Raw genomic sequence first — 134771 nt, forward strand, 5'->3', positions numbered from 1 at the left:
TCATGGACCTTTTTCACATCTGTATGCAGAACTAAAAAAATAAAAAGGACAGTTGTACTATGCAACATGCTTAAATACTTACTGGTCATGCACAATTATCCACTTTGCAAACACCTCAGACTGTTGAAAGTCTTGCTGCCTCTGCCTCCAGTTTTGCATTTTCACCATAGCCAAGAGTCGCCTCCTGCACAACTCTGCCAAAACAAATGTGTCAGGAGAACGAACGCACACTACTCAGCTTCAGGCACGTTCAGCTGGATTAGTTCAACTAGCTGACAAAGATGGGCTTGCACTAACCAGCACGCTTTGTCTGTAGTAGCACCATCCCGACCCATGGAGCTGCAGGAAGAGCCATGAGCGTCTGGGAATAGCCATGCCAGACGCCTGCCATCCTCGCCTGCACAGCCGGGTCTGGAAGAGGACGGTTACTGACAGCCTCTGAAACAGTGAGTATATTCTGAGCCACGGTCACGTGGGCATTGCAGAGATGGTTTTGTGGCATTTGAAAATGTCCATGCCCATGCACAAACTGGAAATTACCCACTTCCTGGTACAGCTCCGATGTCGGGATAAATCACCTGGGCACTCCTCATCTGCTCCAGTGCAAAGGCAGCAGGGTTAGTAAGCAGAAGTTATCTGAGCTTACCCAGCTGACTTTGCCCTGCAAAGAACGAGGAATTTTTTTATACAGTCTTGTCTATTATGCAACAGGGCTGACTGTACAGCCGCTGGGGAGTGATGTCAAACAGCTGGATGTCAATCACCTCTTAAACTGGCACAGCTGCTTCTCCAGTAAATACCTGACCCCGGCCTAAAGATTAGCCACTTTGCTACTCAAGGCTTTTGTTGTATTTATCTTTCTTTCTATGGCAGTAAAAAGGATCTGGAAAGTATGCAAACTACATCTGACTAGAGGCTTCTCCTGTGCAGAAGTAACTTTGTAAACGATGCATATATTTTAGGAGGAGGAAATTCCCATGAGGGAAAGCTAGACCCTTTGCCTGAATGTGAAATGGCCACAAACATACAGGCATTTAAGTATGCATGCCGACTAATTCTCTGTCACTTAACTTATGTGAAATGTCAAAATAGCTGGGACATGAAAGCCAAAAACAGCCACAAATGAAGTAATTTCTGGTGAGTGTAACTGTGAAAACTGTGAAGCATGTTTTTCTCTCAACTTTCAAAGCAAATTCCCTCAGCTCCAAAGAAACTGAGTTGGCACTGAAAAACTAGCTCTCCTAAGACCAAAAATGTACTGACCATCCCAGAGCACGTATTCCCAGCCTGTACCATGTGTAGCACAGCAAAGCAGCAGGCGAATGCTAATAGGCAAGTGTCTTCCTGTTGGCATTGCTGCTGCTGAGTAGCTCAATAAATGGGGGGGCTTCTGTGGAAGAAAGGGGCATTAGCTAGTCCTGACAAAACTCAGCCTCTTTGGACTATGAATTACTGTTTAGAAAGCTATTGAGCTTCATTTGAAAGGGTAAATAATGAAGGAACTGTCACCTCTTTAGGTAGTTTTAAATAATCACCTTCAGTGTTACTTGTTCCTAATTTTGCTTCACCTTCCAAACATTTTGTCTAGCTGTGTCTTTTCCTACTTAAGTGTAGGTACTTTATACACCAAGATTAAGTCACCCCTAACCTTTTGGTGTGTTTGTATAGTATTATTTTAAAAACTGATTAAGTTTTTTGAGTCTTTAAAACTTAAAAATGATTTATGTAGTACTGCTGCAAACTTTTGAATTTCGCTTGGCTTTGTGCACAGTATTTTCTTCCTCAGTTTGCAATAGAAACTTTTTTTTTCTGAAAAGTTGCCGTGTTTTGAAGTGTCTGCCCCTTTCAGGCTATCTTGTGACACATTGCATACACAGTTGTTTGCCTCTAAGAGCAGATTTTCATTATGTGGTAGGAAAAATTTCTGAACCTGAACCATTCGTTGTACCGCACGGTTGCAGCTTTCATTGTTGTTTGCAACTGATGTAACGTGGCTTTTTTTTTTTTTGTAAATCTTGCACAGAAGACTTGCTCTGAGCAACCTTGTATCACACTACTGAAAGCCTGTAGAAACTCTCTGCTTGACACTGAGGCTGTGGTCTCACAGCTAGAAAATGGGGCTGTAACATAAGAGTCTATCGTTTCTCAGTGTGATAGCTTCCTCTGTTATGGTGGTAGTAGTGTAGTGAGGACACAGGCATTTATGCAGTTACATTATACTACTGTGGTCTTTCTTTGACAGGGAGGAAGGTAGGGTATAAAAGCAAGTGACTGTATAATAATTACTGCAATTGCTACCATAAGGGAAGCTGCAGTGCTGGTGAACTACAGGCTACCAATTTGCTTGTGTATTTTGCAGGCATGTTGGGCAAGATGACAGTCACAGTCAGGCATTGCAGACATGAGTTTGCACTTGGAGGGAGACTAGACTTAATCTGTTAAGGACTTCATGTATTATTCCAGCAATCTTGAAATGGGTCAGGTACTGAAAGGGAAGCCAGCGCTGGTTGGACAGCATTAATTTTTGTTATTATGTGCATTGGCTGGTTAGACCTGTTTCTAAAATGTGCCACTACATGATGTGCTCATTACAGCAACCTCATGATTGCTGCCAGTCCTAGGTGCACTGAGCGTAAACAGTCCACTTGGAGTTGGCCAGAGCTGGTGGCAGATCTTGTTTCACAAGGCGGTGAAGTCTGTTGCTGGGTTGGCTGATGGGACTGAAAGCAATACATAATTTGCTAAGGGTTCTGGGTTAAGCTACATGCATCAGCACAGGCTTTGCCTGTTAAGTTAGGTCACTGACAGATAAAATAGGGTTGACATAAAACCTGAACATCTCTTTTTCTTCCTGCTTGCAGGAGTACTTGAAAGTATTTTTGTCTGTTTTAATTTTCAAACTGTTAAACTGTTTAGACTGTCATATTTTAGCATTTACTCTATTTGTGGTGACATTTAAATGTGAAAGAATTTAAATTTAGACACAGCCCAACCAAATGTTCTAAGCAAAGAGTTTCTGTGAGTGAACAAGCAAATAACTTTATCCTGCCTGTTTTCCTTCTGTGCACCTCAGGCTCAGCGCTCTGCAAGTAAAAACCCTGCCTGGCCCTAAACCGGGGACTAGATGGGCTCTGCCGCGCGGCTCTGGCACTGCAGTCCTGTGGGTGGTCCTGCTGGCAGCGTGGGCACCGGGAGCAGCCTGCCTGGCCCCTCTGCACGCCCACAGCCCGGCGCCCGCAGCCTTCCCCAGCACCCCCAGGCCTTACAGCCACCCCCACGGGGCAAAAAAAAATAAAAACCCAACCACACTGATTTTTTACAAAAAATAATATTTACATTATTTCTGTTCATGGAGGAAAAGAAAGCAAGTTAAATGAAAAAAATTTACAGAGCTACCTGATATGCTGGTGGCTTTATTGTGTCTAATTATGCCCCTCCCTAAAGTCCTTTGAAGCAGTGATGAAGGCAGATTAAAAAAAAAAAATCCTTTCTTCATTCACAACATGCAGGAAAGAAAATAAAAAGTCTCAAAGTGGATAGAAAGTATGTGAAAAAAGTGTGCCTTGATACTGTCCTGCTTCTTTGAAGAGAAATATAGTAGTGTCCTAATAAATCATGCTTCTGAATATTTATATGTTTTTACAAGACCCCATCCATCCTGTACCTATTATAATCTATGCACCTTATACATGGAATCAATCAATGAAATATCATTTTGATTTGTAGGGAAGGGACTAAGACAAGGCACTAAATGTAAACGTGGTTGTGCTGAGCTTTGTTGTTCTTTCAGTGATTTGGAATAAAATTCTGCTTTTGGCAGAACTACTTGTCAGAATCCTCAATGCAATGTATTCAAAATCAACCTATGTTTATTCACTGGATGTTTATTTTGCTGGTGCATAGCTCTGTATTGTTACAAAAAATACACATTTTCCCTAGGTTGTAGAAGTTGTGATGGAAAGAATGATTTGTTTATTGTATCTCCCAAAATAGTAACATGGGAAAGCAAAGGGACTATCTTATAGATATGGTTACTGTGTCGCGTATAATTCATGCAAATTTGAAAGCAACCATCACATGCAGAGTGATGCAGGCATACAGCTAAAAAAAAAAATGCCCGCCCCTTTATTCTGCACTTTAAAGGGAGAGAACTCACTCTTCTTCCCACCGCTGTATGCAAACGCTATTTCGTTTCTTTTTCTGTAGTAGGACCTTATGGAGTGAGGTCAAGCCCTGAAATGCTTATCTAGGTGTTTACATTCAAGCATTTAGGTATCCTGAGATCAGGATTGGGTCATTCTGTTTCCTGCTGTGATAGAAACCTTTTTTTTTCTTTATACTTGTATTTTTCAGTAGTCATGTATCACTGAAGGCGGTGAAGGTGGGGGAATATGTGAGGAAGACCTGAAAATATATGTATGTGTGATTCCTTGGAAGTGATGCTTATCTTCAAAATATTATTGGTTCCTGGCTTCAGTGGAGCATGATCAAGCCTTAACAAGGAAAAAGTCACTATTTCAGATAAGTTTATAAGAACATTTTTCTATAAGTTAAACAATAACCACGTTCAGCTTTTAAAAGCCTGATTATAAAGATGTTAATTAAGATTGATTCTAATGTAGCATATTCTTCACATTTGTCTAATATGTCTGCTGCCCTTCACATGACTAAGCCAAGTGCTAAATCAGATTGCAAAGACAGTGTTTAAACAATTAAAGGCTTGTTGCCACCTTCAAGATAAACATATCAATGAAAAGGGTCATCCTTCTCGTGCTGACAGAAAGGTGATGATGTGTCTTTCAGGTGAAAAGGTTCTGTATGGATTACCAAGCACCTGAGCATCTTCAGTATTGTATTTAGTGATATGTTCAGTAAAAAAGGCCTGATGACCTCAGGGAAAACAAAACAAAACCAAACAAAACCATGAACGGCCACTTTGGATACACTCATATGTTGAGCTTTTCTCTACACAGTATAAATTGTTCCGGGGGCCTTCGTACCTCAAATCTGCATGTTGTTGTGCCTGGTGGAAAACATGACTAAGGTTGTTGCAACACGCAGGACCCTGAACGTTCAGGAAGGGAGACCATTCTTTTTCACAAGAACCGTTACCTCATTGCAGGACTAACTGAAGATAGCAAGATACGCATGTAAAATAGCTGCCATGACCCAGTTAAGCAGTAGGGTGGCTAACTCTTCCTATGCTAATCTGTCCTCCTCCACTCATCTTTCTGGTTTTGACCAGTCTATAATTAACATTCTAAGCACCTAAAGAACCTCTAAAATAGTTCTTTGTGTGAGCTCAAACCTAATTTTGAGCAAAACTTGATTTTGTAGATCATTTATTTTACATTTATTTTGTAGATAAATGTAGATCATTTATGCAAAGAGAAAACTTGCACTAAAAAGATTGTAGTTGTCTCCACATAGGACTGTCACAGAACAGACCCCAGGAATGCAAGGAGGAGCTCATGGTGCATTTCTATACAACAGATATCCCCACCGGATGACCAATCTGCATAAGGAAATGTCTCAGACAGCAATTTCAGCTTATAATAATAATATATACTAGCATGAGTATTGAGGGAACTTGGTGTGAGAGTAATTTTATTTTTAATTCAGCATACCATGCTGGGCTGAGCAGCGGTGAGGGTGACTCAGCGCTTTTCAGACCCTTAGATAAAAATGTGTGTTGGTAGCAACTAGGATGAGCAGAAGGCAAGAGACTGATGTCCCAGGGCAGCCATAAGCATAAGGCCAGTACGCGAGAAAGCACAAAAGCTGTAATTAGAAAACTTTATCTAGAGCGATCTGCAGTAATGGATACAGTGAAAGTTCATTAGGATTGTTTTCAGCAATTTTCCCCCTTCTTTTCTTGAATGAAGAAATGCCAGTTCCTCAAAAACAAACTGTTTCTGGGAAAGTTTTGCTTTTTCAAAACAGTATTGAATTTGTTACAGTGCACACTTGCAACATTCTCAAAATGAAAACTCTGTGTTAGGACAAATTTACCTTTTATTTTAGTTTTGCTATCTGTTTTCACAAGAGTCAAAACTAAAACTTTTCAAATGATTTGATCTTCACTGTTATAGAAAAAATATTTGGAATTTAATTTCACTGAAATAAAATATTGTCCTCATTTGGCAAAGGAAATACTTAGGAGGAGAAATAATATGCAAATTATATTGAAACAATATGGAAGCCATGTTCTTCACATTAATAAATGGCAATCTTTTCATTCTCATCACATCCTTTCTGTTTCATCTACATTCACTATACTTTTATTTTAAGCAGGGCTGTTTGGTATTGCAAAGTCATGTTGCAATCATTGTTTATTGTGCTGCTGTTATATAACATCATCTCTAGGCGTATACTTAATTCTGATCAGGAGATTAAGAAAAAATCCTGTATACAAACATGCAGAGTCTCAAGGGGAAGTGGTTGTAACAAACTGAGAGACAAAAATGAAGTTACTTTTGCAGAAGGTAGACCAGCTCGGAGGGGTGTGTTACCTCTGATGGCACATGCTGCAAAGTGTAGACACACTTGTAGTCAAACAGTGGTAGAGAAGCAAGTGGAGCTGGATGAAAAATGGACATCGCAAGATGCCCAAGATTCAGCGTCCAGTTTAAGAGTCACCTAAAAGAAATTCTCTTCCTGGTCACGCTACATAGCTCCTCTGGGGGAACTTGAGCAAGTCATGTTTTGTCCCAGATTTCAATTTCATCCACTAACTTTTCAGTTAGTCCCCTGGTGACTGGGACCTAGATTTTCTTTTGGTTGACCAACCTAACTTCCAGAGGTACTAAGCTGCTGCTGACTTACAAAATCTGACATTTTCAAAACATTCTTCCCTTTCGCAGCAACTGCCCTTTCTTGAATGACCTATATTTAGCACGGTGCTCATGCAAGCGTTGCCTCAGGTGGCAGTCTCATTTCTCAGGCATGTATTGTGACAGAAAAAAAAAAAAACATAAATAGGAGAGAAAACAAATGTCTTGCATCACTGTATGAGTCTCCACGGAGGGATACGCCTACGGGTGGCATGATTCAGAGGGGCAGAATGGACATCTGGGAAACCTCAAAGCGCCAAGAAGCAGGAAAAGGCACATAATACCTTCCTTTTCTAACAGCGCCAAGCACGGCTAATAGCAGGTAGCCAAAACAGGACCAGGCGCTGGCTGGTCCAGGCTGCAGGTGGGAGGATGGCCTGGATGGGCCCCGACGCCCCATTTTCTGGGACTCGTATTAGGGCGGCCTGACACGGCATCGCCTCTCGAGCTCCTCAGGGAGGGCTGCTAAAACCTGTATTTTACCCCGAAAACAAAAATCTCACATCCGTTGACCCCAAGAAGTGGGATATTAACGGGCGAGGGAGGTATGTGGGGATAAAAAAGCAGCAGGTTGCGCGAAGCTCCGAGCGGCGCACGAGGCGGCGGCGCGCGGGCAGCACGACCCGGCCCGCCGCGCTGAGGGGACCCGCGGCGCAACCGGCGCGCGCCGCCGCCCGCGTGGAACCTCGCCCCTCCCCCGCCGCGCCGCTCTCCGCCAATCAGCGGCCGCCCCTTGCTCCCGCGCGCCTTCCCCTCTCTCCCTCCCCCCCGCCGCCGACAGTGACAGCTCGGAGCGGCTCTGCCCCGCCCGCCGCCGCGAGCCCGGCCGGAAGTCTCGCGAGACTGGCGAGGCGTCCCCTTCCCTCCCCTCCCCTCCCCTCCCCTCCCCTCCCCTCCCTCCCTCCCTCCCCTCCCCCGGCGGCGCCCCGCCCCGCCCGCGGCCTCCCGCCGCCCCCGCCCCCGCCCCGCCGCCGCGGCCGGATCTGTCTCCTCGCCGCCTCGCTGGGTGGTGGTGGCGGTGGGAAGGGAAGCGGAGGAGGGGAGGGGGGGCCCGGCCCTGCGCACTGAGCGATGTTTGTCCGCCATCGCGGCGGAGGAGGAGGCTGAAGGAAGCGCCGCCGCCGGAGCCCGGGGCCTGCGCCGCCGCCCCCCCCGCCGCCGCCCCCCCCCCGGGCCGGCCCCGCCGCCCGGCGCGGCGCCCCGCGGCCCGCAGTGAAGGTCGGCAGCGGCCTGCCCCGGCCCCGCTCCCGGGGCCCGCCGCCCCGCTCCGCCTGCCCCCGGCGCCGCCGCCGCCTCGCGGGAGGCGCCGCCGCCGCCGGGCCCGAAGATGTCGAACCTGAGCAAGGGGACGGGCAGCCGGAAGGACACCAAGATGCGGATCCGAGCCTTCCCCGTGAGTACCGGCCGCGCGGGCCTAGCGCGCCGCGCCAGGCCCCGCCGCCCGCCGCAGGCCTCGCCGCGCTGCCGGCGCCGCCGGGCGCCCTGCGCGGAGGGCGCGGGCCTGGCGGGGCGGCGGGCGCGGGCGAGCTGTCAGCGGGCCGGGCGGCCCCGGCCCCGGCCGCGGCGGGAGCGGGCTGCGGCGGGCGGCAGCCGCGGCGCGGGGAGCGGGGCTGCCGGCCGCGGGCGAGCGGAGGCGGGGAGCCGCTCGCCAGCCGAGCGAATCAATGATGCAGATGCAGCTGGGGCTGGCGGGGGGGCTGGCTCCTTTGTTTTGGACGGAGAGGCCTCGGAGAAGGAGCCGGAGGTTGCGTACCTGCACCAAGAAAATGAGTTAACCCAGGAAGCGGGGGGGGGTGTGTGTGTGTGTGCTTGTTTATGTCCTCTGGAGAGTTTTCTCTTGGTGAATTTATTTCGCCCTCCACTCTGTAGGAGAGACTGTAAGTCGTATGATTATAGGATTTAGGTGGCAAAATGCCAGGTGTGCAGAGTGTGTTACTATAAACATCTGGGCATAGGTAACTCTCACGTGTGCTCGGCAGAGCCACCAACATGCCATCCCTTTGAGTTACAGAGGGGAATGAGCCAGTTTATTAATTTATACTGCCATAAACCTTGCTGTGTTTTGACAGTTGGTTCAATTAAAGCTTACAACAGAATAACAGCTACGGTACTATTAATGGTGTTGAAGGAATGGGAGAAGTAGGAAAGCTTCAGTCTGCCTAAGGATTGCCAGGAAGTGTGTGTGTGTTCATCTATGTATGTGTTAAAAAGAAGATACTTAGTTGAGTCATTGGCTTTTAAGATTTAGCGTAACTTTTTGATGTTATGTCTGATCCTAGTAGGCAGTGGTATAGAACTAATGTGCCTTGCCTTTATAAAGAAACTGGACATACCTGTTTATCTTATTTCCCTGGCAAGGAATATATCAATATGTTTGCTTCATCGAAGCTCTTGCTAATGAAATTAAAGAATCCTTTACGTTCTCAACAACCGGTTCAATTGTAGCAGTCTGAATTGTACTGCTTTCCTCTTACTCTCTCCTCTACTTCTAAAAGTAATCATTGACTGTTACATTTAGTGGTAAAAGTCAAAAGAAAAAAGTGGGCTAGGAAATGTATGCATTTTAGCTGATGAAAGGTTTTTGATCTCCAAATTATATATATATTTTTAAATAGTCTTTTTCAAGAATGTTATTACTGTTAAGATATTTTGGATTATGGGAATGCAGGAAAAGGCTTACTGCAACGTGGCCAGGGCTTTACAAATAAATAGTAGGAAAACTTGTGCAAAAATTAACTATGAGAAAAGTTGTGTCCGTGTTCTATAACAAACTACACCAAAAAATAACAATTTTTAATTTGATAGTCAGATCCACGTATTGCAACTCTGTACATATGTAGATATGGGTCAGCCAACAAAGGCAGGTTTAACAATGGGATAAACTTCAGTTTGCATTTTATTTTTTGACCATTCTTGTAAATGAGCATATGAAATTAGGTTGGTGGGTGAAGAATGCTCATACAGAGGCCTGTTCTTAGAGAAAGTCAAGCAGTGTCATCATTTTTTTTCTTCTCAAACTGTTTGTGTTAACATTGTTTCTTTTTCCTTTTCAGTTGTTTAAAGAATATGTAGATTAAAAATCTTCAAAAAAAAAAAAATCTTCTCCCCCAAATAATGCAATAAGTATATATAGGTATCAAGGCCTACAGATCTTAAGTGTTTGCTGACGTCTGTTGACAGCAATTTTTCAGGTGTTCCCTTCAATAGATCTTCTTTCCTGAGACATTTTGTTGACAATCCTGTTGATAAAGCATTTATAGAAAAGGAGCATGTACTTGGGTGAAGGACTTTGAGGGTTTTATCTTTTGTAATTGCAGAATGCTACAGCTGTAGTTCATGTAAAATTCTAACACCAATTTTTTAGTGATCTGAGTGTTTGTATAGCTTTGGTCCTGTGAATAGGGCCAGTGACTGCAGTGGGATTATTCATGTCAATGAGGTTACATCTGTTTGCAGGATAGAATCTATATTTAAAATGCAAACTATTCATACTTCAGTTACTGATCCTCACTCTCTTATCTCAAATTTGGTGTGGTTCTGCTCTTCAGTTTTGAATTGAGAGTACTACCAGAGGCTCTTCGTATGTTACTTCAATTTGTCTTCTTATCGATCATTTCTCTACCTGTTTTTGTTTAGTTGGCTTCTTGCATGGGAGCAGCTTTTGATTAGTATATTAAATTAGAGGCAGCCAAATTGGACAGGTAAGGCTCGTGGAACATAGCAATTTTATGTTATTTACCTCTGCATAAGTTCTTAGGTCTTCATAGGTCTCACATTTTCTGTTTTTATAATCTTTTTGATATTTTTCTGATATTGTTATATTTTACAGTAGCAAAAAGGAAGGGAGAAATAATATTTTGTGAAATGTTACTACTTTAAAGTTTCCTTTTTCTGCATTATTAGAAATCAGGTAAGTAGAAATTGACCAAAACTTCTGACCACAGATGTTGTACCTAGAGATTTTTATGCTTTACAGTTGGTTTTGTTCTAGATTCTTTATGGTACAATTTCTTGTCATTGGTGGCAGAATGTCCCTCATCAGAAGTGTCTTTTAGCATTTATTAGCTCCTGGTATGAACTCTGAGTTGCTTTTTCTTTCCTCAAAGCTCAATGACTTTGAGTTCTAGGGATTCTATGTTGAAGTGGGTTGTAGAGTAATCAAAAGTAATTAAGGAAAATGATTTTCTATAACCTTAACCAGTTTTTCTGTTCATAACTGAAAAATACATTTCCTTGCCTAATTTAAAATACTAGCTTGTTAGAAAGAACTGTTTTGTATTCTGTTGTTCAGCTTGAATTAAAGGCAGTGATACTCTTTGCTCCAGAAATAGTCCAGATGAAAGTGCTTTCTTTTGAGACCTTGGGCATTTTTAAAATCTAGAAATAATGATGGAAATGAACCTTACTGAATTTGTGAAAGTTTGGGATATATCTAGTAAAGCAAACTGATCATGTTAAGATTACACAGTTTAATAATCTTATCTACCACTGTAGAAGACTTATGTTGTGCTACTTTCAATAACTGCTTGTAGTACTCTTAGCATCTTCATAATATATAGTTATTCTATATTTGTGTGTAGTCTATCCATGTATCATTCAGTGTAGCAATAGATGGAACTTGGCATAGGAGGGCTTTCAAGTGAGTACAGGTTCTCTTATCTTAAGCAGTCTTTAAACTTTCTTGTCTCAAAGTCATATATACTGGAAAAAATAGAAATACACTGTGGTTGGACACTAAAAATATTGATGTGGTTTGTGTCATGTAGAGTAATTGTCAATGATATATGTTGGATATAGTTTGTCAGTATTGTTTATTATTTGAAGGAGTGCAGTAGTATCTCTGCTGGAATATAGTATGGGTACTATGCAATAATGCAGGTTTGATACTCCTACGAAACATGGATTAATGGCACATGTTTTGAAGAAGTGTTTAGGGTTGTTGTCTTCCCACCCCCAGTTTAGTACTCTCAAAGTCTCAAATTGGCTTTTGCTGTTTAGTTCTAAGTGAACCATTCTTGCTGGTCAAAAGAATACTTTAAAAGCTCTCAAACAATCGTACAGCACATCTAACTTTAACGTGATTTAGTTCACCTGTGAAAAGTGGTGCCAAAGCATGCTAGTTTTGCACTTAAAAACTATTGGAGAGATGTCTACACCAGCAAGCAAGTGTATTAGAGCTATTTCATTATGATTGTTTAGCTAGTGAAAATAGTAGCCTTAGATGTTTTTGAATGAAAAGTTGTTCAAGGTTTAAAAAAAAAAGGGGGGGGGGCAAAATTCTCACAGAAATAAACAGTATATGAGAACTCAGTAAGCATTTGGGAATTGTTTTTCAAAATCTATGCAAGTAGTTTTGAACTATGTTGAATGAACATTTTTGCAAGAATTCATCTCTCTTAATACGGTATGTCCGTTGTCACCACACAGAATTGTTTAGGTAGATCTTTCTGAAAACCAGCATGACCTGAAATAGGTTATTGGGTTTGAACGTGTTATAATTATATTTTTTTCCACTGCTTTTAATCATTTTCATTTCCTGCAGAGCTATCTTTCCTCTTTTTCAAAAGACTGTGAAATAGTATTTTGCCAGCTCTCAGAACTATCTATTCTGGTGGATCACTTTTATATAGTTGGAATAGGATTTCTGGAAAGCATTTAGAGAGATCTTGCATGTGCATTTGAGATAGAATGAGTCTTTTAAGTACATATAAACTTCACTGATTAATTTTATTTGAAATGCTTGTGACCAAGAAAGTTCTTGCTTCACCCAGTCTTGTGAAAAAGGCAGCCAGCCTTTTGTTCCTTTTAACCCCATTTATCAATTGATGTTCTAAGTTTTCAGAACTTTCTTTGAGGAAGAAGTAAATGGATTTAACTCTCGTATGAGAAAACGCTAAGGTTCATATTTTCATCAACACTGCTCCTTTCTCTTTAAGTCTAACGGTCATTTGTTTTAGGCTTTGTATAGGCAGAAGGCATTTTTTTTTTTTTCTTGGGGAATGCTGATTTCTTCTGTGGTTTGTTTTGAACCTTAGGGAATTTATGATGCAAGTTGAGATGAGGTATGTTAAGTTTATGCTACTATTTATATTATGTAGGTCTGTCAACTCAAGAAGTTGATGTAAATTTTGTATCTTCTTTGAGCATCTTTATAGTAGATAGACCCTAGAAAATACATTGAACTGCAATTAAATTTTTAAGCATTTAGATCACATAAGAAATATGTGCATTGCTGCTTTGGCTTATGACCTTTACAGATGCATGCTGTATTTGTTGAATATATTAGGTGTGTAGAAGGACATAGGGGACAGGAAGATAATAGAATTGGAGGATGGTTTACTGCAGGCTTGTTCAGCTCTAATTAAAATAATGTAAACACACTGAGTGCTGCAGTTCACTGCCGACCACCTAGTTGACTTAATGTTTTTACATGGGTAGCATTGTGAATCTTAATTTTTTTATATTCGCAAGCATGTTTTTAAAGAGCATCTTAGCTACTGACCCACGTAGCATACACGGTGTTAGCAAATTAATGTTCGCAACTAAAATTTTAGTAAGTTTAAAACAGTGAAGTGAAGACCAAAAAACCTGAAACGCTGTCTATCTTATTCAAAGGAAAAAGCTATTGTGATGTAAACTACCACTACAGAATTAAGGAAATACTTGCTGTTGACTGGACAGTTAGCCTTACAAACGGCTTCCCGTTTTCACTGACACTTTTTTTTTTTTGGGGGGGGGGGGGTTGGAATTAAATGCTATGAGCAGACTGAATGCCTTAATATTACATTTTAGTTTTTTTAAGAGATGTTAACACTAATTTCAGGGTAGACTTTGAGTAGTTAAAAAAAAAAATTGTAATTATTACCTTTTAGCTGTGGTCTTACCTAATCTCACAAGTAGGCCAGAACTGCATAGTCATCATTTCTGTGTAAGAACGTCTGTTAGAATTTCAGAATTCTGTGGATGTTTGGGGTTCAGTTGTGAGTTTTTGTTTTCCTTGTTAGTTTGGTCTTAAATACTGAGCAACTGTCATTCCAATTGGTCTGATTTTGAATAAGTACCATTGTGTGGCATTGGAGAGTTGGAGAGAGTATTGCTGTTCGTGGATCTTGTCTGTATTTGGTGAAATTTCCTTTTTTTTTTTTTTTAAGAGTATAAATAAACCCCATTAGCATTCTGTTAAGATTCTAAATTAGATGGTTCTACCCGAGTCTTTGAAGTAGATAGGTAGGATTTTTCCCCCTCTGTTGTTGTGTTGTGTAGCAATGCATTATTAAACAGGAATTAACATTTTTCCCTGCTAGATAGTGGTGGATAAAGGAGATATACAAGAGATGCTTTAAAACTGATTAATAGTTTTGGTATTCCACATAAATTATTATTATAGTATATAACTTAGAAGCTTTTTCTAGAAAATTTCTTAGCATTAGAATTTTTCAAAAAGTTGCTTTCTTTTAATCTGTTCTGGGCAGGCATACTTCACGTAGCATGGCAACATTTTTCTGAACTTCAAATAGGCGTTCTGAAGTCTGTGCCTTTGATCTGTAGGACAGGTAGTCTCAATGCACAAACTTCTAAATTTTCATGACCACAAATGATCTGCAGTGTCTGGCATGTCTCTGTATGTGGTAAAAACATTTTATGATAGATTAGGATGGATACTCTTAAGATAGTTAGATTGAGTCCATTCAGAAAACATAATGATTCTGTTACAGTTCAGTATAAGTTCTTGACCCATGTATTAAGCATATAATCACTGGATATGAAATTTGATTTCAAGTAGCTATATGTGTAGAAAACCAACTCTTGAAGGAGTGAGCTCCTATGTCTTGTTCCAAGTCAGTTTTCGAGGAAACAAGGAATAGAATTAGGCATTATAGAAGAAAATTACCAAGACCAAGCATAATTCTTATGGTATGATTATTTTATTTTTCTGAAGTACAATTAAAGCCAGTAAAAATTATTTATTTTATTTTTATTTTTTGGTAAAGGTGCAAATACCTGGAGTACCAACAGCAGTAAATACTGTTAGATGATTTAGCAGAGGAACTACTGTGTAGACATCTTATACAGTTTAGGGAAGGGAAAAAAAATCTGCATTTAATATCTGGAGGAGAAAACTATTTACATTTGGACAATGCTTGCTGTGGAGTTGACTAGATTCTTTTATTAGTTATTCATAAAACTAGTGTTTGAAGGGCTGAAACTGTCTTGTTTTTAGGTTAAATAATGTAGAATAGTATGCAACGTGCATGGAAAACTTGCTTTATTTTTTTTATGATTACGGATGAGATGCATTCTTCTGTGGAAATGCCAATTTTTGGTTTAATACTAATAAAAATAAACTCATAAATGAAGATTATAATAACTGAAATTATGTACGTGAAAGATATAAAATCAAAAACTAACTTACGTCATCGTCACTTCTTGTACTGCATGTAGTCTGAATACAGGACATGCATGTATTTCTTACATTTTGTACCTGAAGAATCTTTATTGAAATTAATAGTTTGTCTTCTTCCTTTCTTGTTATTCCCTTTGTTTTTAACGTGGTAGTAGAATCTGGATGGACCAAATTTTTAGTAGTATCATATACGTGGATATAATTTCTGTGCATAACTGACATTTTTTTTTTCTGTTGCACTTGTTTCAGTGTTAGTTTTGCTTTTCCACGCACTGCTGCCATGTGTATATGCTGATGATATATACGTTATATGGTGCAAAAAAGAAAGGTTATTGCCAGAATGCAACAATATTGATTATCTGTAAATCTCTAAGTGACTTAAGTGAGTCTTCTTCTCCCTACCCCTCCACTGGTAAACTGAAAAAAATTTACCTTCCTGTTGGTCTCTTTATCTACCATAAAATTTTATCTTTTATCTACCATAAAAGTTCTTGAATTGTTATGCTGTTATTACTATGGAAAAGAAGTTATCATCAAGCCCAGAAAACCTCTGAAGGTCCTTCTTTCCCCCTTTATTTCCCCTTCATCCCTCTGAATAGTTTGTTGTGTTTCTTGTTTTGAAATGTCTTAAGGAAATGTGTCCGTATATGTGTCTGTGTCTGAATATGGTCTGTATATGTGTCTGTATCTGGTGTGTATTTCATAAGTTTCCTCTTTGAACAATTGAACATTGATTTTGAGCAACTCTAAAATGCTGAACCACTTACAGGTTAATTAAAAACGCCCCCCCCACACCACCACCCCTCTAATTCTTGTGGGATTTACATTGAAGGTGAATGGGCCAGGAATGGGCCTTTCAGGGAAGCTTTTTTGAATCCAGGTCACTGAGGCTGTAAAGTTAATGAACTAATGGATTTTTTTCAGTTGAAAAAATGATACCCCTGAGACTTGGTGTCTTCCACAGAAGTTATGGATGTGTAGAATAGCATTATTCTTTCCCCTGACAGTTCTTAACTGGGATTGAGAAACACAATGTCTTCATTATGGTTTAAAGTTATTATAATTTTAGTATTATACGAGTAACTAATATAAAAGATTTACTGAAAAAATACATTACCCAAATTTGCCACTTATTAAATGAAAGTATTTATTTCCACTTTTTAGTGTTGGGATGTTGATCTTAAACTAACAGAAGTATGATCACATACTAAACCAAATTTTAATGCATTTTGACTGGGGTAAAAAAAAATTTCTGTATTTGTATACCGTTATGAATGATATGAGAAGAAGGCTGGAGTGTAATAGAGTTGCTTCTTTGGACAGTGACCCTTCATCTGTTACGGCAATTACAAGACAACCTATTTTAGGTGTTATCTGGAACGCTGCAGGCCTCCGCCTGGATTTTAAAAGGAGATGAGGGGAGTTAGGGACCTGAATTCCTTTGAAATTTAAGAATTCCAGCAATTTGTTATTTTTGCTCATTAACTTTGTTAGATTATAGACAAACAAACAACTCTGCTTTTCTTTGATAAGTAGAAAGTAATGTCAGCAGAAGAGGACTGAGCCACCTTTCCTCCACTGCAGCGTAAGAGCCTGCATGTGGCCAATTAACCCAAGCAAGCTGCTTTGTGGAAGTTTGAAGCAGAACTAACTTTGTGGTAGTTTGCTCATATTTACATAGTGCTCAGACTCTGAAAAGCGTGCGCTTAGCTGTTCTGCCAGTTCTATTGCTGAGTGAAATACTAGGATGTGAATGAAGTTATTAGTTTGGCCCTTATTTGTAAATGGTGAAAGGAATACCTGATAACTGATAAAATTTTGTGCTGCTTTTTCACTGTCTGTCATGTCATACTTGACAAGCTTTTGTTTGACACCTTGGGGTGCGCACATGAACTCTTGACATGCAAAACTACCTGGCTCTCCCTGTGCGTTCCAGACCTCCAGGGTCCAGCTGCAAAGAGATGAGGGATGTTGTGCTTCTGAAAATTCAGCTCTCGTTCATTCCATTTTTGGTGTTCTGAATAGATTCAAAATATTTTCTTTTAACACTACCTTTGTTTAGGATGGAAAATTTAAAGCTCTTATAATCCTGAAAGAAATACATTTTCTGCTGTTATGCAGACCTTTCAGATTTTTTTCCCATAGCTTGAATTTGAGGAAACTAGGTTTAGGATTGCTACTTTTCAAGTCAATCAAGAGGACTCTAACCTTCTCTTTGTTCTTCAAAATACTGATATTCTTTTGGGCAGGGGAGAGGAAGTAGGCAGATTTTTGGTGTCAAATGTTTATATTTATTCCTCCGATTCATTCAGAATGGATTTTTTTTTTTCAGTTATATAATCCTGACCTGCTGGTAAGCTGTACTCTTTTTTTCCACAGGTGTTATTTGCACCTTAAGTAATCTATACAAAATCAGAATCAGAAATAGGAGGACTATTGAAATAAGCCAAAAACATATTTCATATCTGATAATTCTTCTGTTATCTCTCAAAGTTAAATGTGAAAGAACAGATTTATTTGACATGTAAACTTAAATCTAAACTTCAGCCCAAACAGTTTCCAAAGGAGTGAGAGAAGTCTCAGAAGTATAGACAGTTCTTCCTTACCATTGTTAGGTTGAAGTGTTCTTAGAAAATAGGAAGTTAAGTGTCTTGTAATCATTCTCCATTTTTGGGCATTGTAATAGTAATGAGCATTGTAGAAATGTCATTGAATGCTTTTAAAAGAACCTTAGTTAATAATATAGGCAATGTTGCTATTTTGGCTATATAAGAGCTTCCATTCTATAGCAATGTCAACTGTCTTTTAAACTAGAATTTTTCTATATTTAGTCTCTTATCAATTCAGTTGTTCTAGAAGCTTGAGCAAAACCAATTATTTTTTAAATAAAACTTTATTATTATTTAAACAAGTTTCCTATGTTAGTGGGAGGTGGGTAGAGGCTTGCAGCTTGGTGGGGAAGGATTACCTCATTTATAGATATGCCTTCCGGTATTTGAAAAAACATTTATATTTGTCTGCAGATGCTGCAAAAAGTAGTAAGTTGAGAACTCTAGCTATTTGTATTTTGAATTTAATAACATTCTGCTATCTTCTTTGGGTAAAGCATAATGCTAGGGTAGAGTTCCTGATGTAATTAGTATTATTTTTAAAAATTTACATGAAAGAGACAAGTTAATTTTGGTCTGTCTCCCCCCCCCCCCCCCCCCCAGTAAGCAGCATCCAACCTCTGCTGGGAGGCCAACATCCTTCTTACTAAAGCCAAGCTGACTAAAGTATTTGCGTATTTCAAGGGATTCAGCTCTTGTGGAAAATAAATAGTAGGACAGAAGAGTGTACAAGAGGCAGAATTAAACTTTGTTACCTTATCTGCTGACATGGGTCTATACAGAATCTTGGAGGCTGGTCTGTGTCAATCATAGAGGTCAATAAGTGAATAAAAAGAGACTAGCAAATTGTCTTTCACTTTTTCACTGACCCACTCCGACAAGTAATACTCTGCTTTAATCTGTATCAAAGAGAGTGAGTATTTGAGGGTGCATTATGTAAGTTTAGCCTCATAAATTGCTAATCAAACTTATAAGTTACTTTTAAGATAGTGTAATGTAGCTTGTAGACTACCTTTAGTGAATCTGTAGGAGAGAAAAAAAGACAGGTAGATCTTGTCCATGAACTTAAATTTCCTGTAAAAGAGTCTGCGTCTCTAATGGAAAAATGGAAAGGACTGGCAAATCAAAGAATTTGAACAGTATTAGAGAGTAGTAACTACACAGGATGGCACGCAGATTCTGAATGAGATAGATGCTATTATATGCTGTGCTTCTGTTGTTTACAGCTGTCACAAGGTAATGTTTTAATCTGTAGTAATGTTTACAGACTAAATATGTGTACTAAACTCTGAAACAGTTTTTTAAAAGACTGTTGACCATAGTTTTTCTGTATGTGAAACTTTCTTATAGTTTATTAGTAGCCACAAATTCCTGGTATGAGTTTAGTTTTGGGAAAGGGAGGTAAGTTCTGTAAATAGAAAGATGTCTCTATTTACAGAATCAGGACTCTGAAATTTTGTATTTTAGTTTATACTTAAGGCTCTCAGCATTTCCAGATTGTCTTCATTGTTTCTGGGTGGTGTGTGGTTATTTTATTTTTTTTTAGAAATAAAATGTTTTGGATTATCTTTTGCCCTGTGTTTATTCAAGTAACTGATAGCTGCTTAAATTTACATACATAGTCACAGTTCAGATAAAATAGGTGTGTGGGAGGAGTCATTTTAATTTTTTTCCCTCTTTTCTCCAGGATATGGTGTTCCACAGATCTGTAAGATTAAAATTGGGGAGGGGCTTTAGGTAAAATGAAGAAGTTGCATTAGATAGGAATTGAAATCTAGAATAACTGCGGTATGTTATGAGTTCAGGATTAATCTTATTTTTCTAAATCATTTCCTAAAATAGGAAAGAGAAACTTGTATGTAATCTTTGTTTAAATTTGGTCAGTCTCCTAAACCTGTCAAAACCATTGCTTCAGTATGACAGTTTCTGTCTGTTAAGGATTGTCTTAAACTTTTCCTATAGGGTGTTGAGCAGCTATCGTGCAGTTTGCCTATAAAGCAGGCAAATGTTACTGTTCGCTAGGAGGAGCAAATCCCCCCCACCCCTGACTTTCGTTTTATTAGAAAAGGAAGTTCACAGAGAATATTATAATTTGCTGTAGAACTTATTTATAAAAACAACAGGTCCCTTCCTCTTCAGGCCCCAACCCCCAAAACAGCACTTGTTTTGTAATGAGACCAACAGTGCCCTGAGACAGTGCCTTGGAGGTAGACCAAATCTATCAATCACTGGGAAGGAGGTGCGACTCCATCTTTTAAGAAATCAGTTTTTAATCTATTTACCTCTTCATCTGCATGCTGGCAGAATAGCTCTTCATTGCTGCTGAAGGCATTTAAAAAAATGAAGTGGAAAGGGGTTTTGTCTAAAATCCTGCAGTTTGGGGGTTCTGTTTTAATTGACAAAAAGATCTCTCCCTCTCTCCTTTTTTTTTTTTTTTTTTGTCTTAATTGTGAATTCTGCTTACTTACAATTCTGCTTTTGCTGAGCAAAGCCTGATAGAGCTGGGAAGGAGAGATGGATATTGTGATTCCTGCATTTCTACTACTGAGTTCTTTCATGGAGTCCTGCCTGTTTTGCAGAGGCCAGAGCCCTTTTGGCTCTTTTTGGTTGATTTTTCTCCCAGCTTTTATGGGGAGATTCTTAGCACTCGTTACTCTGCTAACTTTTTGAGCCTAGAATGCCAGCACAGCACAGGCCATTAATACTCCTTGTGGCCGGAAACTGGAGAAGCCTAGTGTAAGGGTAGCCCACCAAAACAAGAGTAAGGCTTGAACATCAAGGAATGAGTGAAGAACAAACTACAGATGGTAAAAGTGGTGCCAATATTGAGTATTGTAAATGATAACTGCCAGATGCCATAAACTATAGATTTTCCCCACACCCTCTGAGGGAGTATAATAGTGTAGTAGGCATTTCCTGACACTCCTAGAAGATGTGGAAAATATTGTATCATCATCTCCAATTGTTGTTATGGGTCATCTAAGAGCAAAAATCTGATTATTAAGACCAGTTGTGGTGACACAGTGCTATGGCTAAAATGGAATAGCCCAGATGCAAAAGAACAGTAGGAAGGTCAAGGTGCTCCTTACTTCCTTTTTTATCCCTTCTCTTAGCTTCCATTCATGTTTTTCAGTGTATAACAGTCAAAATCTAATCCTGTGGAGGAGTATTGTGCCTGATGTATCTGGTTATCAGAGATGAGTTTTTATTTGTGAGTGTGTTATGGAATTGTTGACTACTTGACTAAAAATGTTTCTTGGGCAGTGAAGTGTAGCCTATGCATCCTCTTGCTGATATGCTGATATCTACATATTGATGAAGATTTCAAACTTCAGAGGAGTGTGAATATTGAGCTTTCCATGTCATTAATAGGAAGGCATTGTGTCTGCTCTATGGTTGAAAAATTTCTATTTCCATATCCTAATATGCCATTTCTTAGAGATTTTCATGGAGCAAACGCTAGGAGGTATCTGTCATTGTAAATTCTTGTCTTTTAAGTTAACAACAATATTGGAAGGGTTTGTAAAAATTCAAATAGTGCTAAGGTTCTGAAACAGGAAGGGAGTCACTCCTGCTTTTTTTTCCTGGGTTATCTCAGCCATGCTCCTTCTGGGATGAAGGATCAAGGCAAAGGATGCTAACTATTGTGTAACGGATTATTTAATACCATCCTGATGAATTCCCTGTCTTGGAATGGAAATGAAGACTACTGGTTTTGTGTCACTTGGGCTGCGGGTCTGGACCCCTGTGACAGTACAGTTCTAGGTGGCAGCAGTCAGCTGCTGCTCTGTTTGTCCCCTGACCCATAGGGAAGGGGGAGACAGAATAGGCTGCAATTACTAGTTGCAAATGTTTACTTGGAGAGCTGCTAACTAACTTTAATTGTTGGTATCCACTCACTTCCTTCAAGGTAAAGAGAGCATAAACACTTGCAGTCTGTAATTACAGGTGGTTGTCACTCCAGTGCTGTGGAGTATTAGACCTAAAGGATGTCATGGAAAAAAATGAGCCAGGTGTTGGTTGCGGTTTGCAAAATTTTGCGAAACATTGCTTTGCAGTAATCCCATTTCGCTTGGTGGTGTGTAGAATGGTGGTAAACACTGTGCAACTAGTCTGTAGAAACATGTTGAGTAGTAATATTTACAATTTTTTTTTTTTAAGTAAAAAAAATCTGATGAGAGTTTTTTTACAGTCTGTTAAAACTTCTGAGAATTGACAGTGGCCTGTTTGGCCTGAGATGTTTGAGAGAACTTTACAGAATTTGTCTAGAAACTTTTACTGCAGGAAGGATAAGAAGCTGTGACACTAGTTTTATGAGTACCTGTTCATATGCCTCCTGTTTCTGCTGGTGGGTAGATCTCTGTGGATACTCCTACAGAGATTCTGTAGGTCACTTATTACCTCTTCCTCCCTTCTGTCTTGCCCATCTCTTCTTTAAGAAGGCTAAGTAGCTACTCCCATAAGAATAAACTAGCAAGAATTCAGTAGGTTCTTAATGGTTTGCTCCTTAACTGCCTTTCCCTCCAACTTGCAGCACTTCAAACATTGTGTTCTGAGAAAGAAGAACAAGTTTTACAGCATAAAGGCAAAACAACCAAAAGACAACTTAAATTGAGAAGAATGTGAAATGAACTTGCATTCAAGGGCAACATTGCTGAAAAAGTTGAGCAGAATGGAAATTAAACCCCAAAGCATGTATTCCTGTACAGTTATCTGGATTTTCAGTGGTAGATGTATTTCATGTTCTGTCTGAATCTGGGAGTTTCAGTGTTGTTTTTTGACTGCAGGTGTAAAAGCTAGGGAAAAAATGCCTTGTTGCAGCAGCGGCCACAAGTTCATAGTCTTCTTCACCAGTGCATTTCAGTTGGAAGACCAGTACTGACAGTTTTAATAGCTCACCCTTACTCAGGAAGCCCTGATCTTCTTGCTTCCTTGGTGTACAGCTGTATCCTGTGCAACTAGAAGGGAGCTAATACTTTTTATACGAATGGATGTATGTTAATATCCAGACTGTTGGAATCTAGCCGTTTGCCCCTTTTGATTTAAGGAGTGCTAATGAAGTTACTCAAAAGAGGTAGTATCCATAATGTTAGCTTCTAGGAAGGAGTCACTAAGAAGTATATTCAGGACTCTTCTTAGCTTTATCTGTTGGTGTCTTGCTCTTTAGATAATTGCAATAGATTGACAGTGATAGTTGGTTCTGTCTCAGTTTTTAATAGGATAGACAAACATCTTCTAAGAAAGGGCTTAGATATAGCTGATCCTATATTGAGGCAATACTATGGAATAGAGGACCTCAGTTCTTTGCAGACTTTGTTTTTCTATGAAACTCTAGTACTTCGTGTACAATGATGTTATAGTCTAATTACCTCAAGATATACTTTGGCTACGTTTTGTGTTCAGATGTTTGTTTGAGTTGCATCTTTGCATCATTAGCATTAGGGCAGTGGTTTGTGGAAGTTTTCCAACTAGTGGTTTCTTATAAAGCTGAACAGCCATGCCTCCTGCTAGTACCAGACTTGACTTTTTTTGCATTTCCAAAGAAAGGTAATCTTCAGGTAAACTGAAGTAAATGAATACATTTCCTATATTTAGACATTGGCTTCTTCATGTCTTTGTGAATCTGGGTTCACAAGCATGACAATTGTATTACAACTGTGCAATTCAGTTTTAAAATATAACCATAAAGAGTTTACAATAAATCTGGGAATGAGCATGGAGTAGCATGTAGGCTCTGATCTTGTAATCAGATTTGTGGAAGAGGATCACTTAGATGCTTTGTTTGTAGGGATCTAGAGTTGCATAAATCTTCACTGTTGGATCAGACTGCAGGATTAGGATCATAGTTTTTTAACAGTGGTGTTAGAGAAGCTGTTCTACAGAGTTCTGAAGATGTAAAAAAATGTTCTAATAGCATCACAAACTAGTTTTATTTCTACTTTTTTTTTTTTTTTTGGAAATGTCTGTGCAAGTCTGATTAAAGAATGGGAACAGAAAGAGATGAACTTGCAAGTTAAATAATCCAGGAGAATTAGTCATTGACTTTTTCTATAGATTTGAAGATGATAACACAGTAGCAGCTTTTCTATTCCAAAGCTGGACAACTTTTCAAAGTGAAGAGAAAATGATAACATATTTTTGCTAAAGCTTTACTTACTGTTTGATACAGTGCAGTTATTTAAAATGTTAGGAATCTTTGATTTGCTAGAAGACACTGCTGAAAAAACAAGCCAGCTATGTTTGATGCTTTTTGGAAGACAGTACTCTTCTAACTTGATGTCCTAGCACTTTAGCAAACCTGTTTCTTGGAAAAACACGTAGATATTGTTAATCTGAAGCAAGTCAGTAAGTGGCAGAAAACTCTGTGTTCGTATTTAGTGAGTTTGGAGAAATAGTTTTGCAATCATTTCTTCTTCCTTTTTTTTTTTAATAGCATTTGGATTAAAAGTAATGAACAGTTTGTTTTTAACTTTTTCCTGAACAGATCTGAATTATTAGGTGTACTGCTCATATGCAACAGATAAAAATGTTTACTGACTGACCGACTGCAAAAGAAACAGCAATGCTGTAATATCTCCTCAGACTAGTAGTCTGTGATTTGCCTGATTTATACCGATCATGTTTTTTTGTTTGTTTGTTTGTTTGTTTTTTAATGTGGTGAGGCAGTTAAATTGCAATTGAGATCAAAAGGTTGTCATGTTGGCTGAGAGATTTTTGTGTTTAGCAAGGGGAGAAATGATATGGGTAAATGTTGCTCTGAGTCTGCTTTTTTGAAGATAAAAATTTTTTTAATAAAAAACTGAGAAGCTTTCACTTTAATTGCTCTCTGCAATATTAAATGGTTGCCTTCATTATCAGTACTTGTAAAATTGCTTGTTCAGGAAGGCTTTAGAAAATCATTTCCCTGAAGAGACACCAATGTACCAAATGCAAATTAAAAAGAAAAATCTTTCAATATTATAGATAGCAGGGAAAAAAGAAGCTTGGAGATTCAACCATTTTTCTTTGCTATTTTGGAGTATTGATTTTGGGGAGAATGGAGGCTAAGAATTTCTAAAAGTGTTTGCAGGTTGCTTGTTTTTAGATACACATTGACATAACTCTTAGGTTTCAAAGACATACAGATTAGTAGGTTAATAGCTCTGGTATCAGGAGAGTGAAAAAGTAGTAATTTGTAGGGTTTTTTGTTTGTTTGTTTTCTTTTAAATCGTGAAAACCTTTATTCTTAAATGAAACTCCCAAAGACTAGAAGAATGGAGGAGTATGTGTCTTGTTTTGATTTTCTTCACCATGGTCACCTCCAAGGGAGTGAAAGACCTCACCTTATTATGGGCTTTACTTTTATTTATAGTGCCTAGAAAACTTGATATTCTGAAATTGAATCTTAAAAGTGTCTTTTTAATTAAAAAAGTACTATTTATTGTTGTATTTGATTACAAATGCAGGCAAATCTAGTCTTCCTTGTCCTTCCTTCCACTCTTCCCGTACTGTTTTTCAGGTGGAAGGAGAGGGAGAAGAGAGATAGGATAGTGTTGGTCATGCCTTTCCTCTATAATGTCATACCATTATTCTTTACTCTGTTATTACTTTCTGCTTTCATATTCAAGGCTGCTTTGAAAATATGGGTTTACTCAGGGATATTTTCTTTCTCTACAGTGATGCTGGGAATAGTAGCTTTTTTTCTTGTTCTTCAGCCATTTTCTTTAGATATAAAATGTTAGATGAATTCATTTTAGTATAAACTAAACCAAACTTAACTTTAAACATTGCATTTTAAATTGGTTCAGTTAAAATATGTTTTTTCTCAGTTGAGTGACAACACTTGAGTATATCGTAAACTTTATATAATGGCAACAGCATACATCTTGTTGCTACCCTTATTGAGTCTGTGCAATCCCAAGTACTGCATTATCCATAAAGCATCATATTTTGAAGCACCTTGTTTTGACAAATAATTTGGATTGATAAAACACAATTGTAAATTGATTTACTCTATTTAATACATAGCTGAAGACAAAAAGTTGGTTTGCTATTATATTGAAACTTTTTAAAGAGCTCTCTTTTGCTGAACTTCTCTTTATTTGGTGTATTTACTAAAGTGTATATTGTGTGAGTAACAGATCAAGCTGGTGCACATTCTGCTTACAGTTTGCTGTGTATCTTTTAGGAAGTCATTTAATCTTCTTTGTGCAATAGAAATATATTCTATATAGCTGGTAATTTTAGAGGCTCCCCTCCCCCCCCCCCCCCCCGGAAACACCTCTAAGTGTTTGAATACACTGAAATATCTCTGTAGTAGGCACATAATACTTTGGCCATTAACACATTGCTGTAAATAAAGAAACACCTAGTTAGCTCAAGCAGATGGCTAAATAAGGTTGCTGACGCTGTCAGACATTATTGTCTTTTATTGCACAAGTTAGTTTGGAGTCTGATTAAGCAGATCAGTGTTGCAGTATGGTTTATAAAGTGCCAAGTAGCATGTTAGCATGGGAGGAAAATTAACTGACCATCAGCTATTACAGTGCAGAGGAAAAGTAGGGAAGAGGCTAATAATGTTCATGATCACCCACCTCTCCCTGCTGCCCATACTCTGCTATCACATTCTGTGGACTCGCAGATCTAAAGGAGAAGACATTCAACCTTTTCAAATGATGCTTTTCATAACTATTTCTTGAAACTCTTGCTGGTTTTGTCAACACTGTTTTTCTTTTGCTAAAGTTTGAGAAACCTGGTGATGTTGAAAGTAACAAAATGTGGCAGAAGCAATTGCTGCTGGCAGCAGGAAACGGTTACAACTTCTACAGAAAACTTTCCACAGTGGTCTGTCTTGATTCTAAACAATAATGTATTTTTTTTTTAATGTTACAGATGACCATGGACGAGAAATATGTAAACAGCATTTGGGATCTCCTGAAAAATGCAATCCAAGAGATCCAGCGCAAGAACAATAGTGGTCTCAGTTTTGAGGAGCTGTATAGGAACGCGTATACTATGGTGTTACATAAACATGGAGAAAAACTCTACACTGGACTAAGAGAAGTGGTCACTGAGCATCTCATAAACAAGGTATGTAATTTTAGGAATTAAAATTGAAGTCTTTTACTGATACAGAAGAATTCTGTATAGTTATTTATTTGACAAGAATCTAACTTTGTTATGTTACCTTGTGTGGAAATCATATTGCTATGCTCAACAATGCTCAGTTTAGAGCTAACCTTCCAGCTTAAATGATTTCATATTCCAGATACTGCTTGCTGTAAATTACTAATGGAGAGTGGACCATAGAAAGTATTTGAGAGTAAAACAGGAAACAACTTTAGCTGAAGCATCACTGCTGAGATCTGGGATTTTTCAAAAAGATTTGTGGCCTTCTGGTGGCATTTTATGACTTTCTCAGATAAAGTTTTAATTTGCTTTCCAGTCAGCTTTTCATCTGTGGAACAAAATAAATACCAACGTAAAAACTTGTTTGTTATGGGCTAATGAACTAATTCACAATTTAATGAAAGAGTTGTGCTGCGATTACACTATTTAAAGAGGCTCCAGGCAGTGTGCAAAAGCATCAGCTCAGCAACAACAAAAGTCCTGAGTAGTCTGCATTCTATCATTTCAGCCTTTTCAAAACTGTGTAATTCAGTCCAAATTACATGCAGAAACATTTTGTTTCTGAAGAAGTCATCTGAGAAAAGGGCTCTTCATATCTCATGTTAAATGATGGACCCGCACCTCTTGTCTTTGTAAAGGAAGTTTAGAGTTAATTGATAAGTGTATTATTGAAATGAAGTTAAACCTCACTTTTTGTGATTCTACGTAATACTTAGAGACAACAGGATTGTAGATCTAGGGAAAATGCCTGTACTTACTCCTCGCGGTAAAACCCATACCTGCTGTCTTTTAGAACAGATGCATGTCTACTTTGACCCCATACGCTGGCTGTGGGTCCAGATGGAATATCAGATTTTTGTCCTGTTATTGCAAGGTTTGATTAGGAAAGTCATACACCATCATGTATCTTGAATGATTACTTCTGCCTGGATTACAAAGGATGGATGGGAGGTTTATGTAGAAATAATACATGATGCTTGGGGAGTTTTTTGCTCCTACTAAATGGAGTTATTGCTGTCACTATGCAGAGAAAAGCATGTTATTGCTGTGGCACAGGTGAAAAGATTTTCTTTTCTAAAAATCCTAGTTTGAAGAGGTGCAGTCCAGGCGAGTGTAGTCCAAAAAACTGCTTTAAATGTGGGGCTTTTTACTGTTTGCATGAGAGGAAATATCATATATGAAGTGGCTAAATAATTTATGGCTCTGTCGTTGAATTGTAGCACATCTGTGCCTCTCAAACACTTGTTTTCATAATATGTGCATTCATAATCTATACTATTCATATAAAATGTGGCAAATGGCTGAGGGGTTTTGTGCCTTGTATATGCTTGTGTTTACAGTCTATACTTGATAATAATCAGGATACTAAACTTTTAGATTTGAGTTCAAATCCTGATTTAATTTGAGGAGTCTCCTGTCGTTGTTGCTAGCTATTCTGCTTATTTAAATTATCTATATGCAAAATTCATTATTCTGGAGCACTGATTGTGTCAAATGGACAGAGAGCTGAAGATTCTGTGAGTTTGTACTATCCCTGCAGTGGCTGAGAGGCTTTTACAGGTATCGATGTAGAGAAAAATCGTTCTGACACTTAATGCTGTTTTATCTGATGCTTTAAAAAACTGTTCTCTGATGTTCCAGTACTCTGATCTTTAACCTGATTAATCAAAAGGTATCTCTGCACAAGGAAAACAGATGACTAAAAGCTTAGAGGAAATACATAGGGTTAAAGTCGTTTTTTTAAATAAAATGGCTGAATACTGGGTTTTTGTAGTTAAATGCATTAATTTAAAATGGCTAAATTGCTCAGATGTCTGGTGATGCCCACCTATAAGTTAAATCTCTCGGGGGGGGGGGGGGGAGGTGACTTCCTTCAAAAAGTCCTGAAAACTAGAACAAAAAAACCCACATTTTTTGTAGAATATTCTTAGATTCAAAGCTACTTTTTCTTTGTTGGAGTTTGCTTAAGGATGTTGTGTTGGAGTAGTTATAGCCAGAAGTATGGAAAAAAGTTTATTGTTTGTTAAGAATAAGACCAGTTCTGAAATGACACCTCATGATTGTGTCTGAAGTGCTAATTGTAAGATAGATAAAACAATGTTTATCTGTTTAACCTCACATTTTGTGTAACAGAAAGTTAGAGTAATCTTGTATTTTCAGTTGCTCTTTCCAAGAGTAGTTCCCCTGTTAAATATTAAGTAGCTTTTTAACAATAAATATTCTAGCAACCAGTCTCTGTAAAGTTATATTCAAAGAATGAAGGGTGGATGCTAGAGTTTGAGAGGGGAGAATTTTGCCAACTAAAATGTTTTTCATTTTCATTTTGACAAAAGTTAATGGATTTCAATGGCAGAAATGATTAGGTTTTAGTAAAAGACAGATAGGCAGTGCTTCAGAGGAGCCAAACCCAAATTTTGAATACCTGGAATCCTTGAAACAGAATTGCCTTTTGCCATCAACATCTACTGGTTACCCTTCTGCAAATAAGTTATGTTCCTGTAGTATTCCAGTCATGCTGGCTAATTAAGAATAGATGCAGAGACTAGGTAGGGGCAATGTATTTATTCAGATGTTTTTACAAATAGTTGTCAAGTTTGGAATGCAAGAGTGTTTTTGGTGGGACATAGTCAAGAGCTGTATTTTTGTTTTATGCATGTTTAATTGCTAGATGAAAGTTGTGCTCGCCCAGCATTTTTATTAGAAAGAAACTAAACACTTTAGAAAATTATTTAACTTCTAAACAAGAAAACTTAATACCACATGTTGTCTTTACAGCCTGTTTATTTGTAAATAAAGTGATAGGTGCAAACATGGTTAGTGTATGTGCACAGGATAAAAGCACACAAACAAGGTACTGTGAAGTACGCGTGATTTTGCACTTGCAGCCCCTCACCAGCTTGTAGTTACAGTTGCTGTGTTCTGGCTGCTTGATGGTGGAAGCAGTAAGCCAGGTAGCTTACTCTGCACCATTGATAGGAATGAGCTGTCTTGAACTGTCTTGCATTTAGCACAGGATAAGGACATGCTACACTTGTCTTTGTCTATTGAGGTTATTATTAAAGCATAGTACGTGTAAAATTAAATTTAAAAATGGCATTGAGTAAAAAGTGCTAAAGCCTTTTGCCTCATTTCAAGTATAAAATGGCGTGGCCCTAATTCTTTTACATCTGATACTACTTTGATTTCTCCTTTTCTTTCCATTTGACAATCTTGTAGCTTCTTGTGGACACTCTTCCTTCACACATTTTGATCCTAATCTGTTCCTCTGTCACACAACACATACTTAGTTTACAGCTTTCTAAACTGTTTGACAGGCAACAAAGCTTGTATTAGGAGAAAAAAAATAGAATTAAAAATCTGGAAGTTAAAAATTTTGCAGGATGATATTTTAAGTTCCTGTCACTATTAAGTCTAGTGAAATCTAAACCCGTGACACACTCAGCATATCATAAATGTTCTGTAAATTGTGTGTGTGAGAGAGAGATTGTTTGGTTGGCCAAGCCCAACTCAGTGTTTTTTGTGGGTAAGCAATGTGCTGACATTATTGGTTCAAACATTTCAGAAACTGTGCTGTATTAGAACATTACTGCAAAGGAAGAGATGCATGGGATCCCAGAAATCTTACCAAATACTTGTGTTGTTGTGTGTGTCTGGCATGCCAGAGTGCCTTCCACCGTAGTGGTTGTCTTTGCTGATCTGACTGATAAAGCTCAATAGAGACAGTGGATGCTATCTCAGAAGAAGAATAGTGAAAGGCATGTGGGAAAGCCTGTGGTAAGGGGGACACAGTTGCTGGTCATTGCAGGACATTATTAGGTGCCGGAGGGCTGTATGGGCCACTGGTGCAGAAGGTATGGGGTGAAGGAAGTGTCTGCTCTGCTGTGGTACTTGTAAAGGAATGCCTGGGATCCCTGGAAAGTCTGGTATCATGGTTGTAACAGACTTATTAAGCTTTTAAAGTATTATCTTTTAGACTATTTACAACTTTTTTTTTCCCAGAAGATGAAGAAACTCCATAATAAAAGATTTTGAATCTTTAGGCCTTCGTTCAGAAAGTGCCTTTGTCTCTTGCCTCTCGCCTCGGAAGGCTTGGGCTGTTTAAGCCAGTTGTTACAGTGTTGAGAATTATGTGATTGAGTGATTCCTGCTGCTGCATCAGTGCAGATGCTGTAAGAGAGAAAATGCTATGCCATAAGTCTGCATTGTGTATACTTAATAGAGAATTATTTAAAGGAATTGAAAACTATACCAACATACTATTCTTAGAGATGGGGGAGGGGGTTGCTATGTTTCCTTAAAGTCATATTCAGTGTAAAATATAGTAGAGGCAAAAGTCATATACAAGATTTCATCCTTGCAAATATAAGAAGACCTTATGTAAATTATGAATCTGCTAGTTTATTTTGTAGACTGTATATGGACAGTCCTAGTTAAGCTGGATATGCCTGCAAACCCACCACATGACTTCAAAGATAGTGTCGTAGAGATACAAGCTCAGCTAATAGAAAGTAACATTCTGCTGATAAAACTTTCCAGACTGAAATTTTCTTAAGGCTTTGGAAGAGCAGAAGCTGTTTCTGAAAGGCTTCGTTGCCTATAGAAGAGGGCAGATATTCTTTCCCCCACACCACTGCAAGTCAGTATTTCCACCAAAGAGGTTTTAGTCATGCCTTTTTCACGGCTAGTTTTTTGTGTGCTGTAGTTTTTTGGGTTTTTTTTTCTGTAATATTTGGTGGGTGATTATGGAGAGTCTGTGTTCTACATTTGGAAATTAAGCATTAGGTATCCCAAAGGGTACTTAATTTTGCACAGGCAGCACTATTTTCAACCTTGTGGCAGATTTTAACAGATGAAATAGGTCTTGGTGCTGTGATGTTGATGATTGGCCTCACGGCCCACACAATGGCTGTTTAACATGTGTGACTGGACAGTTACAAGCAGTAATTTGGTTGGCTTTCGTAGCACCTGAAAACAGTTTTTCAAACCTGTCTGCAGCTTAAAATAAACTGATGAGAATGTTGTTGAGAAGCTGCACAGAGAGACTTGTCTTGGAGTCGCTTTGCGTAGCGCAGTGCCCCACCTGGGTTCAGGACACGCTTGCGGAGGGCTGCCTGGCGCCCTGTGGGGAGCGTGGCAGCCCCCAGACTTCCCCGGCTGCCCAGGAGCAGCTGGTGTCGCTGCCGCCAGCCAGCCGCCCCGTGCCCCTAACCCTGCGTAAGGAGCTCAGCCCTGGCTCATCTGGTAGGTTGGGAGCGTGTAATTATAAAGACACAGTGGCTCACTGTTGCAAAGCTTTTTCATCCTGGAAAAATTCTGTGATGGCCTTGCATACTCAGGTAAAATCAGTCAATCCCCACCCAGGTGATTTGTGCTTGTAAACTAGTCATGTTTTTTAGTTTTGTGTTGGTAAGTCTTACTAGCATGGTTGATCTAGAAACTACTAATATTCCCAAGTTTTCTTCATATTGATTAAAATACTGAAAGCAACCATGTCATGTTTCTTTTTCTTGTTCTGGGAGATTCTGCTTACTCTTTACAAGTTTGTTAGATGAAGTTTTTTAATGGATGTTTATATTTTAGCTAAAAACTACATAAATTGGGTGACAACAGCGCACGCACTTGGGAGACTGAAGGATAAATGATGATCAGCTGCCTCAGATTTTCCGAGAGTGAATAGTGCTGTCTGTGAATTACAACTGCCTTATGTGGTTTCCAAAAGCAAGGAGGAGATTGCTCAGGTCTGGGGAGTAGGAGTTTTGAAGATTTCGGAAAGCTTTGAGCAACCCACAAGTATACCTAGATTCAGTCAATATTAGCAGGGGTGATACTATGGGGATAAGTTCCTGCACCTTTCTGAGGAAAGGCCATAGTGTTTGGATGGTATGCCATGCTGTGTTTTTTGCTTTACCGTATAAGTTTATGGAGTGTATATAGTAGCCTGCTGCACTGTGAAAATTACTTACCTTTATGTTGTTTTTGTCTAATAATCCTTAAATGGCAGAACGGTGTCTGTCAGCTGTTTGCATTTGATGTTGGTGCAGGTTGTTGCTGCTTGTTACATGTGTTTTGTTTGCCTGCTTGAATTCGCAATACTGTAATTTACGCTAGTATACGACTGATTTTCAGTGTCTCAGTTTACTTGGGGATAGCAATGTATGAATACAGGGTTTTTTCTTTCTTTTCTTCCCCTTCTCCCCCCCCCCCCCCAAAAAAAAAAAAAAAAGAAAAAAGGATAAGGTATTACTGGTATAGGTTTACTGTGAGTGGGGGAAAATTTTTCAAAGAAGGCAAAATGTTTTGTGCTAGCACAAGGGTATGAGTTAGAGACGTAATATCACATGTCACTCACTGACTATACTAAACTATCTTCTTGGCCACCCCCAAGAATTTTGGGGATGTGGGCAATGTGACACTGATCCCGTTTATTGGATTGGAATAGTCAATAGTAGGTTGGCTTTATTAGAAGGACAGAAAAAAGAACAGGAAGTGAGGGAGCATGCCAGGAAATGCTGTTGAACTGGTTCTTACAAAATGGGTAAGAAGTTGCATTTTCCTCAACTGCGTTTTCATTTGGACCTTCAAGGTAAGGAAGAAAAGAACTTGTGAAGGTGACTAGCTTGAGTATATCCAGGGTGCTGGCATCTGGTTTTGGGAATAAAATATACCACCACATGAAATACAAGTACTGTATTTCTCTAGGTATACAGAATGATTTTTCTGCAGAAAGATGGTTGTTTGTGGTGGGAGGTTGTCTGGCAGTGAGGAAGAGTAGAACCTGCATGTTGGGAGTGTGTCCAGTTTGGTATCTCTTCATTGTATATTGAAGCATGTCTATTTGTCAGGTGAAGTTTTTGTAGAAGGAGTTGTCTGCTTTGGTTGTCATGTTAAAAACAGTCGACAGCATAACAAGAAGTTTAGGCTGTGTTTTCTACCAAAATCCTACTCAATTCTTCATAATATTGACAGGTGGCTGGAGTAACACTAGAAGTTTTTTGGGTTTTTTTAAGTTGTCTTGTGAATTCGTATTTTGAATTTTTGTACTAGGCTTCATCAAAATTATGGCATCATGTTAGGTAAGCTAGCTCATGTATGGGATGTAAGGAGGCAGGATGTCTATGTCAGCAGTTAAACAGGAAAGTGATGTAGTCGCAGTGACCTGAGCATTATGTATCACAAATTAATGAGGCATGGCAGCTAGATTGTCAGAATACTTTGGATCTCAGATGTGGTGAAGTTACATGGTCACAATGTTTGCATGATCACAAGAATAAATTACTCCTGATTCAAGTTGAAATAAAATCTTTGAAACAACTGGCTGATTGCATCAATGTAATCAGTGTCATGGAGAAAGGGATTTCTGTATCAAGAAATGCAATTGGAGCTAGTGTAGGTTATTTAACTGTGGACTTTGTGGATTGTGAAAAGCCTGCAATTAAATACCATGTATCATTCTGCATAAAACGTAGCTCTTGTATGCTGTTACATACATATTGACTCTTAATTCTAAAATACGGTTGGTTTAATCTGCACCTTAAGATGATAGTGGCAATTTTTTGATACAAATACTATGAGTTTGAAGCACTTCTCTTGAAATTTCCAAGTCTGTGTGTGTGTGTGTATATGTATATTCTAACATTTGTTTTAAAATGATGGACTCTTAACTTCTTATCACTTGCAAATATGTCTTTGGATGACTTTGATATAACATGTAAATTAATTCATATTAGTGAATTAGTCATATGAATTGATTGTGAATTGTTCTTTATCTATTGATCGTGGTAAAAAGATGAAAATCCCTGGAGCTTCAGGTGCTATGTGGTAACTTTTCCTTGTAGCTGTTCAGAAAATTGTGTGTGTAAGGACTGCTTTTGGGATGTGGGTTGGTGGACCAGGAGCCAGGTGGAGTGTTCTTGGACTCTTAACTATCAACTTGGATCAAGACCATTGCTTCTTAGCCTCTGAGCATGCTTCTCTGGTAAGGCATACAGATACCTAAATGTGGTATGAAGCACAGCCGTGGTGGTGGTTCTTCGTGTCGCAGTGTGGTCTGGAAGAAGATCCCCTATGCAACTGCCTTAAGCTACTGGTTATGTCTGGTCTTCAGCGCTGACTGTAGCACGGGTGGTAGTGGCTGAGAAGCTGTGTGGGCAGCAGCTCCTTCCCTTGGCAGCTCCAGTGCAGTGACAGCTCTGACCCTACAGGCAGGGGGGACTAAGGACAGTGCAGATGCACCAGCAGATTTTCCCCTACTGTGGAGACAAAGGGAGATGAGGTGTACTTGCTATGGTGTCCCTCTAGTGTGCAGAAAATACTTAAGTAGCAGCATTTGGTTTAGCTTTCTAGCAAGTTACTAGCAAGTTCTAGAAAGAGAGACAAAGGAAACTTTAGTAAAAATAAAAATGTGTTCCCAATTTTGTTAGTTTAGAAAAAAGTCTAACTTTACAATTACTGATCTTCAAACTGTTTGTCCATAAGGTAGCAGCCCCCAGTCTTTATTAGAAGTTATGTAAAATCTTTACATATTGAACCATTTACCTATTTAGGTGCAGATTTTAAGGCATAGAATTCAGTCCCCTTCTTACTGTCAGATCACTTTGGGTATAGCTACAAAACCCAGCTGCGCAAGTAGAGTATTGCGGAGCTGTAACAACTTAAATCTATACCCTGCCTAGACGTACCAGCCTTGGGTGTTACCAAAAGGGATGTCTGTCAGCACCTTCCCAAACATGCCTAAAGCTGTGGATGCTACTTCTAATATCTCCCACTTTGCAGGCCATTGACTTATCCTCATTTGAAAGAGGGACGGAAAATGTTTCTTCAAACTTTCATTGAAAATGTTGATTTTTGTCAGTATTGGAAGAAATACTAGAGTTGTTTTGTCATGTATGGAGAATTTGTAATAGATTATATGTGTGCTTGAAACCAGCTTTGAATAAGCAGCTACATTTCTGTTCTTTAACAGTTATCTGTTTTTTTCATAATGGGTATCTGATGTTTCATGACAAATTCATCATTAAAGAGCAAAAAAAGAGCTTTTGCTGTTTGGAGTTGAATATAGACTCTAGGTCCTGAAGGCTTATTAGCCAACTGATTAGACACCTAGGCTGTATATGTATTTTAGTAGCCACGAAAGCCACTTTATTCTAAAGAGGATGATGAATTCAGGTGGCTTTTGGGTTAAGACAGAGGGCAGAGTGTATACTGTATCTTATCTCAGGTCAGTTCACACATTTTTTAATCTGGAATAAATGTGTGTGTTTGTGTTCTTGCTTGTTTGTTTTTGTTTGTTTAAACTCCTTGAGTTTTTCTTTAAAATGAGTTTAAAGCTTGAGTGCTGCAGTACATGATTCCTACATGAAAATGAAAACATGAGACTGGATGTTCTTTTTCATCAATAAAAAGTAGTAACGTAAAAAAGAAATAAAGCCTGAGGCTGATGGGACAATTGAATCAACTAGCAAATGTGTTCATAAAAACAGTGAAGATTTTCTTTTGTTCTCTGGAGTCTTAGTGATTATGGGCTATTAGTTTGAGAGAGTCTGGTCTTTACTAAGTGAATGTTTCTTTTCAGAACTGTTGTTTGCTGCAACTTTATACTATCTTGGTATGTTTTACTACATGTCATCATGACCAATTTTGTACCTGTACATGTTCCTGTTTGTAGTATTTACTAGTACTACCCAATATTCTGAAATGATTTGTGTTAGTAAAGTTAACATCTAATTGAAACATTACAGCATAGGAAATTAAATCTTTAAGAAGTTGTATAAAAATATTTGTAACATTTGAGACTTAAGGTATTACTATGAAGTTTAATATGCTTGGTTATTTTGTTGTTAGCCTCTTTTTAATGGTGTAAAGCTGCACTTTTTTTCTGCCCAAGTCAAATGCGAAGTAGGGATGGTCAGTAGCTAGGAAAAGTGAGAACTTGTGATATTCAGGGTAACAGAGGAGCAACGTTTGGGTTTTGGTTTTGTTTGTTTGTTTTTTAAGCAAAGCTTATTAGTATTTAAATGATGTGGAAGAGACTGATTTGGCTTCATGACAATATATTCTTTTTTGTGATAGGTGCGAGAAGATGTGCTAAACTCCTTGAATAACAACTTTCTACAAACACTAAACCAAGCATGGAATGATCATCAAACAGCAATGGTGATGATTAGAGACATTCTGATGTATATGGTGGGTATTCTGGGATTCTGCTTTTTCATTTGTTTAAGGTGATGCAGTTGTCTTTTGACACATGAACAAATGAGGTGGGGGAATGCAAAGCAAGGTGTACTTAACAGTCTGTATTCTGTGAGAAATAGTTGATCTCAGACATAGACTACTAAAAAGCCTGTATGAATGATGTGGTGCTAGAACCAAGCTGATTCGAAAAAGGGCTTTTCTGCTGTCATTTGTGGGCTTTAGGAGTGGAATAGGCTTTCAGCAGCCAAACAGAAATAAGCAAATAGTTGCTTCAGCATATGCGGCTTATTTTTCTGTGACTGGGTAATCAACCTGTATTATTTCTTTGTGTGCCAAAGAAAAGATCTTTAACTTCCCTTGAGCTATGACTTGTTACACTGAGATAGTGTCCTAAACTGACTCATTATGTTTACAACCTTCCACTTAAGTTGCTGTTTATACCTTGTTGTTTTGAACTCTGTCTATGCATGTAAGACCAATTATTACAGGTATGTGACAAATCACTTTCTTATTTCAACTTACATCTTTATTGTTTCTGTCTTTACCTTTAACTTGGAAAGTGCATCTGAAATAACAATGGTTGAATTTTACAATTCTTGAAAGATAAGCTAGTCAAATTCATTCTGGCACGCTACTTTCTGGTGGGTTGTATGTTTTAATGTGTTTTTTGGTGGTGGTGTTTTCTTACTGTAGAAAGCATGATGGTATAAAGCTTCCTCAAACTTCCTAGTGTAGTCATTTTTCTTTCAATTCCTGTGTTGAAGAAGATCACTCTGCTTAGGTACAGTCTGTGTCCCTGGATAAATGTTAAATCTGAACTGAATCTTTTGCTGTTCATGAAGCTGGTGACAGGATTACTCAGTATTCATAGATGAGCATATGATCTTTGGTTGGATGATTGTAATTTTTAAAGGGAAAAAAAAAATCATTCCTTACCTGATAACTAACAGAAATAGCCTTTTTTGAGGAGAGAAGGCCTTACAGCTTTGCGCCTGAATTGTGTTGTGCTTTAGATTAGTAGGTTTATGTTTAAACTTCCAGAACCATGTGCATGCTCTGAGGGTGCAGGAGAGTGCATTCTTGTATGCTTTGTAGCCAAAGTCTTAATTCTAGGAACAAAATGTTTTGACTGCAGAGAGATGGAAAAGTAATAAAATAATAATAATAATAATAATAATAAAAGTAATCAGCTAACATGGTAATTTCCAGAGTTGAGTTCCATCTAGGCTCACCTATCAGTTAACTAGTTAATTTGATTAATTAGAATGGGACTTAGGAGAAGGAACACTAGCTAAAAACAAACAGCAGTCAAAAGCTCTTGTTCTTAATTTTAACATTCTTATTGGAGAAAATTGGCTGAACATCTGAAGTTCTTTAAACACAACTTTATTTTCTGTTAAACCATCTCTCAAGGAATAATTAAAATGTCAGAATAAAATCCTTGGGGGCGACAGGTAATGCCTAATGGCCTTAAAAAGGTACACTTGACCTAGAAAGGGGGTGAGAATACATTACACAATACATACACAGTGAGTGCATTTTGTGTACTAATCTTTTGATTACTTTCTGAGCTAAAACTCATTAGCTTCTGTTTGTATCCAGCCGGAGCTGAAGATTAGTCAGTTTGTGGTAAGTACAGATCCTAGCTATAGACCTCTGTATCTTGAAGAAAAGAAACACATGTTGAAAGTCTGTGTGTGTGTGTTTTTATACAAGAATCTTTTATTCTAAAATACCGTGTTAAAGAGAGTACTTTGCAGTGTTGGTCAGTGAAGGATAAGATAATGGTAGTGCCTTTTGGGGGCGGGGGGGGGGAGTGTCAAAAAAGATAAGCTGAGAATCTACCCAGCGACTAGAATTAACATCTTGCAGCAATTAAAGACCTCATTTCATGCTATAAAATCAAACCTATTTGAATTAGCTGTGAAGAAATCCTACTTGACTAATAAGCTACTAAAAGTTAAATAATCCTGAGTAATTATTGTAGCTATGTAACTTAAACTTTTTTTAATGGACTTACTGCCTTTCCTTTTTCTTTTTTAGCTGGGAATAAACTACATGTCTAAAGATAGAGAGCTGAATAAAATGCCTTCAGTGATACTTAAAGATCTGAGTTCCTTATCTTGCCAAGAGATTCTCTAATCTATTTGTGGAGAACAAACACAAATCAGTTGCTTATAGCTGCATCTGGACAAATTAAATGGGAAAATGAGACAGGAGTAGTATCCACAAGAATGGTTAATTGTTAGAATAATTGAACAAAGCCAGTGGTGAATTTTCGGAGACATCAGAAGATGGAATCCAGAGCTTTCTAGGAGAGTAGTTACATTTTAGCCAAATACTACTTAACATTTCAGTGCAGGAGGTGCTGAATGCTCCAAGATACAGAGGTGGTCAGGCTGAACAGTGCAGTATTGTCTGCTGCCTCTTAAAGTCAGTAAATGGTTGATCCCTCAGATCCCTTTCCCTCAGAGAAAGTTGGCTTATAGCTCATTTCTGATTTAGTGTGTTGACCAGTGTTTTGAGGACCAAGTAGCAGTCCTGTGCTGGATTGGAGGGGTGGCAGGGGACTTATTAAACAAATCATAGTGGTGTTGGTATAGTACCTTGTCTAGGCCCTCACTGAGAAAGGGATACATGCTTCAGTTATCATTTTTGGGGGGGAGAGAGAACCGGTTAAATATCTCTTGTGCTAAGGGTAGTGATGCCTTGACTTTTGAGGCTTGTGACAGACTGCCTTCTCTTCACCACCAAAACTTCAGAAGATGGAGAGCTGCATCTTTCTTGCAGGTGCAAACTGGATTTCATTGGGTAATATATTAAACAAAATGAGAAAGGAAAAATAAACAAACTTGAATATCTCTGCTGGAATATGTAGCTAGCATAGAAGTACCAATGTAGGCTATTTTGGAGAAGTCTTTCATGTGCTATTTGACAATTTTTAATTATTTTGAGTGGCTTTTCAGTTGAGACTTCCACATGACTGATTTTTTTGTCCCTCCTCCTCCATAGGTTTTTTTCCTTGTACCAAAATGAGACCCAAAAAACCGTAACGCACATCTAGATAAGATTTTTTTTTAAATAGTTTAAGAGTAAATATCACCTAATGAAAGTTATTCTTTCAAAATACTTATATAAACTTGTCAAACTTTAGGAGCACTGATGTGTGTTTATCAAACATCTGTAATTTAAGATGGTTTTCTGATTATGAATTATTTAATCTTTATTAGATAGTTCTATCTAATACAGGGAGCTGACACGATAGTCAAACTCCCTTTCTTTGAATTTGAAGGATATAGGGCAAATTGTCAGTAGCAAATTCATATTTTGATATGAATTAAAGTGTAAGTTGTGGTTTAAGATTTGACTAGTCTCAAAGCTTTGCAGTTTCATCTTGGTCACTGGAATGTCCTATTGAGTCAGTGTAATTTCGTTGACTGGAACAAGACTAAAGAACAGGAAACTTTTAGTCTTAACTATGTGTTAGTTGAAAAAGCTGCTAGTACCACCAAATTATAAAATGGAGGAACATCTGTCAAGGATGTTGAGACCTTACTGCTCTGTTCTTAAAATAAACTATTTAAAGGGCTTTATAAGGTAAAGAATTATTATTTGCTCTTACTTCATGAAATTGAGTCTGAATGAAATGTAGTTTTATAGCGATATGCTTATGTCAGAAGTTGTTTATATATTCCTATTCAAACACAACTAGTATTATTTAAATTAAAATATTTATCTTAAGTAATCTGTATGAACTCAGTCACCAGGCATTGTTATGGACATGCTTAGTTCCATCAGAAGTACGTGCCCTTCTAGTCTGCTTGTGAATAAGGGGTAACCCTGTCCTTCTTGTCTTACCCAGGAGGCAGTAGCTCCTTACCCGTTAGTTTCAGGAAATCTACCTCCTGGTACCAAAGGAGCCATAGTTTGATATCAGTGAATGTATCCTCTTGGGTTCTAACATTACTCTCTTAAATTCTTGCCTCAGCCAAGCGATGTACATCCTAAACTAAGCTATACCCATTCTAATGCCCTGTTTGTGTTCCAACTTGATTTCAACCATTAACTCCATTATGATCTGATTCAAAACAAAAACCTTCCTTCAGTCCCACCTTAATCTTTTTCCTCTGTTTAATTTTGCCACTTCTAAAATAAAATTTAACTCATCAGGATCTTTTCTGAAAAGTACACATATTGTACAATGTGATTAATGCATTATTATGATACTTATTTGATGATGAAGATGTTTTCTGTTTGAGGCTTGTGGTAGGATTTCATTTACATCTTTTGATATTTGGAACTACCTCCATAAAACACTCCTTAAATTTTGCATTATAATTGCATTAAAAAAAAAGTATATTACCTTGCCTCTTGTGTCATGTTGCTGTGTAGCTTCTGCTTAATTTCAGGTCTGGTGTATAGTGTAGTTCTAGTGTAAAGTTTTGTGACCTGTAGTTGCCCAGTAAAGCCAGTTCTAGCCAGCTTGAGGTATTTCAGTTTCCACAGTTGAATTTCAAATGCGTGTAGCCCCCCCCCCAGTATTTTGTTGTCTGTATGAACTAGCTCTCCTCCTTTTAGTTTACACATTTAGGCTGCAGTCATCAGTATGAGAATACATGTAATACTCTGTAAATTTATGGAAGTGTCTGCAGCCCTATATTAAGCAGTGAAGTCATCTACTACATTTGGCTGTATCTGAAATCCAGTCTCAGCTGTGTTTGCAGTGTGATAGGCATACCTATAATAGTTTTTATTCAGCTACTGTATGCAATAATAGCAGAGGAGGTGCAGTTTTTGGTCTTCCATGCAGTTTCGGTGAGTGTGTGTATTCTTGGAATGTCTTACAGTAAGTAGATTATACTGAATTCTGTGGTGTCCCAAGTTCATTGTGTGTATTACTTATATTAGCTAAATTTAAAGAAATTTCAGGTATTCAGGTGCAGTGATCACACCCCAGACTGCATTATAGGTGCATGCTTAGTGCCAGAAAACACTGTCAGAAATTCAGTTACTCTTGTGAATACAGTTTTGCATTTTGAAGAGGGTAGAGCATTCCCTTCTCTTTGGGGCAGCGCACAGAGCCGGTGTGTTGATTTAGGCCAGCATTACGTGATTGACCCTGTGAGTTTTGACCTCATGGCGTAGGACTTCTGTTGTTCATGCACATGCACATAGTTGTAGGGAGAAGTTGTTTTATTTTTCAGAGCTGGGATCAAAACACTTGCTGTATGTAAGTGTCCAAAGCCTGAACATCATCGAAGTAGTGCCTCCATGAAGAGATGGGGCAAAACGTGGCTGTTGATGACGTACAGTAGGTAATTTGCTTTACTTGAGATCAAGATTATTCTGCAGCGTAAGCAGCATTGTAGTTCATGAATAATTGCTGTCTGAAACTCCACCCTTGTCTTCTGTGAGTTACTCTTGCCTTTTTGAACACCTGCTGCTTCGCCCCATGGGAAGAGATTGCTGTTCACTAGCATGTAGCCTCGTCTGCCAAACGTGTTCCCAGATGGGGATTCCTCTTGCCAAGATGTTTGGTTGGGAGAGCTTCCAATCAATAATGAAAGTAATCTGTTACCAAGGGGAAGCAAATCAGTAATATCAGAAATGTTAATACTGCTACCTTAATTTGGGTGTCGTAGAGTGGTCTGGCTTATTAAAAAGTCATTGCTGTTACACCGAGAAGAGTTTCTGGTGCAGCTACTATTTCATGTTCTAATGGCAGTGGTTAGCACTGCCACAACAGAAACTATGCATTCTTTGATCGCTTTAATAGTGTGTTTTAGCTTATTTTCTTTCAGAATCACAGTTACTTCAGTTCTTGATGCAAGTGTGTAAATAAGGGAGTGAAATAAGTAACATTGGTTCTAAATACCAGAAAAAGTGAAAAAGAATAACATATTCCAAAGATTCACTCCATCTTGTGTCATTAAATTGACTTCATGAGACCAACTGGTAAACTTTTTGGTGCGAGTTAGAACTTAGCTTGCTCCGCTGGCCATGGGCAAGCTGCATCTTACCTGTTCCCATCCTGCTGTTTCATTTACATTAAGTGCTGCCTTCCTGGAGGGGAGGGGTGGGAAATTATTCCTGAATTGTGGAACCCAGTGTTTCATTTTCCTTTGGTCATCAAGAGGCAAACTGGCACAATGACTATATGAATAAATTTTCCATGGAAAGTATATAATCTTGTAATTTTGTAATCTTTTTTCCATTATCTGAAGTTTTTTTTTTTTTTAATGGTTTAGTTTTCTAGATACTTGAAAAAAAAGTTTACACTTTAATTCTGGGTATGATAAAGCACATAGAAAGATATTGATGGAATTAGTGGGGAAGTTAATCTTTATACTCTAGTTCAAACATTTACCCTCGTCCTATACAGATTTTTTTTTTTTTTTTTTTGCTTTTTATACTATGTAAATTCTCAGAAAACTTTCTTGCAATCAAATTTGAGTAGGAACAGAATATTTTTAACTTTTACTAATAACAACATCCTGAGGCATAAGTGGTAGTAAAGCAGTATTTTTAATAATTAACTGAACTGTTTTGTTTATGAACATAAAATGGATTATGCCCTTAAAAAATGAAAAAAAAATCACCAAAGCTCACCTCAGAAATAGTTTGTTATTCACAATTTTTCTGTTCTTGATGCTGTTTTACATAGTCTTACCTGGTATGGTACAGCACTGCTAGATATTAAGTGATAATACACATTCTATTTCTGATAGTAACTTTATTGATAGTCTTGCTTCTTTAGACGATTGAGTTGGAGAAGTGAATAGAAAAGGGATCAATAATCGAAACTAAACAGGATAGAAAATTTTTTGCACTCAACACTACCTGTATGAGGAACATGGATGGGATATACTTAGGCTGTCTGGACTTTGCGAAGAGTAAACTTGTTCCTCCTGCTGTATGCTGAGAAGTTGACTTTGAAAGGAACGAGCGTTTCTGTGAGTAGCAGTAGGAAGGAAACTCTGGGTGTCTGCTCAGTAATGTCTCCGTCAAGCTGTGTGATGATGGTTGTGCTATGTGGACTTGGAACGCTATTCTGAGGATCAGCCTGGTTTTGTAAATGTGTGTAGTATGTGGCTCGCGGACGGTTGAGGTGCTTGGCCCTTACTATTAACTGAGACCACATAAGGAGATGGAGTTTGAACCTGTATTGAAACAGAAGAATAAATCTTTCTCTTCTCCCCCCTAATTTCTTTTAGGGTGGTGGTAGGGATTTAATGAAACTACAACAAGGTTTCAAGATCCTTGTTCAGTTTGAATGGAAATGAATTGTATAGGGGTTCAACTGAAGTCTTTATGTACAATTTTGCAGTACCACCCCCTCCCCTTTTTTTAATGGTTGTAATGATTCTCATTTTGGCTTTACTTTTATTCTATTCACCTAATGATGCTATTTCAGGAAATTTCACTAAATGTTGAAGAGGAACTTTCTGCCTAACAGGAGTGGTAGGCAGATGTATGGAGGAGGCGGGGGGGGGACGGGACAGGGAGAGATTCCCCCCCCCCCCCTTCAAGGAACAAAGTGGGGTGAATGGAAGGGGATTGGGTAGATAAGAAATACCTCTTTCAGATTATGCAATGAGCTTTCTTAGTATTTTGGGGTTTCTCTACCCCCTGGTTAAAAAACGTGAAGGGTGTGCGTTTATTCTGGCATACTTAGTCATAAATCCTGTACTAACATTTACTAATCAATCTAGACTTCCTATGTAAATGAAGAGGGTTTTGGTGGGGGAAGGGAAGGATTTAATGAAACTGTAACAGTTTCAAGATCCTTGTTCAATTTGAATGGAAATGAATTTTTGTAGGGGTTCAGCTGAAGTTCTTATGTATAATGAAGTTCTGGAAAGTTGGGACTGACCTTGAGAGCATTAATAATCTCTGTTTATGAAAGAAGAGAAGATTATTTTGATTATTTCTGTACCTTATAAATATGACCGATCTCTTGCAATTTTGAATTGCACAGGTGTAGTGAGTTTTAAATTTTAAATGCTATCTGTGTGTATGTCTTCATTGTAGGACCGTGTATATGTGCAACAAAATAATGTGGAGAATGTCTACAATTTGGGTTTGATTATTTTTCGAGATCAAGTTGTGCGCTATGGTTGTATTAGGGATCACCTGCGACAAACTCTGTTGGATATGATTGCAAGAGAAAGGAAAGGAGAAGTTGTAGACAGGTAAGATGTTTGTAAGTGGTTGCCTTTTGTTGTAAGTGATATCTGTCAATTTTTAAGAGTGAATCAGGAACATACACAAACAAATCATCGCTTAAGTGTGTGTTTCTGATCACAAGTAAAGCTTTTCTATGATAATCTAGAGAAAGTGTTGTGTATGTGTAACTGTTTAACATAATGTTAGAGAAGTGCTTTTTTTTTTTTTTTAATACTTATCCTGTGGTCTGTATTAAACCTTTTGTAAACATTTCCACTGTTGCCTTGCGTCAGAGCATTTCGTTATAAAGCAGAGGTTTTGACAAGTCTATGCCCATGTTGCCCTTTATTTCCTCTATGCTGTGGGGTTGTTTAATTTTCTTTTACCACGTAAGTCTTTTTCTTTTTTCTACTCTCTTTCCTAATGGTTTAATCCATCTATTTATTGGTAGTTCATTTGCATTTCTGAGCCTTGAAATCCTCATATTCTCTTGCTGTATTAGTAGATGGGGACTGTTGTGCCACACACTTCAGATGCTGCAGCTGAAGTAACTTGAAATTTGCAGGCTTTTTTGTGCTTCTTCAGTTTCAGAGCAGCTGCGGGGTGTGGAGATATGTAAACTTCATGCTACTTTGGCTGCAGCTCTGTGATTGATTGCCCAACATGCAGTTTATGAAGAGAAAAATACTTCCTGGCAACAGCTGCATGTTGTCCCCTACTGCCAGAAAGTGGAATTTTTTCCTGGATGCAGTTCTTTTGCATTTTATTGATGTATTTGTATGCCTAACCGTATGTCTAACTTGCAGATACACTTTCATTTCTTTTTGGTTTAAAAGAAAAGTACTCTGCACTGCAACTTCATCTGTGCAATTTTTTTGGAATTGTTCAGTTCCAACCTACATGTGCAGTTTTCAGTTTGCTCTGAGAAACTTTTTTTTTTCCTATTTTTGGTTATTTTCTTGTGTGGTGAAATGTATTCATGTTAATCGATTTCAGGGTTAGTAGAACTTGTGGGACCTACTTCTCTATTTTAAAAATATTTAATAAACATTGTCAGCTCCTTAGTTTAGAACAGAAACAAAAAAATCTTTGTAATCCTCTGAAAAACCTGTGATATATATCAAACAGATTTAAGATAGAGTTTTTATTACAATACTCTGTTTAAGTTGATATTCTGAGTTTTGTTATTCTGTTTTGTACTCTCTATCTTAACAACTTGAGAAATCTACATGTTTGTAACAACTTACTTTTTGGCAGAGGCGCAATAAGAAATGCTTGCCAGATGTTAATGATTCTAGGTCTTGAAGGAAGGTCAGTCTATGAAGAAGACTTTGAGGCTCCGTTTTTGGAGATGTCTGCAGAATTTTTTCAGGTACAGCAGCGGGATATCAGTATATGGAATGCTTTTATAATTGCTGGGAAAATGTGAGAATTGGTAGCATTTTAAGTAACTGCTACTTATTTGTTGTGTATGTCTATGTGTATGTACTTAAATGAAACAACAAAAGATTTGACTAACCTTGAGAGAGTAACACTAGTTTTACAGAATTACTATAGCCTATTAGTTTTGTGATGTAAATGCTGATAACGTATAAAGTGATCATCATGCTAACCTTGTGCCTGCTTTGAGCTATTTCATGCAACTTGGTTCCCCCCCCCTTTTTTCTTTTCTTTTTTTTTTTTCTTTTTCTTTTTTTTTTTTTTTGAAATGCCAGTGCCATGAAAGATTCAAATGGTTGCAGGCTGGGGATGGAGATGGGAGACTGCTTGGGAAACTGCCTATGGGGAAGCTTTGTTTACTCTGTAGTTTCTATATTTGTAGAATATAGTCTATATTAGAGTCTATGTTATAGGCTTTATAAAATAAACCAAGTCAAGGAATTAAGTCTATCTCAGTGGCTATCCAAATGTTGAATGAAAACTGAATAATGCATTCAAAAGGTTTCCTGAACTTTTTGGTAAGATAGTTTCAGGGAAAATGCTAAATGAATAGTTTTTGAGTTTAATCCTGCTCTTCTATTTTTGGACATTTTCTATTGGAAATTGATAGAAATTCTAAAAGCACGTTAAAAGGAATTTAGATTGCATAATTTGTCAATCTCCCAATTCTAATGCAGGATCAACCATGTATGCCATTCCTCTGATTTCTGAATTTGCTTGAAAATCAAGCATATGTTGCACAACTTTTAAAAGTCATTGCATTCTGCTTTTCATTTGGTGCTATGCAAAATGAAGAAAAAGAATTATCTTCATTGGAGCTTCATTTCTTAGTTCTGCCTTTAAAAAAAAGCAAAAAAACAAAAAAGAACTTCTCCAAAAAGACTACACTGACCAGTATGGATAAAAATTTTGATATGAAATAATATATTCAGCATTGTCACTGACTAGAATAATAAGAATTGTTGATCCTCACAACTCAAAAATGTGCTATAAACTGGTATTCAGAAGGAATTTTTGCCTCTTCCTTCTCCCAATCCTTCTATTTTCTTTGGATCCTATGGCTAAAGATCCTATTGGTAACTGGAAACTAGGTTGTTTAGGTTTTTTTGGTATGAAAAATCCCATGCTTCTGCTGCATGTATCCTCCTACACACATAACCTAGTAGTTGCATTAAGTGTAATACAACTATATTTTGTGTTAAGCTTATATGTAAATCTTTAAAGTATAGTGATATGAATTGTTGGACATACTGGATTTGGTTTGGACTTACTTATAAATGCATTTCCTTTTTCCCCCTTTAAATAAGTCTAAAGTATTAATTTGTGTTAATCACAGATGGAAAGTCAGAAATTTTTAGCTGAAAACAGTGCTTCTGTATATATAAAGAAAGTAGAAGCTAGAATTAATGAAGAAATAGAACGGGTGATGCATTGTCTGGATAAATCAACAGAAGAACCAATTGTGAAAGTTGTTGAGAGGGAGCTTATTTCCAAGCATATGAAAACTATAGTGGAAATGGAGAACTCTGGGCTAGTTCATATGCTGAAAAATGGGAAGACAGAAGGTAAGAGTGCATTATATGGGAGACAAAAATACTTATGATACTGTTTGCTGCTTTTGAATATGGGATAAATTGAACTTAATGTTTATGTTCCTGTGTAATTCTAAAACCACTCTAGTGGCTCTGTTTTGCAATCATCTGAGAATGTTACCTGAGAGACATTTAGAGAGATCTTAAGACAGAGCCCATTTGTGTAATGTGTTTGTGGTTAGTACCAGATACAGGTACTTTTCTTTGGCAAGCCAAGTATGTTTAAGAAAGGTACTCATCCGTTATACTCTGTTTCCTGTTTCCATGAGCCGTTATATTACTTTCATTCTTCCAATGTGTAGCTGTCAAAATGCATCAGTAAGCTGTTTGGCCCACAGGCTACTATTTGAAAATTGCTGCAGTAAATGACTCATTTAATAGTAGTATCGCAGGACCAATTCTTGTAGAGGGGAGGCTTTGTAGCAGCAAAAGATGGGTTGTTCAGTTTCTAAAGACAGACGTATTCTGAGTGGTTGGAATAGAGGGGTTTGGCTTGGTTCAGTTTTTCCTGGTAGGTGGAGATCAGTGTGAGACAGAGGATGACTGAACAAAAGATATTATAGATAATGAAGAGAGTGGTTGTAGTATCTATATTTAGAGCAGCGAGAATGGAAATGCACTTGCTGTTTAAATTGATGGTTTTTTACTCCTGAAAGCAGCTTCACAATTACTAGGTGCTAGTCAGAGTGACAAAGCAAGCCAATTTCTTAGCTGCGAGAAAAGAGAGAATTTCTATATTGAAAGGGAAAGTGATGTTACTATTCTTAAACTTTTTTCTTTAATACCCAGTTAAGACAGGCTTCAGGCTGAAATGACAAAGGTATGGCAGAGTATTTGTAGAAGATACAAGAATTAGTCTGAGTTTTGTGGGCGTTGGTTTGGTTTAGGTAGAGAGTAAAGATAGGGTTTTATAGAAGAGGAATGTACAAAGATAGAGTGCTGTTTTGGAAAGCCGCATTTAAGCTAAGCCACCCCTCAAGATTTTAGATGGATGACACAAAGTAGTGTTAAATTATACGACTGACTCTATTCCTTCAAAACAAATATGAATTAAACTCTAATTGTACCAGGTTTTGCTTTTAAAACAAGCAAGTATCTTACTAGCATTTTTGTGTTTTTTTTCTTTAACTTAGATTTTTCTCATAACTTTCAATAAAGTATGTGATTTTTGAGATGGTGACTTTGAAAACAACACTATTAAATACCACTGAAAACATAGTCTTGCTGAATGTATAAATGCACCATCCTTCAGGGCAAACGTCAACTTTTGCTGGCCTTTGGATGAGGAGAAGGACAACTACAACTAGAAGAATTGAATACAACCTTTGTTTTTAATTTCCTGGGGTTGCTGCAGTCACCATGTTGTCAGGGGTGAAGGAAAGGAAACATCATCAGAAGACTGCAGTGCCAAAGCTGTTAGGGGGTGCTTTTGGGGGCTTGAGTTTCTGAACTAACCTTCTGTTGTCTTTTGCTATGAAATTAGAGTTGGAGAAGTACAGTACACAGAGGGTGTCCTGCATATTTCACTCTTCTTTTTATCTGCAGACCTTGCTTGCATGTACAAATTGTTTAGCCGGGTGCCAAATGGTCTGAAGACAATGTGCGAGTGCATGAGCTCATACCTAAGAGAGCAAGGCAAAGCACTAGTATCTGAAGAGGGAGAAGGAAAGAATCCAGTTGACTACATTCAGGTAGTTAAATATTTTAACTTTCTCTTCTTCCATCTTTCCCATATTCCCCGGTATAGTGGTTAACTACATGATTGATTAAAGGTAAACCTTAAAACTGATGCAAAGGGGATTATTATTAGTAAGCTGCATTTGTAATTTATAGTTTTGCTAAATTCTACATTTCTTGAATTTTCAGAGATGTTTAGAATTATTTATATACAGAAGATGCTTGGAAAGTGCTTGCTTATTTTGTGCTTTTGGTAGCTACTTCTATTAAATAAAATATTCAGGCTAATTATATAAATGCTTGGGAAATTTTTTATTTATTCTAAATGATATTTGCCTCCAGATTGAGTTGTGTGTCTGCTGGCAAGTACCTTTACAGCATCTGTTTTGTTTAATTTTATGTTATATTAGCTATCGATTATTGAGACAAAAATTGCATGCCAGTATTTCATAGCAGGATTAACTATGAGTGATAGGTAAATGTGTTGTAAATCATAACAAATTTCTCTCTTCAGTCTCACTCTCCCTGAGAAACAGAACACTTTGCATATTAAAAGATGTAAGTGTTCTTTCTTGCTCTTCATCTCTCTCTAAGAAGTGATGTGTAGCATTAATTTATGAAGATCACAAACTATGCTTCAGGAGTCTGTCATCTTTTCTCTCCTCCCATGGTCTTTGAGAAGATGGTTTTAAATTTGCACATAAAATCTTTGGAGTTCATTAAACTTTAAGGAATTTTTTTTATAGCTGGAAAAATGTGGGGGGGGGGGTTTCTAACCATGTTTTATACTTAATGTAAAAATGTTTATGTATTCATTAAATAACAATTTTTTTAAAATGCATAGATGCAATGCTTATGTCTGGTCTTTATGAGAAGTACTTAATGCATTATTACTATTATCATCACTGTTCAATTTGAAATCAATAATTTTGCTAGAACTGGTTACTATTACAAGAAGCCATTTGAGTATAAAAACACTTTTGATTGGATTATTAGTCATCTGGCAATGCTGAAGCAAACTTCTTACCAAGATTAGATAAGAATCACCTCTCCAAGGATTATTTAAAAAGAAGAAAGAATGCCCGTTTGATTTTTTGGAGATTTAATGATTAAGGGCTGCTTATGCTTTTTGTGGTATGATTCAAAAAAAAAAAAAGTCACATGCTGTGGAAAATAAGTGTTTGGATTACTTTGAAGTAATTTTCATTCCTTTTAAATCCTGATGAACCTAAAGGGATGTCTTAATCAGCTCAACTGAGAAAGAATTAAAAGCTTAATTATAGAGATACTATTGATGTTTCCTGCCACAAAGACAAAAAGATTAGAGCAATGAAGCTGAAGAAGACTTAAAACCATATTGCATATGCTTTGGCACAGAGATCATCCTCAGCTAATCAGTATGCACCCAGCCATCTCAGGAAGACGCCCTAGAGAAGGAGTTGGTATTTGGTTACTGCTAAACCCCCAAACAGGTTTACCCTCCACTTCCATTGACATGATGGAAGAAGAGAAAAATACCTGTGAATTGAGAAACCACCTCACTCATCTCATCTCATCTCAACCATGTTCATCTGAATCTTTCAAGGACTTAAATAACAGTAAAAAGACAGACAAGGAAGCTACGTTATACCATGAAGAAAAAGCATCACCATAGTCCAGCACTGCTTCTGCAGCATGACATCACCAAACCCTCAGCATCATTGGTGAGATGATTGCAAAAGCATTGCCAGGGGATTAGATTTAAAACTTCTTAAAATTACTTGAAGGGATGTTGAAATGCTGTTGTAGTTTAAGGTACTAACAGTTTCTCCTGTTTAACACCAGGTTGTTCAGATCATGTACTCCTGGAGAGGAGACATAAGTTAACCTTGGTAAACAGAGAGAGATAGTGGGATTTACTTTGAATTTAAAATTTCTAATACGCATTATTTAGCCTGTCTAAAGACCATTCCTTTAAGTGAGATGGTGAGTTCTTAAGAAACATTATTACTTTCTTGAGTAACTCTTGAATGGCTTCTTTAAGTAACCACATTTAAATATTTCTTTCAATGGTCTTAAAATCCTAGGTTTCTGAAGCTAAACAGTTTGTGTGGGCGGTAGCTACCCATGATAAACTAAACAAGCTTAACTCTCAAGTGAAATTCTTTTGGCCCCTCTAAAATACTGTCTTAGTTATGTCTAAACCCTATGTGTATCTCATACTTGGAAAGGTGCTCAGGTGATTTTAAGATGTTTCCCCCTTCTATACCCAGTTGTTTTAACCTCTGGGTGAAGATGGTGCAAACCCTAAAAATGAATATGATGGTTTCTAATCTGATGATTTGGTTCAAAGGATGTGGTTCAGTCCAAGCCTGTGGACTTCACACTGCGATAACTGGAGAACTGTTGTGTGTCTAGCTTTCATATGTTCACAGTGACCCTTAAAGACCAGCAAGAAACGTATGTGACTGCATAATGCAAAACATGTCCCTGGACTGAAACTACAGGGAGGAAAAGCTGATAAGATTTGGCCTTTTGTGGTGGTGTTTTCCCTTCAAACTTCCTTAGTAACTCTAGGGATACAGCTAGTGGGTGCCTAGCCTCATCTTTTTCCCATCCTGTATTTAAGATGATGACTTACTTGAAAAAGGAAAGGCATAAAAAAGTGGAACAAATACCTCCTTTAAGTTAGAAACTTAAAATTCATTAAAGCAGCCTGTTTAACAAAGGTGATTAAAAAAAAATTCTTAATCTTTATTGAGTAGCCTATTACAGTAAATTGCACTAGTGTTTGACACCAATATTTTAGCCAGTTATGTGAAAATTGCTTCCATAAGAAATATTTATGGCAACTACAGACACTTAAAAATGGAAATGAAATTTCTGATGCTCTTTAACAATGTGAAATGTAGAGATTATTGCAGAAACTCTGACTGTAGATGTGGTCTTCTCTACAATGACTTCGTCTTTTGTTACTGTGTTACATGTTTATACTTTTTTTTTTTTTTAAGGGTTTACTGGATTTGAAGAGTAGGTTTGACCGCTTTCTTCAAGAATCTTTCAATAATGACCGACTCTTCAAACAGACTATTGCGGGTGACTTTGAGTATTTCCTCAACCTCAACTCTAGGTCTCCAGAGTACCTCTCATTATTTATTGATGATAAGCTGAAAAAAGGAGTCAAGGGAGTAAGTATAAATTAAATTAAGAGATTATACTCTTTTCTATGTAAACTTGGGTCAGATAAAGCCAAACTGCTTTTCCAGGGCTGATTTATATTAAGGTAAAGGCAACAATGCCTTAAAAAAAAAAAAAAAAAAGTTGTATAACATGGCTGATCACATAACATTTTAGATGTAAACTTAGAGAAATATGAGGCACAAAAAGATCTCAGGATGACATGTAGCCTGGCCCCCATCTCTGAAGCAGTATACCTGGATTACTTCTGACAGATAATTGTCTACCCTCTGGAAAAAAAGAGATTGAAGAAGGTTCTGCAGCCACCTTCCTTGGAAACCTATTCTGCTGCTTTAATATCTGTATAGTTTGGCAGTTATTCTCAATATCTAATCATTTCTTCTGCAAATTAAATAATTGGATAGGGAAAATGGTTTGTTCCTTTTTACTTCTTGTACTAGCTTAAATAGTGCTGTTTCCTTCAGTCTTTCCTCACAGCTTTTATAAAAAATTTTTGATGTATAGAACCCTGAACTGGACACAATATTCAGCTGAGGCTTCAGTGGGCCTGAATAAAGCTGAATATTATTGAATACATCTTATGCTTAGGAAATCAAATAGTAAATTCTACTTATTTATAAAAGAACTATTCCCCTGAATGTTTGTATTACAAGTTAGATGTAGTATGTCAGTAATGATTTTGTTTGTTGTGGTGCTGGACAGGCTTTGCAAAATGATCTTTGAAATGTAGAAGTTTTCATTTTAAACTAATTTTTCATACACCTAATAATTGGTTTTCAACTGTGCTTTTTTTCTTCTTTTTGATACATCAAAATGCATGTTTATCCAGGAACTTTTGTTGCCATTTTTATCCAGGCATTCTATCCATCCATTGTCTCCCATTTCCCCTCCCCATTGCTTTTATCCCTCAATTTTAGATCTGTTGTTTTCTCCCCGTATTGAGTTTGTGCGCTTAGGCTCATTTATTCACATGTTGGACCAGTTTTGTCAGGATCTCCATAGGATACTGTTAGACCATATGCTTGCTGTCAATTACTTGAAATATCTAGGTTGTATAGAACACTCGGACTGGAAGATTAAAAACAGGAAATTATTTCTTTTACAGCTAACAGAGCAAGAAGTAGAAACTATATTGGATAAGGCAATGGTTTTATTTAGGTTTATGCAAGAGAAAGATGTTTTTGAACGCTATTATAAGCAGCACTTGGCAAGAAGGCTTCTTACAAACAAGAGTGTTTCAGATGACTCTGAGAAAAATATGATATCTAAATTAAAGGTAAGACTGTTTGCATACTTTTAACTTCATTTTTTGTAAGTATGGTTTCTTCTCTTTTTACTTAAGTGATATGTAGATAACATACATCTTGACTGATGTTCAAATATAGATTTGACTTTTAAGCCCCAGCAGGAACAAAATATGAATAGCTTTTCTAGAAAAATTTATGGAAATAAAAGAAGGTAAATATGGGAAAGGACCTGTGTTGAGAAGAGCATTCTGGAAAACTGAACTTACTTTTCAAAATGTGTTAAGAATTTATCAGTAAGAGGACAACTCCTGCTATATAGAGATTTGATGTGAGGATAAAACATGGTCTAGGTTTTCTGTTATTCACTGTGGAACTTTTTAGTGCATGCAGGGGGTTTTTTTGTTTCTTTGTTTTTTGCTTACCTCTATCTGCAGGCTAATGATAATGTTTAATTCCTTTTTGGTGATTGTTATGAGATAGATTGAAAAAAGATCATGTCAGTGTTTAGAAACACTTTTTTCTTAATTTTATTGGTTCAATTTACTGTGGACAAAATTGAAAGAGTGCCCAAAAGATGGAGAAGGTGGTAAAGCTTAAAGGTGTTTTACATGAACAATCCTTGAAGCACATTCTAATGCAACTTCTTCATATGTGGCATAAGTGGCTAGAGCACTTTTAAACCTGACTGATTTGGTCCTAAAATCAAATTTTGCTGCTCCTTGATTTTGACCTTCTAATTCTATCTGTGAATGAAGTCTGTTTGCATCAGATTTCTCCAAATTGTCAGTATTCATTCCTTCTCAGTTACTTCTCCACCTTTTCCAGTCTGGTACAGGGCATTAACTTGCAAGATGAATCAGCGGACCAGGACTGCCCTCTTTCCTCATGGTTTTGCAGTGGTTAGGATGCTGAAGCTAACGTGTTTGCCTTTACCATATATGTCAAAGTATGTTTTGGAAATATATATGCACAAACTCACGTATTTGCAACTTAAATGTGTGTATGTGTGTGCATGTATCTATATGCCTAGGTACCTGACTCTCTGGTACCTCTGGTAACCTCTAGTAACCCTTGAAAATCATATGTTCTTAGGAAACAATTTTTTCTGGTACAAGTAAAATTTTTATTTTCCCTTTCTGGTATCATGGTAGAAAGCAGGTGAAAGTATATGCCTTGGTCTGATAAGCTTTAGCTGGTTTTCAGATGAGATAAGAATGTTGAAAACAAAACAAAAAATTACAGTAATGGGAGAAAACAGAAGGAAACAAAGTTTTAATTCATGTTAGGTTAGATCCTTATATGAAAAGTGAAACTTTTCTTTTAAGGTCTAAAAGTCATGCAAATAAGAATCCCAATAATCAAACGTACAGAAATATCACTTTTCTGAGACTGCTAAGCTAACTGGGGTCTTGCAGTTCACATATGAGCAAATTTGTTTTCATAATGGTGATGCAACACTTTTTTTTTTTTTTTTTGTATTTTAGACCGAGTGTGGGTGTCAGTTCACGTCCAAACTGGAAGGAATGTTCAGGGACATGAGCATCTCCAACACGACGATGGATGAGTTCAGGCAGCATCTTCAGGCCACCGGGGTAAGAGCGCAGGGCCCCGTGCGCTTGGCCTTTTCCTTGGGTACAAAACCTAAAGTCTTATGGGGGCTTTTGGCTTTCTCTTTGCTGTTTACGTCCCCCTGCTGAAGGAAGGATTGGGTTAGCATCCTCAGTTTACATTCCTCTCCCGGTGATGTTTCTCACCTTGCAGGCGTGGTTAGTATTTTCCGCCGTGCGAAAGGGGGGTCGGAAGCCGCCGTGGGGCCGCTTTGCCTGTGCCCGGCGCGGCCGGCAGGGGGCGCGCGCCGCCCGCCTCGCCCCGGCCGGGCACCTGCGGGTAGCTGTGAAGATGCCCGCAGGCGTTCGGCTCCGCTGCTCTTTGTATTTTCAGAGGCTGGTCAAGTTGTCCTTCTAGAATTCCTGAACCGTTAGTTTCAAGAAAACATTGTTGGAGCATTCACATTTTTATAGGTAGCATTTGAGACCTGTACATGGATTTTTTTATTTTTTTATTTTTTATTAAAGATTCATGTATTTTACAATTTTACATTCAATGAGTTAATAAACTATGTCTATAGTTTCTTCTCAGCTATGTTACAGCTAACAGGGGGAATTTAAAATGTTAACAGATTATCCTAGGCCTTATTTGAAACTGGCTTCTTATTCTCTGCAAGGGACCAGTAGCTTGGCTGATGGTTGCCTTTTGGTCAGCCTCACCATGGCCTTTTTATGGAATATCTGGAATATTTATATATGACAGGACTGTATATATTTCTATTAGTGTCAGTAATACTTGGGAGGAAATTATGAAGACTTTTTTTTTCCTGTTAACTTGCTGGTGATGATATGTTCTAAATGAACTAGTCTATTCTACTCCTTTTTAACCAATTTACGTGCATTGTATATGTGTGGTGTGTCCTAGTTGAGACAGGAATCTGCTCTTCTCTAAGCAATCCTACCTTCAAAGTCTCCTACTGGGTCTTGAGATAGTAGGTAGTGCCAAGGACTGCATAGATATGACTAGTTTTATACCAGCAAGTGGAAAGCTGAGCCCTAGGGAAAGTCCAAGCTGAAAGAATGTGAGTATCTTCCTGAACTGTGATCCTGAAACTTTAAATTTTTGGAATTTGTGAAGATTAGCGCACTTTAAGGCACTTTCCATTTGCTCATGCTGTTCTTGCTCTGAAGAGATGTCTTGGAAAATAAAGTGCTTCCAAAACATTTTCAAGGCAAATGTCTGCTCAGTGCTTTGTGTAATTAATATTATATGTGATATTCTAAGTTGAGACTGTGTTCTGGTCTGGCAAAGACCAAAAAAAAACCCAAGAAACCCTTGCCAGTTCAAGTAAGATGTCCCAGTTCCGCATAAAGATACTTTCTGTATCTTTCTGTCTGTGTTGATGGGCTTTTTCTAAATTTTGGCTGCACTGAAGAAGCTGTTTGAAGCTTCTTTTTATGTGATTCACAGATTAACTAGTTTTCTGTGTCTGAATGCTTTTTGAATTTCTGTTGTGAGCCTCAGGACATTGGTGATATGAAGTTAGAAGTGTGGCAGTAATGTTGGCTGTAGAACAATCTTTATATGGCTCATTACATACTTTTACAAACTGTTCCTCTTAGACCTCAAATCTAAATTCTGTTCAAGGGGATTTCTGTATCAGTAGCCCATCATTGATTTAGATTTTTCAGAAGTTTCCTTGATACAAGTTTGGATGCGTGTGTCAAAGGCACTTAGCTCATATGATACAAGAACACTTCAATAATGCGTGGAGATGCTACTCCACTATTTATATTAGAAGATTCTGAGTTCATATGACATTTTGTGACCCTCTAAAATATAACATGCACTATTTCTGTGTTATAATTTGGCTGGAGTTTATAAGAAGTTGGATATATTATGCTTTTATTTTTCTTGTCCATAATGTATGTTCTTTGAATGTATTCGTTAGACCTTCTAGAGCTGAAAATTCTCTACTATAAGTTGATTATTACTAATTTTGATTGAGATACCTAGTGAGGATTAATGCTTCTGTGGTAGCTAGATGTTCATCATCTGCTAATGGCACTGCTTTATAGATCAAAACATCAGCTGTGGAATGTTCTCTAACCTGTGCTGAGCACTTACAGTAATGGGAGAGAAAGTGTCGGGGTTGTGTGTATAAAAGTGAATGGCTGTTTCCTTTAAAGTCCGGGGGGAAATTGCAGGAATAGCCCCCTGTTGTTTAACACTGAGTTTCTACTGTTTCTTAGCTGCTGCTGGAGAGTAAATTTATAAGCGGTTATTTTGGAAGTTGTACATTTAGCAACCCAGCTTTACTGTATGTAGTCAAAGAGTAAAAAATTCTATAATGAATTTTGTTTGTGATCACAGAAATTTCACTCTTGGCTAGCACTTCTTGTTAAATTTTGTACACTCTTAAATATCATTGGGGAATGATGTGGAGGATTTTTGAGATATCATCTAATTTTTGGCATCTGCTCTGATAGTGATGACTTCATTATTTGTCCAGCTTTGGAAAAATAGTATTTACAGACTTTTTTTTTCCTTAGTTTGTGGAAACTCTAAATATTCTACATTAATACAGAAGGACAGTGAAACATGAACCTGTTTTAAATGTGTGGATTTTTTTCCCCCCAATTCTCTGTAGGTCTCATTAGGTGGTGTTGATCTCACAGTGCGGGTTCTCACAACAGGTTACTGGCCTACTCAGTCAGCCACACCAAAGTGCAACATCCCTCCAGCTCCTAGACATGCTTTTGAAATATTTAGAAGGTATGTATTAAATAAGGCTTTTGGCTAAAGGTTTTAAGAGAAAACTTTCAAACTTTAAGTGACAGATATATGTTGCCGAGAGTTAAAGACATGCTAGAATACTGCTTTATATTAGTTCTTGTGGGAAATGAGAGAATGCAATATTCACATTGTGAGGCTTGAGTTTGGGGAGTTTTTAATTAGAATTCTATTGTGATTTAATTTTTTCTTAAAAGCAACTGTTAGAAGTTTCTTACAGTATCCTTAAGCTACAAAAAGTATATGTAGTTATCTAAAGCACTTTCTTATTAAATACCAAATGTAAAAAAATGTCTTGAACTGCTTCATTTATATTACAGATTTTACTTGGCCAAACACAGTGGGCGACAACTGACACTCCAGCATCATATGGGTTCTGCAGATCTCAATGCCACTTTCTATGGGCCTGTTAAAAAGGTAAAGTGTCAAGATTATGAAAATACTATACCTTAACCTTTTTTTAAAAAGGTAAGCAACTGCCCATTTGTACTAACTTCAGAATTTTGTAAAATACAAACTTAAACTTGTTCCCTGATTATACAGGAAGAAGAAAAAAGTACCTTTTGTCACCCTTATAATCTGTTTCTTCCTTTGTAGCAATTTAGTTTTCACACATTTTCTGTAAATCTGATTTGAATACATCACTCAACATCTTCTGGGTTTATTACATCATAGAAAATTACTACTTTTCATCTCATAAGTAATGAGAATCTGAATCTGTCAAAAGTGAAATGAAATTTGTTTCTCTTCAGAGTTATTTTGGTTTAGTTAATATGAAAAAATATTCTTAGTCCAAGTCTATTCTGCTTTTCATATGGAGAGTGCTAGCAATGTATACAACATTTTTCCAAACATGAGAATCTTAGTATAGTTTACAGAAATACAACAATATTTACATATACAAGAAAATGAGTTGCTGGTAATTTAGACCAATTCCAAAATGTTAAGCTAGAGATAGTAACAGCATGAGGCTTGGAAACAAAGAAGGCAAGGCAAATCCAAATGCAAAATTAAAACAAAATTCTTGTAGCACAAGTATTAATAAGGTGAGTTTGTGAGAGTGTTAAAATTCTATGACTGTAGGACAAATACTTTGATAGTTTTAAAGAAGATAAAGAATAAAGAAACTTGAGGGTGGTCAAATACTGGAACAGGGTCAAGAGAGGGGTTAGAATCTCCATCCTTGGAGATACTCAAAACTCAGCTGGATGTGGCCCTTAGCAACCTGTTCTAGGTGGCCTGGCTCTGAGCAGTGGTTGGACTATGTGACCTTCAGAGGTGTCTTCAACTAAAGTCACTCTGTGATTCTAAAAAACCTGTTAGAGATGCTAGTTATGCCACCAGGCATATGCTATTTTGTCACTTGTGTGAACTGAGATAATATTTCATTATATAACTTTCCTCTTACTGAAGTAAAGTATTAATTTGGGTGTGGAGAATAATCTAACAGTAGTTTTATGATTTTAAAATAGGAAGATGGCTCAGAGGTTGGTGTAGGAGGTGCCCAAGTAACTGGCTCAAATACACGGAAGCACATATTGCAAGTCTCCACTTTCCAGATGACGATATTAATGCTCTTTAACAACAGAGAAAAATATACGTTTGAGGTAAGAATTGTGTTTTTCTCACATGATTTTTAAATAACTGGTAATTTCATTCTTGCAGATAAGTGTTGACATTGTTTTAGGCTTTCTTACCCATTTGAGTAGTCCTTCGAAAAACATGTGCCTCAGATTCTATTGGAATGTAAGTCAGGCCGATAAATACAGGAAGCAGGTCAGCAGTAATGCATCTAGGGGGCAATCCTAGAGAAGGCAATTAATTGGGAACAGAAGCTTTTTGGAAAATTGAAGAGGATTGCAGGTGTGGTTATTCTTAGGCCACAGGGCTATACAAAAGCTGAAGTTAGAATATAGCAGGTGTGTCCATTTGCTCACTTTATCTTTGAGAAACTGGCCCAGGGATGGAAAAAGGTTTGTATCCTGGCCTCTTACAGATTGAAGTGCTTCAATTAGCAGGCTAGAGTAAGCTGTAGAAGTGAGCAACCAAAGAACTTTCTTTGCTTTTCTAAGCTAGTGAGCCAGAAAGGACAATGAAGACAAGGTCCAGATATCTTCCTGATGGGAAGAATAAAGTAGCTTTTCTGGGAAAGGCTGAAGTTGTCAGCTGATAAAAGGTGCTGAAGAAGGCTTTGGGAGTGGAGGAGGATCCTGTGCTGGTGTATTGTATCTGAGATGTTGAAAAGCTTTTTCTGCCATGTAAGGCTGTTGGTTACACAGACGGTATCACTTAATAGTTTGGTTTGTGTTCTGTTGGAGAGAATGTTGGAGACCTTGAAAAACTGTGTAGGTGCAGCTTGAAAATGAAGAGGATATCCTTCTTTTTTTCCATCTACAATTGACTGTGTAATGCATAATAACCATTTTTTTTGTTTGGATTTTGCTCTTCGGGTTATTCAGCATACTCCTAGCCTGTTAATACAAGAATGTTTCTTTGAATCCCTTTCAGTTGGCATTAAGGAAATCAGGGTTTGAAGAGAGTCTCTTCATAAACTACTCATAGCCCCCAAAAAATGATTTTGGGGAACAAATAGCCCTCTTTGCTGTGAGCTCCATTTTAGGAGCATTACAACTGAAAGTACTTTCTCTGTGGAATACTTTAAAAAAAAAAAGGGGGGGGGGCGGAAGAGAGAGAGGGTGGTTTCTTTGGCTTGTATCCAAAGGTTTCTCTTGTTGAAGTTGGTGCTGAAATTGGTCTGGTGGCTACTTTCTTTCACGAAAGTTACAGGCTTTATGAGCAGAATTCTTTAGGCATGACCTATATATGAATGAATAATACTTGGTACAGTAGTGAAAAGTTTGATTTTTAAAATGTGCTCTAAATCAGAGTTTATTTCATTAAGACTGGATGATGAGGAGGGTGTCCACATTCTTCTGGTTGTGTGTATTTTTTTTTTTTCTTGTTTAGGTGTTTGAGCTCTTTGTGTCCCACTGTAACTAAAAGTCATACTTAAGAAGGCATACTTCTTTTGTTTAGCTTCCTTGGGGAAAGGGGTGGAAGATGTCTTTAACTCCAGCCAGGAGATCCTATGATATATTAGGACAGAATGAATTTTATCTTTGTTCATTGATTATTGAATACCATAATTAATTACTGAGAGCTGGACAAATGTTAATGTTCTGTCTTATTAAATTAGTGCTTTTACTGCAACATAGCATGAGAGATGGATGGTGGTATGCTTACAGAAGTATAAAAGCATTTCTGATGTGTAAGTGCTTCTACAAATTTGCAGCTGGACAGACTAATTTGCAGTTGCCCTTTGCAGTTGGATAAGAATCATTAAATACCAAAATTCCTTCCCAAAAATTTATGAAATTACTGGGCGTCTGCTTGTCAAGGGTTTTGTTTATATATACAAAAAACTAGTGGCAATATGGGTCCAGTTTAATGCTACAGGCATCTAAGAGGAAAGTTCTTCATGCAGGCCTTCAAAGTGTGCCAATTTTTCAAAGAATCCAATTTCTTCTAAGTGAACTTCTAATACTCAGAACGTGTTTTTTTTTGTTTACTTTAAAGTTTGCCGTACATCTCAGTATTTTAAAAGGTGAAATGCACATTTTTAATGGTGAAGTCAAAAATAAGGGGGAAAATGGCTGGTTCTTACTTTATCCTTAGTTATAGCAAGCAGGAAATACAGATGTGACTGCAGTGGAAGTAAAACTGTTGTATAATTCAACATAAAGGAGACATAAGAACTTAAAACTGGCTTACCCTTTTTCTCTTTTGCTTATCTCTGCTTTGGAAGAATTATAAGTTGAAGTCTATATAAATAAAAGTCCATTTAGTTTGAAAGTGTTTTGTTTTTTCAGCAGAACAATATGGTATTTACACTACTTTTTTCCTTATAATAAACTTTTTTTTCTTGCGTAGAACTTGACAGAGGCTGTTCCGTGCCTAGAATCATCTCCTTTGTAGCCTCCAGATATAGCTTATTTGGTAATGTTTTTAGAACTGAAACTGTGCAATAGGTACTTCTCTTGTGCATGACTACAGTATCGTCTTTAAAATAAGGCCTTTCTGTATAAAAATATGTTTATAAAAATGATATGCTGCAGATTGAAGGAAAAAGAATACAGGAGCATGTTATAACCTTTCCATTCATATTCATGGGGGTTTGTTTGTTTGTTTGTTTTACCCAACTTGAAGACGTCTGCCTTCTTCTGAGGCACAGTACAATTCTTTCTGTAGTTCTTATTTTAAAACTAGCTTATAAATTCTGAAACACAAATTTTTCACATATATTAGTGGCTGAATTGGGAAGCTACTGTGTGAAGTAAAATAAACAGAAATACCTTGTGGTTAGGATAAGGATCTTCAGCAGCAGAGACCTCAAACTTCATTGTAGCTCTTCATTTTGCTTTCACTAGCAGCTGAGTGAATATGTTTACTTACAGAAAACAGCAGAGTGAATATATTTCTTTATAGGAAAAAAAGATAATTTTGAATAGATCCGTCCTTTGGCATTAGAAATCAAGGTTTGGGAATCTGCTTCTCACAGGCAGTATGCTAGCTGTTAGCTAGATTTGGGTTGTAGCCTCAAGGCTTTACATTTAAATAAGTCCTGTAATGTAAGTGCCACCTTCCTCTAGTTTGTTAAAATTATGCTGATCATGCCACTTCAGTAAAATTCTTTTTAATGTGACTGTCTAAAGGATTAAGCCTTTGTTTATTTATTTGTTTGTTTTTCCTTAATACTACTTTATGCTGGATCCAGAAAAAATATGTGAAGGAATCAAGGTGGCAATGGTGCAAAACACAGTTTAGAAAAGTAATAGCTTTCTGTGAGCTGCTTGTGAATAGGCATTTTGATATTAGCAAATAATTAAGATATTTGGATACACATCACTTATTTCAAAGACTGTGAAAATTTCTGAATGCATTATTCTAAGAATACTCACGGCATCAACTGTTGAAATAATATTTCCCAGTCATCCATAAGCAATAGGTATCAACAATTCTGAAACTGTATAATTCAAACTTACTGAATTTTTATCTACATCATTGAAATGAATTTGAAGTAGTGTGTCAAAAACACAGTTTATGCACATCATTTCCCATAAAGTCAACATTACACACTTACTTTTCAACTGTACACCTAACATTAAGGCATGTTTTTGTCTGAGCCTTGGCATTGCAGAGATCCAGTAGAGAGATGTTGTGTGTGGGCTGCACTGTAGTGAATGACAGAGCCCTGGTAGGGGCCAGTACATCCAAATCAATTTTATTGTCTCTGTTGTCTGGAGCAGATGAGCACAAAAGAGCAGAATTCTCTTCTTGATTGGTATTACAAAATTTGAGTGCATAAAGTAAATGGTATCATTTAATAAAACCTATTGTACTATGAAGTTTGACTTTCTGGTCACTGTTTAAAGAGCTTAAGTAATTTACAAATCTTAGCCTTTGGCACACTGGAAGTTGCTACTGCTTTTAGCCTAAAGGTCATCAGTTTGACTTGCATGACATGAGAACTGGAAATCGTTGGGGGCAACGGGAGGGCTTGACACCGTACTTAGTGGGTGAGATGAGGAAGCCAGTAGCATGATGGCTCTCGTAGTTGGGTTTGTATCTGTGAGGTTTTTTTTTTCCTCTTCAATAGTTTAATCTCTAGCTGCTAGAGGTGCCTCAAGAATATGAATAGGAATGTGGAATCAGAGATGTTTGCGGTTTATTCAAACTATCAAAGGGGAGAAAACACAGATACTACTGTAACGAACTCCTAATGAATAGGAGCTCAGGAAATTAGTTACGTTTGCGGAAGCAGTAGTAGGTGGCCTACTCCTAAAGCACTGTAAGTCATCATTCTGCATCCAGGATAACATGATGGCTTACCTAACATGGCTCTCAGCTAAACTCTTAGGGATACTGAGAGGTGAAACCAGTTATGTAAGCTCTTTTTATAGACCTGTGTAGGACATCCTTATATAGATTCTTCTATTTGTCACACTGTAATATTTTATGTTCCGAATTCCACCTGTAGATGTCCAAGCCAAGGGGCAAGGTAGGGTAAGGCTGTAAATAAATTGTTTCCGGATATTTGAAGAGGAGGTGTAACTTGATCTAGTGTATTTGTATGTTTTGGTGAAACTAGACCTTGCTTGCTTTCATTTGTAAAGGTCCTGTTTTCGTTAGTGCTGCAGAATGCAAAAACATTTGTATAGGTCTTTATCAGGAATGCACATGAACATCATGTATGCTTTCCATCACTGACCAAGTTACTTAGAAGCTTTGGTTTCTTTCTCTTCAGCAGCTGTTGGAGATAGTGAGCAAATCCTTTCAGCTTTCCAAAAAGCTGCAGTGAAATGTAACAGCTAATTATTTGTTCTTCTATTTTCAGCTCATGGTAACTATTTACTTGACAGAGTTCACTGTCTATGCATTGACTCATGTTGATCATAAGCAATTTTGCATAGTACCTATTGGGACTTTTTTACTGAATGAATTCTAACCTTTTAAGCCATAGAAGAGTAGTAGTAGTATTAATCTATTTTGCAAGCTTGAAGACTCACTTTTTAATCAATCAGTGGTATTGTTTGCAAAGCATGGTACTTATTTTTGCAATAGCCATAAACTGATGAAGATGTGTTTCTTTAGGAAATTCAACAGGAAACTGATATCCCTGAAAGAGAACTGGTTAGAGCCCTACAGTCCCTTGCATGTGGCAAACCAACACAACGTGTTCTCACAAAAGAGCCTAAATCAAAAGAAATAGAAAATGGTCATATATTTACAGTGAATGATCAGTTCACATCTAAACTACACAGAGTCAAGATTCAGACGGGTAAGTGGGGTTTTTATGTTCTACTATCTTGCAGCCCCCAAACTGTCTTAGAATGTTAAATTATCTTTTGCAGGATTGATGTTTATACAAGTAAAAGAGTAATATTAGCTTTTGATGATTAGTTGCATCAATATGAAAATTTAAATACTGAGGCAAATGTAGAAGTCAAGCCAGTTAAGCCTTTTGCTTTTCAAAATCTGTAGTTGTCTCTTAAAAAGAGATGCTAAAAGAGAATAAAGTTCAAATTAAATAGTAAAATTTAAAAAATGTCAAGCTACTGTCTGATTCAGAAGAAAACAGCCTCATAAATGTGTAAGCTATTGTACTTCTCAAAATTATCAAGTGATGTTTTTATCACATGACATAATGGTGCTTGTTTCCAAGTGCCGGGTAGCTGTAATGTCTTTGGGCAATAATTTGAGTGGAGCTTAACAAATGAGAAAAGCTAATAAGTATGATACCACTTAACTAGCTCGCAGAAGTGCTGACTGGTGTAATACATAAGTAGTGCTGATATCCTTTGTCTAAAAAGCACTCTGGATGATTAATTTCTGAATTGTAGCATTGCTGTAGTTATGTTTCACAGACAGTGTTCTGGATGATTAGTTCTTAATGCATTTTAAAGTATTTTCTCATTCACAAATCTTGGTACATAAAATACAAAGCATTATGGGCAAAAGTTCAGATATATTTTAAGTGCAATAGTGGTAATTCGCATATTATTCCTTGCATGTAATATAATTTGTTAGGCTTCTTCTATGCAGCAGGTTGTGTCCAGGGGTGGAAGCATGTGAAACAGAGCAGTATCTGCTTGCAATCTCCTACACATATCCTGCTGCATAAGCAATAGCCAGACTGTCTTTGTATGGCACGCAGAGCCCTATGGTGTCAACACATTTGCTATGTCTGGAGAATTGTGTGGTGAGCAGGAGCACAGCAGCCCAACAAGGATACTCAGAACCCTCTGATCAGGGCCTAAGACATTTCACTGGCATAATTAAACTCAATTGTGGCAACTGTTAAAGTTTTTGTGTAATTTTGCTTTTCCACTATGCAAATATCTATGAATTATCATTTGGGGTTCCAAATAGTTTTAGAGCAAGCTTGATGCTCATGGTTTTGCCTGCCTTTCTGCCACAGAAGACTACATGTGTATCTCTTTAAAAGCCATAAATATTCAGGGCTTGCAAGTGAAGAAAGGCTAGGGGAGGGTGGTAGCAGTGTGAGAGAAGGGATTGGTTATAGTGATGCTGGGGAGAAAGGGTAAGAAAGGTTAGACACAAGGGCAGAAATAAAGCAGAAATAATAGAGAACAGAATACAAAGGAGAATACAATTGAGTTGGAGAGGACAGAAAAAGTAGACCGTTTCTTCTGGCTAATGAACTTCTTAACTATTTAACTGATTTGTGAAGTAAATTTTGAATCCTTTTTTTCTACTGTTTACTGCATTTTGCCCAGTCATAATTGTATTATCTACTGAAAATAGAACCCAAGTACTAAATTTCATTGCGGTGTTAACAGGATTTAGGGGTTTTTTTCCCTTATTTTTTCCCAACAAAATGCCATGGATAATTCATAAAAAATGAGTTAACAGATTATTCACTGTATTAAAGAGAAAAATATTTAATGGCAACAGGGGGGGAGGTCAGGTCAGGGCTGTAAGCAGATTTGAGTACTGTTCAGATTTTTAACATAGTAATGTTTAAATAACAGATTGTTACTTTGTCAGTTGCTATCAAAATATGACAGAAAGTGTTAATATGTTCTTGTGGCTGCTTTCCATTAAAAAAACAAGTTTTAAAATGTCAGAATGCAGAAAAAATACAACTTTCCTTCTGGATGAAATTAAATAATGAAGCTAACACAGATACACAGAAATTGGTTTTAATTTTGCTAAGGTATTTTACTTTCTCTTTTTTTCTTTTAAGTTGCTGCCAAACAAGGAGAATCTGATCCAGAAAGGAAAGAAACAAGGCAGAAAGTAGATGATGACAGAAAACATGAGATAGAAGCTGCTATAGTTCGGATAATGAAATCTAGAAAGAAGATGCAACACAATGTGCTAGTAGCAGAGGTATGCTTGCACTCACTTTTGATATGGGCTTGGAAATTCTTTTTGTTCTTCCTGTTTTAATTTACATCATTCTAAAAGGCTTTTGGGCGATGTTGTATTTGATCCACCATTTTTCTCCCCCAGATACCTAAAAATATCTAAATCAGTTAGGACAAATCAGTTTAGGACATGCTCATGGGTATATCTGCTTTCCCTAATTCCCATTAGTGCCTATTCTGATGTCATCAAATTTCTTAAAATATCATCCCACAATGAAAAGCATTACACTTAGTGTTAATTGTTTTCTGCTTTGAACTTGTTACTGACTGTTGGATCCCAGTTTGAAAATTTGAGCTATGAGAGAGAGGTGGAGAGAGGGAGAAAGAGATGGAAGGAAAGGGAGGGAGAGAGAGAGAAAAAATCCTACTGCTCTTAACTCTTAAGTTTTTCAGCTTCACAAGTAGTAGGCATTTTCCACTCCTGAACTGCCTTACGATTGTGAATTTGAGAGGATTATCAGGTTGTGACTGTGAATCTCTAGAGGCCTGTATTTTGAATCGGACCCAAAAATGAGCAAGCAGCTGATGTAAGAAACTGGCAGAACTATGCAGACTGCTTTTTATACTTCACGATTGTAGCTAGCTCCAAAATATTTTTTTTATGATTATTTTGGTCAATTATGATACCTTGTGATCTTACTTGGCCTGCAGTTTTATATGATTGTTTTTGATCTTATGTTTTAGGTAACTCAGCAGCTGAAGGCCCGATTCTTACCAAGTCCAGTTGTTATTAAAAAACGTATTGAAGGACTTATTGAGAGAGAATATTTGGCACGAACACCTGAGGATCGCAAAGTATACACTTACGTAGCATAAAATGCGTTCAGAAAATTTGATTTATTCTTGGACTATACTCTTCGCATGAACTGGGAAGTTCTTTTAAATCATTAATATTAAGACGACCATCTCTTCTATTAAATTACAATACATGTTCTAGACCATTCAGATCAAGCCTTTTACTCCTTTTGAGAGTTTTCAACATCAATTGATTGAGCTTCAGGCTTTTCAACGTTATCCCTGTAGAGATCATCCTTACAATTCTTCGGGAAAATGTGAATGTGCCGCGTTTGTTTTCAATACTGTATGAAAACAGAAAAATAAAAACAAATTTAGAAAATACAGCTCATTAAAAAATAAAATTGTTGGAATTTCATTTCCCCAGATCTTCAGTGTTGATGTAAATGTGTTTCTGTAGTGTTGCTTAGCACTTCGCGCATTGTATAAGTTGGGTTTAAAAGAAACCACAACTGGTAAGACAAAATTCCCAGTTATATTGCTCTGCTTCAGATGTTTCTTTAACTAGCCATGTTTAATTTAAATATTTGGTAATCTTACAAAGACCCAAGAATACAACTTTAGCATGTTTCACTCTTCCAGCTGCACTCACTGTTGTTCCAACAATATGAATCAGGAACTTTTTGGGGCTCAGAAAAGACCGTAATAATTTTGGTTTTCCCTTCTGTAATTTGAGTTCTTCTAAATTAAACTCTATATTGATTAGGTTTGTTCTGGTTTCTTTATAGGAAAAAGGAAAAGATTTTAGTGTGTATAAACTGTATAATAATTTTTGCTGTTGTACTCACTGCTGATAGTGGATTGTACAGGGCGATGTTTTTATTTCACTAAATGTAGACAAAATAAATTTAAAATAAATGGATTTAGTGTACACAAACAACTAATTCAAGTGTGTTAGAGTACAGGGATGACAATCTTTAGAACTAAATACCATCCCCCTGGGGAAGCATCCTGAGATTATATTTTGTCAGTAAACATCATAAATGGGTCTATGGCCAGCAGGTTTCCCTTCGTAAGTACCTGCTTCAGGAGATTAAAGTGAAGCCAGTGTGCACTATTTGTTTTAAAAATGCAATCTAAATATGCAATAAAAATTGTTGCTATAATGAAATTTTCAGTTCTTACACCAGAAATTTTTTCCCTCTTGTCCGTATGGTACAAAAATAGATGAAAAATTGCAGTTCAATGACATCATTATTCTGATGGTTAGAATTTCAGTTTGTGTGCATTGTACTGCAGAGTTTTTATTCAGCTGTATTTTTGGCATTTCAAGATGCACAGTGTACAGTTTTTCTCCTGTAACTATTTTTCTGTTTTAATTCAGTGTTTTTTTCTTGGTTCACATTGTTTCATCCATAGATATTGGAAAACATATTTGGGATGGGCTTCCCAAAACATAGAGGTGGAGTTGAAACAGAAGTTGGTTGTAGAGCATTAAGATACTGCCAGAGCATTTCTTGATTAACCGCATTAAGCGAATATGTTGTTGTTGTGGTGCACTATAGCAGTTTGATTTCAGTAGGAGTATTTTTGATAATGTGCCCCCATTTTCCCCTTCCCTCCTGCCTGTTAGGATACAAAGACTGATATTATTGTTCAGTAGTAGCATATTTCTGCAAAAAGGATAGACTTGAATGGCAATAATATTTTAGCTCAAGTATTCTGAGTGTTGTTAATTATCCCTAAATCAAAAAGATTTTTTTCTTCACCGTTTACTAAATAAAATAAAAGGAATCCCTTCCCCTTTTCCCCCCTTCCCCCAACACACATAATGTTTAGTTTTTAAGTAATCAGAGGAGAGGGGGACTTAGCTTCCAGACAGTGTTGGTCAAGAATTCAGTCCAAATGGAAGACAGTTAAGCCATCAGCTATGCTAAAAATTTTTTTCTGACAGTTACTAAAATGCCTGAATGTCAGTGTATGTACGTTATATGCAAAACGTCAGTTGATAATGCTCTTTACCGTTTTCCAGTAATATTAGAAATGTTGCATTTGTTTAGACGTAGTACAAATACTAAATACAGGGTTGTAGCAGAGTCTGGTTTTGGGTTGTGTCTTCAATTATCAGAAAAATCTTCCACCTAATGTAAGTCACTCTTCCATTCTTCCATGTATCAGTTTGAAGGTTTTCTTTTTTGCCTCTTTTTTTTTTTTTTTTAATAGCATTAATGTTATGATAATTGCATGTTAATACTTCCCAGTATGCTTTTCAGGTAGGAATGGGTTGACATCCTTTTCGTTGTGAAGTTTATAGAGATCTTGACGTTGCCGTCCATGACAGGAGGATTTTGTCCTGAGCATTGTAATTGTACTTTCACTGTGCGTCAGCTGAGGCATTGTAAAGCAGTCTGGTTGCTTTTAGCAAGCCTGGGATTTGAAGTACTGAGCCTGAATGTTAAGTGAATGTTACTGTGTAATTATGTGATCAATGGTTTTTTGCAAGCTATGTGGGCAGAATGTTGCTAAAAGGATAACAGGTGGTGATAGCTATTTTCAGTAATAAATACCGGCATATAGTTTCCATTTCAAATTCAATAGAATTTTGAAGACACTAATTATTCAGGCAGGGACTTTTGCTAAGTGGCCTTTTGGAAACGTGTCCTTTACCATTGAACTAACAGATCATGATACCAAGGATTTCAAGATGAAAATGTGAAAACTCCGGTCAGGGAGAACAAGACGTCACTATGACTCTGTTTAAGGTGAGTTGGATCCTTATGCCTTCACATTGTTTGTCTAGATTAGTAAGATTTCTTTTACTGTCTGTCGTAGAGGTCTGCTATTCCTTATCTAATTTCAGTGCTGTTCTTCCCTTCTAAATTTGCACTTACAACTTTTTAAATAATTTTGTTAAGATTTCATCAGTAGGGTTACACAGTTGCATGTATTTGTGTAATTATTAGTTTGGTTTCTTCGCATGAATGTACGGTTAAATATAGTAACAAGAAATAACAAACATGGAGTTTAATTCTTTAACAGTTTTAAAATAAAAAGTAGCTTTCGAGTTTCATAGCTATCTAAAGATTCATAGGCATGTACTTTCCTTGTAGACAAGTTTATTTTTAAGGGTCAAGGCCATCGTAACAATTAAGAGTATCCTAGTTATCTCTGATTTAGTTCTTGCTCTTTTCAGTGTTAGCTACCTTTATAGCTTCGATTCTCATTTGTTTTTTTGTCTCCTAGAATTAATCTGTACAATTCCCCCATTTGCTGCAGAATGAATTGATTTTAAGCATAATGTCTGCAAAGCAGATTGAGTCTTGGATGCTAAGAAACTCATGACTGAAATGTTTCTCCTCGCCCCTTTTCGTAACGACAAACTTTGCTCTGACAGCCCTGAAGCTGGCAGTGCAGATTACTGTCTGTGCTCGTTACCTTTGGTCATGGAGAGCTTGGCAGCTTCCATAAAATCACTCTTCTGGACCTGCATTAGCATTGAACTAAATATTCCAGTTGACTGAAATATTTTTAATGAAATATGTTGTAGTCAGTACAGTATCTGATAGGTGGCATATATATATGAAATAGAGCCTGTCATGATAAATCTTTTGGGGATAAGCTTGTACCGAGAGAGGTTCTCATTTTGTCAAAAGCCGCAAAAGCCAGGATAGTTCATGATCTCTAGTCATATGTCCAAAAGTGACCAGAACCTTTATAGCTTGATCTAAAATTCCCGAATGCTGTTTTTTTCCGTGACGGTGGTTAAAGGAGAGGGGGGGCTCTGGTGATTAGGCTGCAGTTCTTTGCAGACCTTGTGGATTCGAATGAGGAACTGGACTCAGAGTAGTGTGGGTAGAGCTGGTAAGAGGCATTATTGTGTTCAAAGTGCTTAATTCCTGTCAACATTATTCATTTTGAGATTTTAGATAGTAAAATAACCAATGTGCTTAGTCTGAAGTATGTGTTTAAGAGCGCCTCTATTTTCTGAAATGTATCATGGGAAAAATTTGTAAAATGCAGAACTTTATACATGAATATTATTTATGCAGAACTTCGTTCATATATATATATATATTATATATGTATGTATGTATATATGTGTGTGTATATATATATGATCTCCAACGTGAAGCCTGGATAAAACAAGTGGAGAATAGTTTATCTAAATTTAAGTTCTCCGGTATCATGGGAAGTATTTGTAGAATTTGCCCACAAACTGGACTGAATATTCTGAATCTTTTTAAACTGGGTTTGTTTGTGTTTTAACCTGGTATCTGGCGTGGCAGAAGTGAAAGCTAATGTGAAAGTAGAAAGATACTGTTTTAAATGAAAATAGTGGCAGACTCTTAACTGTCTAACTAGGAAACAGCTGTGATAAGCAATATTGTCTCATAAGCTTGCTACTTTTTTGGGTAAGCAACAACATCCACATCATTGCAACCTCTCCTCTTATACTTTGTAGGTTCAGTGATCTCCTTCAGAGTAGCAGGTCTGTCCAGATTAGCTGTACTGTATGCAGCTTGTTCGTATGTTTTGGTGTAACCTTACTGGCGTGACTGGAGGACTTACTGCAATAAGATGCTGCTGTGCTGGCATTAATATGTGCCAAGTTTATGAAACAGCTTCACTCCTGTCAAGGTCTTGCTCTTTTCTTCACTTCTCTAGAAGTTGGACTTTGTTAGTGAGCACCTGGGAGATGATACATTTAACACCTAGATGAATATGAAGTTTATGGGCAGGAAAAGAAGTAACATCTGAACTTGTGGCAGAGATGTTCTGCTGCTTACACCTCCTCACCCGTGCTGCAGTTCATCCCAAAAGCTCTGCTCTCGTTCCAAGCTCAAGTGCTGAGGATCCCTCCGGTCTTAGTAACTTCACGATTCTTTTCACCCTCTTTGAACCATAAGTTGCCGTAGTTCATTTAATTTGTATGCTGTATCCTTCAAAAGCTAACAAAGTATTGACGTTTGAGCTGTCAGAAGCTGAAGCTAAGATGAAGGTGTACAGTATGTTGTGCGTTCTCAGGAAAGGAAGGCTTAAGTAGCACAGTTCAGTGAGTTTGCGATGAAATGCTTTTCCACTGTCACCGCAGGATGCATCCTGTCAGGAGCAGCAAGGAGGGCACGTCTCCAGAGAGCAAGGGAAGCATGCGGTGCCAGACCTGGTCGGAAAATCAGTGCTGGGCCTTGGGGACAGGTGTTGGTCAGCACTGCCCCAACCTTGTGCATAATGTGGCTTTAGTAAATTACATTCATCACATATTAAGATGGTAAGCTGTGCTGGTTATTTTGTGGCATCCTTGATGATTTCCAGGCAGAAATGAGTATTGGAGGTGCTTTTTTTCACCTAGAAGTAGGTTTGGGGCCTGGCAGAACTAAAATTACAAATGTGCCTTGTACATCGACTGTTGCGATGCTGATAGAAACAAACGCCAATAGCGTACTCGAGAGCTTACGTCCTTAGTCTGTTGACACATCTAGCGCAATAAGCAGGGTCTGCAGCGTGTCCTGAAGACACCGGTGTGAAACCGCGCGGTCGTGGGTCATGCAGCGTTTGCTGAGGAGGTCACCGTGTGCGGAGGGCAGCGTGGCTGGGGAGAGCGGGGCTCCCCTCTGGGGCGGAGGTGTGCTTTGGGGGTGGCGCAGGGCTTTGAACCGATTTCGAAGGGAAATTGTAAGACGGGGTTTTTGGTTTGTGCTGTCACTGCTTAACCCCCTGTCCGCCAGAACAGGACACTGGAGTACATGGATCAAGCCCGAGTGGCCGCTGCGGGAGCGGGGATGGGGGCGGCCGGGAGCGGGGCCAGGCCGGGGCCCCCTGCGATGGAGGGGCGAGGCGGGGGGCGCCCGGGGAAGGCGGCGCTTCCTGGGCGGCGGGATCGGCGGTGGTCCTGTCCTGTCCGTCCCGTCCCATCCCGCCGCGGTGGGGCCCCGTGGGCCGGGGCTGCTGCGCGCGGCTCCTCGGCGCGCCGGGAACGTCCCGCTGTGCAGCCGAGGCAGCGTTAGCTGCTGCTGCGCCGGAGCCCGTCTGGGCCGTCGCCTCGTCCCCTGTCTTAAATGAGCGCGGGGGGGGGGGGGGGGTCTTTTAGCCCTTGACTAAAGCTTTTTAAGCATCCGATAATACCTTCAGTGCGCTGCTTTTGCAGTTTCTGGCTCAAAACGTTTAAGCGCGTATGTGAAGGGAGCGCAGGTGGGGCGGGAAAGCAAGGTCCCTTCCCGCGAGGCGTGCCGGGCGCGCTTGAGGATGGGGCGAGGAGGAGCCAGGGTCGCAGGTGCGAGGCGAGGCCGGAGACTGGGCGGCAGCAGGTCTGGGAGCTGAACCCGAAAGTCTTGATTTTCCACCTAATCGTGGCACGTGTTGGCCTTTTGAGGGTGTAATGCCAGATTTTACTTTCTGAATGGTTCTTGAAAGCTGGAAAAGTTTCATTAGACTTCCAAATGCCGCAGAAAGTGTTTGGATTATTTGGCAGCTTATTCCCCCCCCCCCCCAGTCTCGTGCTTAATGAACCTGGAGCGGGTGTTAGGGAAGTGACCAGTAAGACGCGAACGAGCCCTGTCCGGGCTGAGCTCGTCCCAGCGCCGGCATGCCGCCGCAGCGGTGGGCCGACTGGGAGCAGCCTTCGTAGGGAAGCCTTCGCTGCAGAAATCGGGAAGGGGTTTTGCCCTCCCAAAAGGAGTGCTTCCCTAGCTCTTGGAAATGTGCAGTATCTTTTGTGCATGTTTTATGCAGAGTGATTTGTTTCAATAGTGAACCATAATTTTGTAGTTTATGGAGTTGCTTAATGTCAAGCAAGCCCAATAGTACTGGGCAAAACATACTGATCTACTGGTTTTGTTTCACAGGTCCTGTTGCAGTGCAATGGCACCGAGCAGCAGAAAGTGACTGTTCAGCACTGTTGTGAAGTTCTTTAAGTGGTGTCTGAAAGGTAGCGGCAGCGCTACGAAGATACCAAACACCAAGGTGCTGAGAACAGAAGTACCCACTGGTTTCTTTAACACTGACCTTTGTAAGAACCATGATATATTCACTAAGGGTTGGGTGTTTTGGTTTTTTTTCTTTTTTCCTTACTGGCGCTATACAACACCAAAGTTTAGTATAAATAATACTATAAAAGTAGCAAGTTGACCAATACCGTTGCTGTGCATCGATTTATGCATCATATCCTCAGGTGGGAGAAATACCTGTTGAAATCTGCAGGAATTCAGCACAAGTTGAGGCTGCACAATTTGGCTTTGACACTTGGGAAAGAGGTACGTTAGTTGCTTATTCCCTTGGAAGAATTGCTAGTCATTACTCTGCTTGGAGAAAGCTGATGATTACACCCTTGGGGAAACAAGCCAGGTTTTACAAAGAAGTGAGTATAAATCCCAGTCTTAGGAAGTCCTGATTCAAATTAGGGCTACTATTAATCATTTTTTAGCTGAAACCCAGGTGAAGTAATAATGTGTGAAACTCTATTGCTCTGTGCTTCTGTGTTCAGTTAGGTCGATGTGTTGTGGCTCTAGAATAATAGCAAGGTGGAATAGTATTTTATGCTTAGTCTGCTCCGGTAATAATGCCTGAGAAAATCAACAGAAAAGTGAGTTTTTAGTTAGGAGTTGGCAAATAATATAAAGAGAAGGCTAAAAACACTGTTCTTAAAGATAGACTATATGCTCCAGGTTGTCAAATCACTGTGCTTTCTGCACTTTGTTTCCTTTAGGTGGTAGTTGCAATAGCAATCGTGCTCTGAAAGTCCCATGTAGATTTGATCTTATTAACTGGAAACAATTATGCTTTCTCTCTAGGTGGGCTGTTAGTATTATCTGTATTGGTGTCTTTTATCCTCTTGTTTTTAATCTTAGTTATTTATTACTCTCATTATGTTAGTACCCAGAGACTTCAGCTGTGATCATACTGTATTTATCCTTTATACGGAGAGACACAGGACTGGTTCTTGCTTGGAGGAGCTTATCGTTGCGTTTGCATCCAACGTGAATTTCTTTATTTTTGCAGCTGTTGAAATTAAGCCAAGATTTTAAGGATCAGCAAGCTATTAAAGCTTCAAGGAGAAAGGGACAGAGGGAATAGTTAGGTTCCAGCTGTATTACGGATTTATCTGTTGGAAAAGCCTCTAACCCCTGCATTCTGCTGTGACAAATAGCATGCTTAGTTATGCGTGGTTGCATGCTCAGAGCAGAGCAGTGGCTGTCTGTCCTTTGCCTGTATTTCCAACACACACAGACAGCTCTAATGCCTGCCAAGGCAAGTGACTTACAAGAGAAGCTGATACCCAAGCAACACAAGCCGATCTACTAAAAAGGCAGTTTGCTTATCACCACAAGAGGTGACTGGAGGATGTGGAGAAGTGGAGACCTTTTCCCAGGTGAGGTTTTTGCAATCCTAGAGGACAGGAATCCCTGCTGGCCACTGGGTACCAACTTACTGTTCCACCTTTCCTGCTGTGGAGCACCTAGTGGTACATCTGATTGGGAAAGAGGCTTGTGATGGGAACCAGCTCATATTTGAGATGTTTCTGGTTGGAAGTATTAGCTCCCTGGATGGTGACATAGTTTAGAATAGCCCAGTGACTGTCCTAAAATAGGTGGAAACCCACTTAGAATTGATATCTTCCTGAAGAAAAGATACCCTGCGTACTTGAGGGAAATACATCCACAAACTGTGATTCTGCAGGGTAGTATTTCTGTCTCATTCCACATTCAGGCAGGGAGACTACAGGCAGTACTTCTGGTTCTTCAGTCCTCCGATGCTAGTCAAAATCTCACCTTTTTCACCTGCAAAGAAAATCTTGCAAATGTGATGTGAATGTAACTAACACAACAATATCTGCCTGGGTCTGTAGACCCTGAAAAATAGTCTGCCTTCTCCCAGCAGCTGTTATCCTAAAGTGTGAAAACTTACTGCTGTGTAGGATAGATGGGCCTGTTTCACCTCCTCTAGTCCCAGAACTGCTAAACTGTATTAGCTGTGGACAAGACTTGAGGGAATTCCCTGCAGAGATCATAGTCTAGGTACGCATGTGGTTGTGTTTGCCCTAACAGAAACTGGGAGAGAATCTGCCAGTAGGTATAATTTTCATTTGTTGTTTATGAATAGCCTTCAGTACTCCTTTCCTTACAATAAACAAGATCATAATGGGAAGGAAAGCCCTAATATGCTCAAAGCGAAGCAGTATTAGAACCTAACATTGCCTTAATACAGCCTTTGATTTTTATATGCTTCTTTTTCTTCCTAAAGTTTCCTAAGGTGTGTACCAAATCTCAGTAACATCTGTGTTTCTCAGACCTTGCAAGCCACTCCTGCTAATGTTCATAGTTGTTTGATGCTTGGATATTGCTTCTTATAAAATTCCATTAAAGATGAGGCTAATCATCTGCAACTTGTCTGTCACAGCATTTGTTATCAGGTTCGTTAATTATGCAAAACTGCAATTCACACATAATGTGGGACCTAGGCCAAGACTGGGGTTTTTAAATTAGAATTTGGGGTGTATTATTCAGTATCTCAGGAGCATTGTCCTCAGGAAAAGGAGTAATTAGAAGCCTTCACACCACGAAGGTCTGCTCTGTTCCTTAAGCTGAGGCCTGGATTCGTTGGTGAGCTCACCATCTCCTGGTGACTTGCTGTTATTAGCGCTCAGTAGGGTGCTGTTTCTCTCAACACCTGCTACTGCCTTCCAAGTATTTTTCTGAGAGTTGTCTTCATCAGTGCTAAGTGTAAGCTGATTAAATAAATAGTTCACTAGATCCTGCAAGTCTGCATTTGATTTAGATGTGCCTGTTTTATTTTTCTGGAAGGTTTTTAATTGAACTGTAAGTCATATAAAGTTTTCTAGCTTAAATCTTTCAAAAATGAATCCATAGAGCTAGGCACTTAGATTCGAACTTAAGCAGGCTGACTCCCAGAAGTGGTGCTCCTCCCTCGCTCCCCACCAACCTAGTGGGAGTGGAGGTGAAGAGAGCTTGTGAAGATCAATACATGTATCTACACTCCTGGTGATGATCTAGATGCTAATGCAAAACCCAGCTCTGCAAGCGGGTGAGTCTGTTCAGACTCATAGTTATGTGACTTAGCACTGCAGTCAGTAGTTCTTCATCCTAATGCAAACATTTGTATGTGGTCATGCAGTTACACAGCTGGAGATAAGATTCTGTCAGGAGCTCATCTCCCACTTACACATTTAATAGAAGCTGCCAGACTCACACCCTGCTCTGCAGGTGGATGGGAGCCCCAACCAGGGGTGTAGGCAGATGGCTCCCACAGCTACTGTCTTGGGTCAGTGCTAGGTTTTGGCTCTGCCTAGTGTTGACTTAACTTCCTAATGCTAGTTACTGATATAACCTCATATTGGATTATTATTTTTATTGTGTCTTGGTTTGTGTGTATGGAGTGGTTTGGATTTTCTAAAGTATTCTAACCAAAATGAAAATTGAGGCAGAAAGAACTTGAGACCACTTCTATTGAACTGGAAGTGCCAGATAATTTTCTGGTGACGCATAGTCCAGACTTATTTGGAGTTGTATATAAAAGCTGTGTTGATCAAGTTGCATAAATCCAAAGTTTCTAACAAATTTTACACTCACGGCTGCAATGTGAGGTCAGTCAGGCAAGCACTTGCTGCTTTTTGAGAGATATTTGTTACTAATAGGAAGCTATAATGGGCAAAACATATTTCACAACTTCTGGAGGCATACAGTGTGTGAATGCTCATTGCTGAGAGCCGAGTGCTAAAAGCCATGGCACAAAGCCATTAGCTGTCAATATGGAAACCTGACTGCTGGCACTGAGGCCTGAACTGTGTAGGAGTTTCTGCAAAGAGACTTGTGCATCTTTGGTTACATCCATTTGTTTGGAAGGCTTTCTACGTTTTCCTGTGTTCAAACTGCTTGGAACATGCAGCTCAAGAAAGCCATTCATTTGAATGACTAGAGACAGCCTTCTGCTCTTAATGCTTTCTTGAAGATTTCCTTTGCACGTGGTTATGGTTGCCATCAGCTATGTAGCTGGAGAGAGGCCAGCTTATGTCCAAGGCATCTGTATAACCACATGTGTCTCATCTGTCTTAGGACATCAGGAGTGGGAAGGCTGATCCAGTCTTTAGTTACACAAACGTTCATTGTTCCGCTCTCCACTCCTTGCTTTGCTACTGCCCTCATACACTTCATAAAAACATAGAAGGGGGGCTTGGGGGAGAACGGTATTGCAGCAAATTTGCATGCTCCTGTAATATCGGTAGGTTAGCTTTCACCATACTGTTAGGGACTGCAGCAACATCCTCTCTTCCCTGGTTGCCCTTCCCTTTGTCTAGGCAGAATAGGAACTTGTCTGGGGTCAGCAGTTGTGATAGCAGCCCTGTTTACGTCTTTGCAATGACTCCAATTTAACAAGGTTTCCAAGACCCTGTTCAAGTCAGTATGTACTCAGTCCTCATTCCAGGTTCTCCCTTCCTTTTCCTGACAGGTCGTTCAGGTACCAAAGGTAAGAGTTTGTTTGCCTTGAAGTCTGTGGAAGTTCAACTATCCACTTCAGGTTCATGATTTGGCCTATTGCCAGGGACCTCAGTTGTCTCCATGTCACCAGTTTCAGTGGTGCTCAGTGGTATACTTGCACCAAAGTCTGTGTTCTTTATAAGGATAATTTTTATTTATTTTAATTTCTTAAGCACAATTATTAAGCCATCAGGTAAAATCTGTTTTGATCCTAGTTGTCCCTCTTTGGCTGTGCACAATACTGCCAAGAGGATGCCTGTTCCCCTGACTACTGCTGCTAATGTCAGGAAGAAACTCTGTCATTTTAGTTTGCATTTTATCTCCCGTGAGTCTTGAAACCCTATCTTGTCTGTGTATCTCCTAGAATAGTGTTTCTTAAGGAAGGAGTCTCAAGTCCCTGTGTCCCGTCTATGGGAGGAGCTGAAGCCAGCTTTGCCATAGTTACTTTCGGACTCCAGTCCTGCTGAGAGGTTGTAGTTGTGACTCAGAGCCAGCAGCCTGAGGATCAGCGCTCTTATTAACTCTGTAAGGTAAGGTAATCGGGCTGTAAGAAGCTTCCCCTTCCTTCTCTTTTTTAGGGCTGTATTTCTTTTGGGGATTCCTCAGGTGTGGTAGAGCTGTCTGTATTTTCTGTACCTCTTTGCTGACAGACCCTTGCTGGATTCCTACTCTTTGTTAGCTGGTTAAAAAGAAGAAATGAGTGCCATTTGGAAGAGAAATCTACTTTAATAAATGCAGTAGGTTAGATTATTTTTTCCTCCTTTGATCATTGAGCTTTTATTTTCCTCAGAAGTGATGATGAATCAGAGTCATGAGGTTTGGACCAAGAGACAACTCTTTAAAAAACTTACTGTTTTCAAATAAAACCTTAATTCTGATTTTCATCTCAGTGCTGTATATGCTGTACGTAACTGTCATCTAGCAAGTGAATTTAATATCCTCGTTACAGGACGAGCTTGAAATTGGTGTAGAAGGTGTAAAATAAATTGTTCATTTTCTTTTAAAAGCTAGCAACCCCACAACACTGCATGGATTTAATGAGGTCTAGCCCAGAGACGCTTACGTAATTCACACTCTCTCTGAAGTTACTTATGTGCTAGTACATAAAGTCTGAGTTGTTATAAGGGCTACAGAAGTTGCTATGAACTTGTGATTAAATCCTGTGGTGTGCTGAGCATCATCAATCTTGTTGGTGTCAGTTAGAGTGAAGGGCTCTGAACACCTCAGAGGACTTAGGCACATCTTGAGAATTCATTATGAAAAGGAATTATTAGTTATTTTGTTGTGCCTTTCAACCTTAAGATTTTGAAGCATATAGCAGATAGTACTCATTGAGGCCTCATGCAATAAAGTATTTGTTAATTGTTTACATTTAATATTTTTTTTATTCAGGGCTAGCTAGTGTGAATTGGTGGTAGGTATAAATACTTGTATTTCATCTGCTCTTGTACAAAGCTGCACCACCCCAGCTCTGTGCTGTGCATTATGCCAGGTTGTCAGACAATCACTATCATGTGCAAACAGGGCTCCAATATATTTTTGGGCGTACTGTATCGACATCCTCCCCTTTCTCCTCCAGCAGACTGATTTTTCACATAAGATTGAACTGCTATTTTTCTAATCTCTTAAAGAAATCTTTCTTGGCATGTTCAGTAGGTCACTATGAATAATGTGCTTTTCCGTTTGGCAGCCAGACTGGAAAACTGGGGGAAGGGGGAGGAGAGTGAAAGGCAAGAACTAATTACATTCAGGGATCAGAGTGAAACTAACACTTTCATTTCTAACCAAATCCAAAAAAACCCTAGCACATTATTTTGATAACAGTCATCCCTTTTAACCCTAAGAACTTCTCACTGTGTGCTTATAAGAAAAGCAAGGGGTGTGGAGGGCTTGATGCGCAAGACTGAGATGGTAGTAATGGCATCCTGACTTTAGCTCAAGGTTTAGGGGAAAAACACATTGGAAGCAAAGGAAGGGCATGAGAATACCCTTGTCTGGGGTTGGAGAGCCTGTGTTCAAGCCCTTCCTGGTGGGCATTTAGGTGGCGGAGTGCAGCAAAAGAGGAACAGAGCGGTGCTCTCCTGAATGCGGCATAGCCCGCACGGTGGGGCTGCCCTCCAAAGGGCGCTCAGCTCATTTTGTTTCTCATGACTACACCTGACCTTGAGCTACTGGAGAGCTGCCAGATCCAGGAACCAGACCTAGCAATCGCTTTCTGAACGCCTCTATTCGGAATGAGCTCACAGGTAATACTGCTTCCCTGTCCTGTCCAAGCGTACCCCATCCGCAGCAAGTGTGCTGCTCGCTGATAAATGTGGTGCAGCTGGAGGGTTCGGTGCTCAGTCCTTTCTGTGCGTAGGTTCAGGTTCTTCGCTGTTGTAAAACCCTGTGACATTTGAAGCGGGTGGCAGCTGCTTCAGATCCCAGCTCTGCAAAGAGGAGAGCAGTCAGTAACCTTCAGCAGTCCCTCTGGGAAGCACCTGCCCATCTGGAAACCAGTCTGGTTCCCACTGGCTACACTGGGAGTTGGAGGGAGACTTGGTGTCTGTGTCACTTCCTAACTCCCACGCTCATCCCAACTCACTAGCCCTTATTCTGTACAGCTGCCTTGTAAGAGTGCATGTTACCAGTGCTTTATCTTCTCCCTAAGATGCTTCCACACCCATGGGATCTTTAAACAGCCAGGCTGATGCTGTGATTTGAGCGGGGGTAGGAATAGGGAGGAGGCCAAGAGCTGTGCTTGATGTGAGAGCTCATGATTGATGCGAGTCTCCAGGGAAAGCAGGGCAAGCCAGCGCTCCCTCTTCACACCTATGGAAATGAACAGTTTGCCAATGAACTAGTGAATCCACTCCTTTTCTCCCACGTGTATAGGCTACATGGGAAAAGAGGAGACAGATGGCAGCTACTGGTACTGCATTGTTTTCACTTGTGTTTGCAGTTGAGGAACTTGCTGGGAAGGAGGAAGGGAATAAGATTCCCCCCCACACACCACCTGGTCAGAAGAATAGACCGTAGTGACTTCTGTAGTCCTCTATCGGACTTGAAGGTGTTTCTGAAACAGGTGAATCTGGTTATTTCTGTAGCACCGGTGGGGAAGCAGTATGTCTAAGAGCAGCACAACAGGGGGATCACATGCGGAGGGAGCAAGCGTGTGGGGGAGAGCGCGGGACACGCGCAGGGTGCAGAAATGCAGTAAGCGACGCTTGTGGAAGGGGAGTGGAGTGGTGCACTGGAGTGAGTGCTGTGCAAGCAAAGGGCTGGCCAGTTTGCGTAGCTCCTAGGTTGTCTGAAAGAGCGTGTTCTTGAACATGTCTTTCTGCACAGTGACCTGTAGGCTGTGTTTCTCAATTAAAAGAGCATGTGAATGGTTTCACTGGCTCTGGCCAGAGCTCCATCTAGCACTGTGTCCTGTTTCTGACAGCGATTAGAAGCAAAGGCCTGTGCAGATTGTATTAGAATAGGACAGACATATTTCAATGCTTCCCCAAATTAGTCTTCCAGCCCTTAGCAATTTGATATATTCCACTTCCATGAGTGTGTCCAAGCACTTTCTGAGTCTCTAAAAACTTCTGGTGTCACATTTTCCTGTGGCAAGCTTAATCGCAGATGGTGCAGAGAAGTATTTCCTCACTTGTTCAGAAACTGGCATGTGCTAGTTGCAATTGCTGTCCCCTGGTGCTCTTACTGGAAGGTACTATGCACTTGTGCGTTCCTCTTTACCTTCCTGATGCTGCTCCTAACTCTACAGACCTGCACCGTATCCTGCCACAGTTCTCTTCTCCAGGCTGAAGGTCCTTATCTGCTTGTTCCTCATGCAGAAGCCCTTTCTTTCCTTTGATTGTTCTTGTATTCCTTCTTTTGTGTTTTTTTTCTAAATCTCCACATACATTTTAATGTAAGGAAACTGGAACTGCGCATTGTATTCAAGATACAGGTGCACTGTGGATTTATACATTGTATATACATTCTGTTTTGCTCACTATTCCTTTCCTGATAAAACCTTCGTTTTTGGCAGCTCCCAGGCACAAAACTGGCATTTTCACAGGACTGTCTAATAAGCCCCAAATCGTGTTCATCAGGTGTATATCACCTATCATGTGCGCAGAGTTAGGATTGGTTCCCCCCACGTTTGTTACTTCATATTTATCTGCTTTGACTTTTTCTGCTGCCTGGTAGCTTGGCCTGCCGGAAAGCAGCCCCCGCAGCGGCGGTGTTTTATGCTCGGGCATGCTGCTGCCATGGCTGCACCGGCTCTCTCCGCCGTGCCCAGCAGCGTTGTCTCCTGACAGAACACATATCGCTTGCACTGAAACTCAGCTCGTATTACCTGCTACAGGCCAACTTCTGACGAACCTTCTTAGTTTCAATCTGTTCCTGTTCAGGCAAAATTCCCATTTTTTCTTGCATGCAGGAAGGCAGATGACTCCTCGCCCCTTTGTACCCATCCTTGTAGCAAAGAGCTGGTGAATCATTTCCTTTTCTATGTTTTAGTAAAATTGTGTTGTTCAGAGGTCATTTATAGTGTTTTAACATTTTGAACGCTTGCACTGTTCTCTTCGCTCTTTTCCTGCAATTGTCAAAAGATTGGAATTTTTTTTATCTGTCCCAACAGTTGCTATTACTTGATCTGAAGTGTTGCGGTAGCATTGTCTGTATCAGTGCAATTTATTTTTTTTCCTTCATTTGTTAGTCAGTCTTTTTATTTTTGTTGTACATTGGTCTCTGTTTTTTAAACATGACTGTGTATTTCTGTCAGGAAGAATGATCTTCTAAAAACAGACACCAAAGGCAGAGCTTCTTGTACCTTTAGACCTTGAAAGGTTTTGTTCAGCTGAGTGTAAAGCTGGAGTGGTATTAAAAATTTTGGTTCTAGTTCAGAGTTTTGAATAACAAACTCTTATTAATCCTGGCACAGTGAACTGTTGCTTTGTGTGCTTAGTTGTTTGAGAAGGAAATTGGTATGTCAGGAGAGAGAAAGGTATGCGTTGCTCCTAATTAGATGGAGCTGGATGCATCCTCAGAAGCCCCAGTTTTCATTTAAATACTGGCTGCAGTGAGAGCAGTTCTGTTTAGAAAGTGGAAGTTGAGCTGGCTTGTATACATTGCTTCTGGATTGTCCAAAAAAAAAAAAAAAGTCTAGGCATTAGAAGAGGGCTGGGGAGAGATGTATTTTCACTATTCATGTTGTAGTCTACACAATAAGCTAAAAAATGCTGGTATGTAAACCGAAAGAGCAAAGGGAAAAAAACCCAAAAAACTGGAGGCTTGTTTATGGGTGCTAATCACATGGGTATGTAATCACTTTTCAAACAAAACAAAGAAAAAGCAGAAAAAAAGGAAAACAGGGCCCTGAAAGGGGCAAAGATGCCAGTGGGCTTTTAGGTCATATATAATAAACTGGGACAGGTTTCCAGCTGTTTGCCTGCAGTGTGGAGTGGCATAACTAGGAGTCAAGGCGTTTTCCCAAAGCTCCTTTCTTTCCTGAGATTGATTCATATCTGCCCTTATTGTTATCTATTGTATTCACATTGTTTTTTTTTCTTTTGTTAGTCTGTTTTCCTTCCTTGTTTTTAAAGAATGGCTTATCTGTGCGCCCCAGAAGGGCGTGACTCATAAAGATCACAAGCTTTTAGAACAAGCAAAAGCACAGCCTGCTGATTAAAAGAAAATATGCTGAGATTTTCAGACACAAGAGCCACATTGCATTTGCAAAAGGCAGCAACTGCGTTCAGAGATGCACACAGTCGGGATTCTGCCGGGTTCCAGAGCTTGGGTTTCCACCGTTGACTGGCAAGTATATTTACAAAATCATCTCACCTTGGAGAATAATTACTCCTGTATTTCAGTATTCTTTATCTCTGCTGTCCTATTCTGTGAAGGGCAAAAACGCTAGGTCACAGAGGTATTTTTGGACACATCAGATACGTGTCATCAGTGACTAGAGCTCGACTCTTGGAGTCAAAAATGAGTCTTCATCTGAGCTCTGCCATGATCTGTGTGACCTTGGTCAAGCCACAAGGCCTTTTCACTCTTCACCTATCTCACTCACATGAAATATGCATACATGCTTGTTTCACGGGATTAGTGAAAAGCTTGTAAAAGATGGTATTCTTTCTGTTTGTGAGTTTTAAAGTGCATTGCTCAGATTACTGAGATATGAACAGTAGTTAAAGGAGATGGAAAGCATCAGTTTGTCTTTATTTATTCATGTATTCGTTTTTTGCAAGGCAACTTTACAATGGGTGGCAGAGCAGACTCTTTGCTGATGACCGTTCATCTTCTTGCCAACTCGGGACATTCATCGCTTCTGCAGCAAACTCTGGATCGGCTTTTGGAATGGATTTGCCCGGACATTCGACTTTTCCTTGTCTCTGAGCGCGTTACTCCATTGAGATACTATGAGAGTTATCGTAAGAGAAGCTATGGATTTCCTGGAATGTCTGTCCTCCTTTTTCTACATGAGGACTATGGCGAAGAACGGATTTTTCAGATCCATGATTTCTTCCAGCATCCGCCATGGCGCTACCAGTGCGCACAAATCGCTAATGGGCAAAGCCATCCCTATGCACCAGCTAGCCAGGACTTTTATGGCCTAGATGACCAGATGCCTGTGTGGGGCATCAGGCAGGTGCACTGTGGCTCTGAAATTTTGCGTGTGACCCTCTACTGTAGTTTTGATAACTACGATGATGCAGTGAGACTGTATGAGATGATCCTACAGAAAGAAGCAACTATGCAGAAAAGTAACTTCTGTGTCTTTGTCCTGTACACAACTAAAAACATTGCTGTTCAGCTCTGCTTGAAGCAGCTGCCCATTGGAGTGTCTGTTGAGCCAAAAGAATCATCAGTCTTGCAGTTCAAGGTGCAAGAAATTGGGCAGTTGGTGCCTCTCCTGCCTAATCCTTGTATTCCTATCAGTAGCACCAGATGGCAGACACAAGATTATGAAGGAAACAAAATTCTGCTTCAGGTATGTGTGTGTCATGCTTTTTGAGAGGTGATTTTTTCCAACAGAGACCAGGAGTGGTTCAGAATGGAAGTTACGATTTTTGCTTGTTTGTATTTTTTTTTTTTTGAATTTATGACTGAAGCAATCAGTATCCGCTTGTGCTGTGATGCCATTGATTAAATATAAGCACAAACACTTGGAATATTTAATGTTTTTAATTTAACACCATGATTGCTTGCCTGAAATTGAAAGTATTGATCCTTTTTTTGAGCAGGCTAGTTTAATGTCTTGCCTTCCCTGCCTGCATCAAACAATTGTGACAGCCTATTCTTTTTTGTGATAAGTTGTTACTTTAGAAATGGTTTTGAAAGCATATTTTTGCACACAAAACCAGTTGTTTTGTAGGTATAGTGTTGATGCAGTATTGCCCACATTTGATTTTGTGAGCTCCTGAGTGAATTGCAGTTGGGCAAAAGCACTGAGTAAATGCATCATAGCAGATCTCTCCCTTTCTGCTCAAGTGTGCAGTTCAGAGGTCATCTGAATACAGATCAAGAAGAACAGACAAAAAGCTTGTGCTGAGACGACGCATGCTGTGAATTACACATGTGCAAGGATAGGGGGAGTTTAGCTCAGCGCGGTGTCTTTCACAGAGAGCCCGTAACAGTCCATCCCACCTCTCAACATTTTTTTCTTCCCCTCAGTTTGCTTCACCTGCCCCAAAAGCACGCTCCTGTCTCTGATTTGATAGGGGTTATCTCTGTGTGTCATTGAGGGCTTGTTTTCAAGTCCTTTTCAAAGACATGTGGCTTATTTGAAGTGGGGGCTATACATCTTGAAATTAGTATTCTTGCAAATGTGCACTTTACTTTTGAAGAACATCTGTAATTTATTTAACTCCCTCACCCTGGACTCAGTTAGGTGGCAGTCTTTCTATTAGTGAGAAAAGGAGCATAAATTGATGTCACCTGCAGGAGCTGGGTGTGAAGTCTGGGGTTGGTTGGGTCTGCCTTACACTGACTGAATTTTTATCTGAAATATCAGCTTAAAATTAAATGATAATTAGTCAGAGCTATTTAAATGACTTCTGAATGGTATTTTGAAACTTGGAATCCCAGTTAGTATTTTTCTTTTTCTCTTGCACCTTTTTTGTTGTAATTTGGATATTTAAATAGTTTGCCCATCCTGTGGTGTGGCTTTTTGTGTGGGACCTTTTTTTGTTTGTTTGTTTTCCCCCCTCCTTTCCAGAGTCACTTTATAAACTAGTTGTCCAGTCAAAGTAGGTGGCAAAGGCCCTGAGCCACTTCACAGAGCCTAGAGGTTGGCCCTGCTTTGAGCAGGGACCTGGACCAGGTGACCTCCAGAGGTCCCCTCCTAAATTACTCTGTGGTTCTCCTAGTTACAGATGCCAGGTCTTTGAGTGACAGAGGTATGTGAATTCCCCAGCAGGAAATTCAAAAGCTCTTTTGGGTGTGAGACTGTGTCACATTGCGCTCCTGTTGGGGAAGCTGGAGCTCATTTGAACTTGAGGATGTCTATTCGGTGTTCGTGCTTCAAGCCGCAAGGCAATTCACTGACAGCCTGGCATGCAGGGCTTTGCTTTGCGAGTATTCGGTTCGTACTGAGTACCAGCCAAAAGATTTATTTCCCTCAGTTCTATAAGATTTCTGCCCTAGTGTGAACTAAATCCAAGGGTCTGTTTGTGGGCTTCGACCCACAGTGAATTGTCATTTTCCCTGACCTACAAGGATTTTTTTTTTCTTGTATTTACTGGGGGACAGGTAACTTGCAAGTCACTCGGTTTGACAGAGAAGGAAATAAACCATATCCTCTCCTTTTTGCCTAAGTTACTCACTAATTACTGTTCTAGTTTGTGTCCTTTCTCTGAGCATTTATAGGAGATCCCTATTGCTTAAATTTTACAAATTTAATCTTAAGACAGTCATGTTAACAACTGACTTACTAGGTACTGGGGATTTTATAGTCATCTGGTTTATTCATTCATGATCAACTGGTTTATTCATTGATTTCCTTTTGCCTGTGTATTAAAAGAGGCAAGGATTGTTGTTGATTCTGTGTTACTTTGCAACTTCTTTAGAATGAAGGTCTTAATAACTAGAAAAAAATCTGGTCTGAATGCCAGCATCATGGGTCCTTTTGATCTGTTCTGTTTTGAAATTTCTGTCTGATTTGCTATATTGACGTTTTTCCTGGAAGAGCAGCAAACTGAATTGAAATGTGTGAACTCCAGGTACTTGTACAATAAAACTATGGAGCAGGAAACATCAGTGTTGGGATCACCAGCCCATGGGAACTTTAGTGCTACCTACTCGATACCCTATTTAAACAACTTGAAGGGATATCTCAGTGTTGTGACTAATGTCTTTAGCTCTGAGTCTTTTTACTTATCTACACCAAAATTTTGTAGGGCATTTATTTTGTGTTTGAGAGCCCGTTTTCCCGAGTGTTGAATTCTTTGGAGTAAGACAATCTACACGTGCTGTTGCATAAATAACAATGCTGGAAATGTGGCTCTAGGTGGGAGCCTGGCTCCAGGGCTGGTCTTCCTTTGGAGCTGGGAAGATCCCCTGGTGCCATAAAGTGTACGCCTACCGCTGTGCCGAGCCAGGAGGCTTCAGCAGGTCCGAGTCCTGCTGGTCTCACTGGTCTGATGGGGCCATCCGCCCTGGGTAGCTGCCTGTTCTCAGCCTTCACAAGAATTACACTTGAGCTGGAGTTTCCTGGACAAGTCTTTTTCCAAAAATAGCAAGTCAGGATTTGCAGGCGTGAATGAGCTCTATTAGAGCAGATGCCTCCCATAAGATTTCAACACAGGATAACTACAGCTGAAGCCACTATTTGTGTGTTAGTCGTGTGCAGCAGCTCTGTCATGGGACATGCTTACAGTGTGTGCACTAGTCCTGAAGCACTTGGAAAGCTGCATGCGAGCTCCACAGTGTATGTGTGTGTTTCTGCCTGGAAATTCCCAGACAGAAGTTTAGGAGCACGATACTATGTGGTGATTCAGATCTTTTGTTTGGATTAGGTTTCAACCACAGCTGTTTTTTCCATAAAGCTCCCTCCAAGCTGTCCTGATAACATTTGGCATGGAGGAGGGATGGGGAGGGGGAACAGGACCAGGAGGACTTTCCACAATTTACCTAGCCTGTCTCTGCTTGAAGGCAGGACCAGTTCTCAAACTACTGCCAAGCTTGACAGATGTTTCTTTAGCTAGTTTTTGTGTAGCCTTATTTTTAAATGTGAGGCTCTTGAACAGATGTGATACAGAAATGTGTGGCTCTGCCTGTGCTGGCAGTAGTTGTATCACTAAATCACAGCGTGCAAGATCAGCCTCTGGCATAGCCTGATCTGTCATTCTCTAATCTCTGGGAATTCAGAGCACACAGAAGGATCACAGCATGCAGCACGACTTGCAAGTACCCTTTTTGAACAAAAGACTGATTAGGAAAGCCTACAGAACTCTTGTTTTATGACAGGGTAGGGAGAAACTCAATTCAAGTGTAACTTTTTTTTTTCTTTCTCAGAATACTTAGGTTTATGACCTACGATTTCAGTTTTGCAATTTATTAATTAAAATGGATGAACCTACTGGATTGTTTCGCTCAAACACTCTGTAGCTACTTAGCCAGGCACTGTAGTTGACTGCAAAAAGTTGTAAGGCTATCTGCACTAGGTCAGACCAAAGTTTCATCTAGCTCCGCTTTCTCTCTCCAACACTTGGCCACCACTGAATGCCTTGGGAAGAATAATAGGACAAGTGCATGTATTGCACCACACCAATATTCTCTTGAACTGCCCATTTTAAACTCAGAGGGTTTCTGAAGCTTACTGTGGCTTGTTTGTGTAGTAACTTGCAATGAATCTCTCTTCCAAGCGTTTATCTAGTCTTCCCTTGAATCCACATGAACTGTTTGTATCTGCAGCATACTTCAGCAAGGACTTCCTCAGGTCTACTGCCACCTTCGTTTATTTGAAATCCCCCCCATCCCCATTTCATTTGATGGCCCCCATGTGCATTGGAAAATGCAGTGAACAGACAATACCTATCCCTTTCTCCATGTGGTTCATTTTATAGCCTTTTATCCTCTCCCAAACAGTTTTCCAGGCTGGAGTCCCAGCATACATGGTTGTTCCTTTATCCTTAGCCTTGCAGTTATTCTTGCTGTTCTTTCTTGAACCTTTCCAGCTCTGAGATGTCCTGTTCTGAGCTGAGCGGATGGGAACACATACTGTATTGCAGCTGTGGGGGAACTGTGCAGGGTTATGGAGAACATCATTATGCACTGTATTTCTTTTGGAATAACTCTTTAAGATTTCATTTGCTTTCTAGACTGCTGTAAAGCACTGGACTGATATTACTATGAGGCTGTCTATCACAGGAGTGTCACCTTGGGGTTATGGTCTGCTCACAACCTATCATTTCATATGTGAAGCCAGGATTATTTTTCTCCATGTGTATAATTAAATTTATCTGCATTAAATTTCATGTGTCATCACTCAGTCTTGTAAGACTCCTTATGTTGTCTTTTGCTAGGACTTTTCATGTTACATTGCAGGTGATTTCAACACAATAAAGTTAGGTGAGAACATTGTCACTTGACTAAAGCTAAACTGATATTTTAATAGGATCTTTTCAAAATGTCTTCCATAGGTTCAAGGCAACTCCAAGCACAGTGAGAAAAATGGTGGGTTTTCCAATCAGCATAATAGTGCAGGCAACGAAAAACCCCTCCGTAACTCTGTCGCAGTCCCTTTCCCCATAAAGCGGGTTAGCCCAGAACAGAGGAGCCAGACGGTCAGAACTGTGAAGGGTAGAACGAAACCTGGACAAAGTGAAGCTCTTACTCCCGAGCCAACAAGCAGCGTTCCTCACAGTCCCTTCCGCTCTCCTCACAGTGGTGCAGCAGCCCCATCCCAGTGGGACACCACTCCTTTCCATGTGCACTTGAGCAGCAAGCTGAAAACATCTCACCAGGAAAGGCAGCCTCCTAGACAGGAGGCTGAGACCAACGTTGACACCGGGTTCACTGTGGTAAATGCTGACTGCGGCCGCTCCCCTCTGAACTGCTTTTCCAGGGACTTGCGGACCAGCCTTCTCCAGCCACGAGCACCCAGCTATTCCCTGGCCGCGGCTGGCTCCAGCATCAGCCTGTCCTCTGAGGACAGAACCCATCTGTCCTCCTTTGCAGCCAAAAGGAATAAAGGAGCCGGACAAAGAGCTTCAGGCTTTCACTTGCAAATATCGAGAGCCCACCCTGGAAACGGAACTGAGGAGGAGGAAGAATTCTTTATATGACTGAAAACAAATGTGCCAGATGGACTGATCACTTCCGAATGATAGCTAAGTGCTTTAATCTGGAAACAGAGAACTCAATCTGCATATTGTGCTACTTTGTGCTGTGACCACTGATGCATAGCTTACCTTTGTAACTGTGAAAAAATTTCAGTAGAGGGTTTGCTGAGGTAGAGGGACACTTGCTTTCCATGGAGTGATACTAAGGAGACTGAAGGCAAAGCAGGAAAAACAATCCTATTTACAGAAAGGTTTATTTTTTTTACTGCAGTGTAGATTGGAGGATTATTGTGCAATGAATAGGAAAAAGCCATACAAATTCTACTGCTGTTATAAAATGTTAAGAAATAACCAGTAATAGGTTCAGATAGTGTTAGAGCTTCTAGCTCCTTTGAGTTGCAGCCACAAGAGAGCACGGTAATGACCTGCAAGGGCCCGTCCTCAGCTGGTGTTGGGAGTATTGACCCAAGGTAGTGGCATGGCTGCAACACTTGCACCCATCTGTGTTTCTTCTTATTTCCCCTATTGTTGATATTTAAAAACTATCAAAGTTGTCAATTTTATGCATGAATTGAAACATAGGAACATTTTTTTTAATTATTTTTGAAGAAAAAATTTCTCCATTGGCCTTTTCCCAAATTAGCATTGTACACACCAAAAGGAAACACTTGCAAAGAATTGTTTGAGCTATGTTTTTGCTTCAGTAAGACCTTTCCATTGCCTGGCCTTATGATACTTAACAAAATAAAACCATGAACAGGCTAGAGGCAGGCTAACAGGCTGTTAGACCAGTGTGCAATTATCAGCAGGATGATGGAAATCCTAATTGGATTTTATAGAACAGAAGACAAGAGAAGTTAGAGTCTGGGAGAGAACTGCCAGAATACTGAAGGGTAAAAAGGACAGGAGAAATGAAGTAATTTAAAAGCAATGGATGCCTGAATAACTCCAGTCTTGATCAACAGTTTTGTTTTCTCAAGTAGGATTAACTAAATTTTAAAGGCATAGAGACAGAAAGGGCATGACTGAGGAATGAAATTATGAAAAGAGAAGCAAAATCTGATCATTGTATTTACCTTCCAAAAAATAAGAAATAAAAAGGTATTTTCTCCTTAAATATATATGAATTCTGCTTTACACGAAGATGTGAATTTCTTTGGAAAGTGCCTATTCATTGCCTCTTGCTAGCTCGTAATTCAGGTTTGCTTTACAGTGGTTTCTGCCCGTCCAAGGGCAGGCAGAAGGTGACAAACAGCAGAGACGTGTAATGGCAGAGCACTCCTGCAGCACGGTTCTGGATAACTTTAGTAGTGTTCAACACTTGCATCTGTGCCAGCTGAACACAACCCATATTGCACTGGGGGAACTTAATTGCCTGGAAAAGTGCAAACTGAAATTCTTTACTACTCGTGGACTGTGTGGTCCAGCGCGACTGGAGAGTGGTGCGATTGCTGGAGAGTGGTGTGATTTGGGAAGGTCCAGCTCTCCGGGGAACGTTTAAAGGTGCAGCTAAGGCTACCTAAGGAGTGGCAGCTAGGCAAAAGGACAGTCCCCGCTCTGTGCCTGCACACTCTTCTAGCTGGTTTTGCCCTGGCAGTGGTGCCCATGTACACTTCAGTCCAGGGATCTAAACCTGCAGAAAACTAAACAATTCCAAAAAAAAAAGGGGGGGGGGAAATGGTTTTCTGCTGGGGGAGGCAAGGAGAGGAGACTAGGTTGTATCTCGCTGCAGCATTGAGGTGTTGGTTTGGTTTTGCTGCAGCATCAAAGCTGTGTCACCTCCTAACTTTTGTTCTGTCACTTTGCTTCAAATAAACCTATTTGGAGCGTGGGCCTGCTCTGGGAGGCAGCTGTGTGATCGCACCCAAAGCGCTCTGTCGGCGTGCGGTCTCCACGCTGCGGGGACAGCACGGGCAGCAGCTCGCACCCTGCCCCCCGGGCTCGGCCCTGGAGGGCCCAAGGGGCAGCAGGCGCCGTCCGCACCGGCGGGTCTCGGCGCTCCCGTTGCCGCAGCGCAGTCGAGAGAGCGGGGTGGAAACTGCGTGGAGAGCGGTGTGCACAGGAGATGTGATGTCTGAGGTGTTGAGTGACCAGTGCTCCCGGTGACGGTTTCCAATGCCATGTCCCTTCCTGCTGTGCCATGCTCTTCAGAAAACATCGTACAATGTGGTGGAGTCCTAAAGAGAGGCGGACACGCTATTTCGGTTTTACCTATCACAGATTTAGCTCTGCAGGTCTGTTGTCAGAGATAGATGATCATTTTCTACTTATTTCATCAGACGCTTGACAAAAAGACCCATCTTTTCCTGTGTTCTGTAAGGTTTTGAGTTTTTTAATAAAGCATAGAGTGATATGTTACCTCTTTGCCTGTGATTTATCTTACCTAGCACGCTAGAAATTTGTCCAGTGCTTTTCAGAGCCGGAGCAAAATGTTTGGTCAGTTCTGGAAAGCAGCAAAGACAAGACCGTACAGCCAAGGGCCAGCTGGGGCCTGAGCGAGCAGGTGGCAGCCCGGGAGGGATAAGGAGAGGGAAAGAGGGGTGAGGGTAGGGCAGGAGTTTCTAAGCGTGGTGTTACAATCCTGGCACTGTAAATGGATGTGATAATCATGAACCTAGGAGTCGAGTCAGAAGTGGGATTCCTGGGACAAATGGCTGTAGATAGAGATTTCAGGGTCTGTTTCTCCACTCTCTCTTGCCAATTGCTTGAATTTGACTCTATTTAGCATATTCCCTTTTATCTAAGAGAAAGAGGGCACTTAACAGGTACCAGATCAGTATCTAGCATGGGGAAAACACTGAATAATTTAGAGATGGGGGAAAAAAAAGATGATGTGAGGTTTACCTGCCTACAAAATATCCTAGAAAACCAAGGAATTCAAGTCAAAGCAAAACTGCATAAAAACTATGCTTGTAACAGTGAATATATAATCCATTCATTTTAAGTACGGGATGCACCTAGTAAAAATGCAGTGTTACACATGTCTCTGTAGGAGTGAAAGGGCCCCATTTCTCCCCTTCCACAGGATGGATTCAGTAATGGAAGACAATGTTTCATATTTTTTTCTAGACCATCCATATCTCTGCAACCTTTACATTTCTTTAATCACTGTGCAATTTCCTTTCAGGTTTTTAAAAGGACTAGTATGAGACAACCCAGTCTTAAATTCATATTTAATGGTATTACACTGAATAATTGAAGCCCCTCTTGTACAAGCTGACAGAGCTTGCTGCGTTTCACCGTGCTTCAGGAGCTCTGCGCTTCCCATGAGCGGGTTTGTGCACCTGCCCGACGTCAGCAGAGCCTCACGTTCCTGTTGCGGTTCCCGTGTTCACGCTGGAACCGACTGGAGATGCCAGCCAGCAGCTCAGCGCTGCTTAAGCCCAGAAGGGAGGCAGCGCTCGCTCTGAGCAGCAGCCGAAGCAGGTACGTTACGGCTGCCGGGCCAGCAACTGCAGGTCCGCTCTGGAAAGGGCTTTTGTAGGCGTCCCAAGTGAGCCGCGGATGCTGGTTGGCAACTGGGCAGCAAAACGGAAGCAAGAGGGTGGTGCAAGGGGGAGAGCTGGGCGTGCAGGTGGGCGCGAGAGGACCTGCTGTCCTCCTTCCCTCCTCTCCCCTGCCTTTGCCGGGTACGGCCCCAGCGCGCGCAGGGCCGACGCTGGCTGGCGGCGGGTTGGGAGCAGGAGCCGCTGCGGCCCCAGGCGACGTGCTGTGCCTCAACGCTGCGTGAGGAGGAGGAGGGCGAGAAGGGGGGGAACCGAGGCAGGCGCGGGGGTCTGCCGGGCTGCGCTGGCCACCCCGTGCTGCAGGTGAGCGAGGCTGGTGAGGCTGGCGCAGGGGCTGGATGGGGGAAGGCTTCGCCTTCTGAATTAATGCCGCAAAGCAAAGCGAGCAGCAGTCGGTAGGAAACCGAAGGGGGGAGTTTTGAAAAGTTATGCTCAGAGGCACCGTGGCTCTGCAGCCTTGCTGGAACCGTTTCCACTGGACTAAGTAAATAATTTACAATCTGACTGCAATCGTTAGTTTGGGAGCAACGGTGCTGCGGACCCTGACTGCTAATGCATCTCTGTGCGAGGGAGCTACCTCGGTGCCTAGCAGCGTGGTGGGGGGTATGGTTTGGCGTCCGAGTGTGCCCACAAAAACCCGTGTGGGCCCTGGGGATGGTATCGGTCGGAAGTTTGCTGCAGTCAGCCAAGAAGACCTTCACTGGCGTTTGAATTGTCTGGGCTTTTTTGTCCAAGGTGATGACATGGCCGAGGTGAGGCAGAACTGCCTGATACGAACATGGCACAGGGAATCAGCAGTGCCAAAGTGAATGGGGACGATTAACAAAACAGTATGGACAAATTTGCAGACTGACTGTTGGAAGGGATTTTTTTTTTTTTTCCAAAAAGCATGTTCTTAATTTTGTTATGGTTAATTTTCCGTTATGTATGCATTGGCGAAGGTCACGGGCACTTTGCACTTGTGTCAGGCAGTGCTTGGGTTGAAGGCAGGAGCATCACCCAGAGGCTCCCGAGAAGGCTGTGGTCCATGTGGGTGAGGGCAAGTCCCGGGGGGATGCGGTGCCGCGGGCGGCAGCTGTCCTGGCACCCCCTGCAGCCGTGTCCAGGGCCCACCATGAGTGGGAACACGTTCGCCTCCGGCCTCCCCTCTGCATCTCAGGTCGCATGGAGGACTTGAGCAGAAAAGTTGGGTCTCTAGGGCTGGATGCTGCAAGTGCTAAATTCAGGAGCCCAAAGCAGAAAAGAGCATTTCCAGTATAAATATAGTGAATATTTATTTTTCTCTGTTTAGAAACAAAAAAAAGATGAAGGCCAAAAACACTACAGAACCAAGGACAGTAGCAGTATTGTCACTGAGGGGAATATAGCAGGATATATAGCATTCTATTATATATATTTTATAAATATGTATTTATAGATTTTCTAAAATATTGTGTATTTTATATATTATATAATACATATGGTATATATTATGTATAATCTATCTCTAAGATTTATATCTATTTATATATATACACTATAATATATATATATATAAAAGGAATATAGCGTTCCATTATATTCTGTGTTATCCGTTCTCCTCCAGTCTACCTATTGAGCAAATTGTCCACTGAACTTTCCAAAATGCTCTTTTAGTTGTGCTGCCTGCTGTAATGTCTAACTTTGTAGAACAGACCCTGCTGCCTCTCACTGGAGCTCTCTCAAAAGATTGCCTTAACCGTGACCTACATAATTAATTGGACAGCTCCACTGAATAAAAAAGGAATAAAAAAGGAAGGCTGCTGTGGCTGTGTCCAGCCGGAGGCTGTGGTGGGCAGCCGTAGCCCAAAGGGAAGGCTGCTCTCCGCGGGGCCGGACAGCACGGCGAGCGGGGGCTGCAGCCTGGCCTGGAGATGAAAATTGTGGCAAGACGGAGGAGCATGCAGCGAGCGGGGGTTACTGAACGTGGGAGTTGGGAAAAGCCGGAGAGCTCCCCGTGGGGTCGCCTAAACCCGAGTCACAGGCGCTGCTGCTGATGCTTTCACCCCTTCAGCCCCTGGCCCAGCACTGGCACCTTCTGCCCGGGCTGTGAGCGAGCGAGCGGAGGAGGGCAGAGGAGCGCTTTCCGCCATGCAGGACGAGATGCCGCGGCACGGGCACAGCCTCCCCCCGCGCCGGCCCGCGGGCGCTGGCGGAGGTCGGCACCTCTGGCAAGGTCGTCCTTGGCATACGTCTGCTGCAGTCAGCAGCTACGCCATCAGTCTGGCCTCTCGCATTAAAGAGAAGTTGGCAAGCTCCGTTCTTTTGGCGAAGCAAATGCTGAATATATTTTTCTCTTTCCTGAACTTTGGGCCGATGTAGCTTTCGTGAGTATGTTGGTAAATCTCGAGGCGGTCCGGTGACTGCAGCCGAGCTCTTCCAGCCTTACGTCGGTGGATCTGCCATGGAGGTTTATTTTCTCTAGCTCAGACAGGATATTTTTCATGGGTGTTAATGCTGCACTTTTGTGCTGAAGCCCAGGAGACCGACAGCTTCACTAGTGGTCTGGTGGTGTGCTTTGAACAGGGAGACAGAACAAAATTTGTGCTGCTAGCCCAACAGGAATGTGGCAGCTCTGCCCTAAAATTCATCTGTAGGTTGCTATCGTGTGTACTTGCTGGCATACTTGTACTTGCATATGGTGTATATCCACGTTAGAGCTTCAGCCGGTCCCTTGTCATCAAGGAGCTCCACCAGGCACCCTAAATCCTGCAGGAAGGGTGCAGCATACAATGTTGGACTGATGTATCCTGCCTTTATTCTGCATGTAGTTCCAGCTGCAGTGTAACTTTTTTCTGTTGCCTCTCCTCTGTATCTCTTGAATACGTTCGTGCTCCTTGTCTGCTCACCTCTGGATCTTTCCTGAGTCTGCCAGATCTTTTTTGTCCTCTGTAAATTGACTTTTGCGGCTCGAGTACCTGCCTGCCGGGAGCAATCCTTGAGGAAAGGATGGAAAGGAAGCGAGCAGGGGGCCGGGCTGGGGGTCGTCGCTGGATACCCAGCGGTACACAGGACCCTCCGACGGCAGGGGCCCGCCAGCGCTCGCCGGCAGTGCACCAGCTCCGCCTTGTGCCCAGAAGCGGCATCTTTCTTCAGGCATCGCGAGCGCCCTGCGGGAGCAGGTCCGCCCCGCGCAAGCCGGGCCGCCGGGCAGCTCGGGGGCCCCGCGCGAGCCGCCCCCGCTCCCTGCCCCCTTCCAGGCATCGGGGCTCTTAACCCTCGCTTCAGTAACATTAAATGAACCTGATATATAAGAAAACAACGGAGACATTAATAACAGAAGAAAGTCGATTAATTTCTAACTCATTAGTCTTCCGTGCCAGCAAACTATGTAGTTAATTAAGGAGATCTGTCATGTAAGTGTCAGGGAAAAATACAGTCTTTTCTCAATGTGTTTTATCGTTTTGATGGTAGTCTCAGACACCAAGGCTGTGCAGTTTAATATGCTGTTTTTACAGTTTATCTGCTGAGTGTACAGAAAAAAAAAAGATACGTAACTGAAACGTTTGGAGCACAGAAGTTTTGCTAAAAAAAGCTACAGCAGATCAACTTTCTGCTCTGAGGAGTAGAAAAACGTAAATCATTATGTTTAACTGGGAGAAATTTCACAGGTTAAAAAAATAGACTTCTCCCTTTTCATCAACAGTCAAGCTCCAAAGAATCTTTCTTGGGTCATTATGAATTGCTTTCTTTCCCATTTATGTAAGTGAGGGTTTATGGTTCAAATCAAATGGGTGGGAAACGGGACCTTTGCTTCGTCTGGATAAAGTGGGAGGGAAAAATCTGCGGTGATCTAGACCGCGGAGGGGTTGTGACTTCAGCTGTTCTGTGCCCACAGTTCACTTGCGAAGTGAATTACGAAGCACAAAGGCCCTTAGGCTTCATTTTTCTCTCCCTTCTCTGTAATAATGAAGAACAGGAAACTTCTGCTGAGACCAAGCTGAAGGCAGGAAAAAGTCCGGACTGTGAGAGAGAGGCAAAAGGCTCAGCTGGTCTCTGTCCCTCTCCTGAGGCCAGCAGTGGCACTGTGTCCTTCTTCTCTCCACCCCTACCGCTCCGCTGCGCCCGTCAGGGGCTCACCCCTTTCGGCATCAGCAGACATTAAAAGGTGTTTCAGGGTCGTGAGTTCTTTGCTTGGCCCTTTTTGTCCCACGTGCTGTGGATACCCGATGTCCTTTTCTCTTGCAAATACTACGTGCCACCAAAGCCTCACGCCTCGGCTGTTGGCGTGCAGTGACACCTGGCATGTTGTACCTGGTATCTCGTGTACCCCACGTGGGCCAAATGGGATAGTGTGGGAGGCCTTGAGTGGTGCTCCAGGACGGGCAGGGGATCCCCAGCCTGGGCAGGATTCAAATCATCGCCAGCGCCCAGCAGGTGAGGTGAGCGGTCCGAGGACCCCCCACCTCCTGGGCAGATTATCAGAGACTCCATCCAGCGCCGCCTGCTGCTCCCTGCTCCTTCCCTCCTGCGAAAGGCGTCGCCTAGCCTGGGAGCTGCGAGCACGCACAAGCTCATTTGATTACCCAGGTTACTGGCTGTGAGGTGGACACGTGCTTAGTTATATCTTGCAGCGCGGACAACAGACACCAGTGCGCTTGCTTGGGGTCCCCTGCGCTGTTCAGTCATGCAGGTGCTTCAAGGCTCGTCTCTCCTCTGTGCTCTGACTTTCCAAGGGGGACCCACCCGCCTGAAGAGTCAGGAACCCTGTGCTCCTCCTCTCAGAGGAAGGCTTTCACTGGGAAGGCTACCTCAGAGTTTTACTGTGTCTGTGGAAATTTAACAGAATCCTAAAGAACAGGCCATCCTGCCCAGAGCTTCTGTGCCCATCCAGTTTGGAAAAAAAATCTATAGAAGATGCAAGAGGAGCATAATGGTCGTCTTTGCAACCGGATTACTCCCTTCATTAGTTTTCTTTGAGTGCCTGGTGCATACGGTTTAAAAACGATCCTGCAAACATTTTGCATACCTTCTTCCAGTGTCTGTGGATGAAAGTTTCCAATATGCTGAGCTGCTTCATCTCCTATCCCAACCTAATTCCTCTTGATAGATGTTTGTCTAGTCTGTTTTTACTGATTTTCTTGACAGTGATTTCCACAGCTTCCCCAGGCAATCTGTTCCAGTCCTGCATTATCCTGTTTAATGACGGATAGGTAAGTAGCTGCACAACTCTATCATTGTAGCCATCAGTGCAGCTTAGACCTTTTTTTCTGTGTCCCAGAGGGAAGACTGGGGCAGAGCCATATGCACCAAGTGGCTCTGCTGGGGTGGGATGGGAGGCTATGGGGTGTCAGGAGACCTGCTGCCTGCTAATGGCACCCTGTACTCACCAGCCTGAGGGAGGTGGGGTCTCAAAGACGAGCTGGTCTTTAGGAAGGAAGGACAGTCCAGGAGATTCACCCAGGGAGAGGCACAGCCCTGAGGGTGACCAGCGCCGGGAGTTGGGAGGGCTGGTTTCCAAGGGTGGGTGACTGCAGCGGTGGTTGCTTCCCCATCCTTGGGACCATAGTGGTGGGCACTCATCCTCGCAGGCAACAGCCAGCCACACATGCGGTTGGGCTGGGCTAAGACTGCGATGTTGAACACAGCAAGCACACCAGATGGGTTCCCTCACAGAAAGCTCTGGTGGCCTCTGCGGGGCGAGTCAGGCTCTGCAAGCTCTGCCTGGCTTAGCCCAGCCTGCACAGACATGCTGAGCTGGAAGAGGCAGCTACCGGGTGGGCAATGTCTTAGAGACAAGCTTACGTGCGGCACCGACAGCAGGCTGGACACTTCTCACCAGCGCAGCACCAAATGGTGAGTCTGAGGGCTGAGCAACATCCCTTCCTTCAGAGAGTCAAGGCTGTGCCTGCATACATGACGAAGATTTTTGCCCTGTTTTCCCATTTTGGGCCTGTCTAATCCTCTGGGTTCTCTTTGGCGCTCTCCAAGCACGTCCAGGCCAGCTGCGACAGCCGGCGGCGCCGGGTCAACATATGCACGGTTGGCTGCTCGCTCTGTGCAAACTGCTGCAGGTTTGCGCTCATCTCTCTTCTTCCCCCCAGCAACCCGGTCGGCAGGATGCAAATGCAAACAGCTGCCCTTTGGCTGATGCCGGGGGCTGAACCAGGAATCTTCCGTGCTGAAAGCAGAAGCTGCCACAGCTTGAGCTGGAGAGTGGTAGCCCTCGCCAGGGGTTCGTGATGGCTCGCGTCCTCGGGGGTCCAGAGTTACAGCGCGCAGTTTGCCCAAAGGCAGGCGCAGGCCTGAGCCTCGCGCGGTGCCTTCTCTCTCCAGCTGCAGGTCTCCCTGCTCACAGACCGCCGTGGTCTGCAAGGGCTCGGCCCGGCACAGGCCGCTGCGGAGCTCGGCTGCTCCTCTGCCTGCGTCTAGCGCTGGTGCCAGGGACCTTTCTGATGCCACAAAAGCAGAAATGCAGACTCCCTCCCCGGCTGAGGCCAGCCGCGGTGCAGGCGGGAAGCCTTCTTGCTCGATCTTGCTCGCGAACCCCGAGTAAATCGCTCCGGGCGTCACTTTCCCGGCCCGCGAGGGTCCCGCGTGGCGTGCGAGGCGCCGGCTCGAGGGGGCAGCAAGCCCGCGGTGACACGGCGGACGGCGCCGCGCGGGTGCACGTCCGGCCTGCGCGTTCGGGGCGCAACCTGCCTGCACAGGGCGCTCGGCCTCCGTGTGCTCCTCGTGACGCCTGGGTGTCACCTCTCTCCAGTGAGAGCTCACGCAAGGCGCATCAGGACCTCTCCTGGTTCTCGGGGAGGTGAGAACTGGCGTTTCCTTCGCTCCCGGAGGCCCTGACGCTGTAAGCCGGGGAGGCACACCGCTGGTTCAGGGACCTGCTCACGTATCAAACGCCAGGGATCGCGTGAAGCAGAGCATTTCGCAGCACGAGCTTTCCAGGGATGCAGTGGGATACGCCGAGTGCCACAACCTCGGCTTTGGTAAGAAGCCTGGTAGGAGCAGGATGCGTTTTCATGCAGCTGAGGGCTGAATTTTCAGGGGACTTTCTCACAGCGCAAAATTTGTTTAACCCTGTCTCGGCTCAGCGTTGCCTTTCTGGTCTGTTGTTTTAAAGACCCCTTCAGCCAAATGCATGATTGAATGAAAAACTGACAAGAGGTAACAAAAATGCCTTTCAGAACTGCTGCCGGATGCTTTGCAGTATATGCTCAGCGTGGTGAAACGTGGTCAGTTCAGCCGCTCTACCACGAGTCCACGTGTGCGAGCTGCCTAGGCTTTCAGAAGCAAATAATGTTTTGGATCTTTCAAGTTCTCAGTATCAAGCTTTTGAGACATTTCAGATGACCTTTATATTTAGGAAGAGCTGCTCATTTTCAGTGCCATATCTCAAGCTGTTCCCAAATCTTTAGTACCTCATTGAAAATAGGTGTCAGAGGGGAGAGGTGTTACCCTTCCCCTGAAGTATAGCAGTATTTATGTATAACAGTAAAATAGAACAAAGCATAACAATAAGTGGTTTCTTTCCTTTTACCATGTAGTGGGTTTCATTAAATGTGGAAGATGCACCTGATGAACCCAGAATTAAAAATTCAGTTATATGGTATTTTATGTAAGACCGGGGAGCACATCCAGGTGTCGGAGGGTGTCTAGAAGAAAAAAGCAGCGTGTCAGGTAGGGGTCAGTACACAGGTCTTCTGGTCGTGGTCACTAACCAGGAGACAGCGACACGTCCATTGAATTTCTCAGCCTCTTCTTTCAACAGACTCCTCTGAATACTGTTTTGTTCCTCTGAATACCAAATTGTTATGCTGCTCTTCTAATGTTTAATTCTCATTATTTGAAAGAGGTTTTGAGAGGTTTCCATCTCCCATGGAGCACTTGCATTAATATTCCCGTTCAGGATCTCAGTTTTGCTGTTGATTACAGGCAAGGACAGATCTGATTTCTGTTAGTGTGAATTAATATTCTTTAAGAAAGCTGAAAGCTTTCTTTTCCCATATCGCCCTCCTTCAGGCACTGGCAGCCTGGCTATGCTGGGAGGTGATTAGGTTTGTAAATTTGTTCCTGCAGACACTCTGTGACACCATTAGTTTTCTCATCTCGCCTGTGCAGCTGAAATTATGACAAACTCACTTCTTTAATTGGGATCATCTTGAGCTGCATCTCAATATCAGACAAAGCCTCGCCTGGAGGAGGCTTGGGGAGGCATTGAGGAGGCAGGAGTAGGAGGTGTTTTCAGCTGTCACACTTGATAAAAAATTGATTCCCATCTTCCAAAACTTGTGCATTGGATTTGAAGTGCCCTGACAACTGACTGGGGGCAGGAAAAATCCCTTGCTCTCAGTGAAGCTCCTGTTTGTACAGCTGGGATTCAGCATGTCGATATAGACAAAAAAGGAGAAATTCATTCCTTGCCTTGCCTTGCCTTGGGTTTGGTCCTTGCGGTGTCCTGCCACCCGCCTGGGAGCGTGCCCCATGCTCGCCCCACATGGCCCAGTCCCCTCCTCTGCCCCCAGCCCCTTTTCCAGAGGATTTGGTTAAAATCAAGTGAAGTGCACTGCTTGCAGGCTGCTGGAAGCCTCTTTGTGAATTGCTCACTTTTACCTTGCTTACCTGCTACTTCAAGCCGTGATTTTACTTTTTTCCCACCCTGCCGTGCTGTAACCCCTCCAGGCGCTGCAGCAGCCCCTCCGCCGGGACGGCCGCGCTGCCTCGTCTCCTTCTCGTCTTTCTGAGGTTGGCAGCCTGGCTGCCTCCTCCTGCCGCCCGCGTGGCCGAGGGCACCAGAGGTCTCTGCGCGGCCCCACGCCAGCCAGGCTGCCCCCGGCCTCCGCAGCGGGCATCTCCGTGCATCTCCGCAGCCTGCCCGCCGGTCCGGGCTTCCTGGCCCCCAGCCCTGCCCGCTCCCCCGGGCCGGTCTGTCGCGGAGCCGCGCAGGGCAGGCTTTCCTTTGCCACGCTCACTGCTGCCGGCCCCGGAGCCCCGGGAGCGCGCATCGGGGCTGACGTGGCCGGGACGCGGTGACCGTCGCTGCCCGCGTCCGGTGCCGGCAGCAATCGCTGCACCGTGCTGGCAGAGGCGCCTGGGGCTCCCCAAGCTTCCTTCTCCGGCTGGATAACCTGGGTGCGCAGACACCTCCGGCTCTGCCTTGTTCGGCTGACCGTTCCCTTCAGCTGTGCGCTGAGGTCAGGATTACAAAAGAAGCTAAAGCTGCTGCTGCTCCTTCTGGAGGTTTGGCTCCCAGCTCCACCTTGGTGGCTCCTGCTGGTCTCCTGGGCTTGCAAGCGAAATTGCAGTGTGTTGTCTGTTTGCTGCCTGGTAACTGTAAAGATATCTAAGCTGTACTATTCCCACGTTTCTCTTTGAATCTGAAAATTTGTTGGTATGCTGTTGGGGCAGAAGAGTTTTTTGTATTTTTGTTTTTGCTGTACCAGAATTGGCTTGAAATTGCCCAGGGATTCTGAATTAAAACAAACAAAAGATTATTTCCAAGGAAGCTCCCAGGACAACGCATAAAATACAATTGTAACAGTGAAGTTAGTACAAACAGAACATGATTTGGCCATCCCAGCAGCTGGAAATTTTGTTTTCGGCCTGGCAGTGGATCTAAACAAGCAGATTTTGGTTGTGCTCACCTCCCTCCCTCATTTGTCGGTCACGTTAGGTTGAAACATCTTCAGAGGCTGACCGCACGGATTAGGAACAGCACAAATAGCTGGCCTCCTTTTAGCACAGCTGAACAGAAACCAGCAATGATCGCTGGGCTAGGGTGAGGGAGGAGGTAAATGAGAATTATGAAATGCTGTCCTGCGTATCTAACACGGGGACTTCCGTGAGCGTTGGCTAAGATGGTTCTTACGGGGGTTTGTGTATCCTCTTGCCAGACAAACCTGTGTTTAACAACGTAGATGCACTTTCTAGAAGTAAGTTAAGCGCTTCGGAGATCAGTATCAGGTCATTTCTGGCATCATCAAAATTGTCTCAGTGGATCAGGCGTCTAACGTGCTCAGCTCCTGGCCCCACAGCACAGCCCGCAGGAGCCCCCAAGCCCCAAATCCCATGGCCGTGGGGGTCCTGGCAGGTTTGCCACTGGACTCAGAGACCAGGGGCTCTGCCAAGACACGGTGGGATGCGATCAGAGGCTCGCTGTAAATTTTACTGCGGTTTTTCATCTTGATTTAATTCAGAGCTACTTGATTTCATGGAGGGAGTATCTGATTTTAGAAATGCCTTGTGCTGATGTTAACCAGATACTTTTTTTAGATGGGAAAACCATCCTGTGTCATGAGAAATTTTGCAAATGTTAGTTTTGCTGTAAATCAGAATGACACTGGATTTCAAGAGGTGGAAACTGTTTTGGCTGCCTTTAATTCCAGTTCTTTAACAGCCTGCTTGAATTACTGCATTACCTAGTGCTGGAGTACATGGCATGGCAAAATAAGCAAGAGCTGTGCTATGTGAAGCCTAGGATTTTACATTAGAGAAAGGCAAAACTTTTACTTCTTGTAGCTTTTCTGATTGAGCAATTGTTTTAGAGGATCCCTTGTTTAAAAGTTTTATTGTTCCAATCTGGTAATGACCGCTGTTGCGCTTGCAAGCTCCAAGTGATGACAGCCCGGATGCCTCCCCAACGTTTCATTTCTTCCTGTGTCAGTGTGTTGGCTTTGCCTGCATTAATCAACACTGAGGGCTTTCTCTCTCCTGCTCTGCTTGACATGTAACCAAGCTGTGGACAAGTCCTGTCTTGCAAAGTGCTGGCATGTGATACGCAATCCCTGCGTTTCGCAAAAACCATAAATGTCTCAGGGTGCCTCTAACTCAAAGAGATTACATTCACTCTGCAATTTGCTAACAGCAGTAAGATGTGTGCTTGATGCAGGGTTCCTTGATGGCCTTACTGTTTCTTTTTTGCCTTGTATCGTGTTTCTTAGGAGAGGGAAGTGTTTGACAAGAGCAAATGGGCCTGCTCTGTGCTCAGCTCTCCTGCTAGCCTGTAGCTTGTGTTACGGCTTTAAGGTGTCTTAAGATAGGTATTTGTATTAAAATTTTGGCCGTGGCACCCGGCATCACAATTCCAGCGTTCGTGATTTTAGTTTGCGATAATTAACGTGCTGTCACAGGGTGAGCGTGGGCTGGAGGCACAAGGGCATGTGGAACGTGGCAGCCTGGCAGATAGGCTGGGGCTGCTGCTGAGCGGATACGAGGAGATGGCTCCTGAAAGCAAAGATGCCCGGAAGGCAGGAAAGGCGGTTGCGTGCGAAAGGACCAGAAACCATCTCCTCGCGCCTAGGTGCGCAGACCGCTGTGATTTGTACCAATAAAGGCGCTCGCTCCTTTTCTTTGTCTGTACGCGCTGCTAGCACAGCCCGTCTCCGCCGAATCCGGCTGGGGGAGTGCAGCATAAACAAATCCAGTAAAAGTGAACTCTACCCAAGAGGCAGTCGCATATGGTAGCTGTGAACAATTAGCTCCTCGGAGTCAGATTTCTGGGTGGGAGCTGCTTAGTCACGGGGTGACGTCAGCCCGCTCGGATGCAGCGCTGAAGGCTTCCAGACGGCGAGTGTCACGGCACGGCCTCCGCTTCCCAGAGGGCTGCATGGGGTCGCTTGCACAAGCAGGGTTACTTAAGCTCACAAGCGATGCAGGAAGTAATGTCCCAAAGAAAGTCTTATGTGCATTTAGCCAAAGGGAAGAAAATAAAAGGGGGGGTGGAGGGGAAGGGAAGAAAGGAAGGACGGGTGACCTGTAAAATATTTCTCTCTAACGTCTTGCAGATTCACAGCACTTGCACCAGTTATCCGGCTGCTGGGTTTTATTTTAGCTCTTTGCCGAGAAAGTGTCTTGAAGTATTTGAAAGTGTGTGGATGTTTCCCATTCCCTTCCACTGACTCGTACAGCCTGTGGTTAGCCAGGTAACGTTTTCAATGTCTCATTCCCAAGCTAGGGAAGCAAGGAAGTTTTTGAGTGTGGAGGCTGCAGTGCTGTCCTGGAGCCATCCTACTGCAGCTCTGGGCAGAAGTACGCCTCTAAAGTTCGCTGTAGTTGGATAGCATAGAATTTAGCAAAAACAGAAAAAGTGGTCTTTTTCCAGGCTTAACTCCAGCTTTTCTTGATGCTGGTGTAACTTTGAGATTTGACTGATTGTTCTGTTTTTCACATTCTGCTGTGGCTTTAAAGGCAGGAGCACTCACAAGTATCAGACTGTCATCAAAACCTGTTTTTGAGTTGTTTGTGAAGGAGCTGTATTGACAATGAAAATACTTGTGCAGGCAAAGCCCAGGCTGTGTGCAGATTTTGCATCACTTCTCTTCCTTCTACATCAACCACAGAGATCTTGGACCTTCGAGTGGCAGGTGAAGATGGAAGCTGGGGGCAGGCGTCAGCAGCAGCTTACACATGACAGCTGTGGTATGTGGAAGCTGATGGTCCTCCTGGATACTTGTTTATGTCTCTCTTGCTATTTTGAGCAGAATTTGACTGTGAGTAAATCTATCATGGTTTTGATTTAATGTTCAGTTCCTGCCTGGAGAGTGATTATTTTGAGGGCATTTTTTCTGTATGTTTTTCCTTTGTGTTTTATCTTCCTTGACCTGCACGCAAAAATGCATGTTGGCAACTTCAGCCTAGCCATCTATTATCATTAATATTCTGGCATATGTTTTTACTTTATGTAGGATTGCATAGTGTTGCTGATGATAATGGGAAAGGAGATGTTCTGGGTATACAGCAGCCGCTTTTAACATCTGCAGCATCTTGGCCAATTTTTAAAAGTCAAAGCAGTCACATATTGTATGTTCTAAAAGCCACTTGTCTATAATCTTAAATAGGAATAATAATGATAATAATAAATCTGCTAATGCAGGGGATGTGTGAGAGAAACAGGCCTCCTTTAAAAATTCCTCTTAGACTTTGCATGCCAAGCCTGAAGTGAATTTTTATAATGGAAAGCCATTTCTCACAGTGGTGGGTAGCAGGCCCAGCTGTAACATGTCAGAGCCAAGTACAGACTCATGCTCAAGATGCAGAGCGACTCCATGCTACATCCCTTTGTGAAGCATGTAGGAGGAAGCAAAATAATTTAATAAATGGAGCACTAGATGCAATGCCCTGTATCTTCCTCTTTGAGCACATACCGAGCCTACAATCCCACCACAGCTTTGGTGAAGACAGCTGGGTCCCTTTTGCTCAAGCAGAAGGAGCTCCAAGACCTCATCTGGCCCCTGCTGCTGACAGCTCAGTCAGAAGAGATGTTGCACTGGCCTCTAGCAGTTTACATTTGGCCAGGCTGAAGGATTGTCCTTACAGCCACATCTGAATTGTATGTGCTGAGGCAAAACTTCCCAAAGCCAAGAGAGGCTTTAAAATACAGTGCAGACGGAGCATCTTACTCCATGGGATCACAGTGCCTTTAGTCCAGCACTGCCGTTAGAAGAGTAGCAACTGAAAATCTTCTCATTTTGCTGTAAAAGAATGTGACGTGCTAGCTTGCTTCAAAGGGACGACAGATTAAAACTTGGTTACCTGTGTGGGACACAAGGTCTCAGTTGTGTAAAAGTAATTTAATACCTTGAAACCATATCTTGCGTGCATGGGCGTGTAGTTCAGAGAAGGAGCATGTGAACAGGCAGTGTTGCACAGCCTGCACTGGGATCACAGTAACTCCTGGGACGCTGTGTAGGCTACACAAAATTGATTAGGTTGTCACAGTTGCAACCGTGTGGTTATGGTTGAGAAGGTGCTCTCATTCCAAGTCTAGCTCTCAGGAGCTTCCAACTTTTCAAGAAAATTACTCCGCAGAGTGTAATTTCTCATGCTTAATCTTAGCCTAATGGTGTGTAGTAGGTTTGGGTTTTGGAAGTTGGATGAAAGTCAATTCATTTGAGTTGAAAAACTCAGTCAATCTGATGAGGCTGGTTGAGCTGTTTTTTCTGTTTCCTCATGCTTTAGAGACATTCTGATGGTGGAGATTGCTAGCATTAGGGCTGATGTGAACTAAACCTCTCCACCAAGTACGAAAATGGTATTATTCCCATTTTACTCAGAGGAAAATGAAAATAAAGAGATTTCATGCAGCCTGTCCAACATCACAGGGAGAATCCCTTTAACAAAAAACAGACCTCTCATCTCTTAATCTTGTGCATTAAGTATAATAACATCCTTCTTCCCTAGTCTTCCTTTCATACACCTAATAACTTTGCACTAATAGTTTATGTGTTTATTGGGCATGGCCTTGATCAATGAGTTCTTTGAACAGTAGCCAATTCACTGGCTATTTTTCAGTAGTTATGAACTGGTTTAACATAAATTCGAGAGTATGACGTGATTTTACATCTGAATAGGCATCTGAATGTCTGAACCCTATGTCTAACACGTAAAAAAACATCCCCTGTTATTGTTCTGAAGGAAGGATGGGAACAAGTACGAAGAGGATGAATGCAGATGTATGACGTGCAAACTGTAGTGGTCTAAGGTACTCAATACTGTTTCTCTGTTTTCTTACACCATTAGCATCACTCCCTGTTTTAGACTTTAAAGTTCCTCTCTTTCTGAGGGATGCTGAGGCCATGATGTTGCCTTTAATTAGTAGTGTGGGGGACTGAGTGTGAGTAGGTGGTGACTGGAGGTTGGTTAGTAGTGGAGCAGGAGGGAAGGAAGTTTTGATGTCAGTAGGAGGAGAAGGGGCTTTTGGATTAAAGTGAAGAAGTCTATTTCTTCTCGCTTGGAGGAATGATGAGCTGTTTAGTGCATCTTTCTTCCGTCTAAAGTAGGAGTTGGAAGCTGTTAGATTACAGTTAAAGCACCTCTTGGCGAATTCGAGCATTCCCAGACAGCAGCGCATCTGAAAGGGATGTGAGTGGTGGGTCAGAAACAACCCATGAAAATTTTTATCTATCTCCATGGTCCTTAAGTGTCTATATGCATTAGTGGAACTGTTTCTGTCTTTTTTTCCTTCCCCTTGTAGGTGGTGATTATTGCAGGCTGATGGAAGGTTCTCTGGAGTGGATGGTTCTACATTGGTAGGAGTATTGATTGTGCTTGAAAATTTAGTCCTAGCCACACTCTATACACATTTTGTCCCTTTTCCTAGACAAGAGGTGCTTGTTACAGTTGCGCACAGGCCAGTGATTTAGATACTAGGGAGGTATACCTTCAAACGTCTTTACCATGCTTGTCTTCTGCAGTGTAGGTCACTAGATAATGTATTGCTGGTTTTAGGTGCTGCCTTTCAGAACTTGTACAACTGCACTAGACTGTCCTCTTCCTTCAAGCACCCTAGTGCTAAGGAAGCCCCATGTCCATCAGCAGGTGCTCTCCTCAGTGTGCAAGCTGGGAGGGCTGATACTCAGGCCCATACTTGTGAGTGGGAAAAAACAAGATGCTGATCTAGCCACACTGAGTATTCTGAACATTGGGGCTGCTCCCAACCACTTGGTTTCCCTGGTAGAATTGTGTTGCGCTGCTGGTTCTGAAAGGTGTTATGCTGAGTGGTTTTACTTGTTGTTTGCAATAATTTTCTCTTGGTGGTTACAGATTTCTGCACTTGCTGTATTATAGTCATTTTGCTCTGGGCTGCATTCTGAGAAAAACTAGGACATATTTGATGCCTTTGGTAGATGTTATGCCTGGAAGGTGGCCCAGTGCTGTAAGAAATGCTCCTGACTGAGTAATGGAAGCCAGGAATAAAATTTTATGACAGAGTTCCAGTTAAAAATATGGGAGTACCTCATTCAGTTTCAAAGCGGCATAGTCTGTGCCATCATAAAACCAAAAGAAAGGTGGATCCAGAGTACTGCTGTTCTCAGGAGACTACTGGTTGTATAAATAATCATTTGAATTAGGAGTTTCCAGTGATGGCCTAAAAGGACACCTTCTGTCTTGCCTATTTAGAAAGTAAGCTCTAAGAGGAGGGACTGCCTGACTGCCAGCTAGAATAGCAGAGGACAGCACTGCCGCCTCAATACTTGTCGAGAGACAAGGCACTGGAGGACTCTTTCTAGTGAGTGTAGTTTTAGGTCAAATGTTTTGCTCTAGTTTCTGTATCTATATTTGCCTAAATCTCTTCCATGTGTGTTTCTCAGTGTGATAAGATCTCAATGGCACAACCTCAGCAACAACAATTGAATTCAGCCCATCATCTTTAAAAAGCCTCCCCTGTCAGCAGTAGTCAGCAGTTCTTCCTTGCTGGGTTGGAAAGCTCCCTGGGAGAGCTGCCTGCAGCACTCCGCTCCACAGGGATCATTCTCAAGCAGCAAAGCTGTAACAATGCCATCCACGAGAGCAAACGATTGAGAACGTGTGATGGAAAAGTTAAGTAGGATATAGTTGCGCCTTTTAAACCATCATCTGAGTCATTTAGAAAGCGAAATGTTTGTACAAAGTAAACAAATACCATACCTCTTAGCCTGCACTCGCAGGATGTGACAGTTGTTATCCCCAAAATCACAGTCTGACAGTTATGAAAGGCATAGCAACTTACTCTTAAGTTCTTGGTTTGATCTAAAAGAGGAATAATTTCCATCCACTTGCATTCCTAATTTGGGAATAGTATGTAGAGGCAGCTTCTGTTGCTGCTCTCAGGCACAAAGATTTTGCAGAGAAAGTGAACTGATGGACAGAGGAGAGTCCTGTGATCATAGATATTTCTGTATAGGATTTCCTACATGCATGGTTTGAGATGTAATGTTGTGAAGTGTGGGTAAACTCAAAGAAGGGTAAATATCCACCAGGAGTAACAGGGATCTCATTGGGTAAAGGCAATGGCTAGATAACATTTGGAAATTCTTTCCAGTCTAGTTTTTTTTTTTTTTTTTAATGACTCTGTGAAACTGATACCTGGCTTTTAAAGTCGGACTGTGGAGATGCCAAATTTAATTGGAATTTGCTATAGGGGAGTTTAATGCCCAAATCAGCTAGGACCCAATGTGGTTTTGTCAGTTTGAATTCTCTGTGGCAAGAACTGCTTCTTCTGTTATAAATTTGTGAAGTACTTCTTTTAGTAGGACTCTGACTTGCTGGTGCTATTGCTATGCAAAGGGTGAATATTGGAATTTTATTGTCTAGTTCTGAACAGGTGTAAACTTGCTATTTTATCACCACTACTGAAATATTCTTAGAATGCCATTAAGTAAAAGACTGGTCTGTCTACACAATGTTATTTTTATTGTATTTGTTCATTGAATCTAATCTACAGACAATGGTGAACTTCAAACTGTGTTGTGGAAATGATGCTATTTGTCTTGTGCTTTTTTAAACTGAGCAATCTGAAGTCGGTATCTAGAGGCATAAGACCCCTTATAAATTGATGTGACTCCCAGCCTTATAAGACTTGCAAATTAATTTCCTTATTTTCTGTATGAACAAAGGATCTTAGGAACCCACAAACACTATCAGAATCCTCTCGATCCAATTTGCTACATGGTTTTGCTTGACTGCAAAGACGTTCTCTGTGTGTTTGGCAAAAGAGGGTGCAAACCTGTATCTGGGCCCACTATTTCTGGCAATAAAACCTGATGTTTTTAATCCTTTTTGACCATGAATATTCTAAGAGCTTATTTTGATTTATTAACCTCGAGGGCCTCTGGGGAAGAGCAGGCAGCCTAGGCCAGCGTGGTGTGGGGCACTGTGCTCTGGAGCAGCTCTGCATGGGCAGAGCCCACCTGGGGGGTCTGCAGGAGGCTGTGTTACAGGTATGGCCACGTCATTGATGGTGTTGCTGACTGACTGAAAGAGAACAGCTGGATTTCAGGGGATGTGACCCCATGCGACTTCATTAAATTATCCTCTCTCTTGTCTCCCAAGAAGTCCTGGAGATGACCTTTTCCAATGCGCGTTGGGGATGTGCAGTGACTTAGCATCAGTTTAATTACCAGTCACCATTTGTCCTGTGGAGGTGTTTAGGCTGCACAGACTGAACAGAAAGATAGACTTTGCTCCCCAAAACCTTACACTGAGAGTATTTCTTCAGAGAACAGCAACATTTCAAGATGAATAATGCTGTTAACATTTTCTACTGAGCTTCACAGTCTGTGTGGCGAGGCTGTAGTCTGGGTCATTATACCTCCCTTCCTATTACTCACAGAGTTACTGACTAATTCACACATTTTTGGCCAACGTTTTTCAAACTTGGCTGCCTAAAAGAAGGCATCTTTAATGAGAATGGCTGGGTTTCAGAAATTGCTGGGGAATTGCTGTTGCCAAGCAAAGTCAAATTCACAATTGTTAGCCTAAATTTTCTTTACAAATACAAACCCTATAAGCATTAGAAGTGTAATCAGGATTAAAAAAATACTCAATTGCAGTGGAGCTTATTTGAACGTGTTTCAAATAGTATGAATTGACAGTATGAATTGAAGGGTAGTAAGGATGTATGACATGACTGTTTCCTAGCATATTATTGAGCTGTTTCAACACTGTGGATTGTAGAGTTTCGTATAACTCTGGCAACTGTTGTTGTCAGCGTAACATGCGCAGTAAATGTCTGAGAATGTATCTGCTGTATGTTATTAGTGGTTCTTTTGCTAGCTGGGTGTTGGAAAGGGAAACTCATGGAAACAATAAATGAAGCCAATAAACAGCCTTGTATACAACAAACTTTTAAATGCTCCGTTTCATAAGAAATAACAATGGTTCAGGGCCAATACCATAAACGCCCATCTCAGAGCACTTCTCTTGATGCTGACAATGACCAGATGTTTAGTCAAATCCTATTAACCTCAGTTTCACAAGTTCAGGCTTTTCCTGCATCCTGTGTCCAAATCAAAACTCACTGGAGCGATGGAGGGCCTCCTTGGGACTTATGGGGCTTTGGATCAGGGCTTTAGATGTTTTCAAACCTCTGAGATTGTTCATACAAATATTTCAAAAGAATTCTCCTTCGGCAGTTCTCACTGTGTTTTGAGTACTGTTCACTTCTAGTCTTTGAAAATACATCAAATTTAGTCACTTGTGAAAATTAGATGTTCAGATTGACACTGAAGTGAAACCTAGGGATGGGGAAAGATAGAATTGAAAAAAAATTGTGAAAAACTTAGCTTATTAAATTTGTTTTGTCTTGAATACATTTTTTCCCCTCTTATCTCAAAAGCAATCTGAATGGGCATCACAAAAGCGGGTTTATTTCAGACATTAGCCAATGATTTTATGTGCTGACTTGAAGAATATTCATTTTGGCTCTTCATGCTCTTTCCCAAAGCACATGTTATAACTAAGCTTTTGATTTAGTCATGATTTGCTGTGGCTTTTAATTATCAGTCTTTACACCTCCATTCAGCTGCATGATCCTAGACTTTCAATGGCATCGGAGATATGTGGGAAGGCAGTATGATGTAAAAGGATTGGAGTCTGGATATTTCAAAGCATACTGTTTTTCGTTTTGCGTATGTTGCAGTAGCAGCTGTTAAGAAAACTGGTATGCTAGTGGAAGAAACAACTCCTGGTACAGGGGATAGGTTTTTCCTGTTTTACTCCCTTATCCTTATGTGACTCTTTTACCTTAAGGAATCCAATTTTATCATGAAAGCTGTCTTCAAGCTAAGCTCCGTGGACTGCTAGTGAAGTTCAGAGATGTAGTAAGTTTCGTGGTCTGTCCTTCTTGTTTCTGGCAGAAAATCATGGAGCCAGCGGGAAGGAGTACTGCGGCGCGGGTTCAGAGATGATCTTGGGCTCCGGTGACAATCAGTTTGGAATACAGATAAGTTTTTTCTGAAAATCCTTTTTCACTCCAGCAATTCTTTAGCTGTGAGTGTCTAATCTGGTGGAAATGGCTCTGAAGGAGGATCTTTACTGAAACTTGGATTCATTTCTGTTAGGGTCTGATCTGTCTAATGGCAAAGACTGAGAAATCCTCACTCGGATCAAGACCGAAGAGGTCTAGATCTGATACTGGCATTGAATTTCATGCCTTGGTTACCTCCTGGTCAGCATGTAGCAGCACAGCACAATTGGCTTTGGGATCAGAGCCCACCAGGGAAATTTTTCATTTAATCCATAAATGTAGGCCGTCTGTCAAATTTATTCTGTTTTCACCTATCCAGCGGTGCATACTGTGGCCTCTTTAAAGTGATAGTATAGTTTTGTGTCCCTTTGACAATTGTCCAATGTGTAGGTGCCTCTTAGACATGCACAGTGAAAACCCAGGATATTTTAGTGCAAAACGTCAGTGCATGAATTTCTCCAATGATAACTTGCCTAATTTACATATTCTTCCATAAAGTCTTCAAGTATTTACATATTATCCTACCCTGTCTCCTGCCCACCACAGTTGCATCTTCTGCTCCTTAACATAACAACGCTCAGAAAAGTCAGTGGAAGGCTTTTCTCTAGCGTCTGCAAGTTTACCTGAATTATCCTGTATTCTCCTTTCCATTTAGGGAGTTCAGCTTTATGAAAATAACTTGACCCCTAAGATATCACATATACACACCAAACAGCACCTTAAATTACTTCCTTTACCATTAAGCTCAGACAATTTTGGGGTCATGAAGCATGTGCTTTCTTGAACCAGCATGTATTTTCCAGAATTGGAATCTTTGTGGCTTCAAGTTTGCTTTTGAAGCTGGAGAACAGTAATCCAGAAGCTTGAACTGTGAAGTGAATGATTGAGCCCTTGACTGTCCCATGTGTTTCTTTATAGAGATGAAAATGAGCACAATGAAGCTGGCCGATGTCATGGGAGAGGCTAAGAAAAGACTGAGCAGGTGAATAAATAGTTGTCTTTTAGAGAAACTTGGGGTGGAGATCTTTGTGGTGGAGAATGAATCATGGACTTGTAGACTACCCAGTGTTCATGTCTAAGAAAATAAACAATTTGTTGCCAACCTGGACAATTGACTACTTTTTGAGCTGGACTTTTTCCAAGCCAATGATGACAACATGTCTCATCCCAGGCGGTTATGAAAAAATCCTACATTCTTCTAGTAGACTGTCTGCTCATCTTCTAAGAATAGAAATGACAGTAAAAGCTTTGTACCTTTTTTTTTCTCTCAATATTTGACGTAACAGTACCAGCCCTGATGATTTGCACCAGTACATCCTAAACCCAGACTCTAGGAGGAACGTGATGTTGTTGACTGTGATGCTAGCAGGATTTAAAAGGCCTGTTGTTTTGCTGGTAAGCTTTTTCAGGTCCTTTGGATTGAACTGTACCACTGCTGGCCCCAGCCCCGAGAGGCCAGATGGTGCCCTTAGACACGCACCATTGTGACCGACTGCAGTGACCTGAGGGGACCAGGCTCCACATGACTGTGGTGTGATGCATGGGCGGCCTTCCTCCACATCACCTTGCCAGTCGCTCCCCACATGCCTGCTGCCCGCAGACTGGCAGGGCAAAGCGGGACAGAGCCAACTGCAGGTGCCACTCTCATTCTCAGGCAGTGATTTGAAGCAGACCAAAACACCCATATTGCACAGTACAGACGCTTGCAGACAACACAAACTGCAAAATGCTCCCGGTGTGCTTGATCTGTCAATTGACCAACACTCGTAGGGGCTGGATAAAGCTGTCCTGTAAGTCTGGCCTGGCCTCTTAGCCATTCCTAGCAGAGGGTAACAGAGCCACAATACCTCTTTAATCTCCAAGGCTTTTGTAAATTTGCATTTGGACTTTTGATTTGCTTGTGTCCTGTGGAGAAGGAGCCCTTGCGCACCTCTTACATAGATCATGTTAGGATGAGATATTAGTTTTGCTTCTGTCTGCTTTCAGGCACAGTTTGTGTGTGAGAGCAGAAGGAAAGTGGGTTTTGAGAGTACTTTTTCCTCCTCTAGCCTGGATGCCCACGTGCTCCCCCATCCCCATTGTAGGTTGATGTATGAGCTGGTGTCATAGCTAGGTCTCCATTCCTGTCAGTGTTTCTTCCCTAAGATGAAGGATCTCTGTGTTGGCGCTGACTGCAAAAATTAGGAAACATTGGTGTTTTATAGCTTGGTATTGCATGGAAACTCGGGCCTGACCACTGTGCCACGAGAGGACAGCCCATCCTTCCTTTCTCTGTTTAAAATCAGTTGATTTGAACGGTATTACAGATTAAGGCACTGTGGGTGTTTAAAACGTCAGAGTGATTGATCACCTCTGGGAGAGAGGCAGATGGTACTGTTACAAGTTCCAGATCATTTCAGTCCTTTTGTCTCCAGGGAAAACTTTACGGACCAAGCTGAGGGGAGGGTGCTCTTATTTTAATTTTTTTCTAAACAACGTAAGATTTCAAGTTAAACTCTTTTGGCTCATAAACAATAACTCTATAAATTGACTCAGTTTAAAATAAACTGACTGAGCCTCCTTAGGAAGTGGGCCAGACTGAAGAGCCCTGGTTCAGAGACCCCAGAGGCTTTGGGGAGGGATGGAGCGGGACCAGGCTGTGCGGCGCGGCCTCGCCCGCCTGTCCCTCCGCCAGCCCCAGTGCGGAGCTGACGTCTACTCCCAGCCACGGCCCCTTGGAGGAGGCAGGAGGGCGATGTCGGGGCTGGCCTGCCGTTTTGCAGCGTGGCTCCTGCCTGGGCTCCACTGGCGTGATCCCACCTGAGGCCCTTCCCAGCTTAGACACCTGCGGTGCCCTGCTGCCCAAAGTCCCCAAGCGTTTCAGAGGATGCTCGGGGAGCCATGCCCCTCTGGCAAGGTGCCCGGGCACAGGGGGGAGCGTCAGGATTGACATTCCTGTGGGGATCTACCTGCTTTCAGGCTTTCGAGCCCTAGGATAGGAGCTGGAGCGTGTCTCCTGACTCACTCCAAATATACCGGTGGTTGTAGTGGACCCCATTAGCCCTGTAACTCCGTATTTGCAGTGCTCATCAGCTTTGCTAACGTGTTCAACTTCTTCATTAGCATCTGTTGTCTGAGAGGTGTGAGAATTGTTTAAAAAAAGTCATTTCCATCTTGTTGCTTTTTGGTGTAGTTTTTAATAATTTTCAGTGAGTCTGCAGTGCTCAAGTCAACCCTCCTTAATTTTAGGCAGGTTCCCATGTGAGCATCAGTTGTGTTGCAAAGCAGTTAGATGTACGTGTTTTTGAAGTCTTATGAAGTTGGGAGTTGCATCAATTTATAGGAGGTCTTTCGGTGTCTGGTGCAGGGTCTGAAATGGGAGAAGGCTGCAGTTTCACAATCCACAATTCACGTTCTGCTGTTCAGAGGGGAGGCTAGGAAATATCTCCCCCTTTATACTTTGGCTTTAATTCCTGAACTGCTAACTGTATGTACACTGAAGGAGCTTGTTAGCTTTTCAAATGCAGTTTCTGGGCTTTACAGTGATGTAAAGATTTTCCTTAAGCCAGTTGGCATCAATGTCTCTCAGTGAAAGCCCATGCTGTGTCACTCTTCCTTGAAGTGTACTCCCAGCCTGTCAAAACATCAGCTTTGTGCCTTTTTGTGCTGTCTGGCTTGACTTCTGCAATTAGTTAAAAGTTATTGTAGGTTTAAAATGTTGCTTGCTTTGGCAGTATCTGCAGTCCCTTAAGGCAAAGATGCCTGTTTATTGTTATAACGCCATCTAAGCACAACACAAAAAAGTCCCTGTAGAAAAGAGCATTTCAGTGAAGCAGATTTTTTTTTTTTTTTAAGACAGTGTTGGCTGATCCCTAAAACTTTAAATGCCATTGGTAACTAAGAAGCAAAGTTATTTTTTTTCTTCCTAAATCCTGTTTTAGGATTTTTGTTATTTTGCTCTCATCCAGTTGTATCTTACTAATGCTGATAAAAAGCTCTTAGATTTTGTCTTCTGGTTCGCCGGAGAGGCAAGCTGAACTCCCAAAAACCAATGGGAAATTTCTCACTGTCTTAGTGAGCCTGTGCTCTGACCCTGGAAATTTAGTTAGGAGGGTGGTGGCGTTGGGAATAGGAGGATGAATGCAGTCAGCTCATGTCTCTGCAGCTACCCAATTTTGGTGCCATTCCTTTTAGTTATTCCTCTTTAGCAGCCTGTGACTGTCCACCGGGCAATATTGACTAGGGAAAAAGGGAGGATGCATAGCTCTGGAGGAAATATCTATGTGGGTATACGTGGTTTTGGGTACGGTGCTTTCGCACCACCTCCTCCCGGCTGGAATCAACAATCCCGCACTGCAGGAGCAGAGCTCGGCGTCACCGACATTGAGTGCGGCGCTGTGTGCAGACTAATTAGCCCTCCTGGTGCCGTCCTCTGCAAGGATGCAAATTACAGTCTCCGCATGGTGCTACGTGGCTGTATCTACTCCTCCGTTGCTAGTTTGGGGATCTCTGGCAGAGCACAGCGATTGCCTGTGAGATTTGCTCTGGGCCAGAAAGGAAACCGGTGTCACCGCTAGAAACAGCCCTGCTCTCCTGGGCAGCTGCCTGCGCGGCCCCGGCCGTCAGCGCTCAGGAAGCAGCTACCTGGGCCTCCCTTCACCGCTGCCTCCTCCTGTGTGCTGAGTTGTGGGAAGCTGCTGGTGACCGTGCATTCAGCTCATATCCCTCCTGAATTCGCTGCTCGGTGCAGGGCATGGAGTCGCTGTGCAAGCCCACAGCCCTTGCTCTGCTCTCAGCCAGGCGCCTTGCCACGGGTCGCTGGCTGTGCACCGGCTCGGGGCACGGGCTTTCAGATTTCTTTGGAACGAACAGGTCTGGCTGGCAAACCAAAATCCCACAGCCACCCATGCAGGCGGCTTTTGGCAGTGCAAAACAGCAGCTGCTGCACCCAGCGGTGCCCGCCTGCCCTGAGCACCCATGCCACCCATGGCTTTGCCCCGGCTGACCTCGAGCTGAACGGCCACCACGCTCCTCCTCACGCAAGCCTCCTGGTCTGTCATGAAAACACCAAATACCCCAGAACTAAAGGGTCAGGGTCCATGCCACTAGGGTCCAATGTGCTTTTCATCCAGCTTGCTAGAAATGCGTTTGGGGAGGAAGGAAACTTCCCGAGCATGTTGCATGTTACCTGATCCCGCTGGGGTAGTTTATCGCTACTGAAGGCTTTAACTTTAGGAGTGTTTTTGTTCTGATGGAGAGCAGTCGTGGCACTTGGCTGTGCAGAACTGTTTGCAAACAAACTTTGCCAGTGGCATTATGGGCTTGGAGAAATATTAAATAATTCTGATTTGTGTTTGTTCAGCTCCATTTGAGGTAATCTTGGTAGATTCTGTCTTTTGTGTGATGGTGATAAGTGAGCTTAGATAGAGTTGCTTTTTTTTCTCACATCTAAACAAAGAACTTCAAAGAAGTGAAAAAACCAGAATAATCCATTCACCAAGGTCTCTCCGTCTCCACTTCTGGAAGACTCCATGTCCCGTCCCCCCATCCCAGCCTGACCGTCTGCTAAACATGTGCATAAGCTTTGCCTTTATCTCTCGCTCACCCCCATTTTAATCTGCCAGACAGAAATGAAGTTTCAACAGCAAACGATAGCTCTGGAATGATGGTGACATTGCTCTCCGCAGACCTTGTCCTCTGATACTGGTGGCAGAGCATTTTTCTTTCCTTTCCATGAGACATTTCTCAGCACAGTTACTACCTTAGTGTCGCTTTCAGTGTGAGTAGCAAAAAATCAGTTGCACTGGGGTTCTGGCTGTTTTTTCCACCACTGAATCATCTGCTGTATCTTTGCATGTAGGAAGACAGGGCGCTGTGTAATACTCATTAGCCTTTTCCAACTTTTTTTGCGTGCAGTTATGCAAGGATGGCACACCTGGCTGCAACTTCTTTTCCACCATCTGCCTTCTGTATAGGCAAATCCTCTCCAGGTGTAGTGCATGCTCTATCTTGTCATCTCCAGCAAGGATGCAGTCTTTCAGTGACTCAGACTGGGCAGGATGAGCAGCCAAAAGGTGGAAAGATATACCCTTTCCTTCTCTGCCTTTAATTTAATCTCTAGGACCATAGACTCATCATTGCTTGAGCTATCTTCCTGGCTCCTTTGCTTAACTCACCAGTTTCTAACAGTCTCATGCTGGTTGGACACACGTCCTCCATCCTCACCATGCCTAGGAGTCTCCTGCCCTTCCAAGACAGCTTGGGCACTCAAGGTCCCATGCCAGCAGCGCTGCTCTTTCCCATGGTGCCATTTGCTTCTTTGTTTTATCTGATGCTTCACCTGACAGTTTTCGAGGCTTCCTGCCCTCGCCTTGCCTGGTGGAGAGGTCATGACTATCTTTACCCTCATTGTGCTCCCACAGCTCAGTTACTGGTGAGTTAGAGGGAGGACATGGAGGCTGCAGGATGCCACACACGCACACACACAAATATTATGGTCATTCTGATTTTTTTTTTGCTGTTGCACTAGCAAAACAGGTTGTCTCATTGGGAATAGCTTATCTGTCCTTTTTTCTATTCCCTGTTGTTAGGGAAACTTGCAGAACAGGCCTTCAGCAGGTCTGTTTCATGGCTTACATCTCATTTAAGACTCATCTGTAGTATTTCTGTCACCTGCTATTTCCTGAGCAATCAACTATACCACCCGCCCGAGCTCCAGGAGAGGAACAGAGGCAAGGACTGTGGTATTTGTGATGGCATTACTGATTGCTCCACAACTGGCTGCTGACAGGAATGGCACGATGGGGTGCTGAGCGGGAAGGAAGCAATAAGGAGAGATGTTTCAAGCATTTGAATATGGTCTTCCTGGCAGGAAGGAGTGGAGACAGAGGTTGAAGGTGCTGGCAAGTAACAAAATTACTTACTCCTAGATACTAGTAGGCCTTCACTGTGAGCAATTGTGTTTTGTGCTTTATGCAAGAATCAATAGAGTCAAAGCAGCCTGTGCATGCATTCTCATTTCTCTATCCTGGCAAATGGGGAAAGAAAAATCTCTCTCTCTAGTGCTGGCTTTGCTTCTCTTTAACAACTTTGTGGGGTGGCCAGAGGTGGATGGGACTTGGGTAGCTGGTAACACAGCTGGTCTTCTGCAAGGACATGAATTACATTATCTGCTTAGTTGCTTATGGCTACATTAAAAATGCAGGAGTGAGGGAGACAGCGTTATTACCTGTGTCCTGGGAACTGCCCTGCTATCCAAGGCTGCTCAGGGTGTGAGGGGTGTAAAATGTCACTGCTGCGCGGGTGCAGATGTCTCTGTGGTGTCTTCTCGGAGCCACCACATCACAAATATTCAGGAATGTTTCCTCTGAAGCTTAGTCCTTTTAACACTAGATATCCATCCGTCAGATGAGCAAACTCCAAAAGTAGGAAATCCCGTTCTGGGATGGGCTGCATATAAATTAAAATAACTATTGCCATGAAATCTATTTTGGGCTTATCTTCAGGGAAACTGGAGTTTCCAGTTCAGCATGAAAATCCCTGTGTCCCTCAGAATTTGTAGCTAGGAAATGGAAAGGGAAATTCTGTTTGACGAACTGTTTTAAGGGTTGAATGCTTATGCTTTTTATATTTCGGAGCAAACCCAAGATGACTGTTTGGGGCAGAGGTATCTGGGAGCCGAGCCATCAACCCCCTAGGGATGGTATCCCCCTTGCTCTGACTGAGGTCCCATTCCCGAGCTGGCAAACCTTTCTAACACTGTCTCAGCCAAATGGAGGAGTTGCCAGTGAGGGCTTTAGTTTGCATTTTCTGCCCACTTCCCTGCCTGTTCGCAGGGGTGGTGGCAGGAAGCTACAGGAAAACAATTCTGCGACATCCGTCTCTGAAGTTTTCATCACACTTTATTTAGGCCACGCAGAGGAGAGGACAGCCTGGCATTACTGCGTGTCTTCATTTCACTTATATTGACATGAAGATAGTTAAACTACAGAACAGTCCAGTCCTCCCTCTCATGTGTGCTGCATGGAGCTGGTGGCAATCCTGCTCTTAGAAAGGAAGAATTATGCCTTACCGTGACTCTAAACATTTGCTAGTTTCTTATTATTCTATTCCAGGTAATTCTTGATCACTGGGATAATGTGTAGTAACAGCTGAAGTCTTTCTAATTCTCTAGTTTACGTTAGAGGACACACTGGCGTATCGTTCTGATCCTTTCCAACTATTGACCAGCAGGGCAAATCCAACTGAAACGGAAATATCTTCCTTGCTGTACTGCACAGCCTAGGCGCTATAGATGTGTGCACTGGCTGCCTGAGGGAGCTGTTGAAAATTTTCCAGTGATCTGGCACATGATAAATGTAATGTTTTCTGATTTTGCTCCCGATCCCCCTCATCATGCATGCATAATTTAGTGAGAATAATGAGCGGGAGCATCATGTACGCTGCTATATACCAGCTGACAAACTGGCCTGTCATCTCGGCAGCTAATAGTGCATCCTGTTGTGAGCAGTGGCTTGAAGGTCTTGGGCTGATACAGAATATGGCTTTTATTGAGAGCACTGAAACTTGTGAGTGTGTATTTTCTGTTTTCTCCTTGCATTTGATGTGAACTTTATGCTAATGTATTTCAAATCTCTTGATGTTTTTGTCAATATTCCAGCTTTTACATCTTTGCCAGTGAGGAGCAAATCAATTAGATTCCTAAAACTTCACAGAAGTGATGGTTTCAAGGCTTGTAAACACATTACTCAAGGAAAGCTATTAGCAGAATATTTGTGGTCTAGGTTTACCTTCCAAAAGCAAAAAATTCAGGATTAAATACTTCTGATTGTATATTTTTCTGACATACTTTCACTTTTTAGGATCTGTAAATATTGTGTGAGATTCTAGTATCATATCAGATTAGTCTTTCTGAAAAGATGTACATGAAATATCTGTCTGAATTCTGAATTGTATTGTATTTTTCAGCTTTGTTAAATAGCAATTGTGATGACAATCCTTTATGTAGATGATATTTTAATGGCATTGTATATTATACCAATGATTTCCTAAAAGCATGAAGTAGAATTTACATACAAATAATCATTTGATTAAAAGTGGGACTATGTGAACTCACTCAAATGATCTTTCAGAAGTCGCTGAGGATAATTTTTATCTCAGCTCACTGAGAGTAAGCTGGGAGTAACTCTTCTGGAATAAGAAGGGTCAAAATGTTATCGTAAAACTCACGTGAGGTTAAGAAGAACTTAGGACAAAATTTATTGAAAATACAGTACTGATACCTGCCTGGAAAGTTATAGTACATCCATCATTCTTCCTCATGGTGGACTATACAAGTCCTTTCAGACCTCTTTTTGGTAAAAGTAAGTCTGATTGGATATTGTGACTTAAAGACTCTATCTGTAAGAATATGCGCATAGCCTTCAAATAGCAACAAATAGCTGAGCTCCATTTCTGTTTGCAATGTGAGAATGTGGTGGCACATGCAAAGTTGGGGTGGTGAATGCTGTCCTCAGGGAGGTGCCACCAGCTGTGCTGGGCCAGGGGGAGAGTTCAGAGCGCAAAGGTGGATCATGGGTGGGGGGAAGGCAGGTCACAGATGAAGAACGATGGAGACACTGAGAAGGTCCCTGCTTGCTATGCTAAAAAGACTGATCTTTGGGGCCATCTTAATGGACGTTGTCTTGATGGTGCCACCTCCAGAAAAGCGCTCTTCCTGCATGCCCTACAGGCTGCCAGTTCCTGGGCCAGCCTCAGCGGCGCAGAAATAAAAAGGGGCACTCCTCTGTACACCAAGGCTGGATGAACGTAGAGGCAGTCTGCTAACACCAATACAGACTGTTCTGGAAAAGTTTCACTCTGTAATTTTTGGGTTCACTTGTCCATTTTCCCTAATAAAAGGAGAGTGGTTTTCTGGAGCAGAAAACAGCTGTGCTATCCTCGTGTCCTTGGCAACTGGAGCCTCCCTTCTGCTGCTGCTGTTGCTGAGGGCTTTCACTGAATTTTGGGGTTCCAGGAAAACACGGTTGAACACCCACACGTACCGCTGCATGGGGATGCCAGAGCGTCAGATGCCTTTGGGAGGCCCCTTGCCACGAGCTGGGAGCTGCGGGGAGGCAGGGGCAGTCCTGGAGGACGGGCCACGCCACGGAAAGGCACCCGGCAGTGCTGGCTCTGGTGCCGTGTGGGTCACCGCACCGTGGAGGTACCTCTGGGCCACCACTGGGGTCTCTGCTGTGCGTGACCGTGTCAGGTGTGTTTGCAGGTCTCCAGTCCGCCTGTGGGTGTTTCACCGGCACTGCTCTGAGTTAGCGGGTGGCCCAAGTCCCGCTCGCTTCCCCATGTGCGAGGTCTGAATTTTGCAAGAGTTCTTCTTGGAAAGTAAAAAATAAAGCTTTGTCTATATAAACAACTGCCTGTCCTCCAGCAGGCCCTGCCCATCCATCATGGGCATGAGCTGCCCCACGCGCCTGCTTTCAGCATCGCTGCTCTTTTTCTCTCTGTGAGTTACAAATCTCTCTGCCAGCCCTTGAGCTGTGGGCAGGGAGAGCGTGCTCCTCTGCAGCCCTTCTGCTCTGCAAGGCCCCTCCACTGCACCGCTTTCTCGGTGCCTCTTTGGGAGCCACACGCATCTTTTTGCCCCTTTGGGCATTCAGTTTACCAGTGCTGAGCTGCAGCCCTGAGCCTGGGACATGTTGCTGCTGATCCTGTAAAGCCAGTACTACAACAAACAGCTATTACTCCTTGTTTGGTCTCTATGGTTTCCGAGATAAAGTTGATTTTCTCCCAGCTGTGTTTGGATGCCATCTCCAGAGCCTCTTCCCAGTCTGAAAAGACCCTGGAGATAAATGCCGCGCTGGCATTTCCCTGTTCTCGCTAATACACAGACACTTGCGTGCCCCAAGCTAGCTGAGCAGAGCTTCCCCGGTTTGTCCTGGAGGCCTGTGTGATCCTTTGCTGTTGCGCTTTACTTGATGTGGCAGGTTGCACGGGGAGCACCATCTGGTGAGGGGTATTTTAGTGAGCGTGGCCATAGCAGGGGCCGGGCCAGCTGCGACTGGGCTGCCGGGACAGGCCGGAGGGGGCATTTACCCTTCTGGCGTTGGAGCTGGACACAGCAGCTGTGTCCCTGCTCCATGTTGCCCTGTTGAAGGCAATATTTGTGAAGGAAAAGGGTAATGGTGCTGTGCTGACATTCCTGCCTTTAGCTGGAGCGGTGTTTCCAGAAATCCTGGGCAACTGGAAGGACATAGCCACGCTGCAAACAAGCTTAACGGAGCACAGCTCTATTCGGTTGTAGTCCTGCAAGAGCATTTTCTGTGTCTGAAACTCCATTTGGTGTCTCTGCTCAGCACACTATAAATCTACCACGCCGTCAGTATCAGTTAGCATCTTACAGGCAGTTTGGGGGGCCGAGTACTCGTTGTGGCTTGTCGTTTGTCATTCAGAGCTCGCTTGTGTCGGGAGAATGCTGGTACGTTGCTCCTTGCAAACGCTGGAAAGAGTTTCACAGATTATGTCCTTTGAGAATTACGGTTCTGCTATGGGCTTTGTAGGAAATCAAATTAACTTTGATACAAATATGGTTTTATTAAGTTTGATGGGAGAACTAAACAAGATCTTTTTCCTGGTGGTTATATTATTCCTAGGTATGTGTTACTGCTTTCCCATATTAATACCCGATTGAAAAAACCCAAAAAACCTAACATCACCTTTGTTTAGAACCATACAAGGACCATTGCTCAATATCCTTGATTGCTGTAGATGAGCTTATTTTTAATGAATTTTTAATGAGCTTATTTTTTGAATTTGTGATGGCTGGAGCATGAACAGCCGGGGGTTGGATGCAAGCAGAAAACAGCTCTCCTGGAGGGGGAAAGAGCTCAACAGGTCCAGCGCTCGGGGCTGGTTCACAGGGCTGATGATACTGTGTACATCTAAGCTCAAAAAGAGAAGAACTGGGCTGCTGCCAGCAATTAAACAGACAAGAGACTCCTAGTCTTCACGATTCTCAAGCAGCAGCAGTCAGTGAAGGGCTGGAGGGCAGGATGTTCACCACAAGTCTATCTGCTGGAGACTTAACACTGATGTGAACCTCCTTCTTCTGAAAGTACTGGGCCAAGGTTTTCCAGATTTACACTGGGGTGTCTCCAGAATTAAATCATGTGCACTGAGCTGCTTTTGCATCCAGGAAGCAAGCTGTGCCTAGAGTAATGCTGTCTGTGTAGAGCTCCTAAGGTCCTTTATTCAAATGATTTTTATACTCAGCATTAAAAACAGCATTAAAGTCATGCAAGAGTGCCCAGCCACCAGAGGTGGCCCTGGACTCGGGTACAGGCTTTGACCTCAAGTGGCACCAGACCAACTGCTGGTCTCCTTCCCTCAGAGTTTCTACCTCATTCCTAGTGTGTCAGGAAAATGCCAGAACAGTTTAGGGGCACGGACAAAGCATAGCAGAATGCCAAAATAAGCTGCGGTCATTCCCGTGGTCAAGTCCTAGATGGGCAGCAGGGCTTTGCTGGGCTCACTGGACAACACAGCTGTTTTCCTCTCCTTTCTCGCTGCCGGGCTGCTTGCCTGCAGATTTTGAACGTCCTTCTAGTAAAAAACGAACAAAGCTGCAACTCTTGGTTTCTCTCTGTTGGTGGCAGGCGGCTGCTAACGGGAACCAGCAATGATGAGCAGCCGCGGCTCGCGCAGCACAGCGGGTGGAAGCACGACATGGGAGTCAGCATGTGCTCCTCACCTCGCCTCACCTCCCGACTCCAAGCTGGAGGCCGCCACTGCCAGGGCAGGACAGAAGCCAGGGCCAGGCAGCGGGTGGGGGACCGCCAAGCCGAATTTCCACACGAGGTGTCCAGCAGGCCCATCTCCAGCTGCTGGCACTGAGATGCTCACCAGCTCTCGGTTCCCTTCCCAGGATGTTGCTGTATCCCAGCCCGACAGTCAGAAATGCTCCTGACATTTTGCTTCCCCCCACCATCCTTCGGTGAGGTTGTACCTTGCTGCAGCAGCAGAAGACTCCTAGTGTTTGCGCGGAGGCAGTGGTCAGAGAGGGACAGGGATGCACACTTCTCCCTCAGATTTCATGGGTATCTGCAAGACCGCCAATTTTAGAAAGCAGAGCTCAGTCTTTGGAGAGATTTCAGTGATTACGGCTCCTCCTGACCCCACTCATCCCAGCTGATACCCCTGCCCTGTGCTGCTTTCCTTCCTCACCCCTGCAAATCACCCTCTAGCTGCTGCCTGTTGTCTTCTTATTTCTAATTTCTCCTGACTGCCTTTCTCTCCACATTTCCTCCCCCTGCGGTCAGAGGCCAGCATCGGGAGCACAGGTGGTTTCCCTGCCCGGGTCTGTCCCCATGGCCAGCGGGGACGTGGCAGCAGAGCCCTGAGCTCGGACCGTGGACCCTGCCTGTGTCCCGGCGGCACGCGCCCCGGCCGCAGCCCGCCCTGCTGGGCTCAGCCCCAAAGCTCTGGCCGTCTCCGGCGGTGTCACCGGGGATTTTTTTTTTCCGGAGGTATATAACTTGGTCTGATTAAAGCAGATATTCACAGGAACAGCGAAGGCCACTGAGGCCACCTCCTTCCAAAATGTCAAACCACTGATCTGTATCTGGATAAGCAGCTGTAGGGTTTTAATAGAACCAAAATGAGGATTTTTTTTTCCTTTTCACTCCTGACAAAAGTTTCCACTAAAACTTTCTTGTAAATGCAGCCGCAGGCAAACACCTGGCCTGGAAAATCTCAGTTTGATTGATTTAAGCTGTGCAGTATCATAAGCACCTGAAAACAAGGTCTCAAAATAGAAAGAGGCTGTTTGTAACAGCAGGTACTGCAGTGCTTAGCAGGCATTTAAGTGGCAAGAAGGGAGCTCCCGAAGGAGGGAGCCCTCCGTTGCACAGCTGCTTCCCAGGTAAAGTGGTTTTTGTACTACACGAATGACTGAGTCTGGCTCACTGCTACTGGAGCTCAACTCTGACTTTATCAGGAATTAGATTAAAATAAAATGACATCACTGTTTCCCTATCTAATTTTTGCTTTTGGGGAGCAAATAAGCATTTAGCATACGGAGCATTTTTTACCTTTTGAAAGATTTCTTTAATACCAAGCTTGACTGGGAATAGGTCAACTGAAAAATGAGTAAATTGCACTTGCAGGAATGCATTTGGAGCTGTGGTGTGCATAAATCTAACTGCTATTTAGAAGAGGTCCTAATAAATTAGAAATTAAAGTTGTAGATAGCAAAGCTTTCTATGCTGTGGTCTGTGAAAGAGCCTCCCTGCTCCTTGCCCGCTCGGTCGCTGCTCCCTGCGTAACCGGGAGAGCTGCGGGAGGAACGTGTGGTGGAGCTGCACGTCCCCCTGTGGCTCTGCGTGTCACCTTTCGTGTGTCTTCTCCTATTTTTCTTTTAAAATTAGACCATTTCAGATGGACTTGTTTGTCCCATTGTTTGCTAATGAACCCCTTGAAAAAAGGATTAGCACTGCTAGAATTGACAAAGCCCTGTTCTGGGGCGCTAAGTGCTGGCACCCATTTGACGATCGAGATCTGCAACTTATGTTGATATGGTATTTGTAAAAGTCATCACCATGGTTTTAAAGTCAGAAGCCTTTGAAATCCTTCCAGCTTTGGTCACTAAAAAGCCAAGCTCGCAAACCTGCAACTCTTGTCCTTTTCCTCTTTCTTAATAATGAGGGGAAAAAAGGTCTCTGGGGAAATACAGTTTCAGCAATGAAAATTTAATTTTTTTTTTTCCTTTTTAAAGAAAATAGAAAACACTCTGAAAAGACAACCTCTGAAAAATATAGTCCGAGTATGGCCAGCCTGAAATGTTAGCAAATCTCAGCTTCTCAAAGGAAGGTCTTTAGTCTCTGATAAACATGTTAAATACCATGACTCCATGAAGAGGCAAAGCAAAACAGTTTCACATAAACACATTGGGTGAATTGTGATGACAATTACTTTAAAAGAAGTAGTAAAAAAAAGAATTTTTGGTGTTTTCCTGTTCTCAGTCATGCAGCTTCCAGGCCAACCACCTTCAAACTGCAGATAATCCAGAATTTTCCTCCTCTCCTTCTCCTCATACGTAATCTAAATGTTCTTCTCCTTTTCCCCAGTGTTGTTCTTGTCTGCTGTCTGCCAGAAACACTTCCTCTTCCAAACATAGACAAAATTTGGGTCATGTGTAAAGGTGAATATTTGTTATGCCTTAGCACCTGTGCTCACTGAGTTCTCAATTCACTGAATAGCAACAAGTACTTGAAAACTGTTTTTAAAAGGTGGCCAAAGTGTTTCATAGTGAACAAAATAGCTTTGTAAAAAGTGTCTCCCTTTGAATAGCTTTCTGGATGCTTATTTTACTGATCATGTACTCTCTGATACCCAGGAAGGGAAAGTACTTCAGCATGTGCCACTGAAACCAATTTGATAAGCATGTTTAAAGCCCAGCATGTGTTCTTCTGTATCACAGATATACTGCTAAGCAGTATTACTGTGGACTCATGATTACAGCTAAGTGGAGTTGGGAAGGAAGTTTTTAATTGTTATTTAAGTTCACGCTGTGTTATATTCACAAGTGGTAGTGGTATGCAAGCTATGAAAATCTCTGTTTAATTCTTCATTGCAGCTAGAGTTTCTCTATACTCGCATGGTGAGAAAATTCAACCCGGTATCACAGAGACAAATGTGAAAAGCCCACTCTGCCACATTCAAGTCCTTTTGTAAAGCAGAATTGTGCTTTAAAATGTGAAGAGGTTTTTTATTTGTCTGACTTCAATTAATCCTCCCTTTTCCCAGCTGCCCTGCAGCGAGTTTCGCATCCTCCTTCTCACTGCATCCACTTCTGCCACAGGGCTGCTTGGTGAGGCCGGCACTGAGTTCTTGCTCTTTCCAATCAAGGGAGAAGCATTTAGTTAAATTTAGCTCATAACATCTTAGAAGAGGAGAAGAAAAAATAAAAATCATATTGTTGTTTAAAAATATGTGTTTCTAAGAACACCCCTGTGACCTTGAGAACAGGAGCTGCTTGCTCGCTTTGCCAGCATAGCATCTTGTGTGCGGTAAAGCTTGGGAATTGGGCACTAAACGTCTAATAGTCAGCACCAGAGTGAGGAAACGCCATTACAGCTGTAAAGACGAATGTGCTGTCAAATCATGGGATTGCTCTCCTTTGTAACTGTGACCATGCGAGGCAACGGAGGCCTTGTAATAAAGTTCAATTGGTTATCAACACCCGGCTGTGTTACATGCCTTTATTATGCTAGCTGTAATTTTCAGCAGTGATTTTTTGCTTCCCCTCTCTTGGGACCTGGATCTGAACTTCTAAAATACTTGCTTGTGCATGAACTTAGGGTTTGTATTTATCTTTACTGTATAGCTTTTAAGGAAAACGTTCTGTTTTTGAGAGGGAGGGAAGGGTGTCCTGCGCAGCTGGGTGGTACTGACTGTCGGTTGTTACCAAGGACTCATCTTTAATTCCATGCAACACCATTGGAAAGCAAGCTATAATAATCGTACTGCAGGTGAAATGCTGTGTTAAATGTAGGGAGGGAACTACACTTACAGGCAGCCAGCATTTTCATTGCTCTTCAAGCATGCTTCTCTCACTTTTAAAACTTCTTTAAATAGCATGTAGATATTTCAGTATCTGTTCTTGTTTTCACGCTAAAACCTGTATTTTGAGGGCATTATTGTATATACCTCTGAGTCAAAGAGGTAAAGCAACTGTGTCATGACTTTTGCATCCTCAAAAGCACAAGGAGAAGCTGAGGCCTGAAAGAGGCTTCATTTCAGGGTAAACTCAGCAAATTTCCCCTAGGGCTGGACTAGAGCAGCAAACGGTGACAGGGGATGAGGCCAGAACTGCCCACCAGGTCACCTGTGCACCAGCAGCGGCGCCTCGTCCTTGCTTGCACGAGGTTTTGAATCCTGTTGAAGGAAGAAGAGCGCTGAGCATTATGGATGTGCAGGATCCTAGGAAACCCCCCAGCCGCCCCCAGCGCTCTGCTGCGGCCCAAGCGGCTCCGGGGCGCAGAGCCGTCCCCCGTCGCTGGCGGGCACCGCTCCGCGTGGCACCGGCCGCCTTTGCCAGGGAGTTTCATTAGTTTCCCTTCGAGCAGGGATGCAGGCGTGGAGGCTCAGTGCTGACCGCAGTTAGGATGAGGACAGATCGCCGTTTGCTTGGTTTTTCTTAATATCTGCGCTCGGAGTCCACTCACACTTTCGGAGACTGAGCAGAGATTTGAAACTGGTGGGAAATGCTGTCACTTGCTTTGTGCTTAAATTGCTTATTACCATATCTTATGTCGCTTGACCTATACACTGCAGAAATCAAAGCCAAACAAACTTAGAATAATAAACACATTACCATATGCAAAATATACAGAATATTTGTTGTTGTGTTCTTTCAGTTAGCCATTTTGACCAATGCATTTCAATAGTGCAACTGATCCCGTTTAGTTACTTGATATAACAGTATTAGAGAATGAAGTGACGATTGTTAATTGATGGGTAAATTAACTTCCAAGCTGATGAATCCCACACGTTTTTGTTACCTGTTAAAATATGTACCAGTTGAATATTGCTCCACAAGTGGGTAATGGAGAACTGGCTGTTCAGATCCAGGTAGCGCTGTTGTGTCCATCATTAAAGAGGCTGTGGTCTGCTTTAATCTAACTTACTCCAAAGGTTGCTTCCAACCGATCCAAAGAGAAGTGCTTTCAGAGGCCTGAGTGGAGGAAAACAGCATGAGAAAGGGCATTAAATAAGTCCATTTCATGAAGAAGTCTTGTTGCACTGCCAAAACCCCCAAATGCTGAGTTGCCAGAACCACTTTCTCTCGCCCTTTAAATCAGTTCAGTACACAGTGCAGAAAAGCAGCCTGAAGAGCCACGTCCTTGAAGTAGCTTGTATGGCTCGCTTATTTTTAATTGAAAATAACAAGCCAGACATTGAGCCCGTGCGGGGAAAACTCAACGCGCGTACGTCCTGCTGGGGACCCGGAGCGGCCGGGAGGGAGCAGTGCTGCGTGTCGCCTGTGCCGCTTTTCCCCCCAACGCCTCCCTCCGCAGGGGCTCCGGGGTCGTTGCCCTCCCTGCACAGCGGGGCTGCGGGTCGGGGCTCGAAGCCTTTCCCTGCAGCATCCCGCAGCCGCGTGGGGCTCCGGAGCCATCGCGCGGGGCCGCCCGCCTGCTTCCCCATGCGCAGGGGTGACCTTGAGTACACTCAGACGCGCTTTGCAGTTGCATTTTGTTTTCTGACTCCAAAAAAGTGTAAGGGGAAAAGTAGCTGCTACAAGAAGTTGCCTGACTTGTCCTTTCCGCTGCAGCTTGGCTCCCGGCAGAGCTCGTCGCAGCAGTGCTCAGCAGCCCCGGCAGCCTCGTGCGCTGGCGTCGGGTGGCTTTCAGCTGGGGCAAGAGCCAGCCACTTACTGCAAGAAATGGGTGTTCATGGGACGTGTTTGCATGTGGTAATGTGCTGAATAGCTCTCTCGGTCCAAGTATTGAAAAATGCAAAACACCCTGGAAAAACTACTGGCTTGCAGTACTTAACTCTTTGGTGATCATTTAACAAGCTGCTAAGAAATGTAACTTGTTTTTGTTTAAAAATATGTTTGAGTTTCTTTTCTCTTTTACTTCTGTCTTAAGAGAGATGTGAAATCTGACTTCCTGGTCCTGTTTAGAAAATCTTTGTAGACTCTTTTGTTGTCTGCCTAAGCTATATTGCTGTTTACTTCACTATTTTTGCTCTGTTTTAGATTTAATATCTTAGAATTATTGGCTTACTATTTGAGTCATTAGAAGATCGCTAATTTTCAGGCAGGCCCTGGTCTTGGCAAGAGTTAGTGTACCAAGACAGTTTTACTTTCATTGAGGCTTGCTGAATTAACTTGCTGAATCACGCGTGTGTGTACAAGCATCATTGCAGCAAGATTTACTTTGGGTGGTAGCACATGCGTTACGTGCTCCAGTGTTGTCAGTGGACGGCTGAAGATGGGGAAACAGTGGTCCGTAAACTAGTGACACTGAGGAAGGGTGACTAAAAAGCTTGGTGGACCTAGTGTCGCTACCACTGAGGTCTGGCAACAATCTAGACCATGGCTGGGGCATCGGCGATGTGGATGGGGGAAGAGGGTTGCCCAGACCTGTGGCAGCTTTCCCACCACGCGCCTTGTTGGGAAAGCGGAGTATGGAGGTATGTCCTGTGCCCCTACCTCCCTTCTACATCAGATCAAAGATACTTGTGAGCATTTCAAGGCCCAAATTGCAATATGAATTGTGGTACAGAATTTTTGTGTGTGTACAATAATTTATATTATAAGATTAGTTTATAAATGCCAGTGTTCATACAGTGTGTATGTGCTGTTAAAAGCCTCC

The 134771-nt window shown here is 41.6% G+C and overlaps 2 protein-coding genes across 2 annotated transcripts; both read left to right on the forward strand.

Annotated features, from left to right (window-relative positions):
• The first annotated feature begins 8117 nt into the window (after positions 1-8117).
• Positions 8118-69236, forward strand: CUL3 (cullin 3). The gene is made up of 16 exons (XM_067301917.1): positions 8118-8226; positions 26718-26915; positions 37023-37136; positions 45177-45337; positions 46569-46683; positions 48088-48316; positions 49889-50034; positions 53011-53187; positions 54303-54473; positions 55929-56036; positions 58643-58767; positions 59106-59202; positions 60258-60392; positions 65437-65623; positions 67553-67698; positions 68421-69236. The coding sequence occupies exons 1-16, from the start codon at positions 8161-8163 to the stop codon at positions 68550-68552; spliced, it is 2307 nt and encodes a 768-aa protein (XP_067158018.1). The 5' UTR covers positions 8118-8160; the 3' UTR covers positions 68553-69236.
• A 16360-nt stretch (positions 69237-85596) lies between these two features.
• Positions 85597-93353, forward strand: FAM124B (family with sequence similarity 124 member B). The gene is made up of 3 exons (XM_013944413.2): positions 85597-85753; positions 86191-86933; positions 91585-93353. Exons 2-3 carry the CDS (start codon positions 86202-86204, stop codon positions 92227-92229), a joined length of 1377 nt encoding a protein of 458 aa, XP_013799867.2. The 5' UTR covers positions 85597-85753; positions 86191-86201; the 3' UTR covers positions 92230-93353.
• The last annotated feature ends 41418 nt before the right edge of the window (positions 93354-134771 follow it).

This window comes from Apteryx mantelli, chromosome 9 (genome assembly GCF_036417845.1).
Source record: "Apteryx mantelli isolate bAptMan1 chromosome 9, bAptMan1.hap1, whole genome shotgun sequence".
Taxonomy (NCBI): Eukaryota; Metazoa; Chordata; class Aves; order Apterygiformes; family Apterygidae; genus Apteryx; species Apteryx mantelli.

Coding starts and splice junctions, on each gene's coding strand:
- FAM124B (XM_013944413.2), top strand. CDS start 86,202: ATGGGTGGCAGAGCAGACTCTTTGCTGATGACCGTTCATCTTCTTGCC. Junction 86,934..91,584: donor GAAACAAAATTCTGCTTCAG/GTATGTGTGTGT, acceptor TGTCTTCCATAG/GTTCAAGGCAACTCCAAGCA.
- CUL3 (XM_067301917.1), top strand. CDS start 8,161: ATGTCGAACCTGAGCAAGGGGACGGGCAGCCGGAAGGACACCAAGATG. Junction 45,338..46,568: donor AAAGGAGAAGTTGTAGACAG/GTAAGATGTTTG, acceptor ACTTTTTGGCAG/AGGCGCAATAAGAAATGCTT. Junction 50,035..53,010: donor ATCCAGTTGACTACATTCAG/GTAGTTAAATAT, acceptor TTTTTTTTTAAG/GGTTTACTGGATTTGAAGAG.